At 47.0% G+C, this 144,179-nt stretch overlaps 1 protein-coding gene across 1 annotated transcript; it reads right to left on the bottom strand.

Annotated features, from left to right (window-relative positions):
• Nucleotides 1–5,485: 5,485 nt before the first annotated feature.
• SHBG (sex hormone binding globulin) lies at nucleotides 5,486–104,006 on the bottom strand. Its single transcript, XM_086946040.1, has 8 exons — nucleotides 103,484–104,006; nucleotides 103,165–103,280; nucleotides 66,025–66,214; nucleotides 38,024–38,185; nucleotides 28,050–28,218; nucleotides 24,805–24,947; nucleotides 16,199–16,418; nucleotides 5,486–6,267 (listed from the first exon to the last, which is right to left on the bottom strand). Exons 1-8 carry the CDS (start codon nucleotides 103,583–103,585, stop codon nucleotides 6,089–6,091), a joined length of 1,281 nt encoding a protein of 426 aa, XP_086802166.1. The 5' UTR covers nucleotides 103,586–104,006; the 3' UTR covers nucleotides 5,486–6,088.
• Between the last annotated feature and the right edge of the window lie 40,173 nt (nucleotides 104,007–144,179).

Raw genomic sequence — 144,179 nt, forward strand, 5'->3', positions numbered from 1 at the left:
ATTTTTTCGAATCGCACCGTTTGCGATCGCAAAAAGCTTTGATGCATGTGCCTGTTAGTCACCTGTCTTGAAACTCTGGGCCTAAATGGCTGCTCGAAAGCCTAAAGAACATGGCCTCTTGCTGCCCACTCCCCTCCCCCCCACAGAACATAAATGCCCATGGGTTGCCAGTGAAGCCTGATTATGCCTGTGAAACTTCTCTTGTGTGGTTGGAGAGTACAGAAGATCATAGAAACATAGTTATCAGTGGCCACTTGGGAGAAAACCAGTGGCCAGTTAAACATGGCCTTTCTCCCGCCTGCGTCGGTGAAACCTCTCCCCTGTGACAGAAGAGGGCAGCTGGTCCTATGGACAAAGGCAACTGATGCTACTGCAAAAGAATTACAGGAAATAATTGGAACTGGAACCTTGGAGTGATGAGGAACCCTGCTGCAATTGGAACCCATGGATTAGTATGAGATCAACCTTTCCTAACACTTTGGAGACATCAGATATTAAAAGATTGCAGAACTTTAGTAAATATCTCTATTGGACTCTGATAAAGTGCCAACCTTAACTGGAAAATAAGTAACCTTAGTGGCTCCATCTACGTAGTTTTTTGGTGTGATGTTTCAGGTTGCACCCGGATCCCTCAAATACATCCGGACTCATCAAAATATTCTTTGATGCAGGTTCTACTCTTTTCCTGCTGAAGATCTTCAACCTTCAAAAACAATTTCTAACCTACAGATTCATCAAGCATCCATTCTGCGATTCCTTATTAGAGAAAAATAAGGATTCGCTAATAAGGAATAGCAAAAGGCAATGCATGAAGAACTCGCTAAAAAAATAGCGACTTCTTAAAATTCCTTAATTGCAACTCGCAAATTGCGAGTCGCAATTAAGGAATACCTCCCCATTCATTCCTATAGGCCTAGAGGTCCATAGGAATGAATGGGAAGACATTCTCAATTTGCGATTCCCAATTAGGGAATCGCAAATTGAGATTGCAATTTCAAGGGTGCCAGGGTGTCAAAAGGACACCCTGTTGCACCCCTGAAATCTGTATATGGGTATATCTTGCACACACACATGCCCTAAGGGCATGTTTGTGTGTAAAATGGAACTTTGAAAAATGCACTTTAGTGCATTTTTTAAAGTTTTTGCAAATTACCATGAAGTTCAACTTCATGGTAATTTGCTCCCCCTATATTAGCGAAATCGCAAATTTTTTAACTTTAATGCATTGCATTTAAGGAATCTCAATTTGAGATTCCTTAAATGCAATCGCAATTTAAGTAATCGGAATTTTGCGATTTCTTAAATTGTGATTTTTGCATTTGGGATGATGCATCCCAAATGCAAAAATACTGGTCGCAAAGGGGCAGATTCTGAGAATCTGCCCGCTTGAGACCGGTTTTTAGCTTGATGCATCTGGGCCTAAGTCTGAAAGGAAATCTTTGAACCGAGAGGAACCACCATCCTGGAAATGGCTGCAATCTATTGCGAGTCAGACATAAAAGGTGGCTAGTCTGCCGTCTACCTCCACATTGATTTCTTACATTACAATTGTTTTAATAGAAGATTCTGCGGTAGCTGCTTATATCGAAATGCCAGTTTACTCATTTGTTGTAGCACATTTTAATTTAGTGCATATAAATATTTTAATAGAGGTTCTCTGCTATATAGAATCAATTCCATAAAAAAAATGTTATAAGCTGATTTTTGTATGTTACAATTGTTTCCATAGATGATTTTCCAGTAGCTGCTAATATCTGCAAGCCATCTCACTCATTTGTTGTAGCATGTTTTAATTCAGTACATATCTATATCTATATATATTTTTTAATAGAGGTTCTCTGCTATATGGAATCAATCCTATAAAAAAGTTGTTATAAGCTGCATAACAATATTGAGCATAATGTCCCTTTAATAATAAAGCATATATTTATTACAGTAAATATATAGAAATTAGAGCTATAATGACAAATATAATGGCAGCATTGAAGCAATATTTTGGGCGTAAATTACAAGAGGCGATATAAAGGGAACAAAACAGCGCTACAAGTTCATATTTTATATCTGAATTGGAAGGCAGGGATTTCAGAATCCTGAAAGAAACAGGAGGGTACCCTGTACACCGGCATTTTTTAATCTCTTGCTGCCAAATACAACACACTATGTGAGAAATATATGTTGGGTAGTGATTTTCATTTTAAAAATAAATTTATTTTAAATGATCTTGTGATGTATGTTGCATTTTTGATTTGTTGTGTTTTGTTACATTTTGTCAAAACTCTATCTGGCTGACTGTCCATGCCCCTCCTCACCAGTCAGGGCAAGTAATATTTGCATACACCAACTATAGACATCAAGTTACTGCTTTATTTTTATTTTTTTAAAGTATGACTTTATCCAAGCTGAGATTTATCATTAATGGCATGCAATTCAAGGTTAACTTTTTTTTAATTTTTACCCATCTCTGAAACAACTAATACCTGCATGTTTAAAGGATATCTTTTAAGGATAAGGCACAACTTTGTGCAAAACTCATGATTTGATCAGTTATCACTATCTCTGCTGCATATTCAAGCATTCACTATATATTATATAACATCAACTACTCCATGAGGGCAAGCACCAAGATAGATTTTCAGATTATATAATGATTACATACTTACCCTCTATGGATATCTTGATCATTTGCTTTGAGTCAGGCCCACTGGACCAATGGTCAATATTCTTGTGTTATAACATTTTAGGAGAGGTCTTGGAAAAGTCCACTTCAATCTGAAATCATCAATCCCATTAAATGCTCATAGGTTGTTATAAAAGTAACATTTATTGTCAGTGTAGTATTTGTTCTTTTGTTCATTTGTCTCAGAATCCCAAGAATCCAGTACGCAAACAGCCAACGCGGGTTTCGAGGATTGTCCTCTTTCTCTAGACCATGGTATGCTGATGGGTCTTTCTAGTATATTCTGTATGAAAGTCCACTGGAGAAGGACAATTTTACAGCACAAATATAATTCTCACCCATTCAAAGGGTATCAGGAGAGCAGAAACAGAATTCTTTCTTTAGAATGCTCCCGAGTATATGCTTTGGCCTTGAGAAAGAGGACATGCCCTGAAACTCCTGTTGATTGTTTGTGTACGGGTTTCTTGGATAATATTAACATTTTGACACAACATTGGGGTTCTGGTGCAGGAGGAAATATGGTGCCAGGCTAGAGATCACTTTTTAGTCTACCATACGATGCAATTTCCTTGTGTTACACCATGGTGGGCAAGCTTGCGCTGTTGATCTGAAGTCAGCTTAAGACGCAAGAGGTTTGACATTTTTCAGGAGGTACAGGTGGCAATATGCTCTCTTGGTTTTCATGGTTGTATATTCTGTGACGGAGAGATCTGTGTCAAGGGTGAATGTACGTGATTTTCCATTTCATGTCAGCTGGGGGAGGGAGAAGAGAGGGTGATGAGGCCATTGATGCTCATTTTGGATTGCAGGATTATGTTTTAAAATTTGTGGTTGTTTGTTGCTACTAGGAACACGAGGAATTTGTTCTTTGTATGTGTGAGCTCTGGTAGGTGCTGAAAATCTAGTCCTGAATTTGCTCAAGGTGGGTTTTAAGTCACTGATCATCTTTGCATGCAGAGGTTTTGAGGCAGAGTTGAGTGTTATTAGTGTACTGATGGATCTTGATATTGTTATCAGAGAGTATGGGTACACTGGGTGCCATGTCAAGGATGAGGATGCTGGAGGAGAGGCTGGAATCCTGGGGTACCCTGCAAAAGATGGGGAATTTCTGGAACCTTGAGATTCCCATCCAGAGTAGCTGGTGGCGGTGGGTGAGGTTAGGCGAGAACCAATGCAGGACCTTACGAGGAAAACCTGCTTCTCTTTCTATGGCGTTGATCAATGCTTGGTTGTCGAAAGTGTCAAATGCAAATAAGATGGCAGGGGTATTTGCTGTTGCAAAGAACAGTGCTGTTGACAACTTATAATGAAGGCATCATGCATTATGACTCCCCTGTCGACAGGATTCATTTAAACCCTAGTTATTAACTCTAAAGACTTACCAAGTTGCAAAGCATCATCCCTGAGCAAGGGCACAGCAAATACTGAATGTAACTTTTCCTTCTTGCTTTGCTCTCTCTACTTTTGTTTAATCGTCATGTTAACTTCTCTCCAATGGTTGTAGCCACAAAACGCTTTGTCCGCACGGGTGAAGATGGTCAGTCGCTGCCCTTAAGGTTTGCAGTCAGTCCGAAACCTTCTCATTTTTGTTGGGTCTTATCATTCCTATCCTGGTTGTAGAATGCCTCCCTTCCTGATTAATTTAGTAAAGAGTATACTTGCATTAGCTTTGTATTCACATACTGTAGAGTAGTACCTCTTCCTTGTCTGTTTTTTTCTGCACCGCAGCATACCGCTGCTGCTGCAACCAGAACACATAACCCACAATGCACCCTGGCATGCTCAACTACAAAATCAGCTCATTCTCAACTAAAAACATTTAGTGATGATACATTTGTAGAGATTTATTTTAAGTCCAAACATATTTACATGACTAGGTATTCCACAATCATTTTCACTTCTATTAACATTACTGACTTATGAGGAATTTATGTTTTACTGTTACTTTACACGTGACTAAATATATATATTTATATATATATATATATAAAGTCAATTCAAAACTGAGACGGCCAATGAGAGTTCGAGCAAGTTGCTCCTTCCGGGTGAGACCAAGTAGGCTTTGGATAGGGGTGATCAAACTTTGTAATGGCAGAGTGAAGAAAAGATCATGGAATATTACACTACACCTAGCACACTGCAAGTTATTAATATTATTTCAGCATTCCATCCATCACATTTTAATTTCCTGTGGTGAGCCTAGGGTATCCGGGTATGCCTGGACATGTGTTTACCACTTTGGTGTGCTTCAGGGGCTCAAAGTACACCTATGGACACATGAAAATGAGCAGCCCCATCTATTTCAGATTCTTCAGAGGGATTGCGGCCTAGAAATGTGGTCTAGACTGCCTTTTGATCAGTGAAACCTCTCGTAGACGACACCCTAGGAGACGCAGTATGTGTAGAGATAGGTCTCTTATTTTGCTTAGGAGACTCAAGCTGCAACTCACTGCTTGGTTTAAAAAACTACTAAAGACATAGCTCTTTTCAAACTAATATACCATCTCCGGCAATCTCCTCCACTAAGCACCTAGACGCCCCTGGGCATTCGTGCGCTATACAAATCCCAAATCAAATCAAATCAAGTCAAACTCACTGACAATGCTCAAAAGAGCTACAACTGATCTAAAGTTGTTTCTTTTCCACTTCATAGGGAATGAAGTATAACAGTTTGGGTTGGACCTCCCCTTCCATAGAGGCTTACTGAGCACAGAAGGGGTTTGGACAAAGTAATATATATAGTTCAGCAAGTTGGCTGTCAATTGTAAACAGGGTCAGCACTGATTAATGAACAACATTGAGAAGAGGTATCTTTCCAAACAATGCTTTCTTCTTTATTCTTTGTACACATCTGATACGGTATTTAATGTCGCTATTTCAAAGTTACAAGATAGCCAACAAATGTTTTGTCCTGTCTAGATAGGAGGCCTAGGGCTTATCAAGGCCCCAGTCCGAAGGCAGCACGCGCACTGGACCAGTTACTCTACACCACGAATATTCCAGGCGTATCATGGCCCTCCATTTTTAAACGCTGGTTGTGCATTCAGTGACCCAGTACTTCTTTTTTATTAAAACTCACCATGGTCCAACAAACATGGGATTACTTTAAGTTTTGGGCACCGCCTGACATTTGTAGGTTCACGTTCACTGCACCGGGACCTTCTGTCCCCTCCTGATTTCGTTACTTTTTTCAGCCTTAAAAAAAGTCATCTAAGACGAAACACGTGTCAGCTGTTTTCCCATGCAAAGAACTCACAAGCAAACAATACTGGATCAGAACTTCCCTCAATAAAATAAGACCTGCTCCAATAGCAGACCATCAAAAGACTTTTTGCAGTGCTCTGGGTGTTTGTTTACACATGGCTCAGTGTCAAGAGTGATCTTGGGAGACTTGCACAGGTGACATTCCTCTTACACTTTCTTCTCTCCCGAGGAGGTGGAGGGGAGACTCTGTGGGCAGCTGTGGGACCAGATGCTGTCGCTTTTGAAGAGAGCATGGTCCATGTCCAGCGGATGCTCCTGCACCATCACATCCCGCAGGCAGCCTTCAAAGAACACCATCGGCTCAGGGTCATAGTTCTCCAACTCCTCTGCAAGAAAAAGGCCTGGGGTGAGCACTAACGGGCAGGAGGGGGATAAAGGGGGCACAAGGGGTACAAGTGGGCTACAAAGAAATTTCAAATTGAAGAAATGCCTTTGAAAGTAGGGCTTGGAAAAAGACAGGTCCATTTCATGGAGGCAGTAGCATATCATAGCAGTAATAAAGGACCAAGTAATACATCATTTTATCTTCTGTTATTTTAGAACATGGTAACATCACTGCCATTACGAATATGGTATATTTACAGACCTCTGTTCTCTATGGAGCTCACCAGATTATAGTGTTGTCCTGCCAGAAGTTACAGCCTGCTGCTACCTCACTGGTCTCAGTTGTCTGTAGTGTTACAGAACCTAGCACTCCACGGCTGCCCTCTGCACTAACATAGAACTTTTGTCTCTGTAGTGTCACAGCCCGGTACTATCTCACTCTGCTACCTCATCCATAGTGTTATAGAACCTAGCACTCCACCACTGCTCTCTGTAGTGATATAGAACTCTTGCCTCTGTAGTGTTATAGCCCGGAACTGTCTCACTGCTCTACCTCGTCTGCAGTGTATTAGAACCTAGCACTCTGCCACTGCTCTCTGTAGTGATATAGAACTCTTGTCTCTGTAGTGTTATAGCCCGGTACTGTCTCACTCGTCTGCAGTGTTATAGAATCTAGCACTGTTCCGCCGCTCGAAGCAGTGATATAGAACTCTTATCTCTGTAGTGTCACAGCCCAGTACTATCTCACTCTTCTACCTCGTCTGTAGTGTTATAGAACCTAGCACTCTTCCGCCGCTCGATGCAGTGATATAGCACTCTTATCTCTGTACTGTTATAGCCAGATACTGTCTCACTCTTCTACCTCGTCTGCAGTGTTGTAGAACCTAGCATTCCACCACTGCTCTCTGTAGTGATATAGAACTCTTGCCTCTGTAGTGTTATAGCCTGGTACTGTCTCACTCGTCTGCTGTGTTATAGAACCTAGCACTCTTCCGCCGCTCGAAGCAGTGATATAGAACTCTTATCTCTGTAGTGTTATAGCCCGGTACTATCTCACTGCTCTACCTCGTCTGTAGTGTTATAGAACCTAGCACTCTGCCACTGCTCGATTCAGTGTTATACAACCTAGCACTCTTCCGCCGCTCGAAGCAGTGATATAGAACTCTTATCTCTGTAGTGTTATAGCCCGGTACTATCTCACTGCTCTACCTCGTCTGTAGTGTTATAGAACCTAGCACTCTGCTACTGCTCGATTCAGTGATTAGGAACTCTTGTCTCGGTAGTGTTATAGCCCGGTACTGTCTCACTGCTGTACCTCGTCTGCAGTGTTATAGAACCTAGCACTCCACCACTGCTCTCTGTAGTGATATAGAACTCTTGTCTCTGTAGTGTTATAGCCTGGTACTATCTCACTCTTCTACCTCGTCTGTAGTGTTACTCTGCCAATGCTCTCTGTAGTGATATAGAACTCTTGTCTCGGTAGTGTTATAGCCCGGTACTGTCTCACTGCTCTACCTCGTCTGTAGTGTTACTCTGCCACTGCTCTCTGTAGTGATATAGAACTCTTGCCTCTGTAGTGTTATAGCCCGGTACTGTCTCACTGCTCTACCTCGTCTGTAGTGTTACTCTGCCACTGCGCTCTGTAGTGATATAGAACTCTTGTCTCGGTAGTGTTATAGCCCGGTACTGTCTCACTGCTCTACCTCGTCTGTAGTGTTACTCTGCCACTGCTCTCTGTAGTGATATAGAACTCTTGCCTCTGTAGTGTTATAGCCCGGTACTGTCTCACTGCTCTACCTCGTCTGTAGTGTTACTCTGCCACTGCGCTCTGTAGTGATATAGAACTCTTGTCTCTGTAGTGTTATAGCCTGGTACTATCTCACTCTTCTACCTCGTCTGTAGTGTTACTCTGCCAATGCTCTCTGTAGTGATATAGAACTCTTGTCTCGGTAGTGTTATAGCCCGGTACTGTCTCACTGCTCTACCTCGTCTGTAGTGTTACTCTGCCACTGCTCTCTGTAGTGATATAGAACTCTTGCCTCTGTAGTGTTATAGCCCAGTACTGTCTCACTGCTCTACCTCGTCTGTAGTGTTACTCTGCCACTGCTCTCTGTAGTGATATAGAACTCTTGCCTCTGTAGTGTTATAGCCCAGTACTGTCTCACTGCTCTACCTCGTCTGTAGTTTTACTCTGCCACTGCTCTCTGTAATGATATAGTACACTTGTCTCTGTAGTGTTATAGCCCGGTAATGTCTCACTCTACCTATAGATTATCTAGCACTCTACCGCTGCTCTCTGCAGTAATATAGAACTCTTCACTGTCAGGCAGAACTATATTAATACTCTCTGCTGTTTAGTATCATAAGCCGTGGTATTATATCACTGCTCAATTCTGTCCATATTATTCTAGAACCTGGTATTATAGCACTGCTCTCTGCTGTCAGTATTGTTATAAACGCAGGCCCTATAGCCCTGCTTTCTGCTATCAATAATTTTATAGGACCTTGTACTACATCACTATGCTGTGATGTCTGGACTGTATAGGGGCTTGGCACTATATAACTGCTCGTCTCTTTCTGTAGTTTTTTAGCACCTAGTATTATATCATTGCTCTGTATTGTAGGCGCTATTGTAGGCCCGCCGCTGGCCCTGCTGAGTGTCACAACTTTAAATCACCAGGGCTCACTAGGTTTAAATTCCCCATCATGCCCTTTTCTTCACTCACTCTTCACTTCCTCTCTCTGTATCTCCCTCTTGAAGGTTTTTTATCCCTGTTGCCTTCCTTTGTAAATTGTACATTGTCTTTCTCTTCCTCCTCCTTTCTCCCTTTCTGCTTTTCTCTCCTCACCTGCACAAATTAAGCACCATTTATAGGGCCAGCTACCTCGGGGAGCTCTCAGGCCTCCTATCAAATTATAAACTAATTACGATAAATCCAATGGGGCTTATTTTCAAGGCTTTCCCGCGACCGGTATGTCACTTTTCCTAATATTATAAGTGACGCACCGACGGCACAAGTGGCTTGTAAATAAGCCTCAATGTCTTCCCATTCCGGGAGCAACTTTCTGAGAGGCGGTTGCATGTGGGAGTGATAGCCCTGAAGTTGGACCCCCAGACATTCAAGTACCTAGGGATACAGGTCTATCATGGAGAGCAGGGTCTCCTGGTGGGCACCCTCGGTAGAACTCTATGCTCTCTAACCCCTTCGCTGCGGCGGCTATTCCGCCGCAGCGCTAAGGGGGAGGGGGGACGCGTGGCGCGCACATGCTGGTGATGGAACTGCTCTCTCACCAGCCGCGGTTGAGCTGTGCTGATGACGGAGCGGTTCCGTCATGGCCCCGCCCGCTCAATAGAACGCCCAGCGCAGGCGCGGAATCCGCGCCACGCAGGCGCGTCGGGCGGGCCATGATGGAACCGCTCAGTCATCAGCACAGCGCCACCGCGGCTGATGACGGAGCGGTTCTGTCATCAGCACAGAAAAGGTTAGAGACTCAAGTGGCCTTCCGGATAACCCTGCTATTAAGTGCTCTTCGGCGCATGTGTACGTGATATAGTCAGTCCGCTGGTTATTAGTTCGTGTTTGTGCATTATTCAGTTGCTGTGGTGAAATTGCATTATATATTCCTGTTGGTGAATTGATGCTTTATATTGCATTCATTATTTTGGGATTTATGTGAAAGGTTAATAGATTTGTTGAAATCCAAGATCTCAAGATAATATTGTTATTATTGTGGTTGTCTGCTAAGTAGAGGTGTGAGGCGCAGCAATACACCATAGGTTTCTAAGTAATGAAAGGTCTAGTTGTGATATGCACTAATTCAGATTGTTGTTTGTTTATTCTTGGGTGTACAGGAGTAAACACACTGATCAAGGTGGTTTACCTCTGGTCGAGAACCTGCCTCTGAGTGGTCGATAGTACTTTTTACTAGTATAATTACTATTTCCTTTCTCGTAGAGAGTTGGATTTCCTTCCCTATATTTAGTTAAAGCAGACAAAAATTATTGGCCAATTTTAAGCCTATATTTATAATCTCTTTGTTCTTGTTCAGGTTGCACTGCTCCGTTTGTGTCTGAAGTTTAGTTCTCATATTCAGCAGGATGTAGTGAGTTAGCAGGGAAAGTCTTTAGATGAGATCTAAAAGTATGCGAGGTTTTCTAGAGATAGTTTTGATACCAAGCAGTGGAAAATTGAGAATACGTTTATGGTAGCAAAGACAAAGTTTCTTCAAAAGGGTGGCATAAAAGGTTTTAGATGTTGGAATCTGGTTTTGCTGCAGGTGCAAATACAGACATGTAGGGTGATTGTTTATGCAGAAATAATGTTCTATTTGTGCAAGATAGAGAGGAAGAGTTTTTTAAAAAAAATAGTAACATGGTGAAATCAGATATTAATATGCTGAAAATGAGTACACCTCATCCTTATCATGGCAAAATGGGCCAATGGAAGCGAAAGTTCAGACAGAAACCAGAGCGAGTTAAAAATGAGTCGTAAATGAACCCCAAATGCAACAGAGCATGAAACAGGGGGCACAGAATGGGTGGCACAGTCAGTGGTCTCAGCACAACTGGCCTCTGTGCAGAAGATATAGAATCAAAGTCAGTTTCATGGGAATTTGCCTCTAGCTCCAATGATGCAACCAAATATTCACAATAGAATACCTAGTTTTCAACAGAATCTAAAATTTCAACAAAATCCTTGAATGATTAATAACAATTTTCCCCAGATTTCAATGATGTTCAGAGCTCCTATCGCTTGAATCAGCCACAATGACAGTTCATGAGCAGGGAAGATGATTTTATGCTTGGTGCTGTCCTAGAGATAGACCAGTGTCTCTGTGAGATGAATTATTATTATTATTATTATATTATTAATTTGCATTTATAAAGCACATGGCTACCCTGAGGCAACCCAGCGCTAGCGGCAGCTAAGGCTGAAAAGAGAAAGCTTGTAGTTACTAATCTGGAATAGCCATGTTTTAAGACCCTTCCGGAAAGAGAAGTGGGCGGTTTCATGTCGGAGATTGAGAGGAAGGGGATTCCAAATTCCAGCTATGTTATATGAAAAGGAGCGGCCTCCGCTCCGCTGCCTATTGATTTTAGGAATGCCGGCTAAATTTAAATTCTCAGATGGAAGAGCTTTCTTGGGGAGATAGGCGGTGATCAGTGACTGATTGATTCAGGGGCCTCTGCCCCTAAGGGTCTTATAAGCAGTGCATAAGGTGTTAACGGAGAACCCTTTCCTTTTTCGGCAGCCAGTGAAGGGCTTTCAGACTGGGGCTGGCTGACTGTGTGCTGCCGCAACCTGTCAGAAGTCGTGCAGCGCAGTTCTGGACCACCTGGAGCTTCCTTGGGGTGGACTTTGGGGGACCCAGATACAGTGAGTTACAGTAGTCCAGCCGCGAAAGAATCGGGGCCTGGACTATTTTCTTAGCTTCAGTGGGCATAGGGGAAGGACCTTCTGTAGCATTCTAAGGATGACGTGACAGGCCCCCGTCACTGCCACTGCCTGCTGGCCAAGTTTAAGAGAGTCATCCAGCCACACACCGAGGCTCTTGATCTTGAACTTCGGAACTGGGGGGGCTCATAAGCACAGTGGCCAGGACAGTGTGGGGGTTAGCTTGGCAGTGTTGCCCACATACCTGATTTCTGTTTTTTCTCCGTTCAGTTTGAGACAGGAGTGTTGCATCCAGGTGGCGACTTTTCCCAGGCAGAGCTCCAGGTCTGCAGGGTCAGTCCACGGATGATTTAGATATATCACCAGCTGAGTGTCATTTGTGTAGGTGACCACTTTGAACCCATTCGGCTGGATGACTTCAGCCAGTGGCCTCATATATACGTTAAATAACGTAGGACTCAGGGCGGATCCCTGGGGCACTCCATAGTTCAGAGGGAGAGGGGTGGAGGTGGATTCCCCCACGAAGACCTGAAAGGTTCTGCATTAAGAAATGATTGGATACAGGAAATGGCATTTCCTGCTACCCCGACTCTCCTTAGCCATTCAATGAAAACATTGAAGTTGACCGTATCAAAGGCCGCGCTGAGATCTAGGAGGATGATGGTCGCCACTCCTCCCTGATCCACTAACCTCCTAGCTTCCTCAACCACAGCCGTTAGTGCAGATTCCATGCCGTGTTGTGGGCAGAAACCCGTCTGGGATTGATGAAGTAGCTCATGGGTTTCTATGAAGGCTGATAGGGTGGAGTTTATATGTTTTTCTAATGGCCACCCCGGTATTAGTTTTAATTGATACAGATGCCACCCGCTCCGCGGTTTCACCAATGGAAGTTCCTGACTAACCTCTCTCGGTGAAGAAGTCCAATATGTAAGCATCTCAAATGAGCAAATAACTAATAAGGTTCCAGGAAATGTCCCAGAAAAATTGGTTCTCTTAAAAATTACCATGAGTTCATAATTTGTGACACAAAGCCAGCTAATTTGTTGGGCCATGGCTTGCTTTGTAAAATTAACTGTGTGATCTATTGTATGCCGGATTGCGTTAAAATTCATACACAGGATGAGGACTCTGACTTTAAAATAAAACCACAATTGTCTATGATTCATTTTTTTCCATTTCTCACAAAAGAGGATGTATCACCATATTTAAGGCATGCTGTCAAAAGTGGTGTTTGGGATTTTTCAAGAAAAACATTGGATTAATTAAGAGTGAAGAACCAATGAAGAACACACAATGCAGTGTTTCCACATGCTCCTCAGTACAGGCTTACTTGTGAAGCAGAGGAAGGAATGATAGCAGTTATTGACAAATTGACTGAGCAGGCTATTTTAAAAGAAGTGCTAGGAAGCCCATGCAATTCACTGATCAGGAGTTTAATGAAACCAAGTGGAAAATGCAGGATCGTACAAGATCTTCACAAAATTAATAATATTGTAAACCCATGTTGTCCTGTGCAGAATTGTTCACTGTGATAGATTGGTGGCTAGCATTTTTCCCTATTCCTCTTTCAGGAGGACAGTCAGTATCTTTTTAACATTAAGATTGCTAGATAGGGTCCTGCTTTGGTGTAGGATTCCACAAGGGTATTTAGAAAATTGTGATTTTAGCACAGGAACGTTGAGTTGATGCCATTTTTGGGGGGAAAAAACTTTCTTCCAGAGCACTTTTTCCCATTTTTTCGCAAAATTGCTAAATTTATCTATATTTTGCTTATTTTCTCAGTCACCTCCAGGGGAGGTCACAAGTCATGGGTAACGCTTAGAGTTCCCATAATGTTGGGGAAAAAAGGACAAAAATTTGGCATGGAAAAAACTTAGGGAGGCATATGCCAAAAGTACCCCAAACAATTAAAAAACAAAACCCCAGCAGTAGGGTGGTATTCTGATTTTCATTATTGAGAGTCTTTTGGTGTTTAATCTTTGGATCATGACCATTTAAGAATGTAGATAAAGAGTTTAAACCTTCCCGAGTCTGTGGTTATTATATGAGTGCAAATGTTATTTTCCATTACCTGTCTTCAATCTAACTCCCAGATCCAATAGGTTTACAGGTACCAGCGGCAAAAGGATTTGGTAAGTCAATGGTATAAGACTTAGTGAGGTAGAAATAACTGGTAGTAGAGCGAAGGTTACCTGATTAAATAATTATCGTGTTATTATTGATTATGGGCCCAGGTGAGTATGGTAAATTGATAGTCGGGTGACCTGCACGCTCTATCAGTATATTACTGCTCTCTGCTGTTTGTGGCATTATAGAACCTGGTAATATATTACTCTTCTCTGCTGCATGTAGCATTATCGAATCTGGTAGTTTACTACTACTCTCTGCTGTCTGCAGCATTATAGAACCTGGTGGTTCATCACTGCTCTCTGATGTACATCTGGTCTACTGAAGGCCCTGGTGATACATTGCTAATCTCCAACTTCTGGTCTACCGAAGGCCCTGGTGATGTATTGCTATTCTCCAACATCTGGTCTACTGAAGGCCCTGGTGATGTATTGCTATTCTCCAACATCTGGTCTACTGAAGGACCTGTTGCTATATTGCTATTCTCCAACATCTGGTCTACTGAAGGACCTGGTGAATGTGATACATTGCTATTCTCCAATATCTGGTCTACTGAAGGCCCTGGTGATGTATTGCTATTCTCCAACACCTGGTCTACTGAAGGCCCTGGTGATGTATTGCTATTCTCCAACATCTGGTCTACTGAAGGACCTGGTGCTATATTGCTATTCTCCAACATCTGGTCTACTGAAGGACCTGGTGAATGTGATACATTGCTATTCTCCAATATCTGGTCTACTGAAGGCCCTGGTGATGTATTGCTATTCTCCAACACCTGGTCTACTGAAGGCCCTGGTGATGTATTGCTATTCTCCAACATCTGGTCTACTGAAGGCCCTGGTGATGTATTGCTATTCTCCAACATCTAGTCTACTGAAGGCCCTGGTGATGTATTGCTATTCTCCAACATCTGGTCTACTGAAGGCCCTGGTGATACATTGCTATTCTCCAACATCTGATCTACTGAACGCCCTGGTGGTACATTGCTATTCTCCAACATCTGGTCTTCTGAAGGACCTGGTGATATATTGCTATGCTCCAACATCTGGTCTACTGAAGGCCCTGGTGGTACATTGATATTCTCCAACATCTGGTCTAATGAAGGACCTGGTGATACATTGATATTCTCCAACATCTGGTCTACTGAAGGACCTGGTGATATATTGCTATTCTCCAACATCTGGTCTACTGAAGGACCTGGTGATATATTGCTATTGTCTGACGTTTGTGGCATCATAGGATCGGGTTTTACTGCACTATTATTATATTATTATTAGTTATATTTATAAGGCGCGACAGCTACCCAAAAAGGGTTTCCCGGCGCCAGAGCAGACCAAAGAGTGTATAACAGCTTAAATGATTACTGGTTAAAATGCCAAGTCTCAAATAATTTGCGAAATTGGGCATTCACCGTTTCGTTCAGTATAGCTGTGGGAAGGGAATTCCAGAGTGAGGGACCAAGGTATGCAAACGATCTGCCACCCATCCAAGATAATCTGACTCTGGGCGTGTATGGAGTTTTGTAGGACATCGGAATATATTGCGACACTATAATGTCATGTATAGAGTTTTATAGGACCTTGTAAAATAGGGTTTATCTCCAATGTCTGAAGTGCTGCAGGACCTGGTAATATATTGCTATTTTCTAACATCAGGGGTCGTATTACGTATTGCCATTGTTTGCGCCCTGCGCACCTTTGAAAAGGTGGGGCGGGCGCAAACAATGTCAATGCACCCTATTATGGTGTATGCGCTGCCCTGAGGGCAGCCGCAGATTTCTGCTGCCCTGGGGGCAACGCATTCATGTGAAAACACGGAGCAGCTGCTCCATGTTTTCACAGTGCAGCGGCACCCGCCTGCACTTTCAAAGGGGATTAGAGACCCCTTGCAGACAGGTGCAGTCAGTGACTGTACCCGCCTTCAAGGGGATGTCTGGGGGGGGGTCCCAGGGACCCCCTTTATCCCCTCAGAGGGCTGCTTTCAGGGGGTGGACTGACAGTGATCCACCGTTTAAATGGCGCACTGTCAGTGCGCCTCCTGCGGGCTTTTTTGACTCTTCGCCCGCATCTGTAATATGGCGCAGGCGCAGAGTCAGAGGAATTCCCTCATTTGTATAGAACACACCCCTATGCAAATGAAGGAACACCCTCTGTTGATAGCGCTGGCTCCTTAAGTGCACCAGCTCAATCAGTGTTATAGAAGGGGACCCACAAGCTTCGGCGGCCCCTTCTGTAATACTAAAGTGTCCCGGGGGTGTGCAAAGAGGGCGCTAACGCCTGTTGCACCACCGGGGCACCTTATGTAATGAGGCCTCTGATGTCTTCTACTGTAGGGTCTCTTTGGTCCATCACAGTAGCCTTCATTGGAGATTCCTTTAAGCCTAACCTTCCTGGTGTCGATGTAAACTTACTTGGCAATCCCCCGAAGATGAGCCGACCTTCAGGGTTATTCCAGGCTTCCATGAGGTCTTGGTAGTCGTGGTCTGAGATGTCCGCGTTGTCAATGAGGAGGTCCCCCATTCCTAAGGTGATGCGCGTCTTTGTGATTACTAAGACCAATCGGTATTCTTCACACGGCATTCTCATGTTGCTAACAGTTTCCGTCGAACTCCCCAGCTGCAGGGTGTATTCCTGGAAGAGAGGGAGAGCTTTATAATTAGTAGAGGAACTTCAGGGCATATTAGCAAGAACCTCGTTAAAATTATCGCCATTAAACTGCTGCTAAAATGGCGATAATGGGCTTGCTAATATGCGTTATAGAATTCCAATAGAAGCCCAGGTTGCTCTCCGACACTCACACACTGGTCTCTGGTGCTGTCACACACTGGTCCCTAGTGCTCTTGTACACTGGACCCTAGTGCCATAGTACACTGGTCACTAGTGATCTCACACACTGGTCCCTAGTGCTCTAGTACATGGGTCCCTGGTGCTCTAGTACACTGCTCTCTGGTGCTCTCACAAACTGGTCTCTGGTGCTGTCACACACTGGTCTCCGGTGCTCTAGTACAGTGGTCCCTGGTGCTCTAATACACTGGTCCCTGGTGCTCTAGTACACTGGTCCCTGGTGCTCTGGTACACTAGTCCCTGGTGCCCTCACACACTGGTCCCTGGTGTGCTCACACACCTGTCTCTGGTGCTGTCACACACTGGTCCCAAGTGCTCTTGTACACTGGTCTCTGGTGCTCTCACACACTGGTCCCTGGTGCTCTTGTAGACTGGACCCTGGTGCTCTAGTACACTGGTCTCTGGTGCTGTCACACACTGGTCCCTAGTGCTCTTGTACACTGGACCCTGGTGCCATAGTACACTGGTCAATAGTGCTCTCACACACTGCTCCCTAGTGCTCTAGTACACTGTTCTCTGGTGCTCTGACACAGTGGTCTCTGGTGCCCTCAGACACTGGTCCCTAGTGCTCTTGTACACTGGTTCCTGGTGCTCCAGTACACTGGTTTCTGGTGCTCTAGTACACTGGTACCTGGTGCTCTAGTACACTGATCCCTGGTGCTCTAGTACACTGGTACCTGGTGCTCTAGTACACTGATCCCTGGTGCTCTAGTACACTGATCCCTGGTGCTCTCATACACCAGTCTCTGGTGCTGTCACACACCGGTCTCTGGTGCTGTCACACACTGATCCCTGGTGCGCTCACACACCTGTCTCTGGTGCTGTCACACACCGGTCCCTGGTGTGCTCACACACTGGTCTCTGGTGCTGTCACACACCGGTCCCTGTTGCGCTCACATACCGGTCTCTGGTGCTGTCACACACTGGTCCCTGGTGCACTCACATACCGGTCTCTGGTGCTGTCACACACTGATCCCTGGTGTGCTCACACACCGGTCTCTGGTGCTGTCACACATTGATCCCTGGTGCGCTCACACACTGGTCCCTGGTGCTCTAGTACACTGGTCTCTGGTGCGCTCGTACACCGGTCCCTAATGCTTTCACACATGACCCTTGGTCATCTTGTACATTATTATTGGATGCTGTATGTTATGACCCCAGAAGGTCAAGTACACTGGTCACTGGTGCCCTTGCACCCTACATTGGTCACTGGTGTCCTTGCACCCTACATTGGTCACCAGTTCCCTTGCACCCTACATTGGTCATCTGTGCCCTTGCACCCTACATTGGTCACCGGTGCCCTTGCACCCTACATTGGTCACCGGTTCCCTTGCACCCTACATTGGTCACCGGTTCCCTTGCACCCTACATTGGTCATCTGTGCCCTTGCACCCTACATTGGCCACCGGTGCCCTTGCACCCTACATTGGTCACCGGTGCCCTTGCACCCTACATTAGTCACCGGTGCCCTTGCACCCTATATTGGTCACTGGTGCCCTTGCACCCTACATTGGTCACCGGTGCCCTTGCACCCTACATTGGTCACCGGTGCCCTTGCACCCTACATTGGTCACCAGTGCCCTTGCACCCTACATTGGTCACCAGTGCCCTTGCACCCTATATTGGTCACTGGTGCCCTTGCACCCTACATTGGTCACCGCTGCCCTTGCACCCTACATTGGTCACTGGTGTCCTTGCACCCTACATTGGTCACCAGTGTCCTTGCACCCTACATTGGTCACCAATGCCCTTGCACCCTACATTGGTCAACGGTGCCCTTGCACCCTATATTGGTCACCGGTGCCCTTGCACCCTACATTAGTCACTGGTGCCCTTGCACCCTATATTGGTAAATGGTGCCCTTGCACCCTACATTGGTCACCGGTGCCTTTGCACCCTACATTGGTCACCGGTGCCCTTGCACCCTACATTGGTCACCGGTGCCCTTGCACCCTATATTGGTCACTGGTGCCCTTGCACCCTATATTGGTCACTGGTGCCCTTGCACCCTATATTGGTCACTGGTGCTCTTGCACCCTACATTGGTCACTGGTGCCCTTGCACCCTATATTGGTCACTGGTGCTCTTGCACCCTACATTGGTCACCGGTGCCCTTGCACCCTACATTGGTCACTGGTGCCCTTGCACCCTATATTGGTCACTGGTGCCCTTGCACCCTACATTGGTCACATGTGTCCTTGCACCCTACATTGGTCACCGGTGTCCTTGCACCCTACATTGCTCACCGGTGCCCTTGCACCCTACATTGGTCACCGGTGCCCTTGCACCCTATATTGGTCACTGGTGCCTTTGCACCCTACATTGGTCACTGGTGCCCTTGCACCCTATATTGGTCAATGGTGCCCTTGCACCCTACATTGGTCACCGGTGCCTTTGCACCCTACATTGGTCACCGGTGCCCTTGCACCCTATATTGGTAAATGGTGCCCTTGCATCCTACATTGGTCACCGGTGCCCTTGCACCCTATATTGGTCACTGGTGCCCTTGCACCCTACATTGGTCACTGGTGCCCTTGCACCCTATATTGGTCACTGGTGCTCTTGCACCCTACATTGGTCACTGGTGCCCTTGCACCCTATATTGGTCACTGGTGCTCTTGCACCCTACATTGGTCACCGGTGCCCTTGCACCCTACATTGGTCACTGGTGCCCTTGCACCCTATATTGGTCACTGGTGCCCTTGCACCCTACATTGGTCACATGTGTTCTTGCACCCTACATTGGTCACCGGTGTCCTTGCACCCTACATTGCTCACCGGTGCCCTTGCACCCTACATTGGTCACCGGTGCCCTTGCACCCTATATTGGTCACTGGTGCCTTTGCACCCTACATTGGTCACTGGTGCTCTTGCACCCTATATTGGTCAATGGTGCCCTTGCACCCTACATTGGTCACCGGTGCCTTTGCACCCTACATTGGTCACCGGTGCCCTTGCACCCTATATTGGTAAATGGTGCCCTTGCATCCTACATTGGTCACCGGTGCCCTTGCACCCTATATTGGTCACTGGTGCCCTTGCACCCTACATTGGTCACTGGTGCCCTTGCACCCTATATTGGTCACTGGTGCCCTTGCACCCTACATTGGTCACCGGTGCCCTTGCACCCTATATTGGTCACTGGTGCCCTTGCACCCTACATTGGTCACCGCTGTCCTTGCACCCTACATTGGTCACCGCTGTCCTTGCACCCTACATTGGTCACCAGTGCCCTTGCACCCTACATTGGTCAACGGTGCCCTTGCACCCTATATTGGTCACCGGTGCCCTTGCACCCTACATTGGTCACTGGTGCCCTTGCACCCTATATTGGTAAATGGTGCCCTTGCACCCTACATTGGTCACCGGTGCCTTTACACCCTACATTGGTCACCGGTGCCCCTGAACCCTACATTGGTCACCGGTGCCCTTGCACCCTATATTGGTCACTGGTGCCCTTGCACCCTACATTGGTCACTGGTGCCCTTGCACCCTACATTGGTCACTGGTGCTCTTGCACCCTACATTGGTCACTGGTGCCCTTGCACCCTATATTGGTCACTGGTGCTCTTGCACCCTACATTGGTCACCGGTGCCCTTGCACCCTACATTGGTCACTGGTGCCCTTGCACCCTATATTGGTCACTGGTGCCCTTGCACCCTACATTGGTCACATGTGTCCTTGCACCCTACATTGGTCACCGGTGTCCTTGCACCCTACATTGCTCACCAGTGCCCTTGCACCCTACATTGGTCACCGGTGCCCTTGCACCCTAGATTGGTCACTGGTGCCTTTGCACCCTACATTGGTCACTGGTGCCCTTGCACCCTATATTGGTCAATGGTGCCCTTGCACCCTACATTGGTCACCGGTGCCTTTGCACCCTACATTGGTCACCGGTGCCCTTGCACCCTACATTGGTCACTGGTGCCCTTGCACCCTATATTGGTCACTGGTGCCCTTGCACCCTATATTGGTCACCGGTGCCCTTGCACCCTACATTGGTCACCGGTGCCCTTGCACCCTATATTGGTCACTGGTGCCCTTGCACCCTACATTGGTCACTGGTGCCCTTGCACCCTATATTGGTCACTGGTGCCCTTGCACCCTACATTGGTCACTGGTGCCCTTGCACCCTACATTGGTCACTGGTGCCCTTGCACCCTACATTGGTCACCGCTGCCCTTGCACCCTACATTGGTCACCGGTGTCCTTGCACCCTACATTGGTCACCGGTGTCCTTGCACCCTACATTGGTCACCAGTGCCCTTGCACCCTACATTGGTCAACGGTGCCCTTGCACCCTATATTGGTCACCGGTGCCCTTGCACCCTACATTGGTCACTGGTGCCCTTGCACCCTATATTGGTCACTGGTGCCCTTGCACCCTACATTGGTCACCGGTGCCCTTGCACCCTATATTGGTCACTGGTGCCCTTGCATCCTACATTGGTCACCGGTGCCCTTGCACCCTATATTGGTCACTGGTGCCCTTGCACCCTACATTGGTCACTGGTGCCCTTGCACCCTATATTGGTCACTGGTGCTCTTGCACCCTACATTGGTCACTGGTGCCCTTGCACCCTATATTGGTCACTGGTGCTCTTGCACCCTACATTGGTCACCGGTGCCCTTGCACCCTACATTGGTCACTGGTGCCCTTGCACCCTATATTGGTCACTGGTGCCCTTGCACCCTACATTGGTCACATGTGTTCTTGCACCCTACATTGGTCACCGGTGTCCTTGCACCCTACATTGCTCACCGGTGCCCTTGCACCCTACATTGGTCACCGGTGCCCTTGCACCCTATATTGGTCACTGGTGCATTTGCACCCTACATTGGTCACTGGTGCTCTTGCACCCTATATTGGTCAATGGTGCCCTTGCACCCTACATTGGTCACCGGTGCCTTTGCACCCTACATTGGTCACCGGTGCCCTTGCACCCTATATTGGTAAATGGTGCCCTTGCATCCTACATTGGTCACCGGTGCCCTTGCACCCTATATTGGTCACTGGTGCCCTTGCACCCTACATTGGTCACTGGTGCCCTTGCACCCTATATTGGTCACTGGTGCCCTTGCACCCTACATTGGTCACCGGTGCCCTTGCACCCTATATTGGTCACTGGTGCCCTTGCACCCTACATTGGTCACCGCTGTCCTTGTACCCTACATTGGTCACCGCTGTCCTTGCACCCTACATTGGTCACCAGTGCCCTTGCACCCTACATTGGTCAACGGTGCCCTTGCACCCTATATTGGTCACCGGTGCCCTTGCACCCTACATTGGTCACTGGTGCCCTTGCACCCTATATTGGTAAATGGTGCCCTTGCACCCTACATTGGTCACCGGTGCCTTTACACCCTACATTGGTCACCGGTGCCCTTGAACCCTACATTGGTCACCGGTGCCCTTGCACCCTATATTGGTCACTGGTGCCCTTGCACCCTACATTGGTCACTGGTGCCCTTGCACCCTATATTGGTCACTGGTGCTCTTGCACCCTACATTGGTCACTGGTGCCCTTGCACCCTATATTGGTCACTGGTGCTCTTGCACCCTACATTGGTCACCGGTGCCCTTGCACCCTACATTGGTCACTGGTGCCCTTGCACCCTATATTGGTCACTGGTGCCCTTGCACCCTACATTGGTCACATGTGTCCTTGCACCCTACATTGGTCACCGGTGTCCTTGCACCCTACATTGCTCACCAGTGCCCTTGCACCCTACATTGGTCACCGGTGCCCTTGCACCCTAGATTGGTCACTGGTGCCTTTGCACCCTACATTGGTCACTGGTGCCCTTGCACCCTATATTGGTCAATGGTGCCCTTGCACCCTACATTGGTCACCGGTGCCTTTGCACCCTACATTGGTCACCGGTGCCCTTGCACCCTATATTGGTCACTGGTGCCCTTGCATCCTACATTGGTCACCGGTGCCCTTGCACCCTACATTGGTCACTGGTGCCCTTGCACCCTATATTGGTCACTGGTGCCCTTGCACCCTATATTGGTCACCGGTGCCCTTGCACCCTACATTGGTCATCGGTGCCCTTGCACCCTATATTGGTCACTGGTGCCCTTGCACCCTACATTGGTCACTGGTGCCCTTGCACCCTATATTGGTAACTGGTGCCCTTGCACCCTACATTGGTCACTGGTGCCCTTGCACCCTACATTGGTCACCGCTGCCCTTGCACCCTACATTGGTCACCGGTGTCCTTGCACCCTACATTGGTCACCGGTGTCCTTGCACCCTACATTGGTCACCAGTGCCCTTGCACCCTACATTGGTCAATGGTGCCCTTGCACCCTATATTGGTCACCGGTGCCCTTGCACCCTACATTGGTCACTGGTGCCCTTGCACCCTATATTGGTAAATGGTGCCCTTGCACCCTACATTGGTCACCGGTGCCTTTGCACCCTACATTGGTCACCGGTGCCCTTGCACCCTACATTGGTCACCGGTGCCCTTGCACCCTATATTGGTCACTGGTGCCCTTGCACCCTACATTGGTCACTGGTGCCCTTGCACCCTATATTGGTCACTGGTGCTCTTGCACCCTACATTGGTCACTGGTGCCGTTGCACCCTATATTGGTCACTGGTGCTCTTGCACCCTACATTGGTCACCGGTGCCCTTGCACCCTACATTGGTCACATGTGTCCTTGCACCCTACATTGGTCACCGGTGTCCTTGCACCCTACATTGCTCACCAGTGCCCTTGCACCCTGCATTGGTCACCGGTGCCCTTGCACCCTATATTGGTCAATGGCGCCCTTGCACCCTACATTGGTCACCGGTGCCTTTGCACCCTACATTGGTCACCGGTGCCCTTGCACCGTACATTGGTCACCGGTGCCCTTGCACCCTATATTGGTCACTGGTGCCCTTGCATCCTACATTGGTCACCGGTGCCCTTGCACCCTACATTGGTCACCGGTGCCCTTGCACCCTACATTGGTCACTGGTGCCCTTGCACCCTATATTGGTCACTGGTGCCCTTGCACCCTACATTGGTCACCGGTGCCCTTGCACCCTATATTGGTCACTGGTGCCTTTGCACCCTACATTGGTCAATGGTGCCCTTGCACCCTACATTGGTCACCGGTGCCTTTGCACCCTACATTGGTCACCGGTACCCTTGCACCCTACATTGGTCACCGGTGCCCTTGCACCCTACATTGGTCACTGGTGCCCTTGCACCCTATATTGGTCAATGGCGCCCTTGCACCCTACATTGGTCACCGGTGCCTTTGCACCCTACATTGGTCACCGGTGCCCTTGCACCGTACATTGGTCACCGGTGCCCTTGCACCCTATATTGGTCACTGGTGCCCTTGCATCCTACATTGGTCACCGGTGCCCTTGCACCTTACATTGGTCACCGGTGCCCTTGCACCCTACATTGGTCACTGGTGCCCTTGCACCCTATATTGGTCACTGGTGCCCTTGCACCCTACATTGGTCACCGGTGCCCTTGCACCCTATATTGGTCACTGGTGCCTTTGCACCCTACATTGGTCACTGGTGCCCTTGCACCCTATATTGGTCAATGGTGCCCTTGCACCCTACATTGGTCACCGGTGCCTTTGCACCCTACATTGGTCACCGGTACCCTTGCACCCTACATTGGTCACCGGTGCCCTTGCACCCTATATTGATCACTGGTGCCCTTGCATCCTACATTGGTCACCGGTGCCCTTGCACCCTACATTGGTCACCGGTGCCCTTGCACCCTATATTGGTCACTGGTGCCCTTGCACCCTACATTGGTCACTGGTGCCCTTGCACCCTATATTGGTCACTGGAACCCTTGCACCCTACATTGGTCACCGGTGCCCTTGCACCCTATATTGGTCACTGGTGTCCTTGCACCCTACATTGGTCACCGGTGCCCTTGCACCCTATATTGGTCACCGGTGCCCTTGCACCCTACATTGGTCACTGGTGCCCTTGCACCCTACATTGGTCACTGGTGTCCTTGCGCACTGATCCATTTAACCCATGCACACTGATGTTTGGTGCTCAGGGACGCTGGTCACTATTGCTCTTACACACTGACTGCTGTCGTACACTCACTCTTGACTCCTCTCCAGTCTCCATTTTGCAATAGTGCACAGATTCACGGCTGTCCGTGAAAGGGTTGCACGGCCGGCTCACCTGTCCCTTCAGTCTCAGGCTCAGGATAGGCCGCTCCTGTGAAGACACGTCGGCCAGGGCGAAGATGAGGCCGGCATCCTTCAAGGACCGGATGCGCATCTCCAGGGTCAGGGACCAGTGCTCGAGCCCCCCAGGCCCCAGATCTGGAAGAGGAAGAGGAGGCGGTGAGAGCAGACAGGAAGAGGAAGGAGAAGAGAAGAGGAAAGGAAGGTAGAAGGGAGGGACCAGGAAAGAGGCACAGGAGGAGACAAAGAGAAGATGGCAGAGAAAGATGGGATAGAGGAGACCAAAGGATGGGAGAAGGAGAAGGGGGACATGCTGGCAAAGGAAAAGAGGACAGTGTGATAAAACAGTTAGAGAGGCAAGGACGAAGCCAAAACGTTTGCAGATGAAATAAAGGTGAAAAGAAACATAAAGGGTGATACAAGAGAGCAGAGGAAGAGAAAGACAGTGCAAAGAGGGAAATATGACAATGACGCCTGGGGTACGTGGGTGAAGGAAAAATGGTGCTGATGAAGCTCTTTCATCTAAACTACCTTGCAACGTTTTACAGAATAAAGGGACTTCGCTATAGATGGACTTTGCTTCCCCTGGCCCTGGTGGCTCTTATTAACATCTCTGTTCTCCCATTTCTTTAGTTTCTTTTCTCAAACGTCCACATTAAAGTGAATAGTAGCTATTTTGCTGATTTGGATGCACTTTCAGCCAGTTTCACTTGGGTCCAGTAAAGCAGCTAGGGTTGAATGCTCTGCTCTCCAGCTGGACACCTTACAGAGCGGGAGGGCGCTTCCCCATTTTGAAATGTCCGACCAGGCGCCCTTTCTGATTTGTGTGCAAGGGTGTTGGTTGGCAGAGGTACGAAGGACTCTTTTTTTCTGGATAAATTGATGCAAGATGCTAGTACTCAACTACCAGCCTTTATTAAGATTCCAACATTTCCAATAAAGACAAGGGGGCATATTACCAACAACTAGCGATAATATCGCTATGTTGGATTAGCGGCAATATTATTATCGCCGAGCTCCGCCGATTTTTATTGCAGATAAACCTTGCTATTATCAAGGTCTATCTCAAAAGCGATAAAAATTGGCCGAAATGCATGAATATCGCTGAAAAGTCAGCGATATTCATGCATTAGTGAGCTAATGCTCTTAGCCATGTTATCCACCTACCATTGGATAACATGGCTAAGAACTGCTCTGGGCTGGCGTTAGCTTTTGGAGAAATTCGCGCTTGGCGCGAATATCTCCAAACGTTGGTAATAGGAGATAGCGATGTTAGCGACCGTTTCCAGTCGCTAACATCTTGGCACGCCCACTTTGCATGTCATTAGTGATAAATATCGCTGACATGCAAAGCGGGCCCCAAGAGGATCGCTATCTCCTACTAGCTGTCGCTAACTGGTGTTAGCGACAGCTAGGTAATAGAGAGATAAAATTATCGCCGATTTAGCAGGAAAAATTCCCGCTAAAGCGGCGATAAGGCCCTTGGTAATATGCCCCAAGATGTGAGGATTTGCTTAGACCCACGTGTTAGACTTTTGAATATATACCCTTCTAATCATACTTCTTCAGGCTGGATGCTTCTCACACTCTACAAATTTGGTTTAACAATTTCTCCTGCCCTAATTAGACTTTAGAATTGGTCTGCATTCAGAGAACTGGGATTTTTTTTTCCTACAGGCCAGATAGAGGACATGGCAGGAGATTTCTGCTCGGTGTGGTGATCACGGGCTGTGGCTTTTCATAGGCACAAAAACATGGAATTCCCTGCCTACCCAGCTTAGGCATACACACATTGAACCCACTTTTCAGAAGCTTTGAAAGACCTGTATTTTTACCTTACCAGACGACACTGTTTTATCTCTCATTTAATTCCTTGATGTCAGTATTTTAACTTGTTTTCTCCCCTATTACAGAGTATCAGATACTGTCTCGCTAGCGCCAAGAACCTCCTTGGAGTGAACGTTGCGCTTTAGAGATACCCTCATTCATTCATGGGCTATCATCAGATCACATCCTTTATCATGGTTCATCATTTTGACCCCCGTCTCAATATTCATCCTGCACTTCGTGCATTTTTTAGGTCCAAAGTGGTTGGCGTATGGAATTGGTACAGGCTATTATGGACTAGTGGGGCGCAACAGAATGTGATCAATAATAGTTTAGATAAAGTCCAGTTAACAACACATTGCCATCTCTCTGAGGAGGAAAAGCAGACTCGATCACTACTAGGCCATGGGTCGCTGACAGAGGCAAACTTTCAAAGTATGTTGTTCCTATCGTTGTATGGGCTACTCTACTCCAGTAGCCCTGAAAATAATGGTTCCATCACTTGATAATTATTGGTTTTGTTACAACCACCAGGGCGAAGGGGGGTGACTTACACTTGCCACATGTTAATACCCTTTTGGCAGGGGCTGCCTTCGGTTTTGAGCTCGGCCATGGGGGTAAGAATTGATATGAAACCTGCTTTGGTACTGTTGGACTTTTCAAGAATGGTCAGTCCTCAATAATAGTAAAATCAGGATAGAGGTTCCCTCAGTACTGAAATGTAAGTGAAGGCCTGCCCTTATCAGAAGGTGCAGCTCTGTCTGGATATTAATAGCTCTAGTGTGCATGGGCTGTGTTAGACTACATGTGAGATCCAAGCATGCACCGCCTCCTGAGAAGCCCTGACTCCTCCCTCAGCTGCCTCGGCAGAGTCAGCAGGACCAAGAGAGCCCTTGGGCAAATGAAGAGGACAGAAAACCTGCCCAATGCCCTGTGTCACCAAAGGTACATGGCAGTACCTACCAAGGAGTATGACATGCAGCTACCATGGGACCTGGTGATAAGTTGTGATGGAAGACAAACAGAAGAGTAAAGGAAGAGGCAGAGGCAGGAGGAAGAGACAAGAGGAACTGGAGAAAGTAAAGGAGAGTGACAGTCAGGAGGGACCGGAGGAGGTGTGGAGAAGGAGGCAGGGAAGAGAAAGGAAGTGTTGAGACAGTCATGGGAGGGTAATGAATGCATGGATTAGACAGGAGAGAGTCAAAGAGAAGAGAATGACAGTAGTGAGGAAGACAAAAGAGAATGCAAGAGGGGAGGGGAAATTAAAATGCTAAAGGAGACATTAAATAGAAACGAACGAGACAGCTAGAACGAGTAAGGGAGAGAAGAAAACAAGAGAGAAAAGCAGAGAATGAAGGTGATAAACAATGTTGTAAAGGGGGAGCCAGATGCCCCCAGGCAGCGATCACCCACCTTTCGAACTGAACATGGCCACGCCCGCCCCTGAGAAGAAGCTGCCCCTGTGCACCTGGGCGAAGCAGGGCTTAATTATCCCCTGTCTGACGGGGGGGCCGGTCAGCCAGGTCGTGGTCTGGTTCATCCAGTTCCAAGAGCGGATACAGCCGTCGAGAGCAGGGTTCATCTGAAGAGGAGAGGGAGAGAAAGCCATCACAACATGACCTATTAGAGCACCAAACGACAAGTAATCCTAGAGCGCCCTCGTGTGTCTGAGAGAGGAACTACAGCAAAGGAGCATCAGGGAACAAACTCGGGGTTGGGAGCAATAAGAACAAGAATGTGTGGAAAGAGAACTATGGTGTCGGAGAGCAAACCCAGGGTGTCCAGGACCACATTGTAGTCTAAGGGGGACATATTCAGGGTTTCGGAGTACAAATTTGGGGTGGCTAAGAACAAATCTGCGGTGCCTGCAAACTAACTCATGGTGTCTGAGTACAATCATGGGGTACAATCCCAGGTATCTGAGCAGAAGGTCCCAGGGTGTGTGTCTTTGAGCAAGCTTGACAGCCAGGGAGCACATCTGGGGTGTCAGGGTTACCATCTGTGGGTGCTTGGGCAGAACGTCTTGGCACCTCGGTGACAAAGCTGGGATGTCTGGGTTACTATCCACTCGTGCTTGAGGAGAAAGTAATGGGAGCCTGGATTGTAAAGCTGGGGTGTATGGATTACCTTGTGCAGGTACGTGGGCAAAAAGTCATGGCACGTGGGTTACAAAGCTGGGGTGTCTGAGTTTCCATCTGTGGGTGCTTGGGAAGAAAGTCATGGCACCAGGGTTACAAACCTGGGTGCATTGGACCAAACTTGAAGTTCATGTGAAGAAATCTAGAGAACCTAGGAAAATATTCACGGTCTCTGGGCATAAAACCTGTAGTGCTTGGGTTGAAACATAGGGTGCCTGGGAACAAACCGCGGGTCTCTGGGGAAACAACTTGGGGTGCTAGGTACTCTGGTGGGGGAGTGCTACAGGTCCGTAGGGACCTGACATTAAGTTGGAATTCCTTTGACTTTTGGGGTCACTGAAGAACCGCTCAAAAACACAGACCGCAGTGCTCAATTAAGACGGTCAATGGCATGATGAGCAAAAGAACGATGGTTTGAGTGCAGCTACCCCAAGCGATTGCCATTGGTTAGACAAATTGCAAGCATTCCTCCCACCACCTTTTGTATTCAATGGCGGCGTACCCGGAGACTGCAGTAATGATGGCTGGGGCCAAATAAGCCACTTGGTCAGGAACCACCAGATCAGGTGGCACTCCGGGGACCACCCCACAGAGAGAACATAGAGGTACAGGGAGGAGGGAAGACGCCACCAAAGATCTAACTCTCCAGCAGTGGTCTGCCACAACAACCTCTTGACTCTACTCGCCTAGCACTTAGTGGATGCAGCCCACCGGTTCACCGCTCTCTGGGGAGACAGGCAGCGGGAGATTTGCTGTCAGCAGTCCTGGAATGGGGGGGAGGCAGCAGGGGTTTCTGTTCTTGACAAGTCCTGGGGCCCGTATTAAAGATAAGACACACTTTCCATGTTTGCTCCATGGTGCAACTTAAAGCAGGTGCCCTGGGTGCAAACCCACTATGAAGAAGAAAGCGCTGCCCTCAGGGCAACTATAAACTCAGGCTGCCCCCTGGGCAGTGCATTCAAGAGAAATACTGAGCAGCTGTTTCAAAGCTGCTACGTGTTTATCTGTGCAGGCAGCAACCTGCCTGCAATTTTAAAAGGAATTAGAGACCCACTGCACAGGGGGAGGTGCAGTGAGTGACTGCACCCGCCTACAAGGGGATGTCTGGGGGTACATGGGACCCCCTTTCATCCCTAGAGGGCTGCATTTAGATGGTGCACTGAAAGTGTGCCACCTTTTTGTGGCGCACTTTCAATGCGCCTTCTAAAGGCATGTTTGCCTCTGCACTCACTTGAGTAATGCGGTATGGGCAGGAAAGGCAAAGAGCTTCCCTCATTTATACCAAAGTGCCCCTGGAGCGCGCAAAGCAGGCGCAAACGCCCGTTCCGCCCATGGGGCACCTACGTAATATGGCCCCTGGTGGCAGCATGTGGTGCAGCTATGCCTGCAGCTCTGAGCTTGCATTAAGGTTGGTTGTCAGCATGCCAGACAGTCTACCTCTTTCTCCTGTGAGGTCTCAGCAGTGATAGCAGGTCTTTGCCTGGGGCAGGTTCCCTACTCCTTCAGGGGAGTCAGTCGAATTTGAATACAGTGTGTCAGACAAAATTAACAACCCAAATAATCATTTTTTCAGACCAACTTTCAGTTATATTATTCTTCATTCTCAAGAATTTTTTGAAGCAATCCCATAAAATCTGCATTCAGTATTTTGATGAACACCCAGCGGCATAGAGTGGGTAGTTAGCGCCTGGGGCAAGGCAAGTATCCTTCCACTTTTCTCTTAAATAGTTGCGCCCCTAAGAATTTTGCACCCAGGGCAACTGCCCTTGTTGCCCTACCAACACTACGCCACTGTGAACATCACAGGTCGACACAGAGCACTGCAGGAGTTCAGCAAGTTGAGAAATGCTTATCACAAACTGTGCATAACGGAGATTCTACCATTCCATTCAAGTAATATGGAATGTCAGAAATATTTTTGTTTAGACGTGCTCACGATTGTGATTAGAGGTTTGCTAAAATTCCCATAATTTGCTTTTGAGTAATATAGTGACATTTTATGAACATTCAATCGAACTATGGGCCAGATGTAGGTGAGTCTGTTTTACCGATTTATAAATACAGAATTTTACCGATTCAATATTTATGAATCGGTAAAATAGAAGGCGGGAGATTTAGGTAGAATCGGTAATTGAATTACCGATTCTGTAAGAATCGGTATTTACCGAATCTGTAAAATAGGGCCCCTACATCACAAATGACCATTTACCGGTCGGTAAATGGCCACCTACATCTGGCCCTTTATGTAGGTACATCAGATGCAAATCCAGCATTTAGGGCCAGATGTAGGTCGCCAATTACCGGTCGGTAACGGCCGATTTCGGCCGTTACCGACTGGTAATTGGTTTTTGATATGTAGGGGGCCAGAATTCTACAGAATCTGTAAATTTACCGAATCGGTAAATTTACAGATTCGGTAAAATACCGACTTGGTATATTTACCGAATCGGTAATTCTAGATGTAGGTGGCACAGTTTGCAGTGCCACAGGCCCTTAGGAATTCTTATTTTACCACCCAATCCTATTGGGTGGTAAAATACCGAATTCCAGTGTACATGCACATCTGTGCATGTACACCTATGCCATGTGACACACAGACATGCCCTTAGGGCATGTATGTGTGCCACATGGCACACAAGCCTGCAATTGAGGTGCTACAGGGTGTCAAAGTGACACCCCGTTCCCCCTGCCAGGATTCGGTATTTACCGATTCGGTAAATACCGATTCTGTATTTCCCATTGAATCAATAGGAAATACCGATTTGGTATTTACCGAATCGGTAAATACCAAATCATACAGATTCGGTATTTCTAAAATTAGAATTACCTACATCTGCCCCCTTCCTATTTACCTACTCTTAAATACCGAATCGGTATGATTCGGTATTTAAGAGTCGGTAAATAGGAATTACCTACATCGGGCCCCTAGTACCATATTCTAGTGTAAAATGCATCCCTGTGTCCAAAATGGTTGTGGGGGATACATTTCACACAAAGAAGTAGCGCCAAAAATACATGTGCTGAGAACAATAGCTTCAATTTTGCCATGAATGTGGCATAATGGTGTAATTTTGTGATTTTAACTTGAAATTCCTAAAATTACATGAATTACGACAGTGTAAATAACATTTCACTCTGGCCTAATTGTGACTCATTACGAAGTAAGGGAAATGAACATTACATTTTATTTTAATATGTTATGGACACATGACTTAAAAAAACTTTCTGAATAAAAAGCACAATATACGTGTTTTAACTATTGGATAAAGTATATACCAGAGAGGCGTTTCACAAGATATTGCTATTGTGTTTGCTGTAATGCACGACTGTTAGCAATAGATCCTTCCCCACTGGCACTGTTCTAGCAGGTGGAAGGGCAGATACAGCCCAAAAGGCCACACAGAGGGGAAGGGAGGAGACAAGGCACTGACAATGGTGGGCAGTGAGGAGGGCTGCAGGGGCAGCAAGCTGACCTCAGAGGAGAGGCCTGCAAGGAGCAGCACAAAGGACTATGGAAGGCAAGAGAGGGGGAGGGAGGCACATACATATCATTCACATTATATTTGTAAAGTGCGGCTTGTCACCCGAGAGGCTACCCAGAGGCTGGCTGATAGTCTCATTCGAAAAGCCAGGTCTCGAGCCCCTTCCTGCAGCCAGTCAGCAAGGGCAAGGTGCATAGGTGGAGGGGTAGGGTGCTCCAGGCTTTGGCAGCAAGATGGGAGAAGTGCCCTCCGGCATGGCAGCAGTGAATTTGTGGGGTCTGTGCCAGGGTGGGGTGTGTGGAGCGGAGGTTTCTGGTTCCTGGGGGGTCGGTGGAAGTGCAGACGGTGGTTCATGTAGATGGGTTTTTGGTCACGGAGGGCTTTGTAGGTGTGTATCAGGAACTTGAACTGGCATCTCTTCTGGAGCAGGAGCCAGTGGAGGTCTTTCAGGTGCTGGGTGTTGTGGGTTCTCTTGGGCAGTTTGAGGATAAGTCTTGTGACTGTGTTATGGATCGTCTGTAGTCTTTGTATGATTTCGGGGGTGTTGCTTGCATAGAGTGCATTGCCGTAGTCCAGTCTGCTGGTGATGAGGGCCTGTGTTACGGTCTGGCTGGTGTTAATGGGGAGCCACATGAAGATTTTGTGGAGCATCTGGAAGCAGGCTGAGGGGACAGCATTGACCTGACGGTTCATTGAGAGTTCGAAGGAAAGGAGGATGCCGAGGTTGCGGGTGTGGTCTTTTGTCATGGGTCCGAGTTCTGACAGCCACTAGGAGTTGTTCCAGAGGGCTGTGTGGTTACCTAGGTTGAGTACTTCCATCTTGTCTGTGTTGAGCTCGAGGCAGTTGTCCTTTAACCCGACTGAGGCGTTCTTCATATAGTTGTGGGAGTTTGTCTTTGTTGAAGTGGGGGTCGGTGGGAGTAAATGGACGAGCTGGGTGTTGTCGGCGTAGGAGACATAGAAAACGAAGGGCAGGGATGAGGGGTGCTGGAGCCTGGACAGCAAGCGGCCCATGTAGGGCAGGCATACAGGAGCAGTAAACTGTCACAGTGGACTAACGGGATGGGGCAGGGGCACGCAGATGGTGAACTGACGGCAAGCAGAAGGGAGGCGAGGGCAGCCATTTGGCCATGGTGTCTAGGCTGGCTTGGCCAGGGTCAGTACAATGGACCATGGAGGGCAGGAGGGAGGGGCAGGGGCAGGCACATGGATTGTGGCGGGCAGAGGTAGCAATCTGGTCACAGCGAGAAGGCTGGCAGGGGCAGCACAATGGACCAAGGAAGGCAGGCGAGAGGGGGCAGGGGCACGCACATGGAGGAAGGAGGGGCATCAACCTGAAAAAACAACAGTTAAAGTGACGTAATAGGTATTGAAAAAATAAATTAAGTTATGTTAAAAATGCCCTAGAAACTCCCTGAAAAAATAAAAAGATTAAAAGGACGTTATAGTGAGATGACAATGTCAGTGATAACATAACATTTAAACCACAAAAACCACTGAAATTTGCGAGGATTAGTTCAGCGAGCGAACTTTAACTTGCGCTCTTCACAATGCACTGCGTAAGACCTCACTTATTACATCACTCATGACATGTTCAGTGACATCATAGATGACATTACTTATGACATCTCACATTACATGATTGATGATGTCACTGGTGGCATTTCAGATGACATTAGTGATGTTATCAATGATGTCATAGACCGACATGAGTGATGTGATTTGTGAGGTTTTGTTTCTTCTCCCGCCGGGAGGGAAAAAAGGTATGTTTTCTGCCCGGGAGAGTGCGGGCAGGAAATTTGATGTATGTAGAGTGTCCTAGAATTGAGTGGGAGTGTAGTGCCGTAGAATGGAGTAGCATAGAGTGGAGTATAGTGACGTAAAGAGGAGCATAGCGGTGTGGAGTGGCTCTGAGTGTCATAGAGTGGAGGGGCATGGGGTGGCATTGAGTTAAGTAGCGTGTCGTAGAGCGGAGTGGCATTGAGTGGAATAGAGGGTCATAGAATAGAGTGGCGTACATTGGAGTGGTGCAGAGCTGAGTGGAACAGAGTCAAGTAGAATGTCGTAGAGTGGAGTGGCGTGCAGTTATGTAGAGTAAAGTAAAGAGGAGTAGTGTGCCACAGAGTATAGTGGCATAGAGTGAGTGGAGTATCAGAGTGGGGTGGCGTAGAGTGACACAGAGTGTCATAGAGCGTGATAGAGTGGAGTGTCGTAAAGTGTCTTAGAGTAGAGTGGTGCAGAATGGAGTAGAGTATACTAGAGTGGAATGTCTTAAAGTGGAGTGGAGTTGCCCGGGGTAGAGTAGAGTGTCATAGAGTGGAGTGTCATAGAGTGGAGTGGCGTAGAGTGGAGAAAAGTGTAGTGGAGTGTCGGGGCGTTGAGTGTAGGTGCAGAGAGTGTAGTGGCATAGAGTAGAGAGTGAAGTAGCATGGAGTGGCATAGAACAGAGTGACATACAATGGCTTGGAGTAGAGTGGTGAATAGAGAAGTAGAGGGGCATAGAGTGGATCAGTGTAGAGTGAAGGGGCCATGGGTGGTACAGTGTGGCAGGGGCGGCCTTAGGCATGTGCAAGCTGTGCACCTGCACAGGGCCACCAAACCCCAGGGGCCACCACGCCAATATATATCCTTAATATTATAATCCTCTGAGGATGGATACATATTTGCGTGGCGGCCCCTGGCACTTCCAAACACCCTGACCCCCCCTCTTCACTGGTCTCAGCGCTCCGCCCCGCCCGGACCCCCTCTTCCGGGGCCCCCCACCTACGCTCCGTGCCCAGGGCCACCTTGAGCCGAGAGCCGACCCAGAGGGTGGAGTAGAGTTTCATAGAGTGGAGGGGCTTTCAGTGGCATAGCGTGGAGTAGAGTGTGGTGGAGTGGCGTACAGTGGAGTTGAGTGTTGTAGAGTGGAGATGCATACTAGAGTATGCATGATGTGATAGCACACTGCCATTACAGCAATCTCATTTCAATTGAAACGACTGTTACATTTGGAGAGACGTACCGTTTTACTGATAAAACTACATAGCGCACAAATGATAATGGAGTGAAAATCGGAATCACCTAGAGTATGGATTTATTTGGATCGTATTGGTATTGTTCGTAAAGCGCAATAGACCCAAAAGCCTCAATGCACTAATAACGAGTGAGAACAGTGTGAGACAGAGACAACCTGGAGCAGACAAAGACCCTCTATCATACCACCCCAACTGAAGCCTAATCCACAAAAAAGCCATGTTTCGACTTGCTTCCAAAACAACAAATGCAAGCTTATGCTCCGGATATGTTCAGGAAGGGAATTCCACAACCTGGCAGCTGCCACGGTAAAAGCACGTTACCCCCACCCAGCTTTCTTACATCGTGGAGCCGCCACCTTATAGGGTTTTGCTGATCTCAAAGGCTTCCCAGGAACATACCCCTTCAGGGCTGTCCTACGATAGCTTGATCCCTGCGAGTGGAGGGCTTTATGCATCAAGCAAATCACTTTAAAAGATTCCAGCTTCTTGAATGGTAGAGATCTCAATCCTTCGCTAATTGAGGAGTGTTTGGGTACTCCGGAGACCAAGCATGTGGCCGCATTCTGAATCATTTGGAGCTTATTTAACTAAAGTTGTGTGGCGATAGGACACACGGCATTACAGTAGTGTAAGCGGGAGGTGCTAAGTGGAATGACCACTGACACCCTGAGCTCTTTCAGGAGAAGAAGCAATATTTTCTTCAAAACTCCAATCATCCAGTTGCAAGAACTCACTGTTCTATTAACCTGGGTATCAAAAGTCAAGGTGTTATCAAATATCACCCACAGGTTTTTGGCGGCTGGAAGAGGTAAAGTACCACCAGTTTCTGGCCATCAGCAGTGAGTCCAGATGGAGCTTTCAAATCCAAACCCCAAAATCTTGGTTTTTCCCCATTCGTTTTGAGTCAGCTCTCCCTCATCTATCTGCTAATCTCCTACATACAAGCTCCTAACCTATCAGCTACCTCTTCCCAGTCATCAGAGAAAGAAACAGGGATTTGGGTATCATACGTATAGGACAACACATGGGAACCGAAGGAGCACACCAGTTTTGCCGAGGGTGCATCATACAAGTTAAATAGGGTATGGCTTAGGAATGACCCTTGGGGAACCCCATAAGGAAGCTGAAAGTGTGCAGCTCTATTTAAAGTATGTCTTTCCCCCACACTTCGGAATTAAAAAAAAATGTGCTTCATTTTTGCTTTCCGAATTCTGATATATTCTGAAACATTTGCAGAGTTTATTAACGGGCATTTAAATTGGGTTGTGTTCTAGAAAAAAATAACGTGCTACAGCCTTAACTTCCCCACACCCCCACTACCCAGCAAAATTGTCACCTAAATCCTCTCACTTTGCAGTCAGAAAAGGAAAAGTAAACACCAAGCTGCCTGGAAGACAGAGCCTAACATTTGACCTCTGTCCTTGAATGCACAGCAAATGTGACACGATAAAACAAACTTTAACCCCTTCGCTGCGGCGGCTATTCCGCCGCAGCGCTAAGGGGGCGGGGCGGCCGCGCGGCGGCCGCATGCTGGTGACGGAACCGCTCCGTCACCAGCGTCGGTTGCGCTGTGCTTATGACGGAGCAGTTCCGTCATGGCCCGCCCAGCTCAATAGAACGTTCAGCGAAGGTGCCGAATTCGCAACGCGCATGAGCGGCGAGCGGGCCTGACGGAACCGCTCCGTCATCAGCACAGCGCACCCGCAGCTGATGACGGAGCGGTTCCGTCATCAGCGTGCAAGGGGTTAAAGGGTTTTTTATTGCTCATTGGGTTCTGAACTGTGGCTTGGATATTTTGGGTGTTTTTCAGCAACCCCCACTCCCCTACTTCCAGTGCCTATGGCATGGGTGTGAAATTGAGGAAGAGGATTTAGTTATGCTATTGGTAAAGAGCACTGACCAAAATAAACAAGCTCATAGACAGAACACTGTTCCTCCCAGGCGTGCAAGATTGATGAACGGGTAGTGGCAGATATTAGAAGAAACAGTCAAGCAGAAAGATAGGAGGCAGGAAACCTTTTGAAACAAATACTGCATGCATACTGTTTCTTGAACTAGCATTCAAAGGGAGACAATTGAAAACACATTGGGCCCGATTCACAGAACTAACTTAAGACAAAATCCTAAAATTACTACTTTTGGTATTCACAGAAGTTAGGATTTTGTCTTAAGTTTGTCTTAAGACAGACTTAAGACAAAATCCTAACTTAAGTCTGTCTTAAGTCTGTCTTAAAACAAACTTAAGACAAAATCCTAACTTCTGTGAATACCAAAAGTAGTAAGATTAGGATTTTGTCTTAAGTTAGTTCTGTGAATCGGGCCCATACACTCTTCTGAAGGGCTTCACGAGAAAGCAAACCATTATGGAAGAATACAGGGAGCTAGTCGGAGATGAGGTAAACAGGCAATGCACAGAGACATATTAGACAGCCTAACATAAATAAAGCCAGCAAATAGGAAGCAAGCAGATGTAAGTTACAAAACACAAAGCCAATTGTAAGCAATGGGTAGAATGCATTCCTAGGGAAACTTTCAGAATGTCCCCAAGAAATTGTTCACAACCAGACAGCTGCACTGTCTGGTAGGCTTTGACCTTCAAAGATAAACATGAACAGCACACTTATGACAAGGGGCCAGTTGTTAGCCATCCATCCTGACCAAAGGGTTCGACAAAATCAAGAGACGGGGCACATGAGCCAAATGAGGTTTGGGAAGCACCCTGGGAGTGGATAAACACGGAGTGTCCTTACTGGAACCAGCAGGTTGCTGTGATTGGTGAGCATTCCCCCGACTGCGATGCGCAGAATCATGCCTGTACTCTCGTTCACTGGCGTTGAGTGGTGCCAGACGCGGAAGACCTCTTCATGGTCCAGGAGTAGCACGATATTACTGGCTTCACTCCTCACTGCGACCTGTAGAGATAAAATAAAGGACAATAAGAGTTTAACATTGTCTGGCCCAAGCCATGGGACAGGTACAGCCTCCTCCGCTGACTTTACTCTTAGCCCTCCTTATAAGTGGGTCAGTAATTCAGATTCAGCTGTTGATAGAAGTTCCCAGGAAAATTGGAAATTCTAATATTTTTATTTATTTTATTTATTTATTTATTTTATTTTATTTATTTTATTTTATGTTCTTGTATAGCGCCTGAATAGACCCCCGAAGGGGTATCTCCGCGCTTTTGCCTGTTGAAGGAACATAAGTTGTACAGGTTTGTGCTCGGGAGTGACTGAGTGAGAGATGTGTGTTTTAACTGTTAGTGAAAAGATGGGTTTTAAGAGTTTTTCGGAAGGACAAGTGGTTGGTGATTTGTTTTAGTGTCTGGGGGAGGGAGTTCCAGAGAACAGGACCAGTGTGTGCCAGGGCACGGCCTCCCTGTCTGGATTTTTTTATTCTGGGTGCCTGCAATAGCTGTAGGTTGCTAGAGCGTAGTGAGCGCCCAGGGACATAGGGTTGGAAGGCTTTAGTCAGGTATTTAGGCCCCGTGCCTATCAGACATTTATGGATGGAGCACAGGATTTTGAATTTAGTGCGTTGCCGCATAGGAAGCCAGTGTAGTTCAGCAAGTAGAGGGCGGGAGGGAGTCCTGGGTGGAGCATTAAGAACTAACCTTGCCGCCGTGTTTTGGACTACTTGCAGTTTGTTAAATTGGCCTTCGTTAGTTGATAAAAGAAGGCCATTGCAGTAGTCCAATCTGCTGATAACTAATGCCTGGACTAAGGTCTTTCTGTGTGTGTCTGGTAGGTATGGAAACACCCTTCTCAGAAGTCCAATGGCCCGGAAACATGTACCGGCAACTTGGTTGACATGATCTTTAAATGTAAGGGCTTGGTCAAATAGCACTCCCAAGTTTTTCACGGTCTGTTTCAGGATGGGAAAAGGTCCTAGTTCTAGAGGCCATCACTCATCGGACCACAGTTTCACCGCATCCCCGAACAGTAGTACTTCTGTTTTGCCAACATTACATTGAAGGCAGTTCTTGGCCATCCACTCTGATACTGCCCTCATTCCATCTGCAAAAGATTTTTTTTAGGGCAGGTGTGAAGGTTTTGAAAGGGAACAGAGGTTGGGTGTCGTCGGCGTATGACACCGGGGTGAACCCAAAGGACCTTACTAAGTCGGCCAGGGGGGCCACATACACATTAAATAATGTGGGGCTTAGGCATGAGCCCTGTGGCACTCCCCTGGTGAGCTCCCTGGAGATGGATTTGTGGGAGCCCAGCCTGACTTCTTCAGAGCGGCCAGAGAGGAAACTCTCCATCCAGGACAGAGCTACACCCCCCAATCCCACATCCCTCAGACGACCGAGAAGCACTTCGTGAGACACCGTATCAAAGGCAGCGGATAAATCCAACAGCACCAGAATCATAGACCCCCCATCATCCAGTGTCATCCTGATGTTATTGGTCACTGCTAGGAGGGCTGATTCGGTGCTGTGGTTTGGCCTGAACCCAGATTGTGAGTGGTCCAGGCCATGTGCAGTAGTGTGGCTCACTGGTTAGAGGCGGCAGACCCGAGAGCAGAGAACGGCCCGGGACCAGGGTTTGATTCCCGACGTGGCAGGTTTCTGGACCAGGGTCAGCGGACTCGATAATTCTCTCGCCTCGGTGCCCACTCTGATCAGCGATCACACTCGGCAACTCTGGGCATAAGCTTGCCTCATCTGCACTAACGGCCCCACCAGACTGCCGGGGATGCCTGGTCTCACCCTGGAGATACCCATTAAGGGACCATCTCTCAGGGAAGCCAGGAAGGGTTTCGCAGCGGTCGAAGCGCGGAGATACTCCTCCGGGAGTCGATCCCAGCGCTATATAAAACCTGCAATTAATTAAACCTGCAATCCGTTGCCTCGATATGATTTGATAGGTGGGTGTTCACGTGCTTCTCGGTCATCTTACCTATGTGTGGTAGGAGGGAGATGGGCCTAAGGTTTGAGAGGTCTGTCCAGGGGGAGGCCGCTTTTTTCCTTATTGGGTTCACCACCGCAATCTTCCATTCCCTTGGGACTTGCCCTTCAGTCAGTGAGATGTTCATCACTGACTGTATGGAGGGTCCCAGGAGGGTGATCAGAGGGGGGAGCATTTTAGCAGGGAGGAAGTCATTGGGAGACCCAGTTTTTATGTGGCTGATGAGGGGTGGTAGATCAAGATCGCTAACTGGTGGGAAAGAGAGTAGTAAATTTTTGTTCTGAATAGGCGGGACTTTGGGGAGGGGGGTCGTGATTCCAGCACCGTTGTAAGCTAGGATTTTGTTATAGATGAGATTGATTTTGTCCTCAAAGAACATAGAGATCTCATCACAGAGTGTTTGGGAGAATTCATCGGGGCTCTCGCTACCTGTGGGTTTTACAAAACTCTGTAATATTTTGAACAGCTCCCTTGGACAATTACCTGCCTCTACTAATTGTGAGGAAAGACTGTTCTTCCTAGCTTGCTTTATGTTTTTGTAATAAGTTGACTGGGCCTTTTGATAGATTATCCTTTTCTCTTCAGTTTTTGATTTCCTCCATGCTTTTTCTAGACGCCTGCATTTCTGTTTCTCTATTCTGAGGTCTGATGAGTACCATTTTTCTTGCTTGGTTGGAAGATATTGTTTATGGGGTTTTAGTGGGGCCAGGATGTCAATGGCTAGTTTTAGTGAGTTATTGAGTTTTCCTAATGCAGTGTCTACTGTGTCTTCAGCAGTGAATGTAGGTTGTGTCCATTTATCCCGCAACTTTTCCACTGATATTTTGTGCCATTGACGGCGCATGATTGGCGGGGGCAGTGTTTTGTGCAAGGATTTTGTTGGACCAGTCAAAAGAAAAAACTCTATCAAGAAGTGATCGGACCAGAGAATTTCTTTGGCCGGGAGGCAATGTATTTTTGTGCAGTTGGAAAATAGAGAGTCTAGGGTGTGGCCACCTGTGTGGGTAGCACCGCTGTTTATTGCTTTTAACCCCAGGTTAGACAGGTCTGCTTTTAGTGAAATCGTTTCAGGGTGTGCCGGATTATCCATGTGTACATTAAAATCTCCAAGGAGGATGAAGTCCTCCTTGGCTTTAAAATGTGGGGCTAGTAGCTCCAACAGGGATAGGGCAAAGTCTGGTTTGGATCCTGGAGGGCGATACACCAGTGCGCCTTTTCAGGAGGTGTGACCCGCCATGTTGATTTTAAAGATCATTATTTCCAAATGGGGACTTGACCTTTGATCTAAGATAGTTACCTTGAATGCGTCCTTATATATGATGGCTAAGCCACCGCCAGTTTTATTGGTTCGGTCAAAATGAATTATTTTGTAGCCTGAGTGGACCCCTAGTGTTATTGCTGTAACTGTGTGGGGTTTCATCCATGTCTCGGTAAGAAAACATGTGTCAGGCTGCATGGTGTTGATAAGATCCCATACCTGAATTTGATGTTTTGGGAGGGACCGAACATTTAAAAGGAAGCATTTTAATCCCTCTATTTTAGGAACGTTTTCATTTACACTCATCCTGACGGGTAGAGATTGAAAGCGGCATTTTAGGCACGAAAAGCAACCCTCAAGATGTAGACAGGGAATGTGTGTGCCACAATATCCCCATGGTTGTAGATCAAGGAGAGATTTGGCAGAGTATGTGATATTTCTAGTACCTGCGATGCCTGAATGCGTAGTGGGTGAGCTCATTGCCCCTATGCCACGTCCTGTCGCGGACGGGTGCAGACGGGCAGCTCTTTGGCTGGTCTTCGGCATCGCTTCGGCGCCGCTGCGCGTGACCGCTGCGCGCTTGTGGGAGGCGATGGCTAAATAGGCCAGCAAAACCCAACCACTAGAGCGCTAAGCGCTCAGGAAGTGCCCCCACAGGAAGTGCCTGGCTCTCCCTGACCCACCCTCTGCGCAACGGTATTGGCTACCGCGTCGGACCGGGGCGGGCAGAAGTCAAAGACGAGCACAGGCTTCCTTCAAGTGACTGTTTCCTCCCCCCTTGTAATCAGGAACAAAGGAAATACTGAGAGCGACCAGCAAATGAGGTGCTGATTCAATGAGTGTAGGTGAAGTGATTTAAAATTTTTAAAATGTAAAAGAACAGGTAAAATGTTCCGTTTTCAGTTTCCAAATTGCAACATCGTTTTCAAATCAACAAATGCTTTAAAATATGCTCAAGCAGGTAATTTCCTTACACTCGCATGCAGCAATTTGGGCACAGCGTGAGGCACGATTAATAGTTACCTTCAGCAGACAAGCGGAACGGGGACTCTGCCACCGTCACCCTTCCGCAGCCTGCTGTTTGACTGGGCTCCGCCTAAATAGGCCAGCAAAACCCAACCACTAGAGCGCTAAGCGCTCAGGAAGTGCCCCCACAGGAAGTGCCTGGCTCTCCCTGACCCGCCCTCAGCGCAACGGTATTGGCTACCGCGTCGGACCGGGGTGGGCAGGAGTCAAAGACGAGCACAGGCTTCCTTCAAGTGACTGTTCCTCCCCCCTTGTAATCAGGAACTAAGGAAATACTGAGAGCGACCAGCAAATGAGGTGCTGATTCAATGAGAAGAGGTGAAGTGATTTAAAAATTTTAAAATGTAAAAGAACAGGTAAAATGTTCCGTTTTCAGTTTCCAAATTGCAACATCGTTTTCAAATCAACAAATGCTTTAAAATATGCTCAAGCAGGTAATTTCCTTACACTCGCATGCAGCTATTTGGGCACAGCGTGAGGCACGATTAATAGTTACCTTCAGCAGACAAGCGGAACGGGGATTCTGCCACCGTCACCCTTCCGCAGCCTGCTGTTTGACTGGGCTCCGCCTAAATAGGCCAGCAAAACCCAACCACTAGAGCGCTAAGCGCTCAGGAAGTGCCCCCACAGGAAGTGCCTGGCTCTCCCTGACCCGACCTCAGCGCAACGGTATTGGCTACCGCGTCAGACCGGGGTGGGCAGGAGTCAAAGACGAGCACAGGCTTCCTTCAAGTGACTGTTCCTCCCCCCTTGTAATCAGGAACTAAGGAAATACTGAGAGCGACCAGCAAATGAGGTGCTGATTCAATGAGTGTAGGTGAAGTGATTTAAAATTTTTAAAATGTAAAAGAACAGGTAAAATGTTCCGTTTTCAGTTTCCAAATAGCAACATCGTTTTCAAATCAACAAATGCTTTAAAATATGCTCAAGCAGGTAATTTCCTTACACTCGCATGCAGCAATTTGGGCACAGCGTGAGGCACGATTAATAGTTACCTTCAGCAGACAAGCGGAACGGGGACTCTGCCACCGTCACCCTTCCGCAGCCTGCTGTTTGGCTGGGCTCCGCCTAAATAGGCCAGCAAAACCCAACCACTAGAGTGTTAAGCGCTCAGGAAGTGCCCCCACAGGAAGTGCCTGGCTCTCCCTGACCCGCCCTCCACGCAACGGTATTGGCTACCGCGTCGGACCAGGGCGGGCAGGAGTCAAAGACGAGCACAGGCTTCCTTCAAGTGACTGTTTCCTCCCCCCTTGTAATCAGGAACGAAGGAAATACTGAGAGCGACCAGCAAATGAGGTGCTGATTCAATTAGTGTAGGTGAAGTGATTTAAAATTTTTAAAATGTAAAAGAACAGGTAAAATGTTCCGTTTTCAGTTTCCAAATAGCAACATCGTTTTCAAATCAACAAATGCTTTAAAATATGCTCAAGCAGGTAATTTCCTTACACTCGCATGCAGCAATTTGGGCACAGCGTGAGGCACGATTAATAGTTACCTTCAGCAGACAAGCGGAACGGGGACTCTGCCACCGTCACCCTTCCGCAGCCTGCTGTTTGGCTGGGCTCCGCCTAAATAGGCCAGCAAAACCCAACCACTAGAGTGTTAAGCGCTCAGGAAGTGCCCCCACAGGAAGTGCCTGGCTCTCCCTGACCCGCCCTCCACGCAACGGTATTGGCTACCGCGTCGGACCAGGGCGGGCAGGAGTCAAAGACGAGCACAGGCTTCCTTCAAGTGACTGTTTCCTCCCCCCTTGTAATCAGGAACGAAGGAAATACTGAGAGCGACCAGCAAATGAGGTGCTGATTCAATTAGTGTAGGTGAAGTGATTTAAAATTTTTAAAATGTAAAAGAACAGGTAAAATGTTCCGTTTTCAGTTTCCAAATAGCAACATCGTTTTCAAATCAACAAATGCTTTAAAATATGCTCAAGCAGGTAATTTCCTTACACTCGCATGCAGCTATTTGGGCACAGCGTGAGGCACGATTAATAGTTACCTTCAGCAGACAAGCGGAACGGGGATTCTGCCACCGTCACCCTTCCGCAGCCTGCTGTTTGACTGGGCTCCGCCTAAATAGGCCAGCAAAACCCAACCACTAGAGCGCTAAGCGCTCAGGAAGTGCCCCCACAGGAAGTGCCTGGCTCTCCCTGACCCGACCTCAGCGCAACGGTATTGGCTACCGCGTCAGACCGGGGTGGGCAGGAGTCAAAGACGAGCACAGGCTTCCTTCAAGTGACTGTTCCTCCCCCCTTGTAATCAGGAACTAAGGAAATACTGAGAGCGACCAGCAAATGAGGTGCTGATTCAATGAGTGTAGGTGAAGTGATTTAAAATTTTTAAAATGTAAAAGAACAGGTAAAATGTTCCGTTTTCAGTTTCCAAATAGCAACATCGTTTTCAAATCAACAAATGCTTTAAAATATGCTCAAGCAGGTAATTTCCTTACACTCGCATGCAGCAATTTGGGCACAGCGTGAGGCACGATTAATAGTTACCTTCAGCAGACAAGCGGAACGGGGACTCTGCCACCGTCACCCTTCCGCAGCCTGCTGTTTGGCTGGGCTCCGCCTAAATAGGCCAGCAAAACCCAACCACTAGAGTGTTAAGCGCTCAGGAAGTGCCCCCACAGGAAGTGCCTGGCTCTCCCTGACCCGCCCTCCACGCAACGGTATTGGCTACCGCGTCGGACCAGGGCGGGCAGGAGTCAAAGACGAGCACAGGCTTCCTTCAAGTGACTGTTTCCTCCCCCCTTGTAATCAGGAACGAAGGAAATACTGAGAGCGACCAGCAAATGAGGTGCTGATTCAATTAGTGTAGGTGAAGTGATTTAAAATTTTTAAAATGTAAAAGAACAGGTAAAATGTTCCGTTTTCAGTTTCCAAATAGCAACATCGTTTTCAAATCAACAAATGCTTTAAAATATGCTCAAGCAGGTAATTTCCTTACACTCGCATGCAGCAATTTGGGCACAGCGTGAGGCACGATTAATAGTTACCTTCAGCAGACAAGCGGAACGGGGACTCTGCCACCGTCACCCTTCCGCAGCCTGCTGTTTGGCTGGGCTCCGCCTAAATAGGCCAGCAAAACCCAACCACTAGAGTGTTAAGCGCTCAGGAAGTGCCCCCACAGGAAGTGCCTGGCTCTCCCTGACCCGCCCTCCACGCAACGGTATTGGCTACCGCGTCGGACCAGGGCGGGCAGGAGTCAAAGACGAGCACAGGCTTCCTTCAAGTGACTGTTTCCTCCCCCCTTGTAATCAGGAACGAAGGAAATACTGAGAGCGACCAGCAAATGAGGTGCTGATTCAATGAGTGTAGGTGAAGTGATTTAAAATTTTTAAAATGTAAAAGAACAGGTAAAATGTTCCGTTTTCAGTTTCCAAATAGCAACATCGTTTTCAAATCAACAAATGCTTTAAAATATGCTCAAGCAGGTAATTTCCTTACACTCGCATGCAGCAATTTGGGCACAGCGTGAGGCACGATTAATAGTTACCTTCAGCAGACAAGCGGAACGGGGACTCTGCCACCGTCACCCTTCCGCTAATAGATACCGCATGTAAAGTCGTGGGCCCTAGAACCACATACTATCGACATAAAGGACCTAGACATAGTCGGTATGGTACTTGGAACTGGCCACTAGCTGGTGCACTCAGACCTTTTTATTGGCAGGGTCACCTGACCGGTGACCACTGTGTTGGATGGGTGTGGGGTGGTAGTAAAAGCCAGCGCTCTGGGAGTGGCTGGTAGAAACACTAGTATGTGTCCAGCAGGACACTACATTCCTCTCAAACTTTTTTAAATTTTAAAACGAGTCCAACCTGTGGAAATAAAATACACACAAGACACCACTTAATGACTCAGCCTTCAGAGGCAGTCTGCAGGACCGTGGTGGACAGATGCAGCTGGAAGCACCTGGGCATCTCTGCACGCGTCCATGATTTAACCAGCTACCACTGGGCACGAACACTGTGTAAATGGAGTCCGGATTCTTTGACAGCATGTCAGTTGGGTCAATGTCCACTCACACACTGATAGTCAGTCCTGCGTGCTCTTGCGGTGATGCGTTCGGTGTCAAACAGTTCAAACATGGTGCATCAGGAGAGGAGAGCTTACTCCTGGGGCATCCTGACTCCATAAAGGCAAGTCTCTTCAGGACTTGGTTGGCGTCGACGATGCTTGGGACGTCTTCCTCCAAAGCGCTGGTATCTTGTTGGTGGAGCAGCTTACAGACCATCTCTCGTACCAGGATACCTTTGTGCAGGAATGTCCTTAAGGCCCTTTTTTCTGGGTTACCAAGGGACCGCATGGACCATACAGGCTGTGTTTGGGCCGCCTGGAGGCCGCTGAAGGATCGCCGACAGAATCCACAGCAAAGTCCTTTTTGGCACTGACAAGGATGGATGACTCGTGGTCTGCTTGCTTCCGCACAGGACCCAGGGCTATCAGATAGTCTCTGGACACTTGGTCTATTACTTTTCCAGAAGCATCTTGTTGGTGTCTTGATGCTTTGCAGGTGTAAGGCTCCACCCTGGTGGTGAGATGCTTCTTCGTTGGATTGGGTGATGCACATGGCAATGATGGTGCGGCTGCCGTGAGAGGACCTGGACGACAGATGGTGATGACTTGCATGGAGCAAGGGTGACTGGCGGGAATTTGAAGTCACATAGCTCTGTATCAATCCTGGTGCAGTTGTCATCTGCCTCAAGCACCTGATGCTTGGAAACTTATGTCCCACTGGAAAGAATGAGGTAGAGACTCGATTTGCGCTTGCTGGAGACTTATGTTTGGTTCACCCACCGAGCTGTCACCAGGGACGTCGATCCACCTCAATGGCTGGGGCTTGTGTCTGCAGAGGCACTCCCGTTAGTGGCACAAGTCCTCTGTCTCTTAACCCTGTGGTCCTGTGCTCTTGCTCACATGTGGTCGTCCGGTCTTTCAGTGAGACAGGTCTGATCACACATTCTTTGTTCCTCTCCTTTTCAGTTCTTCACTATGTCGCATCGCGCCTCGCTCTGTTCTTCTTGCTTGCAGTGTGATGTGGTGACCAGCCTCATAGCATGTCTTCTCTACAGATGCTGAAAGATGGCATTAGGCCACGTGGTGCCAGTCCTGTTAGCACGGACCTCTCATTGATCTTCTCCTGTCTATAGGACTGGGACTCTTCGTGTTGCAGTGGTGGCAGCTTGCCACTAGGGGACGTGTCCAGGCGCGCAACACCCATTGGGCTCACTGGGCCTCAGCCCCCGCCCCCACCCCCCAGTCGTGTGGGTCAGCCTTCTAATTGCAGCCGCAACCGAGTACTTCACAGGTCTTTAAAGACTATTTACTTGTTAATGAGGCTTTTGTTGTGTTTTAAAAGATGATCTTCCCATATGCAGCCTTATAGGCAGTCTCAGGTAAGGCTTTAAAGTACAGAAGTAGTAACCTTTTAGTGAGTATTGAGTAATAGCAGCAGAAAAAAAAAAACTGCAAGATCGATTGTTTCCGCTGGCTATTGCTTGGGCATGGCAAAAGATCAAGGTTAGGGGTAAACCCCGCGGGGAATGAGAGCATACATTTCATGGTGTCAGTCCTCAGCTGGAAAAGTACCCCCCTTTCCCAGCGACTAATCGGTTTTAATAAGTAGCTAGAAGGTGCGTGTGAAACGTTCTCAATACGCATATATCTAGTGACTGACACTTTCTTGCGCTCTTTGTCCAATCTAGCATCCCTATAGGATGCATAAAGAACCGTCTGAAGGGATTTATTACTAGTGGTGCTAAGGTCTAAAGGATTTAAAAATAAGTGTTCATAATTCACACTAGTTAAATTTTTATGTACCACGGCTAACCAAGGTCACATTTCAGACAGTCTGATGTTATCTCTCTAGTTAGTTGGGCCGCGGGGTTTCTCCAAGCTCTCAGCCAAAATAATGCTGAGCAAGCCTTAATGTAATCTTCGATATATGGCAGGTTAAGTTCACAATGACAAGCATATTTAGAGGAAGAAATAGGTGCACCCAGGATTTTGCGACAGAATCTATTCTCTTCATCCTGGATGCTGCCACTATTAGTGTGGCCCCAAACTTCAGCACCATAGGTGGCAAAAGGTATGCATTGGAGTCTAAAAATGTTAGCAGTGGCAGATACCACCCCTGTGTTCCTCGGCTTTGGTAGCCTGAGTATCATATTAGTAGAATTTGTGAACTTCCTCCTGCAGTAAGCCACATGGTCCGCCCACAATCCATTTGCAGCAAATACCAGACCGAGATATGGGAAAATGTGAGTGCTCTGTAAACTATTGGAATTTAAAACTATTGATGACTTAAAATACTTCTTTGACCCACACGCCATTAAAAAGGATTTTTTACAGTCAGTGCATAAATACAGGGCGGCCATGAAATCTACAAAACCACGCACCAGAATACAGAGAGCTTTTGGAGTGCGGCCTATCAGCACTGCAGCGTCGGTGTATAACCGGGCTGGGAATTTATTACTGTTAATGCGTGGGACGTCTTGGGTCAGTGTTACCAGAGACTTATTCAGATCGTTGATATACAGAATGAATAAAAGAGGGGCCAGGACACAACCTTGCCTGACCCCTCTACCAACTTCAATAACTTTAGAGACCTCACCATCCCTGCTGAAGCGCACCCGGGTGTGTAGGTATTTATGCAGATAAGCTAAAAAGGATACAAGGGACTCGTCCAGGCCATAGTTTAAAGGAGTAGTCCACAGCCGAGACCTGTTAACAAAGTTGAAGGCTGACGTGAGATCCATGAATGCCAGATATATAGGTGTTTTCTTAGCTACATTGTATTTACCAATAATCAAGTTGAGGTTGAGGCATTGTTCAACAGTGCCGATATTACTCCTGAACCCCAACTGACAGGGATGTAAGATCTGACACTCCTCGGCCCATGACCTGATCTTATTATACAGGACCCTCCCCAAAATTTTCTGCGTATTATCGATCAGGGAGATCGGCCTGTAACAACTGGGGTTTGAACGGTCCCCCTTTTTAAAAATCGGCCGATTATACTGGAGGACCAAGTATGGGGTATAGGGGAATTGATTAGGTTATTAAAATCATTCAGCAATAGGGGCGCCCAAAAATCAGGGTGACTTTTAATAAGATCAATGGGCAGACCATCAGGGCCAGGGGCTTTGCCTCCCAGACTCTGATCGCTAGCTTTGTCTACCTCCGACAGGTCACTCGGAACCCTGGTAGTCATTGTGTACTCATTAATAGCTGTAAGTGAGGCCGGAGCAGAATAGATCTTACTAAAATGCGCTTCCCAAGACTCACTAGAGATATTACAGCTAATAGCAGACATAGGGTTCCCTAGAGACCTCATGCCTTTAACGGCCAACCAAAAATCCTTTCCATTTTTTAGCGCAATGGCCCGTGCAAGATTGTCCCAATGCTCTCTTGTAATTGCCTCCTTTCTAGTTGCTATAGCTCTGTTATAGCATAGTCTAAGTAATTTAATAAGGAAGCTATCTCTGGGTTTGTTAGCAAGCGCCCTACGCAGGGCTTCATTAGCTGAGGAGCAATCAGCATTAAACCAGCCTGGGCCCGGATGAGTTTTCTTGTTGGGCCTAGACAACAAGGTTTTGACGCCTGCGCAAAGCTGTGAGAAGGCATCAACTACCTCCGGGTTATGTTCCTTAAACGACAAACAAGTGTCGATCAATTTGGGGTTAGTTCTTACCATCCTGCCAAATATGGCTTTGTTGTCTATACCACAGCAGACCCGTCTGAGATTGTCAGTAGAGGGGGACAGATCCCTAGCACTGCACTCTATATCATAAGTCGGTCTAGATGTAGAACGCAAGGTTAGATTAAAAGGGTTGTGATCCCCCTGTAGTGTGGGAATTACCTCAGCTTTTAGCACGCAATTTTCTAAGGGGGCAGTGATAAAAATATAATCGATGGTAGAAGTCGAACCCCTGCCTCTATAGGTGGGTTCTATATGGATGGCCCTTGTCAGCACTTCTGCAAGCTCCATTATATCTGTAAAGTTGTTAATACTTAGGAGGTCTAGTAATTGGACCTCCCTGTGACATAATGGTGTCATATTCGTGGGGTGGATGGCAGAGTAGATGCCCCTCGGGAGCTTGACATTGAAATCGCCCCCTAAGCAAATACCCTCAGGTTTAATGCCGCAATTAGATGTCTGTAGATTAGAGATGAAATTAAACAAATCCATAAAGTTCATATTGGGAACATTCTTAAAAGCATTGTTGTCAAAATTAATTAAATAAAACTAAATCTCCTGTTTATAGATTAAGGCCAGAAATTTGTCGTAATTGGTGGGGAGCACCCTAGTACGGCCCCCTGCCCTAGTTTTAGTCCAGATTGAGAGGTCTCCAGCTGGCCTTCCAGAATCTGGGGTGGGGGCTACAATATTAAAACATTCAGACCCCTCTAGGAACAACTCTCGAGTGGCCCAGGTCTCTTAGAACATTACAATATCTTGTTTGTGGACTAACTCCAACCAGTCAGGCAAATTAATTTTGGACGCGAGACCTGCCACATTCCAACTCAGTATTTTAAGAGTGGATTCAACATTAAGTGTGGTTGGGATGTCAGGTTCGCAAGGTGGGAGTGCAATTAAGGGGGGGACTGGCTCTGCTAAGTCTAGTTCTGGGCGGGGAAAAGCAGTCAATCCTGGCTATCCAAACCAGATAGGGGAAAAATCTGTTGTGTAGAGAGAGGGGACGGGCGGGGTTGGTAGGGTCTCGGGGATACAGACCCTGCAGTGATAAAAAAAATTACTGTGAAATTGGTCCTTATTCCGCTCTATATTCCTTTACATTTTGCCTGTAAAGTTATTGTCACTTTACATTTACAGGCAAAACTTTTTTGATTTCTGAACAGTGTACACATCGTTAAGGTAATTCATTTAAACGATATAGTCTCAGAATTCGAATTATTCACTAGGAAATCAACTTTTTCTCATTTACCTGATATTCAAAACAGGAGAGACCTATTGGGGAGGCTTATAGGTCTGGTTTGTTTTAGGTGCATGCCCGTTACTGTGTCATACATTTGGATGCAATAGCTGTAAGCTCAGAGAGGGACCAAAAAGCTGGTCATGTAGCATGCTATACTAAGCACAGGCATTTTTATTACGTGTTGTAAGCAGGATCTGTTCTCTTCTGCTGTGCTGATCTGCTGCTCTCTTCCACATACATCCTTCTGTAACTGCAGACACACATACATACAACCACACACAAAACCACACAAACACACACAACCACACAAACGCACACAACCACACACACACACACAAACATCACCCCACACACAAACATCAACCCACACACAAACACACATCACCCCACACATCACCCCACACATCACCCCACGCATCACCCCATGCATCACCTCATGCATCACCCCACGCATCACCCCAGGAATCACCCCACGCATCACTCCACGCTCAACCACACACAGAACCACACAGACAACCACAACCACACCCAACCACACCAAACCACACATACAACCATACACACAACAATACACACACCCAACCACTCACCCAACCACACACCCAACCACACACACAACCACACACACAACCACACACACACAACTACAGCCACACAACCACACACACACACACACACACACACACACACACACACACCCATCTATCTATCGCCTTCACTCTATCTATCTATCTATCACCCTCACTCTATCTATCTATCTATCGCCCTCACGCTATCTATCTATCGCCCTCACGCTATCTATCTATCTTTTGCCCTCACGCTATCTATCTATCTTTCGCCCTCACGCCATCTATCTATCTTTCGCCCTCACTCTATCTATCTATCTTTCGCCCTCAATCTATCTATCTTTCGCCCTTACTCCATCTATCTATCTTTCGCCCTCACTCTCTCTATCTATCTTCGCCCTCACTCTATCTATCTATCTTTCGCCCTCACTCTATCTATCTATCTTCGCCTTCACTCTATCTATCTAAAGCCCTCACCCTAGCTATCTTTCGCCCTCACTCTATCTATCTTTCGCCCTCCCTCTAGCTATCTTTTGCCCTCCCTCTAGCTATCTATCGCCCTCACTCTATCTATCTATCGCACCACCACAGCATCACTCCGGCGTACCACAGCATCACTCAGGGGCACCACAACATCACTATGTGCTACCACAGCATCACTGAACACCACAGCATCACTCGTCGCCACCACAACATCACTCAGCACCACCACAGTATCAATCTGAGCAACCATTCAACAATAACTGGTTCAAATATTTTCTCTCAATGTTTCAAGCTTTATTACAAATGTCACAAAAAGATGTTATTATTTCACTTCTGTTCTTGGATTTTCATCACATTAAAATACACTGAACATAATCTTCACAAAAGTTATTTACAAAAGTTTAAGCTATTGCCATTATAAATTACAATAACTTTTATTTCAGTATTAATTATTTAAAAAAATTAAAAGCCATTGTTATTTGTAATATCAATACATCTAAGTCATGTAAATACAAAACATGTTGCATTACAAATGCTATAGGTGTCACATTTGCAAAAGATAAAAGTATTGGTATTGTAAATGACAAAGCTATTAATTTCGCTATTTTCAAAACCAACACATAAATAAAAAAAAATTCATTTACAAGACCAATAGCTCAAACTTTCCTTTCCCCTCTTCTCTTCAATCTTTACATCCGCCCCCTCATCTCCTCTCTTCTCGAGCTGGGGGTCTCTGTGTATAATTACGCAGATGACCTCCAGCTCGTCTTCGATCTTTCTTCCCCAGCTGACTCTCTCCCCAAGTTCTGTTCTACCCTTCTTTTCATTTCTCAGTGGATGAGCTTCAACCATTTGAAGCTCAATCCCGATAAAACCGAGCTCGTCCTTACTGGCGGCTCGTCTAATCCCTGGTCCTCTGCCCTTTCTTTTGGTCCTCCCCCCTCTCCTGTCTCCTCAGTCCGGACTTTGGGCATCAAGATCAGCAATGATCTGTCCATCCACGCCCAAATCAGTTCCGTTGTGTCTTCTTGTTTTTCCTCCCTCCGCCTTATTCGTAAGATCTCCCGGTTCTTTTCTGTTGATGCCCTTAAAACCATTATCACGGCCCTCATTACATCCCGCCTGGATTATGGCAACGGCCTGTACGTAGGCATCCCCGCCTACGAAACTCGCCGTCTCCAGGCCATCCAAAACAAGGCGGCCCGCCTTATCCTTCGTCTTCCCAAATCCTCCCACATCACCCCGGCCCTCAAATCCCTCCATTGGCTCCCGGTTCTTTTCAGGTCCCGGTTTAAATTAGCCTGTCTGGCTTTCCGGGCGCACGCTCGTTCTGCCCCGCTTTTCATTAACTCTCTTATCTCCTCCTACGCTCCCAGTCGCTCTCTCCGCTCTTCTTCTCTTTCTCTCCTTCATGTCCCCCGCTTCCGCAAATCCCGAACCGGGGGCACCCGATTTTCTGTATTGGCCCACCAGATTTGGAACAGTCTCCCTGTCTCCATCCGCTCTATCCCCATTTTTTCCCACTTTTGTAAAGCCCTTAAAACTTTTCTTTTTCTTCAGGCATTTCCCGGCTAACCTCTCATGGGACCCTCTGTAGATACTGTTGTGCTCCTCAGCGCCAGGAAGCCGCTTGGCCGCAGTGCGCTTTAGAAATTTCTTTTTCATTTCATTTCATTTCATTTCCTAATGCGAGACCTTTTGCATTGCAAATGCTTGTTTTCTGGCTGGCGCTGTCCAGTTGCAGCGAAAAGTCAGCCTTATTTTCTTCTTGGTGGCAGTAGGCGACAGCCCGGGGGCGCGAAGTGCTCCCTGGCTTTCCTTCATTGATTCAGCCTCCACTGCCGCATGAGAAGCAGGAAGCTGTTCCTGCTACTTTGCACTCTGCTAGTAGTGCAAAGGGAGTGCAGCACTAGTTTTGGGTGTTTTCTATTTATTGTTCTGTCTTGAAACACCTCTCTGTGGTGATGCACGAGCCCAGGCCCTATCGCTCAGACCAATTTCACTCACATCTATTCTGTGCTTGAGGGCATGGTGAAAGGGTGGGTGGGGCCTCTCTTCACGTGGTGCAGATCCGGGGCCCGGCGGCTAGCCTCATACCGGAGAGCCTCACTGGAGAGTCGTCTCTCGCCATACCTTCTATTCAGGGCACAAGTCCTTAAAAAAGAAGTGGGGGGACGCTGACGTCACGACAGGAAGTGAAGTCACAAAAGGTGACTTGCACCATTGGACTCATTGCCTCCCTTCGCTCACCCCTTAGATGCGATTGCATCAAAGAAGCCAGCGCATGAGCAGCGTTCTGAATGAGCTCCGATCTCACCCCAGAGAGGCCAAAGAGGGAATGTGTGGCTCCATTTGCTCCAGTACTCGAGCGCCTAGAAAAATAAGTGGGGGGACGCCGTCCACCCGCGTGGTACCCTGACTCGAGCCCTGCTTCTATTGTTTGCCGGTTTAAGCAGTGTATTTGCATCGCCTTATTGGGAGGGCGCGCCTCTCTCCTCCTCACGCAGGGACCGGCAGGGGCAGCTTAGTAGCACTTCTCCACCCCAGGTAGTTGCGTGGGCCCAGGCATACCTTGATGGGCCACGAAGCATCTGTCCTTGGCGTCTAGCTGCTAGCGTTGACGTTGCCTCTCCACGCACCTTACCAGATGCACTCTGTTACTGAGCATGGAGGCGGCAGCGGTTGGGGAGAGGAATTGGAGATGAACAATCTCTGTTCTCCTCTCTTTCCCAGCAGCAGAGGTGCAAGGTAGCACGGCATGAGGGGTAAGACCCCTCGTCGCCAATGTAAGGAGTCAGACTCCTCCTCGCCAATGTAAGGAGTCAGACTCCTCATCGCCAATGTAAGGAGTCAGACTCCTCGTCACCAATGTAAGGAGTCAGACTCCTCATCGCCAATGTAAGGAGTCAGACTCCTCGTCACCAATGTAAGGAGTCAGACTCCTCGTCACCAATGTAAGGGGTCAGACCCCTCGTCGCCAATGTAAGGAGTCAGACTCCTTGTCGCCAATGTAAGGGGTCAGACCCCTCGTCGCCAATGTAAAGTCCTGGGCCCTAGATTCATATCCTATAGAAAGAGGCATTTGCAATGCAATAGGTCTCACATTTACGCAAGTTTGAGCTATTGGCATTGTAAAAGGCAATGCCTTTTATGTTTTGGTTTTTAAAACATAAATAAAAGGCATTGTAATTTACAATGCTAATAGCTTAAACTCTTGCAAAAGCAAGACCTATTGCATTGACATTACTAACAAAAAAAAGTACTGTTATGGCTGTATTTTAGACAATACTGGTTACTTAGCTTCATTGCATTCATTTTTGTATTTAGCGTATTTTGCAGTATCCAAAGTAGGTTACCTAACCGTTAAGCCCCGAGTTGTTAAATAACCCATAGAAGGGAGTGTTTTCAGTTGAGAAATGTGTTCAAATGTAATTTTGGTAATGCCATGGAATGATCAGCCAATGAGGTACTCGATGAGCAGGTATTTGACTACATATTCAAAATGTACGGTTTTGTGGCAGACAGTTGGTTGTTTGTACACAACCACCTCTCTGAATGTGTTTAATGAACACAGAGCGCCATCTGCCAGGCAGTGCTTACTACGGAGCGACTAAAGCACAGAACAAAAATGTATTTATTAATCCTGAGTGTGAATGCACTCGGAGGGCTTAGGTGCCCTCCCAAACAGGCTATTGATCCCAGCGCATCTACAGACTCTGCCTTGCCCCTCTGCACCAGCAGGCCACAGCAGCTCAAAATCTGCCGCTTCTGCTAAGGATAGGTTGGGGCATGCAGGCGTTTCAGGCAGATTTCTAGGTTATTGGAAGTGATGGTTCAGACACGAGGCATGGGAGACGGACTTTGCCTGTTTGTCTATACCAGTCTATTTCTCTACCATCCACCGGGCTCCCGGTCATGCATTCATTCATCTCCTTATTAGAGGTGGGCAAGCCAATACATTAGCTGGGAGAGCCAGCCGAAGACAATCCAAGGGTATAGAAGCCAGTGCACGAGCGGCGCCGTGAACATGTTCGGCATGTTTGTCATACAATAAACATGATGGAAATGTGTGATAATGGGCCATATGTATCAAGCAAATTCACATTCGCAAACGCCGAAATTCGCAGAATTTGGGCGTTTGCGAATGCAAATTTGCCAAATGGTATGTATTAAGGAAAATCTGGTGCAAAACAAGGAATCGCACATTTTGCGATTCCTTAAATGCAATGTATGAAGCAAAAAAAAATGCAAATTGTCCTAAGGAATCGCAAATTACCACCAACTTCAAGTTGGTGGTAATTTGCGAATTCCTTGAAAAATTCACATTTTTGCTTTTTTCAAAGTGCCATGTGACACACATACATGCCCATAGGGCATGTATGTGTGCCACATGTGCACCCATGCTTATTTCAGGGTGCAACAGGGTGTCCTTTGGACACCCCTGCACCCTTGAAATTATTCTCAATTTGCGATTCTCAAATTGCGAATAACTTCCCATTCATTCCTATGGGCCTCCTGGCCCATAGAAATGAATGGGAAAGTATTCCTTGATTACGATTCGCAATTTGCTAATCACAATTCAGGAATACTAAGAATTCGCAAAATAAATTGCGAATTTGTACATACATCCCTATTTGCGATTCTGAAATAGCGATTTCTAAAAAATCGCTATTTCAGAATCGTAAATCAGGTTGATGATACATATGGCCCAATGTCTCTTCAGAACTCAAAAAAATGCACTTCTTTAGCGTGTCACTTCAGTACACAACATTATAACACTGAATTGGAAGCAAGTTATTAAAAGAGCTCGTTTAAAGCGTGAATTAAAACCCTGCTGCTCCTCCTGCCCAACAACAATGCCATTTGTGGATTAAGAGGCGTCAGTTGCCATGCATACCCCAAATGTGGCCTAGATTCTTATTTATATTCAGCGTAACATTAAAATCTAGTTCATTAGACACGAAGAATTTTACATGTATCTCGAACTCGCATATATCAAAGTGGCAGCATTAACGTTGCTTCTTTCTGCTTCCACCGCCCCCTCCGGTCGCTGCAGCAGCTGTGCAGCACAATTAAGGAATCACAGCTGCAGCGGCCTGGAAGAGCTGCCTCCTTCAGCCAGGGTCACAAAGCTCTCTGGCCGCTTCCCTCTGAAAGCTGAATATGGCGCTCGTACCTGTGGAGCAAGGCCCGGCGTTAACCTTGCTAAAGAAAGACGAAAGCCGGCGCGTGCATCTAAAATATATAGCGTCTCGCCCGTGCCCAATAAAGTTAAGCGCATGGTGGCCGTAAAGAAAAAAACATTAAGCAAGGAAATAAAAAACTCAAGAAGACTAAAGCTGTCGCTGTGCTATAACATATTGTGCGGTATCTGTGGTTCTTAAAGTTATGCTTGTGGTGGGTCAGCAAACGGCACCATGCCAATTAAAAAACACAATCTGTACCACACCCTGATAAGAAGAACTCACACCACCTATTACAATAAGATGATTGAATAAGCAGAAAACTATTTTAGAGAACTTTTTTCGATATTTAAGGACATCTCATCCCTAGCTAGAGTGGTGTCTCCCACCATTAGATCAGTGGACTTTTGCAATTTAATGGCAGACTTTTTTGCTGAGAAGGTAGCAAGGATTTATTCGACATACCCGGAGGAGGCACGTTGTGGTACCACAGGTCGGGAGGGGAGGGTCAACGTGGAGGAGGCACACCGCCTCTCTAGATTTGATCTTCCCTCTTTAGAAGGCCTGAAAAGCACAGCAGTAAGTATCAAATCCGGATCTCCCAGCGACCCTGCTACTCCCAAGGTGTTGAAAGATAGCCTGGAGATCCTGCTACCTCATATAAAGCTCCTCCTTGAACTCTCCTCTGAGACTGGTGTAGTCCCAATAAGATGGAAGAAAGCTATTGTTCTTCCATAAAAAAGAAACCAAGTTTGAGCTCAAGTCAATAGGAGAATTTCCACCCAGTCTCGCTCCTGCCCTACTGTGCTAAGATTGCTGAGAATGTGGTTAATTCACAACTAACGGCCCACATCAACCAACATAGTTTATTACACCCCACGCGATCGGTCTTCAGGGCCACATACTCCACCGAGTCAGCCCTGCTCCTGTCCACTGAAATCATTCGCAGACAAGTGGATGAGGGCCAGACTGTTGCTCTGGTCCTCCTAGATCTCAGTGCAGCCTTTGACACTGTATCCCGCCCTCTGCTCCTACAGCGCCTTAGAGAAGGGGGCTGGAGAAGGTGGCACTCGAATGGCTGGGGTCCCTTCTAAGAGATCGGAGCTTTCAGTTGACCCAACACCCTCACTTCTCTAAAAACATTTTGCTGTCCCAAGGGATCTTGCAAGGATCTATACTGAGCCCCACTCACTTTAATCTCTATTGGGCCCATTAGCACAGATTGTAGAGAGTTATGGGATCAATGTTGTGTCATATGCTGACAACACGCTATTGGTGGTTTCCCTGTCTCAATCTCCAGAAGTGGCAACCAAAAATTTCTCTTAACTGCCTCCAAGACCTAGCACTCTGGATGACAAATAACTGTATACATCTTAACAGCAGTAAAACTGAGCTGTTGGTGGTGGGAAAGACACCCTCTATATGGTCCTCTGCCTGGTAGCCACAGTCACTAGGCCCTACCCCCTCCCTGAGCGATCAGGTTAAGAATCTGGGGATGTGGATAGATTCTAAACTCTCTTTTGAGAGACACACTAGAATGGTGGCAGAGAAGTGTTTTGGGATTTTAAAAGGTCTACGGAAGACTCTAGATGTGTTGCCTATCGCGGCTAGGAAAACCCTAGTTCATGCGCTAGCCGCTTCTCACCTTGACTATGGGAATGCTTTTTACCTAGGAGCAAGTAACAAACGCATACACAGACTGCATTGCATTCAGAATGCGGCTGCACGCCTGATCTTGATGCTCCTGAGAAGATCCTCCTATAGGAAGGCCCTCTCGGCTCTTCATTGGCTCCCATTACGAGAGAGAATACTCGTCAAAGCCCTATGTATGTCTTTTTTTTTCTTTGTCTTGTTTTTATCCTCATATGACCTCCATAGATACAACGACCTCTCAACCTATACCACCCTTGTGGTTTTTTATATAAGGGGTGTAGACTCAGCTGATGGTGTTTATGTGGAACCCAGGCACACCACTCATTGAGAGCTGACCAAGAGGTCTAATCATAGGATAGCGCAGACAGATTAAACACCGACAGTGCCGTCTAACAGGTTCCAAAACAATCCCACGTCTGACCTACCCCTTTTCTGATTGACCTCTTGATCCAAGTCTCTAAAATATCGTACTGCATTCCACCAGGCTCTCCAAGTTGGAGGGAGGGCCTGGCGCCAAAACTTACAGATTTCCCTTCTTGCCAAAAGGACAAGGTAGAATGCCAATTTACTGTATTAGTCTTTGTATCCTGCAGAGGAAGGGGCCAAGCTATTTACACAAGTTACTTACCCCATATATACCGACACAGCATCTTAGATCATTAGAGACTTGACAGGTCATAATCCCCAGAGCAAGAAAAGCGAGAATGGAGCTCGCTCCTTCAGCTATCTGGCCTCAAAGAACTGGAATGCACTCCCTCTCTCTTTGAGAAGTGAATAATTGGAGTCACTCTTTAGGAAGAAGCTGAAGTACCTTGCTCTTCCGGAGTTAGACTCTGAGGGACGACGCTGTTTGTACCATTGTTTGCTCCCTAGGAGTCAACTATACCATAGGCTGGGGACACACTAGCTAGTGTAACCAGGCGCTTTACAAGCTTGCTTATTATTATTATAATGGACAAAACTGGGTGCGCTAAAACATATAGCGCGACACCGTGTCAAGGCAGGAAGCATCAATTAAAAACAAGGAGACGGGGTGGGTGGCAGTGTGCAACACATAGGGTGGGTGGCTGAAGGGGTGATGAAGGTGGGGGCATGACACAAACGTGCATCGAGCAATGCAATGAACAAGCAAAAGATCCAGTCCGGATGGGCGTGCTGGAAAGGAGACAGGGAGGGAACAAACAAGCCTTACTTCAAATAGAAAGCGAGCGTTTAACATAAAGGATGACGCGTGCCAATAAAAAACATGGGCGGAGCTTCCACTCCACTTCAAAAATCTCCTCGATTACAAGAGCTCTCGCAGAGCGAGCAGCGCATGCACTGCAACGCTAGGTGAGACCTAATAAAGGACACACGCACACACTGTCAGTGTGGTAACTAACCACAAATATGTGCGCTCTGACCTTTTTATTGGCAATCAACTGACCGGTGACGCCTGTGTTGGATTGATGTATAGGTGTGGTTTGGTACTAAAAGCCAGACCTCTGGTAGTGACTGGTAGAAACACTAGTTTGTGTCCAGTAGGACACTACACAACATATGCTAATTGTGCGTCAAGTTTTACACCGAGTGTTTCAGAGAACACATTTTCCAGGTCAAACTTTGCAGTTTTTATTCTCAGGCAAAGTCCCCGATTTGGGGAACTACCTGTGGAAATCAGTGCAGTAACTTTTGCTTTTCAGAATGACCAATCCACTTGCATTGGTAATTCTGGGACTGATACTACTGTATGGAATTACCAATGCACTCATAATGAGAGCCTTAGAAAGATGTTAGGTGTATCGAGCACTGAAGGCTAAACACTGGCCGAGACCTTTCTTTTATGAAAACTTGGTTAAATTATTATGCACCTTGAACATTTATTGTATATCTTGATAAACTAATAAAACGTTTAACATAAAATAATAGTTTAGCACACCGAGGTCAGAAAGAATGCAAGATTTGGATCAGCTTCTGCTACATTCCAGACAACTCGTCCTTTAAGTTATCAAACCTGCACTGTACTTAAGCATTAATGTGTGCATGTGCACGTGATCTACTTTTGTGCATTCTAGTGTGCATATGCATATGATCTACTTGTGTGCACTCCTGTGTACATGTGCATGTAATCTGCTTTTGTGCATTCATATGTGCATATGCATATGACCTACTTTTCTGCACTCCTGTTATATGTGCATGCGATCTACTTTTGTGTATTCCTGTGTACATGTGCATGTGATCTGCTTTTGTGCACTCCTGTGTACATGTGCATGTGACCAGCTTGTGTGCACTGCTGTGTACATGTGCATGTGATCTGATTTTGTGCATTCATATGTGCATATGCATATGACCTACTTGTGTGCACTCCTCTTATATGTGCATGATATCTACTTGTGTGCACTCCTGTGTACATATGCATATGATCTACTTTTGTGCACTCATGTGTACATATGCATATGATCTACTTGTGTGCACTCCTGTGTATATGTGCATGTGATCTGCTTTTGTGCATTCATATGTGCATATGCATATGACCTACTTTTCTGCACTCCTGTTATATGTGCATGCGATCTACTTTTGTGTATTCCTGTGTACATGTGCATGTGATCTGCTTTTGTGCACTCCTGTGTACATGTGCATGTGACCAGCTTGTGTGCACTGCTGTGTACATGTGCATGTGACCAGCTTGTGTGCACTGCTGTGTACATGTGCATGTGATCTGATTTTGTGCATTCATATGTGCATATGCATTTGACCTACTTGTGTGCACTCCTCTTATATGTGCATGCGATTTACTTTTGTGCATTCCTGTGTACATGAGCTCGAACAATGCCTGGGTACCTGTACATTTTCATTAGCAGTCTCTTCTGCAAGGGATACCATGAACTGCCTCCTTGGAAACTACCACTGTGTTAGGCCAAACCCTAAGGATAATCTGGCCTACAGCTGAGGCCATGGGTAACATTTGCTCTTGAGGAAAACCTGCAGCTTCTTCATTGCACAGGCGCCCATTGGGTAAGCTACTTTTTTGTAAATAGTTCATTGAAGGTGTTTTTTTTATGTCCAGCGCCTGTTGTTAGTCAGTACTAAAATTCAAAATGCATGCAACTCGAGCTTATTTGCAAAGCTCTACCAAAGCACTTCAATATGCAGGTCAGCTCTCTGTTGTCAATCCTGACTTCCTACAGGTCTGCCAACACGAACTCTAATCTTGGGTGCCGGAGGAGTGTGCTACATGCACACAAAGCGTTTCAGCGTCTGGTCAGGGGTAGTAAGCGGAAAGTCCAATCACCTGTGACCTCTCATTGCTCCTGTGTGACTGGAAAACACAATTATGGGAGAAGAACAAATTAGTTTTGCTTCTAAGAAAAAGTGTTGCTGTGCTTCTTTATCAAGCGAGAGTGACAGGAGCAATTCCATGGCTGTCGTAGTTTCTGGTGTATCCTGTGCCACCTGCATATACCCCTGTGGGCCCTCTATAGGATCCGAGGAGAGCCTTGGGGCTCAAGTGGTGGTCCTTCACTTCCTCTGCCCTGGAGTTTTTAAATGTGTCCATCTCCTTGCCCACGAGCCGCAGAGAGCAACATGGCTGAAATAAATGTTTTCTACAGATCAGAGGTCCATTGTTGTGCGTTCCTAATAAATAGGCTTTGCATGCCCGATGGAGGCTGGCCGAGCAGCTTCCAGATCCCTGGTCCCTGGCTCAGCTGCTGCACACCATGAATCTGAGAAGCCCTGCCCTGCACACACAGTGCAAAGCCTGTGGCTGAGGGGCATTTGCATGTGTGTGTGTATGTAGTATTTCTTTAGAGTGAACCTAGTGCAGTATAGGGTCAAAGACAAGCATAAAGTCAACCATCAAGACGAGAGGAAGCTGGTTTGTGAACTAATAATAATGGTATACAACCTTTACCACGAAACTTTTACCACGCACTACCATTACAACGCAGTCATTACAATGCAAACCATTACAACGCATTGCGCTGGGGGGAGCTCTAGGATAGGGAATAAGTTTAATTTACTATCCAACACCTTCCCTAGTGTCCACGGGGACTGGAGTTGGAATAGTAAATTAAACTATTCACTATCCAGCACCCCAAAGCGCTATGCGTTGTAAAGGCATGTGTTGTAAAAACCGCGTTGTAAAGGCATGTGTGGTAAAAGTATGCGTTGTAACGTTATACATCCAATAATAATACATTGTGCTGTAGTGCTCTTTAAAGAGGTGAAAAACAAAAACAACTAAACAAGTGCCAGTACTGTAACTACTAATTCTAAAGAGCCTTTAATTGCAACACACAAAGAATTAAACTAGCTGTGAATTTTGACAGTATGTCAGTCTGACTCTCTTTTATTTTTCATGCAATATTTTCAAAGTTTTTTGTTGGTTATGATTCACCAAAATACACAAATTCGAACAGAAGAAACAATACAACAATTCATAATAATGACATTTTCATAAAATACACAAAATTAGCAAAAGCATTCAAACATAGTTGATCAACATTAACACTCCAATCTTACACTCTCATACACACCATGCATACACAAGACACTATTTACAATTGAATGTCACAAAGAAACAGTTGGAAAACACCAAAGAAAGAAATGTGTTTAAATTAGCAAATTTTTGCTATAAATGATAGTTTTCTTCAAATTATGCTCTTAAAGTGTAGAAAAAATGGTCTACGTGTTTCGAACCCCTAGCTGGTAGGGGGGTTCTCATCAGGACCTCAAAGCTTGGAATGGGAGTGAGCCCTATTTAATAGTATAACCAAACGTTGACAAATAGCTTCTGAATGACCCTTGTTATGATTATTTTTGTGAACTTGTATCGGGGCAAGGCTTGGGAGGCGGCAGGATCGAATCGAGACCCTCCAAAGTTGTATCATAAGCCCAAAACAAGACGTCCGTTCTGTGTCACCGTTAGCAGACACTGTGCTGTAGTGCTCTTTAAAGAGGTGAGTCTTCAGCTCTTTCCTAAATTGGAGCAGTTTTGGTGTGGTCCTGAAGGAAACAGGAATGCTCTTCCAGATCCTGGGTGCATGGATGGAAAAGACCCGCGGCCTTGTTTTAAATTTTTTACACTTCTGAGTCTGCAGTCTGGTGGTGTCCTGGCTGCTGGTATGCCGAATGCCAACAGAAGTGGTGAACCGGACAACAAAATGAGCAGGGATATAGAAGCAAGTCCTGTGCACGCGTTTTAAGAGTGATGGATCAAGTGTAAAAAACACTATTTAAATGACTTTTCTTGCAGAAATAGTGAAGGTCGACATCAGTAGTATCTCAATGAAGATTATTTATATCAATCCAGATCAATACGGAAAAAAAACCAGCCGACATGTGTTTCATCACAACGTGGCACAATTGTGACTCTTCAGGGCGTAATACCGGTGATAATTCCGACCCGATACGGAATCTTATGGAACGGAGAGGCGGGAAGGGTATGGTCATCCTTCCCTAGTGTTGCAGAATTTTACTGAACACGAACGAACAGACGTGTAGGTCCGTAAGAGGGAGATATGGGCTCCGTAGTTACGGTGGGTGGTCTAAATGTCACGATTTTCTGGGTAAAGCAGGGATGCTGGTTGTGATGGCTTTGTAAATAACGCAGAGGACTGTCACAGACCAATGGTGTAATGCCACTGCACCAGCACACCATGTGATTTCCTTTAAAGTGTTGAATCCCAGGAGAAAACGGTTCCCTGAAGGTGAATAAACCCCCTCACCCCAAGGATGAATTACACTGGTTAAATTTACCACCATGATGGACCCAGTGCCCAGCTACGTAGGCCAGGTACATTCCTTGCATGTGTTTATGCTCATTTTGACCAGTCAGGGTTCTGCTCCCCGGGGATGGCCTCCACTAAGGCCTTGGTCCTGCCATACCCCCACCCCTTTTGGAAGGGGGCGTAACAAGTACCAGTCTCTATGCTAGTGTAGAAGTGTGGTGCAGCGGCCAGGGCAGCTGACTTCGGAGCACAGGGCTCACGGTTCGATCAGCTCAGCACCATGTGACTCTGGGCAACAGCTCACTTAATTTCCATGACGGCCCCCAGTGCCTTGAGACCCGTAAGGGTGAGTAGTTTGCGCTTTACAAATACCGGATTTGACTTATATTTATGCTAGTATTCATGTGATCGCTGCCCCTGCTCGTCAGTCTGTCAGCGTGGTGCTGGTGATGTTACACAAGACATAGCGACCCTAACAGGGAGTAAGACATGCTGCTGCTCCACCCCTTCTTTAACTCTTCTGGGATGAACTTATCTCACAGGATCCAAAGGGGACAGTGAGATAAGTCTGACTGGAAAAGACTAGTCCTACCCAATTACATTTACAGGTTAGCCTCAGCGTTTGCGGCGTAAGCCTAATTTTATGGGTCAGCGGAGGTTTAACCCAAAATGCGGATGACACCCAATGGTTTACGTCCATGTAGCCAAACATTTGCATCTACCAGATTTCAGTGCTTTTACATTTTATTAACATGAGGCTTCTCATTCTTTTTGTTCTATCCCCATCTTTTGGTCGATGTCCCAAAGGTAGAAGCAGCACACTATGGCAACGAGGCTTATTTGCTGAGGTCTGCAGTTCTTTAAAATTACGCCTTTAACAAGAGTCTGGTTAATGGAAGCACCACAAAGCTTCCCTGTCCATGTGCTATATAAATAGCTGATAACATAACTCCCATGGGTGACTTGACAGAAGTGTACCCCTACCTTTACCCCCCCCCTAACACTGGGTTCCAAAGGTCCTTACCAGATGCCACTGCCCATCGTTGATCGGTTTGCAGCCAGACACACTGCCAGGGGAAAAGGTGTTTCTCACTTGGATTTCTGGCCGCCCATTCCTTAGTCCCAGCGTGAACCAGTCCTTGCCCCACGCGGTGTCTCCATAGAAGATCACTCCTTCCGGGTCAAAGGTGCGAAATTCAAAGGAAGAGGCAGGGCTGAAAGAGAAAGCAAAGCATATATTAAGTCAAAGTCTTGAATATTACAAACAAACCAGTTCCTTTCTGGGCAAGACCAACTAACTTTGAGGTAGGGTTAACACCTGTTGACATTTATAAGGACCATACTGGTGCCCTACTTCCTTCCCTGGCTAAAGGGAACATTTACTCAGAACATCATTTCCTCCCCATTGTTTCTTTTTTCTTGTCTTTTGTCATGTTTAACCGCACAGATATTTCACCAGTTTGTTAGATGACTCGGTTATCACACTTTCCTTCCTTCCGTGACAGTAAAGAAAAAACCTGTATATATATTACCCACTGGCGGTCGCTACTTAATAGCGATAGTCAAGTCAGCATTTCCACAGAAAATGCCTTTTTTGTTTCTTAATAACTTTGGCGCCGTTTGACGAATCTACACAAAACTTTCCCAAAACGTTCTATTTTTGCCGAGTTTATGCATGGAAAGTTTCAGGGACATTCATCAAGCGGGAGCTGAGTAAAAAGGGGAGTCCCAAAACGCAAACCCCCCAAGCATTTTCAATAACCATTTTTAGGCATCTCTATTGCAAAAACTGCTAAACAGAAATACACTAAATTTGGCAGAAATCTAGATCTTGGTCCCAAGATTGTGCTTTTTGTGATTTGGTGTAAATCCATTATGTAGTTTTGGAGCTAATAAGCTCAAAAAAATATTTGTATATCTGGACGGTTGGTTCCAGGGACTCTCACGAGAGTCCCACAAGCCCATTTAAAAAAGATAGAGCCATCTGATTGACCCAGGGAGTTCATTTTCCCATGGGAATCGCACTCCCACGGGAGTCAGATTCCCACGGGAGCAAGCGCTCTGATTGGCTTCCAGCAAAATGAGGAAAAATGTTGCTGGCAGCCATTACAGGACAAGGGGACTTAATCTCCTGTCCTGAAATGTTGTCGAATAACAATAGGTGGACAGGGTAAGGATACCCAGCCCCCCCCCTATGCCTTGTGGGGAAATCCAGAGGGGAACCCTCCCCCGCCCCCAGAGGCAAAATAAAAAAGATGGCAGGTTTTGCAGCGAGCCCATGGGACACCGGCAGGATCGCAATAAACAAAAAAGATGAGGGCCTGACATAAAGAAAATATATATTAAGGGGGGGACTTGAGTAGAGCCAAATTCTAATGAAGGGGAGGGGGGACATGCACCCCACCTCCCCGAGACTCTACAGCAGGGGCGGCTCCTCCATGTGGGCGGAGGAGCGTCGCCCCCACAGCTTTCTCGCACTGTGAGAAGCAGAAACATAAAATGGTATTAAGAATACCATTTTATGTTTCAGTTTCTCGCACTGCGAGAAAGCAGAAGGGTTTAGTTGGGACGGGAGGGCGGTCCTGGACTAGGGCATGGGAGGAGTGGCTTGCCCACTCTGAGGGCGCAGACTGTTTGTTCGGCCCCAGGGTCGACCAAACCAGTCATAGGCACTCTGCCTTTTCTCCATGTAGGCTGTATGCAGCTTACATGGAGGAAATGGGCTCCCCATAGACGCCTGTGTGGTCAGCGTCCCAACCAATCACAATGATGCCATTGCAGCGTTAAGATTGGCTTAGAAGAGGAGCAGAGAAGCAGAGCCAATGAAGGACCAGACCAGGCTGGCGAAGCTACATTTTTAAAAATTAAATGTCACCCCTGCGTGACCCCCCCACGTGCAAGTCATGCCCGCCGCAACTGCTCTACAGATCACGGGGACCCCATTCCCAAGGTCAAAATTCATTAAAAAAGGGGACGGAGACCGCATGTTCCACCTCCCCAAGCCTTCATAGGCCCCAAGGACCCCGTCCCCAGACCCCGGACCCCATCCCCAGACCCCGGACCCCGTCCCCAGGGCCGGCTCAAATACTCTGTATGCATCAGTGTGGACAGTGAAACATATGCTTGCTTCCGCCCAGTGGAAACACTTTTAAATCTCCGGCCGAGCAAGAGCAAACAGCCTTTCCTGCTTTCAGGAGCGCAGGCAGGGAAGGCATGTCATCTTTTCCCCTTCTAGTACTCCAAGGGCAGAGAAACAGAATTTTCTGTAGCATGTAGGGATCAAGCATAAACAGCTGCTTCCTCTCGGCGGGAGCCATTCCATCTCTATTGCGAGGCAGGGAGCTGGCTGGGGCTACGGTGGCCCTGCCACCCACCCACACCCAGCAGCCCCTAACCAGTGGTTTTTGGGTGCACCAGGCATCCACCTCTGGCACCGGGTGATGGGGTTCCCAGGGCCCAAGAAGGCTCGGGAGAGGGACTGCATACCTCATACGCTTAATAATACAATTCGGCCAAAGGGATGGGTTCCCAGGGCCTAATAAGGCTTTGGAGGGGGACTGTTGGTCCTCTCCCCTGTTTTTTTCATTTGGCTCTAGGGAATGGGGTCCTCGGAGCCTAATAAGGGTCGGGGAGGGGGGCAACATGCTTCCTTCCCTTAATAAGAGAATTCGGTCTAGGGGATGGGGACCCGGGCCCCTAATAAGGCTTGGTAATTGGCGTCCCTCACCCCCCATGCTATTATTACTGGTTGGCCCCAAGGGATGGTGTCCCCAGGGCCTCCTAAAGCTCAGGGAGGGGGGCAAGTGCTGGTATCACACATCCTGTCTGACCATCCCTGTTGGTGTCACATTTCTTAGCAGACCAGCCCTGTTGATGTCACGCCTCCTGACAGACCACCCATGCAGACCACCCATGCTGATGTTGCCTCTCTGGCAGACCATCCCTGCTAGTTTCAGCCCTCCTAGCAGACCATTCTTCCTGATGTCACACCTCCTGGTTATCATCCCTGCTGGTGTCACACCTCCTGGCAGACCATCCCTGCTGGTGTCACACCTCCTGGCTGACCATCCCTGCTGGTGTCACACCTCCTAGCAGACCATCCCTGCTGGTGTCACTCCTCCTGGTGATCATCCCTGCTGGTGTCACACCTCCTAGCAGACCATCCCTGCTGGTGTCACCCCTCCTGGGGGACCATCCCTGCTGGTGTCCCACCTCCTGGCAGACCATCCCTGCTGGTGTCACCCCTCCTGGCAGACCCATCCCTGCTGGTGTCACACCTCCTGGCAGACCCATCCCTGCTGGTGTCACCCCTCCTGGCAGACCCATCCCTGCTGGTGTCACACCTCCTGGCAGACCATCCCTGCTGGTGTCACCCCTCCTGGCAGACCACCCCTGCTGGTGTCACCCCTCCTGGCAGACCATCCCTGCTGGTGTCACCCCTCCTGGCAGACCATCCCTGCTGGTGTCACCCCTCCTCGTGATCATCCCTGCTGGTGTCACACCTCCTGGCAGACCCATCCCTGCTGGTGTCACCCCTCCTGGCAGACCATCCCTGCTGGTGTCACCCCTCCTCGTGATCATCTCTGCTGGTGTCACACCTCCTGGCAGACCCATCCCTGCTGGTGTCACCCCTCCTGGCAGACCCATCCCTGCTGGTGTCACCCCTCCTGGCAGACCCATCCCTGCTGGTGTCACCCCTCCTGGCAGACCATCACTGATGGTGTCACCCCTCCTGGCAGACCATCCCTGCTGGTGTCACACCTGGCACACCATCTTTCCTAGTGTTACACCTCTGACAGACCATCCCTGCTGGTGTCACCCCTCCTAGCAGACCATCCCTGCTGGTGTCACCCCTCCTCGTGATCATCCCTGCTGGTGTCACCCCTCCTAGCAGACCATCCCTGCTGGTGTCACCCCTCCTCGTGATCATCCCTGCTGGTGTCACACCTCCTGGCAGACCATCTCTGCTGGTGTCACCCCTCCTGGCAGACCATCCCTGCTGGTGTCACCCCTCCTAGCACACCATCCCTGCTGGTGTCACACCTCCTGGCAGACCATCCCTGCTGGTGTCACCCCTCCTCGTGATCATCCCTGCTGGTGTCACCCCTCCTTGTGATCATCCCTGCTGGTGTCACCCCTCCTGGCAGACCATCCCTGCTGGTGTCACCCCTCCTCGTGATCATCCCTGCTGGTGTCACACCTCCTGGCAGACCATCTCTGCTGGTGTCACCCCTCCTAGCAGACCATCTCTGCTGGTGTCACCCCTCCTAGCAGACCATCCCTGCTGGTGTCACACCTCCTGGCAGACCATCCCTGCTGGTGTCACACCTCCTGGCAGACCATCCCTGCTGGTGTCACCCCTCCTGGCAGACCATCCCTGCTGGTGTCACCCCTCCTGGCAGACCATCCCTGCTGGTGTCACACCTCCTCCTGTTCATCCCTGCTGGTGTCACACCTCCTGGCAGACCATCCCGCAGATGTCACACCTCCTGGCAGACCATCCCTGCTGGTGTCACCCCTCCTCGTGATCGTCTCTGCTGGTGTCACCCCTCCTGGCAGACGCATCTCTGCTGGTGTCACCCCTCCTGGCAGACCCATCCCTGCTGGTGTCACCCCTCCTGGTGATGATCCCAGCTGGTGTCTTGCTTCTTTTTAAGGGTCTGCAAGCTTTCCTTTACAGATGCTTCTCTGGAAGTGTGATTTTGTGTTTTTCAACCTGTTTATCCTTTCTGCTCATAGAAGGCAGGCATTTTTGCACACACTCGACCCTCAATTATCCAGTGCCAAATATTAAATCACCAATTGACAAAGCGAATTATTTCGTCCTTTGTATCGAGAAACGTGTTACGCAGGGATCGGTGAGACAAAAAATAATTGTAGGGCACAGGAAGCAGCCGTGTAAGCGGTTACCACACACCCACGCATCCACAGGTCATACATCACCAGATATTTCAGTTAGGATGTGCAGTGTCACTCCTCGCCCCAAAAGCATTAAACTCAACACATCAGCTTTTCTTCTGAAATGACGTAGGTTGTATAGTTGTAGGGGAAGAGTGCGTACAATTATACTGTGGAATAGGTTCTGCACACATGTGGTCTTCACACACACATGTGGTCTTCACACACACATATGTTTTGAAGGCAGATTAGAAGAGACTTCTTTAAGCAATGCTGCCCTTTGCAAACACCAGTCTGTGGTGGTAATGCACACTCACTTCAAAAGACCTTGGAGGGATTGGCATTTTTACAGCTTTACACGTTACAACGTAAGAAATATAACTGTTAAAATTTCATACGAATCAATATGTACAGCCATTCAGGCAATTCATCTCCCAATACCTCCAAAACTCCCATAAAGTGCAAATGCCACCTAAAGGGCATAATTGAGCTAACACATAACTCCGGCAGCATTCTTGTAAAACAAAAATCCTGCAGCCTACTACGATAAAGTACAAACAATGCCAGCTCCATGCTTGGCACGCCAAAATGTTACCATACACCTGTGTAAAATGGACTTCAAACCTATAACCTCCCAGTTGGCCTTGTGTGAAAACAAATCTACTTACACGCTCTGAGGCAAAAATACCCCTTATTTTCTTGCAGCATGTTGTTTTGTTGATCTAAGTATGGTACCAACGCTCTCTTTCATTATCTTTAACCTGTTAGAACATTGGAATGTTGGAAGCTTCATTGAAAACAATGGAGCGGTCCAGGCTTCTAATGGCCGATAGAAGCCCGTAGCTCCAACATTCTAATGTTTTCGTTCAAAGCTGTCGCTCTGAAGGCCTCACAGTACCGGAATGTATTCCTATCCCCTTGGCTCTGTGAAGCCTTTGTTTTATTTGTTAGAACATTCTGCCCTCAAGTGGCGGACTGTTCTCTAGTAGCTGGGCTCTACTGGCATTAAAGTCACGCTCCCTTGTTAAAAGCCCTTATTGTTGGCTCGGGCCTTTAACGCTGGAGCGGGCCTTTAATGCCTCGTATAGCCTGCTACGGCAGACTATAAGGCTATATTAGACCATTCAGCAGACGTAGGACCAATAGGAGACTTCCAATGCTTAGTAATAATCGAACGGGCAACCACCTATTGAAATAAAGATAAAGTGTGCACCTTCTTTCCCGTATGGGGAGTCTGCAGCAATACCACAGAGTACCTAAAGAGGTGATGGTTCAACCAGTTAACTTACCTGAACTGAAATCAGAGCAAAGATCACAGCATCCACTGAAAACCAGGGCATAGAGTAGTATTAAACCAAAGAGTCTCCGTTTTGGATTTGTTAATTTTATACACCCCGTCACCCCCTACCTGAGCATACTACCAAGCAGCCTGTGGGGGGGGGTCGGAATATCACCCTTTATGGTAGTAATAAGAGAGCTATAGGAATGGCAAGTTTTGTCCCAAAAAACTTCCAAGTGCAGCACCATTCTCCTAACATTCCAGTTTCTTAAGTTCTTCAGTTCCTTACATTCCACCGGCCTAGAATCCACGTCAGACGTCACTTCCGCCAGTATTGTGTGCCAGTCCAGAGAAGGCACCATTAACTAATCAAAAGCATACTCGGAGTAGCATTTATCCTTTATATCTCGATCTAGGTGTCTCAGTGATCTGATGACGTGTGCTGTGTATTTATACTGGTCCTGCATTGTCACACAGTGCTACGTAGGCTCCACCTGGGTGCAGTGCCAACAACATTAGAGTGAATGTGTGTTATGCACACTTCCACCACACACCCTATCACACCAACTGCTGCTTGTGGCAGAGAGTGGAGCTGTCATAAAAGTATTAAACTCTAGTTAGGAGGGTTAACCTTTGCATCCATTCTAAGGTTATTAGGAATTTAGGAATTGTATGTACATTTTGTGAACTTGAAACAACTTCCAGTGATGTCACTTCCTGTTATATGGCTGAATATGTTAATAATACAAACCAATTGGGGTGTGGCTCCGCACTCGATAATTTTCAAGAATAATGTTTAGAGTTTGTGATGCTGTTCACAGTGTGGTAGGTGCCTTATGTGAATCTCCCACTGAGCGTTGGGCGTTAATACTAGACACAAACGTGTTTCTTGACTGCAAGATTCTCTATCACATAAGCACTCAAAACTATATTTTCAAACTTTTTTTCAAAAAAGGTGTTCCCATATTTTTTATGTTTTCTTTCCACATTAGGACTCGTGGTCCTCCTTCTCCTTCCTCGTGCCCATTTAGTAACGGGCATCAGAAATTGAAAGGATTGCCTAAGAACGCCTTATCGAGCGTGAAAATCTCATGCAGGCTTAAGTTGATAATTACACGGAGAACGTGTTTATTGTATACAGTAACGGGTATCAGAAATCGAAAGAATTGCCTAAGAAAAAAAGTCCCCTGAGGAAGAGCAGTTGTACTTGAAATGCATCGGGCATTTAAGAAAATGGACATTTAATATATGAAAAGATGCAATGAACTGTGAAAGTTATGATATGAAATAACGACATTCCTATGAAAATTAAAAGAAAGAAAACATAAAAAATATGGGAACACCTTTTTTGAAAAAAAGTTTGAAAATATAGTTTTGAGTGCTTATGTGATAGTGAACCTTGCAGTCAAGAAACACATGTTTGTGATCATGTTAATAAGCAGCTACTTGCTGATCAGGGCTCAATGGATTGCCCGTCCAGGCTACTGCCGCTTCTCAGACCACCCTACTGACCAAGGTCCCAGTGATCTCGTTAAGCAAGTGAAATACATTTTTTTTTTCATTTTGACACCTCCCAATACCAGGTTTTAAGAAAACTCTTTACAATGAAACTGCAAACATTGTCTTTAATCACGCAATGTTCTCCAACTGATGTTATAGTGTTTGACATCAATGTAAGCTACAAACATCTCTTATCAGTCACTGTACTGTGGTTTAACATATATTTTTAGACAGGGGGCTCAACACCATCTTCTCCACAAGCAACAACATCTCCATCAGCCACACCTCTGAGCCACACTGGACCCACCACTACTGTGTCAACTTCTCCATCACCAAACCCACCGTCCACCACCACAGCCACCGGAATCCTTGCAGAAGCTGAAGCAAGGTCACCGAAGACCAGCTCACCACCTCCCTCAGCAAGACCCCACCACCAACATCCACGGATGCCAACACCTCAGCACGCAACCTCCAACACTGGATCTCAGACTGCACCAACACATTGCCCCCCCTCAGGAAACCCCCAGGCAAACAGCTCTTCAAGAAATCCAGCTGGTTCTCCTCTGCACTCCAAGAGTCCAGGCGTACCTGCAGACGGCTTCAGAAAAAATGGAGGAGCAGCAAGATCACGGCAGACCACGCAGCCTTCAAATCCACCATCACCGCACACAACTGTCCCATCAGAACAACTAACAAAGCAGCCATCCAGGGACGCATCAACGCCAACACACACAACAGCAAAGAACTCTTCGCCGTGGTCAAAGAATTTGCTAAACCCAGCACAGAGACATCAGACATTTCCCTGACAAGACCCTTGTGACAACCTGACCACCTTCTTCCACCGCAACATCAAGGAGATCTATAACAACTTCGCAACCCAAGACCCACTCACAATCATCGCACCCAGTGGCTCCAAACCCCTGCAGACCTAGACCAGCTGGACAACCTTGACCTCTGACGACACCCTCAGGATCATGAAGAGCATCCACTCTGGAGCCCCCTCTGATCAATACCCTCACCACATCTTCAACAAAGCTGGCACCTCCATCGCACCAGTACTCTGCCGCACCATCAACTGCTCCGAGTCCACAACCTTCCTGAAAGACTGGAAGCATGCAGTGATCAACCCCTTGCTGAAGAAACCCACTGCCGACCTGACTTACCTGACTTACCTCAAGAACTACAGACCCCTCTCTCTGCTCCCCTTCCCAGTCAAAGTCATTGAGAAAGCTATCAATGGCCAACTCTCTGAGTTCATCTAAACAAACATCTTGGGCCTTTCCAGAACGGGCTTCTAAAGCAACAACAGCACCCAGGCGGCTCTCCTTGTCATGACAGATGACATCCGCACCCTCCTCGACCGAGGCAAGACTGCTGCTCTCATCCTCCTGGAACTCTCAGCCGCCTTCAACACCATCTCTCATAACACCGTCTGCGCAAGACTCCATGACGCTGAACTCCACAACAAGGCCCTAAATGGATCCATCCTTCCTCCCCGGCCGGACGCAGAGAGTAAGACTTCCACCGTTTGTGAGAAGTTGGCCTGATATGTGATGTCCACTATTCTAGTGGGCACCCTGTATCAGTCCAAACAACCCTTATGGTGATTGGTTGTAAAGTCAACCTTATAGCCCAGCTATACTAGTGGTAGCATGGACAAAGCAGTCTTAGGCTAAAACTTCAGAGGGCATGTAAAGCCAGCTGTTTGACCATATGTAACCCCTTGAATACCAAAGGAAAGGACACCACACATGATGTATATAAAATATATATGTATTTATTTCTAAACAACCCCTCTGAGCTCTTTATGAGATCAGAGGCACAAGCACAAATCAAGATACTTAATTATCATACAATAAGTTGCACAAAATACAGTAGGGCCCTAGGGGCACTCTAAACCATATACTAAAAGAGTGGTATAAGAACCACGTCACGAACAATGGTTAGGCTTAGGGCCTAGGGAATCCCTGGGGCTACGCTGTACTACCAAAGGAAAGGAAGCAGGAGGCCCACGGGATGCGTGTGCAGTGTCTTTACACTCACGCAAGTTACCATAAAGTTAGAATGGGAACAAAAGAATTGGAAACTAGTTCTTTTAGGGCACTTCCGGATGGACTAGGAGAAAGCTACTTGAAACTTGGACACTAGGATAGTTAATACCCACAGGAGCACCGGAGTACTCGTGTTACCTCACCCACAGGAAGCGGGTGCATAGGTGTCAAAGTGTGTCGAGTTTCGTCGCTGAATACTATGGAGCCTTGAAGAAAGATGCTGCAGGCGACCAGGAGAGAAATGTCCGGTTGGATCCAAGGGCAGATCAAGGATGAAGAGTACCTGAAAGCAGAAGGGACAGAGTCTGGGTCACTAGCCAGTGACCAGGAAGGAACCAGGCGATGTCGAGGAGCAATCAGGTGATGTCACAAAGTTTGTCTCTGCAGCCACGTGGACCAGGAGGTGTCGACGACAACCAGGAGGTGATCACGGACTGTCCCACAAAGGCTCTCGCTGTCGACTTCCGGATTGGAGTCAACAAGCCTTGGCAAAGGCAACCCACGCAGGAATCGAAGATGGCTTCTTAATCAGACCAGCAAGGTCTGATGGGCTTCTCCTTTGCAGGGAAGCAAGGGCCAGTCTGGAGCAACGAGACCAGCAGTGTAGATTCAAGTTTTCGTTGTCACAGAGGCCACTAGCCAACGGGCAAGTGACCGGACAGATGCGTCGAGCAGGGAAATGCAAAAGGGCCCCACGCAGCGCTCGTAGAGTGTGGAGGGATGATCTTTGGTGCAGATGAGGCTCTGGGCTGGGGCTTCTCAATCCCCAATACACAACTTCGAGGGTGCCTCAGAAGTTGCACGGAAAGCAATTTGCTGGCTTTCCAAGATGGCCGGTCCCACATCTTGCGTTGTCTCCACGGGTCTCAGCTTTGCTGGGGCTGTGGATCGGGCTGAAGGAAGTCTGGAAGTCCAGGTCTGGTCAGGCTCTGTGTTCGGGCTCCGGCGAGAGCGACAACAAAGCAAACCGTTGATCGCTTGATGGTACCTGCTTGTGCAGGGTGGTCACTCCTTGACCACAAGGGAGATTCTTCAGTCTTCTATCTTCAAGTAGAACGTCGAAGGTCCAGAGTTTCCTTTCAAGTTTCAATCAGGATAAATCTAAAGTCTTGGGACTCAGATCCTACCTAAATACCAAATCTAGGGGCTGGATTACCTGCTGGGTCCCTCCTATGGGTGGGACCAGGGAAGGGGGTGGTTACACCCTTTTCCCTTTGTCCAGTTTTGCGCCAGAGCTGGGGCTGGTGTGCCCCAGCAACCGGTTTGAACTGGACTATGCATGGAGCACCTTGTGTGCCCCAGGCAGTGTCTCATTCCTTTCAGCCCTCCCTGCCCCAATACACTATAGCCTGTCTGGGGTGGTGCTAGCACCTCCCAAGACAGGAAACCTATTGTCCAAGCCTCCATCGCTGGAAGGACTCCCAGCAGCAGGAGGTCAGACTTGTGTCTGTGGCAGCAGCATCCATTTTGTGATGCTGAGGCTCTGGTTAACTTTAACCGGGATTGGTAGGAACAACATGTCTTCTCCCTCTAGAAGGGTGGAATGCTACCCCTGTCGCCAGAACTGGCGAGGGGGTAGTATTCCAAAGCGTATGGCACCTTACACAACATGTTGTGATAAAGCCAAACCAGAGTTAGCATTTAACCGCGAGGTTCATAATGCACTTAAGAGTATATGGTATGGCTATATCATAGAACAGCTATAAGGACATGGTTCCGAAAGCTGCAGACAGGCTCAGCTCATGCTAGAGCACCATCTCACACAATACCAAGCACTCTGCCTCCAGGATTGTTAAGGCCTACCATAGGAGTGACTTATAGGCATATATGTGTCTATATATAAGGTTAGATATAGGACTACTATATCTAAGCAAGGGGTGATTGCACAACCTTGCCCCAGCTGAGTGATCAGCCAGTTGTGTCAATGTGAGTGGCCAGCCAGGGGTGGCATAATACATGCTGCAGCCCCTGGTAGGCCTTGGATGCACCTATGCCCTGGGTACCTATAGCACACTGTACAGGGGCTCATAAGGTGACCCAATGTCCAATTGGTAATGTACCTAAAGTACAATGTATTGAATTTAGAGAGAGCCCAGCTGGGCTGTGGGTCTGATTAGCAGGCCCACAGCCACATTAAGTCGAAAACCAGAGAAGCAAAAAGTGGGGTGACCATAGGAAAGCAGACCCTACTCTCCTACACCCCCCCCCCCCCCAAAAAAAACACAGGGACATTAGACTAACCTTGACCAGTTGTGTCTTCATGTTCTAAGTAGAAGTACCTGGAGAGACCATCTGCATTACCATGGTCAGCCCCTGGTCTGTGCTCCACTGTAAAGTCCACCCCCTGTAGGTAAATGGACCACCTGGGCAGTTTGGGATTTTCACCCTTCATCTGATTTAGCCACAAGAGGGGCTTATGGTCGGTCTGAATCTTGAAGTGAGTGCCAAACAAGTATGGCCTCAACTTCTTCAGGGCCCAAACCACAGCAAAGGCCTCCCTCTCAATGGCTGACCAATGTTTCTCTATAGGGGTCAGCCTTCTGCTAATAAAAGCAATGGGCCGGTCTTGACCATCTACATTAAGTTGTGAAAGCACAGCTCCCACCCCCAACTCAAAAGCATCTGTTTGGACAATGAACTCTTTGGAGTAGTCAGGACTCTTCAAGATAGGTGCAGAGCACATGGCCTTCTTCAGGTCATCAAATGCCTTTTGACAGCTTACTGTCCACTGAACCTTTTTTGGCATCTTCTTTGAAGTCAAGTCATTAAGTGGTGTCACAATGGACCCATAATTCCTAACAAACTTTCTATAGTAACCAGACAGGCCCAAGAAAGCTATAACCTGTGTCTGGGTGGTTGGAGGAGCCCAGTCCTTGATGGTCTGGATCTTACTCTCCAGTCGTTGAACCTGACCCCCACCTACAAGGTGGCCCAGGTACACAACCTTACTCTGCCCTATCTGGCACTTTGTGGCCTTGATAGTTAGGCCTGCCTTCTGCAGGGCCTCCAAACCCTTCTTCAGGTGGATCAGGTGATCCTCCCAGGTGGAGCTGAAGACAGCAATATCATCTAGATAAGCTGCACAAAAGTCATCCAACCCGGTGAGGACTTGGTTCACCAACCTTGGGAAAGTGGCAAGTGCATTCTTCAAGCCAAAGGGCATCACCACAAATTGGTAATGACCTCCTGGGGTTGAGAAAGCAGTTTTGGCCTTGGCATCCTCAGCTAACCTGATTTGCCAATAGCCAGCTGTCGAATCAAATGTGCTCAAAAACTTGGCAGAAGCCAATCTGTCAATGAGCTCATCTGCTCTTGGAATGGGGTGAGCATCTGTCCTAGTGACAACATTGAGACCTCTGTAGTCCACACAGAACCTCATCTCTCTCTTACCATCTTGGGTGTGAGGTTTTGGCACAAGGACTACTGGGCTGGCCCATGGGCTCTCTGATGGCTCAATTACTCCCAACTCCAACATTTTCTGCACCTCAGTCTTTATACAGTCCCTGACATGGTCAGGTTGCCTGTAGATCTTACTCTTCACAGGCAGACTGTCACCAGTGTCCACCTCATGGGTGCACCAGTTAGTCGGACTAGGTGTCAAGGATAACATATGTCTGAAGGACTGTAGAACTTGTCTGCAGTCCTGTTGCTGGTGGTCAGTGAGGGTGCCAGCTAAGGTCACTCCATCAACTGAACGATCATCCGTGTTCTGAGTCAGCAGGTCTGGGAGAGGGTCACTCTCTTCCTCCTGCCCCTCATCTGTAGCCATGAGCAAGCCCATGTCTGCCCTGTCAACATATGCCTTGAGTCTGTTGACATGGAGCACCCTGTGGGGGCTCCTGGGAGTTCCAAGGTCCACCCGGTAGGTGACCTCTCCCTTTTTCTCAACAATTGTGTGGCGCCCAGACCATTTGTCTTGGAGTGCTGCTGGGGCCACTGGCTCCAGCACCCACAACTTCTGTCCTGGCTGGTACTCAGTCAGCACAGCCTTTTGGTCATGCCAAGCTTTTTGAGGTTCTTGGCTGGCCTCAAGGTTTTTTGAAGCCTTCTTCATATACTCAGCCATCCTGGATCGGAGACCAAGTACATAGTCCACTATGTCTTGTTTAGGCTTTTTGAGAGGTAAATCCCATCCTTCCTTCACCAGACATAAGGGTCCCCTTACAGGATGCCCAAACAAAAGTTCAAAAGGGCTGTAGCCAACCCCCTTTTGTGGGACCTCTCTGTAAGCAAACAGAAGGCAGGGCAGAAGGATGTCCTGTCTTCGCCTAAGCTTTTCAGGTAAACCCTTAATCATGCCCTTTAGGGTCTTGTTAAATCTTTCAACAAGCCCATTGCACTGTGGATGGTAGGGTGTAGTGAATTTGTAATTGACACCACACTCCTTCCACATTGCAGTCAAGTACCCAGACATAAAGTTTGCACCTCTATGTGAGACAACCTCCTTCGGAAAGCCCACTCTTGAGAAAACTCCCAGGAGGGATCTTGCCACAACAGGTGCTGTTGTGGTCCTTAGGGGAATAGCGTCTGGATACCTGGTGGCATGATCCACTACCACCAGTATAAATCTGTGCCCAGAGGCTGTTTGGGGATCCATTGGTCCAACAATGTCAATCCCTACTCTTTCAAAGGGTACCCCCACCACAGGCAGTGGTATGAGTGGGGCCTTTGTTGTGCCACCTGATTTGCCACTGGCTTGGCAGGTCACACAGGAGCGACAAAACTCCTTGGTATCTTCTGACATATTGGGCCAGTGAAAGTGAGGGACAAGCCTGTCCCAAATCTTGTTCTGGCCCAAGTGTCCTGCTAAGGGAATATCATGGGCTAAGGTAAGAAGGAAACCCCTAAAGGCCTGAGGTATGACCAACCTCCTGGAAGCACCAGGCTTGGGGTCTCTAGCCTCATAATAAAGGAGTCCTTCATTCCAGTAAACTCTGTGGGTACCTGTAGCATTCCCTTCAGCCTCAGAATCAGCTTGCTGTCTGAGGGGTTCAAGAGAGGGGCAGCCTAACTGAGCCTGCCTCAAGTCTGCCCTTGAAGGTCCCCCTGTCCCAAGAAACTCAACCTGGTCAGGTTCAAGTTCTTCTAGGACAGTTCCTTCAGAGGCCTCACAATCAGCTTCCTGAGAAGGCTGCTCTGGACTTGGAGGCAGGGGGGAAGGCACTGCCTTAACCCTACTGCTCTTTCTCTTGGGTGGCACTTGGTCCATAGTTTCAGGATCCAAGGCCTGTTCAGTTTGGTACTTTTTGGCCTGTGACCTGGTCACAGCAAGGACATGGGGTGATATGCCTAACATCTCTGCACAAGTCTTATACTCCACCTGTGACCATACTGAGGATTCCGGATCATTGCCCAACAGACATTCAACTGGGAGGTCTGCACTTACCACAACTCTTTTGAGGCCAGTTACCCCTCCCCAGGAGAAATTAACAACTGCCACACTATGTGTAGTAGTGACATTGCTAGCATTGGTCACCAGGTAATTATCACCCAGTACAATCTGTCCAGGGTCCACAAAGTCAGGTGTCACCATAGTGACACTGGCACATGTGTCCCTGTAGGCCTGAGCCACTTTGTCATTTATCAAAGGTGTTTGCCTGTACTTGCCCAGGGTGCTGGGACTCACAGTAGAGGACATAACCATGTCCCCATTACAGACAAGAACAGCCTGAGTTGGAATCCTGACTAGGCCAGAATCCACCTCAGTATCCAGGGTTAACCCCACAATAGCCTACGGTTGAGAACTACCACTGTTAACTGTACTAGGGGGTGCAGATGCCTTAGGGGCTACAGTGGTAGGGGCTGTACCTTTCTTGGTGCACTCACTGAACCAGTGAGAGGCAGATTTACAATAATTACACCAAGGTTTTTTTGGACCTTCTTTCTTCTTCTTAGAGTTCTGGGACCCCCCCCCCTCATTGGGTTTTTGGGGGCCTGTTGAAGACTTCTGGTCTTTTGGTTTCTGATCCCCACTTTTTTGGTCTGTCTTTTTCTGATCACCACCTTGGTTCTGGGTTCTCTGCTTAACCCTGGTTCTGACCCATCCGTCTGCCTTCTTTCCCAATTCTTGGGGAGAGGTCAGATCTGAGTCAATCAGGTATTGGTGCAATAACTGGTTCTGACAATTGTTAAGTATTTGATCTCTCGTGATAAAATTATACAATCCTGTATAGTCCTTAACTTTACTTCCCAACAACCAGCCTTCCAGAGCCTTAGTTGCACAATCAACAAAAGCAGTCCAGTCCTGAGTCTGTGCCTTCTGGGTATCTCTGAACATCAACCTGTACTGTTCAGTGGTTAGGCCAAACCCATCAACCAGAGCACTCTTGAGGACAGTGTAATTGTTAGCATCATCATCACTAACTGTGAGGAGCTTATCTCTACATTTTTCTGAAAAGGATAGCCACAAGATTGCTGCCCACTGACTTTGGGGTACCTGCTGTACTTTGCAGGCCCTCTCCAAAGCAGTTATCCATTTGTGGATGTCATCCCCAACTATGTAGGGGGGCACAATCTTACTCATGTGTCTATTGTCATAGGACCTGTCTCTATCCTTAGGGATATTGCTGCCACCAGTGGGTTCTGACCCACTCACCTTCTTTTCTCTAGCAAAAGCAAGTTTTTCTTTAGCTAGGGCAAGTTCTTCTCTCTCGATTCTGAGATTGGTTTCCCTCATCTTAGCTGGGTGTTCTCTTCTCTGAGGGGAAGTCATTCCTCTCTGAGAACCCCTTGAAGCATTGGAGTGGAGACATTCACCTGAGAGAGATCGATTCCTCCTATACCTCTGATTAAGCCCACTTGAAGGCCTGAATGGGGCTGTCCCATTCTCAGCCCCAAATTGGCTTAGGTTAGCCTGGCTAAGTCTTCTGACTGGCACCTGGCTATCTACCTCTTCCTCAGAATCTTCCTCAACCCCATCCTCATCATCTTCTGTGACTGGGGAGTCAGTGTCATCATCTGCTGAGGGCAGGGACTTATCTGCATTCCCTGTAGGGCCTGAACCAGAGGCCTTAAGAACTTCAGATTCCTCTAGGAGTTCTATCAGTTGCTGAAGGTTAGGGGTAGACCCTTTTTTCAGCTTTCTTGTGGTACACAAGTGCCTCAGTTCTCTGAAGCTGAGTATATCAAATTTGGAGGGTGCCCTGGGAGGGTCACTCACCACAGGTAGAGAACCACTTGGTTAACCTGTGCCAGACTGATCTAATGAGGTGTGGTGTGCGCACCTACCTACACTAAGTGTTTTCCTACTGAACCTCTCTAGGAGTTGTAGTCAGGGTGTGCTAGACCCTTTGGTCTACAACAACTAAGTTCAGTAGAACTTAAGTATTATAAGTCTTGTTTTATATGTGCCTATAGGTACCTATGTGATCTTTCAAATGATATTTTAAGATTACAATTGGTAAAACAACAGCAAGCTCTAATCCCAACCGCTACACACCAATGTGAGAAGTTGGCCTGATATGTGATGTCCACTATTCTAGTGGGCACCTTACACCAGTCCAAACAACCCTTATGGTGTTGGTTGTAAAGTCAACCTTATAGACCAGCTATCCTAGTGGTAGCATGGACAAAGCAGTCTTAGGCTAAAACTAACTTCAGAGGGCATGCAAAGCCAGCTGTTTTACCATATGTAACCCCTTGAAGACCAAATGAAAGGACACCACACAGGATATATATAAAATATATATGTATTTATTTCTAAACAACCCCTCTGAGCTCTTTATGAGATCAGAGGCACAAGCACATAACAAGATATTTAATTATCATACAATAAGGTGCACAAAAAACAGTAGGGCATGCTAAACCATATACTAAAAGAGTGGTATAAGAACCCCGTCACAAACAATGGTTAGGCCTAGGGCCTAGGGAATCGCTGGGGCTACGCTGTACTACCAAAGGAAAGGAAGCAGGAGGCCCACGGGATGCATGTGCAGTGTCTTTACACACACGCGAGTTACCATAAAGTTAGAATGGGAACGAAAGAATTGGAAACTAGTCATTTTAGGGCGCTTCCGGATGGACTAGGAGAAAGCTACTAGAAACTTGGACACTAGGATAGTTAATACCCACAGGAGCACCGGAGTACTCGCGTTACCTCACCCACAGGAAGCGGGTGCATAGGTGTCAAAGTGTGTCGAGTTTCGTTGCTGAATCCTATGGAGCCTTGAAGAAAGATGCTGCAGGCGACCAGAAGAGAAGTGTCCGGTTGTATCCAAGGGTGGATCAAGGATGAAGAGTACCTGAAAGCCGAGGGAACAGAGTCTGGGTCACTAGCCAGTGACCAGGAAGGAACCAGTCGATGTCGAGGAGCAATCAGGTGATGTCGGGAAGCTTGTCTCTGCAGCCACGTGGACCAGGAGGCGTCGACGACAACCAGGAGGTAATCACGGACTGTCCCACAAAGGCTCTCGCTGTCGGCGGTATCGGCTTCCGGATTGGAGTCATCAAGCCTTGGCAAAGTTAACCCACGCAGGAATCAAAGATGGCTTCTTAATCAGACCAGCAAGGTCTGATGTGCTTCTCCTTCGCAGGGAAGCAAGGGCCCGTCTGGAGCAATAGGACTAGCAGTGTAGATTCAAGTTTTCGTCGTCACAGAGACCACTAGCCAACAGACAAGTGACTGGACAGACGCATCAAGCAGGAAAATGCAAAAGGGCCCCACGCAGCACTCATGGAGTGTGGAGGAATGATCATTGGTGCAGATGATGCTCAGGGCTGGGGCTTCTCAATCCCCAATGCACAACTTCGAGGGTGCCTCGGAAGTTGCACGGAAAGCAAATCGCTGGCTTTCCAAGATGGCCGGTCCCACATCTCGCGTCGCCTCCACGAGTCTCAGTTTTGCTGTGGCTGTGGATCGGGCTGAAGGAAGTATGGAAGTTGGTCTTGTCAGGCTCTGTGTTCGGGCTCCGGCGGGAGCAACGATAAAGCAAACCGTTGATCGCTTGATTGTGCCTGCTTGTGCAGGGTGGTCACTCCTTGACCACAAGGGAGATTCTTCAGTCTTCTATCTTCAAGTAGAACGTCGAAGGTCCAGATTTTCGTTTCAAGTTTCAGTCAGGATAAATCGAAAGTCTTGGGACTCAGCTCCTACCTATATACCAAATCTAGGGGCTGGATTACCTGCTAGTTCCCTCCTATGGGTGGTACCAGGGAAGGGGGTGGTTACACCCCTTTCCCTTTGTCCAGATTCGCACCAAAGCTGGGGCTGGAGTGCCCCAGCAACCGGTTTGAACTGGACTATGCATGGAGCACCTTGTGTGCCCCAGGCAGTGTCTCATTCCTTTCAGCGCTCCCTGCCACAATACACTTTAGCCTGTCTGGGGTGGTGCTAGCACCTCCCAAGACAGGAAACCTATTGTCCAAGCCTACCTCGCTGGAAGGACTCCCAGCAGCAGGAGGTCAGACTTGTGTCTGTGGCAGCAGCATCCATTTTTTGATGCTGAGGCTCTGGTTAACTTTAACCGGGATTAGTAGGAACAACAAGTCTTATCCCTCTAGAAGGGTGGAATGCTACCCACATCGCCAGAACTGGCGAGGGGGTAGTATTCCAAAGCATATGACACCTTACACGACATGTTTTGATAAAGCCAAACCAGAGTTAGCATTTAACCGCGAGGTTCATAATGCACTTAAGAGTATATTGTATGGCTATATCATAGGACAGCTATAAGGACATGGTTCCGAAAGCTGCAGACAGGCTCAGCTCATGCTAGAGCACCATCTCACACAATACCAAGCACTCTGCCTCCAGGATTGTTAAGGCCTGCCATAGGAGTGACATATAGGCATAAAGGTGTCTATATATTAGGTTAGATATAGGACTACTATATCTAAGCAAGGGGTGATTACATGACCTTGCCCCAGCTGAGTGATCAGCCAGTTGTGTCAATGTGAGTGGCCAGCCAGGGGTGGCATAATACATGCTGCAGCCCCTGGTAGGCCTTAGATGCACCTATGCCCTGGGTACCTATAGTACACTGAACAGGGGCTCATAAGGTGACCCAATGTCCAATTGGTAATGTACCTAAAGTACATTGTATTGAGTTTAGAGAGAGCACAGCTGGGCTGTGGGTCTGATTAGCAGGCCCACAGCCACATTAAGTCGAAAACCAGTGAAGCAAAAAGCAAAAAGTGGGGTGACCATAGGAAAGCAGACCCTACTCTCCTACACCGTTCAACTCAGAACCCACAGAGATCAGCTGCAGAGTGCCTCAGGGATCCTCCCTGAGCCCCATCCTCTTCAAAATCTTCATTGCCCCGCTTGCAGTCATCGTCAAGAACCATGGACTCAACATCATCTACGCTGATGATACCCAGCTAATTCTCTCCCTCACAGATAAACCCACAGCCACCAAGAGCAACTTCCACAGTGGAATGAAGGCAGTCACCACCTGGATTAATGGCCCCGCCCTCAAGCTTAACTCAGACAAGACCGAAGTTCTCATCATGTGCTCCTCCCTCTCAGCCTCGGACTGACTCTTGCTGGCCCGCTGCACTTGGAACCCTCCCAGACCCACAGACTATGCAGAAAACCTCGGCATCACCATGGACTCCTCGCTCTCAATGAACTGCCAAATCAGTACAGTTTCGCCCTCCTGCTTCCACACGCTCTGCCTGCTTCGTAAGATCTTCAAGTGGATCACCACCGAGTCCAGTGGTATCCCCATGCTGATCACAATGGTCTTTACAAGTATAACTCTAGCCAGACGTGGCCGGTACATGTAAGAGCGGTGGGGCTGGCAGAAAGTCGATATATGACGGGATAGGAAAAATAAAACAAATAAAATCGCTTACATTGCACTCGCCCCATTGCCGACTCGGTGATGGGGTGAGCGCAACGTAAGTGATTTTATTTATTAATTTTATTTTGCCTATCCCGCTGTATGTCAAATTCCCCCGCACCCCAACCGGTCCACCCCACTGCTGTTACCTGTACCGACCACACCTAACTCCAGCCTTCTTAGTGGTAGCATCATGAGGGTCACACTGGTCTTTACAAGTATACCTCAAGCCCTCTTAGAGGTATTGCCATGCCAGTTGCAGTGGTCTTTACAAGTATAACTGTAGCCTCCTTCTTAGTGTTATCGCCACGAGGGTCGCAATGGTCTTTACAAGAATAACTCTAGCCCTCTTAGTGGTATCGCCATGAGGGTCGCAATGGTCTTTAAAAGTATAACTCTAGCCCTCTTAGTGGTATCGCCACGAGGGTCGCAATGATCTTTACAAGTATAACTCTAGCCCTCTTAGTGGTATCGCCATGAGGGTCGCAGTGGTCTTTACAAGTATAACTCTAGCCCTCTTAGTGGTATCGCCATGAGGGTCGCAATGGTCTTTACAAGTATAACTCTAGCCCTCTTAGTGGTATCGCCGTGAGAGTCGCAATGGTCTTTACAAGTATAACTCTAGCCTTCTAAGTGGTATCGCCATGAGGGTTGCAGCGGTCTTTACAAGTATAACTCTAGCCATCTTAGTGGTATCGCCATGAGGGTCGCAGTGGTCTTTACAAGTATAACTCTAGCCATCTTAGTGGTATCGCCATGTGGGTCGAAGTGGTCTTTACAAGTAGAACTCTAGCCCTCTTAGTGGTATCGCCATGTGGATCGCAAAAGTCTTTACAAGTATAACTCTAGGCCTCTTAGTGGTATCGCCATGAGGGTCGCAATGGTCTTTACAAGTATTAACTCAAGCCCTCATAGTGGTATCGCCATGAGCGTCTCAGTGGTCTTTACAAGTATTACTCAAGCCTTCTTTGTGGTATCGCCATGAGTGTCGCAATGGTCTTTACAAGTATAACTCTAGCCTCTTAGTGGTATCGCCACGAGGGTCACAATGGTCTTTGCAAGTAGAACTCAAGCCCTCTTAGTGGTATCGCCATGTGAGTCGCAATAGTCTTTACAAGTATAACTCTAGCCCTCTTAGTGGTATCGCCATGAGGGTCGCAATGGTCTTTACAAGTATAACTCTAGCCCTCTTAGTGGTATCGCCATGAGGGTCGCAATGGTCTTTACAAGTACAGCTCTAGCTCTCTTAGTGGTATCGCCGTGAGAGTCGCAATAGTCTTTACAAGTATAACTCTAGCCCTCTTAGTGGAATCGCTGTGCGGGTAGCAGTGGTCTTTACAAGTATAACTCTAGCCCTCTTAATGGTATCGCCATGAGGGTCGTAATGGTCTTTACAAGTATAACTCTAGCCCTCTTAGTGGTATCGCCGTGCGGGTAGCAGTGGTCTTTACAAGTATAACTCTAGTCCTCTTAGTGGTATCGCCGTGAGAGTCGCGCTGGTCTTTACAAGTATAACTCTAGCCCTCTTAGTGGTATCGCCATGAGGGTCGCAATGGTCTTTACAAGTATAACTCTAGCCCTCTTAGTGGTATCGCCGTGAGAGTCGCAATGGTCTTTATGAGTATAACTCTAGCCTCTTAGTGGTATCGCCATGAGGGTCGCAATGGTCTTTACAAGTATAACTCTATCCTCTTAGTGGTATCGCCATGAGGGTCGCAGCAGTCTTTACAAGTATAACTCTAGCCCTCTTAGTGTTATCGCCATGAGGGTCGCAGTGGTCTTTACAAGTAACTCAAACCCTGTTAGTGGTATCGCCATGAGGGTCGTAGTGGTCTTTACAAGTAACTCAAACCCTCTTAGTGGTATCGCCATGAGGGTCGCGTTGGTCTTTACAAGTATTAACTCTAGCCTTCTTAGTGGTATCGCCATGAGGGTCGCAGTGGTCTTTACAAGCAACTCAAGCCCTCTTAGTGGTATCACCATGAGGGTTGCAATGGTCTTTCCAAGTATTAACTGTAGCCTTCTTAGTGGTATTGCCATGAGGGTCGCAGTGGTCTTTACAAGTAACTCAAACCCTCTTAGTGGTATTGCCATGAGGGTCGCAATGGTCTTTACAAGTATAACTCTAGTCTCTTAGTGGTATCGCCATGAGGGTCGCAATGGTCTTTACAAGTATAACTCTAGCCCTCTTAGTGGTATCGCCATGAGGGTCGCAATGGTCTTTACAAGTATAACTCTAGCCCTCTTAGTGGTATCGCCATGAGGGTCGCAATGGTCTTTACAAGTATAACTCTAGCCCTCTTAGTGGTATCGCCATGAGGGTCGCAATGGTCTTTACAAGTATAACTCTAGCCCTCTTAAAGTATAACTCTAGCCCTCTTAGTGGTATCGCCGTGAGAGTCGCAGTGGTCTTTACAAGTATAACTCTAGCCATCTTAGTGGTATCGCCATGAGGGTCGCAATGGTCTTTACGAATATAACTCTAGTCTCTTAGTGGTATCGCCATGAGGGTCGCAATGGTCTTTAAAAGTATAACTCTAGCCCTCTTAGTGGTATCGCCATGAGGGTCGCAATGGTCTTTACAAGTATAACTGCAGCCCTCTTAGTGGTATCGCCATGAGGGTCGCAATGGTCTTTACAAGTATAACTCTAGCCCTCTTAGTGATATCGCCATGAGGGTCGCAATGTTCTTTACAAGTATAACTCTAGCCCTCTTAGTGGTATCGCCGTGAGAGTCGCAGTGGTCTTTACAAGTATAACTCTAACCATCTTAGTGGTATCGCCATGAGGGTCGCAATGGTCTTTACAAGTATAACTCTAGCCCTCTTAGTGGTATCGCCATGAGGGTCGCAATGGTCTTTACAAGTATAACTCTAGCCCTCTTAGTGGTATCACCATGAGGGTCGCAATGGTCTTTACAAGTATAACTCTAGGCCTCTTACTGGTATCGCCATGAGGGTTGCAGCGGTCTTTACAAGTAGAACTCAAGCCCTCTTAGTGGTATCGCCATGAGGGTCACAATGGTCTTTACAAGTATAACTCTAGCCCTCTTAGTGGTATCGCCATGAGGGTCGCAATGGTCTTTACAAGTATAACTCGAGCTATCTTAGTGGTATCGCCCTGCGGGTCGCAATGGTCTTTACAAGTATAACTCTAGCCCTCTTAGTGGTATCGCCATGTGGGTCTCAGTGGTCTTTACAAGTAGAACTCAAGCCCTCTTAGTGGTATCGCCATGAGGGTCACAATGGTCTTTACAAGTATAACTCAAGCCCTCTCAGTGGTATCGCCATGCGGGTCGCAGTGGTCTTTACAAGTATAACTCTAGCCCTCTTAGTGGTATCGCCGTGAGAGTGGCAGTGGTCTTTACAAGTATAACTCTAGCCTCTTAATGGTATCGCCGTGAGAGTTGCAGTGGTCTTTACAAGTATAACTCTAGCCCTCAGAGTGGTATCGCCATGAGGGTCGCAGTGGTCTTTACAAGTATAACTCTAGCCCTCTCAGTGGTATCGCCATGCGGGTCGCAGTGGTCTTTACAAGTATAACTCTAGCCCTCTTAGTGGTATCGCCGTGAGAGTCGCAGTGATCTTTACAAGTATAACTCTAGCCTCTTAGTGGTATCGCCATGAGGGTCGCAATGGTCTTTACAAGTATAACTCTAGCCTCTTAGTGGTATCGCCGTGAGAGTTGCAGTGGTCTTTACAAGTATAACTCTAGCCCTCGTAGTGGTATCGCCATGAGGGTCGCAGTGGTCTTTACAAGTATAACTCAAGCCCTCTTAGTGGTATTGCAATTAGGGTCACAATGGTCTTTACAAGTATAACTCAAGCCCTCTTAGTGGTATCGCCATGAGGGTCGCAATGGTCTTTACAAGTATAACTCTAGCCCTCGTAGTGGTATCGCCATGAGGGTCGCAGTGGTCTTTACAAGTATAACTCTAGCCCTCTTAGTGGTATCGCCATGAGGGTCGCAATGGTCTTTACAAGTAAAACTCTAGCCCTCTTAGTGGTATAGCCATGCGGGTCGCAGTGGTCTTTACAAGTATAACTCAAGCCCTCTTAGTGGTATCGCCGTGAGAGTCGCAATGGTCTTTACAAGTATAACTCTAGCTATCTTAGTGGTATCGCCATGAGGGTCTCAGTGGTCTTTACGAGTATAACTCAAGCCCTCTTAGTGGTATCGCCATGAGGGTCGCAATGGTCTTTCCAAGTATAACTCTAGCCCTCTTAGTGGTATCGCTGTGAGAGTCGCAATGGTCTTTACAAGTATAACTCTAGCCCTCTTACTGGTATCGCCATGAGGGTCGCAATAGTCTTTACAAGTATAACTCTAGCCCTCTTAGTGGTATCGCCATGAGGGTCGCAATAGTCTTTACAAGTATAACTCTAGCCCTCTTAGTGGTATCGCCATGAGGGTCTCAGTGGTCTTTACAAGTATAACTATAGCCCTCTTAGTGGTATCGCCATGAGTGTCGCAATGGTCTTTACAAGTGTAACTCTAGCCTCTTAGTGGTATCGCCATGAGGGTCGCAATGGTCTTTACAAGTATAACTCAAGCCCTCTAAGTGGTATCGCCATGAGGGTCTCAGTGGTCTTTACAAGTATAACTCTAGCCTCTTAGTGGTATCGCCATGAGGGTCGCAGCGGTCTTTACAAGTATAACTCTAGCCCTCTTAGTGGTATCGCCATGAGGGTCGCAGTGGTCTTTACAAGTAACTCAAACCCTGTTAGTGGTATCGCCATGAGGGTCGTAGTGGTCTCTACAAGTAACTCAAACCCTCTTAGTGGTATCGCCATGAGGGTCGCGTTGGTCTTTACAAGTATTAACTCTAGCCTTCTTAGTGGTATCGCCATGAGGGTCGCAGTGGTCTTTACAAGCAACTCAAGCCCTCTTAGTGGTATCACCATGAGGGTCGCAATGGTCTTTCCAAGTATAAACTGTAGCCTTCTTAGTGGTATTGCCATGAGGGTCGCAGTGGTCTTTACAAGTAACTCAAACCCTCTTAGTGGTATTGCCATAAGGGTCGCAATTGTCTTTACAAGTATAACTCTAGTCTCTTAGTGGTATCGCCATGAGGGTCGCAATGGTCTTTACAAGTATAACTCTAGCCCTCTTAGTGGTATCGCCATGAGGGTCGCAATGGTCTTTACAAGTATAACTCTAGCCCTCTTAGTGGTATCGCCATGAGGGTCGCAATGGTCTTTACAAGTATAACTCTAGCCCTCTTAGTGGTATCGCCATGAGGGTCGCAATGGTCTTTACAAGTATAACTCTAGCCCTCTTAAAGTATAACTCTAGCCCTCTTAGTGGTATCGCCGTGAGAGTCGCAGTGGTCTTTACAAGTATAACTCTAGCCATCTTAGTGGTATCGCCATGAGGGTCGCAATGGTCTTTACAAGTATAACTCTAGTCTCTTAGTGGTATCGCCATGAGGGTCGCAATGGTCTTTACAAGTATAACTCTAGCCCTCTTAGTGGTATCGCCATGAGGGTCGCAATGGTCTTTACAAGTATAACTCTAGCCCTCTTAGTGGTATCGCCATGAGGGTCGCAATGGTCTTTACAAGTATAACTCTAGCCCTCTTAGTGGTATCGCCGTGAGAGTCGCAGTGGTCTTTACAAGTATAACTCTAGCCATCTTAGTGGTATCGCCATGAGGGTCGCAATGGTCTTTACAAGTATAACTCTAGCCCTCTTAGTGGTATCGCCATGAGGGTCGCAATGGTCTTTACAAGTATAACTCTAGCCCTCTTAGTGGTATCGCCATGAGGGTCGCAATGGTCTTTACAGGTATAACTCTAGCCCTCTTAGTGGTATCCCCATGAGGGTCGCAATGGTCTTTACAAGTATAACTCAAGCCCTCTTAGTGGTATCGCCATGAGGGTCGCAGTGGTCTTTACAAGTATAACTCTAGGCCTCTTACTGGTATCGCCATGAGGGTTGCAGCGGTCTTTACAAGTAGAACTCAAGCCCTCTTAGTGGTATCGCCATGAGGGTCACAATGGTCTTTACAAGTATAACTCTAGCCCTCTTAGTGGTATCGCCATGAGGGTCGCAATGGTCTTTACAAGTATAACTCGAGCTATCTTAGTGGTATCGCCCTGCGGGTCGCAATGGTCTTTACAAGTATAACTCTAGCCCTCTTAGTGGTATCGCCATGTGGGTCTCAGTGGTCTTTACAAGTAGAACTCAAGCCCTCTTAGTGGTATCGCCATGAGGGTCACAATGGTCTTTACAAGTATAACTCAAGCCCTCTCAGTGGTATCGCCATGCGGGACGCAGTGGTCTTTACAAGTATAACTCTAGCCCTCTTAGTGGTATCGCCGTGAGAGTGGCAGTGGTCTTTACAAGTATAACTCTAGCCTCTTAGTGGTATCGCCATGAGGGTCGCAATGGTCTTTACAAGTATAACTCTAGCCTCTTAGTGGTATCGCCGTGAGAGTTGCAGTGGTCTTTACAAGTATAACTCTAGCCCTCGTAGTGGTATCGCCATGAGGGTTGCAGTGGTCTTTACAAGTATAACTCTAGCCCTCTCAGTGGTATCGCCATGCGGGTCGCAGTGGTCTTTACAAGTATAACTCTAGCCCTCTTAGTGGTATCGCCGTGAGAGTCGCAGTGATCTTTACAAGTATAACTCTAGCCTCTTAGTGGTATCGCCAGGAGGGTCACAATGGTCTTTACAAGTATAACTCTAGCCTCTTAGTGGTATCGCCGTGAGAGTTGCAGTGGTCTTTACAAGTATAACTCTAGCCCTCGTAGTGGTATCGCCATGAGGGTCGCAGTGGTCTTTACAAGTATAACTCAAGCCCTTTTAGTGGTATTGCAATTAGGGTCACAATGGTCTTTACAAGTATAACTCAAGCCCTCTTAGTGGTATCGCCATGAGGGTCGCAATGGTCTTTACAAGTATAACTCTAGCCCTCGTAGTGGTATCGCCATGAGGGTCGCAGTGGTCTTTACAAGTATAACTCTAGCCCTCTTAGTGGTATCGCCATGAGGGTCGCAATGGTCTTTACAAGTAAAACTCTAGCCCTCTTAGTGGTATCGCCATGCGGGTCGCAGTGGTCTTTACAAGTATAACTCAAGCCCTCTTAGTGGTATCGCCGTGAGAGTCGCAATGGTCTTTACAAGTATAACTCTAGCTATCTTAGTGGTATCGCCATGAGGGTCTCAGTGGTCTTTACAAGTATAACTCAAGCCCTCTTAGTGGTATCGCCATGAGGGTCGCAATGGTCTTTCCAAGTATAACTCTAGCCCTCTTAGTGGTATCGCTGTGAGAGTCGCAATGGTCTTTACAAGTATAACTCTAGCCCTCTTACTGGTATCGCCATGAGGGTAGCAATAGTCTTTACAAGTATAACTCTAGCCCTCTTAGTGGTATCGCCATGAGGGTCGCAATAGTCTTTACAAGTATAACTCTAGCCCTCTTAGTGGTATCGCCATGAGGGTCTCAGTGGTCTTTATAAGTATAACTCTAGTCCTCTTAGTGGTATCGCCATGAGGGTCGCAATAGTCTTTACAAGTATAACTCTAGCCCTCTTAGTGGTATCGCCATGAGGGTCGCAATAGTCTTTACAAGTATAACTCTAGCCCTCTTAGTGGTATCGCCATGAGGGTCTCAGTGGTCTTTACAAGTATAACTATAGCCCTCTTAGTGGTATCGCCATGAGTGTCGCAATGGTCTTTACAAGTATAACTCTAGCCTCTTAGTGGTATCGCCATGAGGGTCGCAATGGTCTTTACAAGTATAACTCAAGCCCTCTAAGTGGTATCGCCATGAGGGTCTCAGTGGTCTTTACAAGTATAACTCAAGCCCTCTTAGTGGTACCGCCATGCGGTTCGCAATGGTCTTTACAAGTATAACTCTAGCCTTCTAAGTGGTATCGCCATGAGGGTTGCAGCGGTCTTTACAAGTATAACTCTAGCCATCTTAGTGGTATCGCCATGAGGGTCGCAATGGTCTTCACAAGTATAACTCTAGCCCTCTTAGTGGTATCGCCGTGAGAGTCGCAGTGGTCTTTACAAGTATAACTCTAGCCACCTTAGTGGTATCGCCATGAGGGTCGCAATGGTCTTTACAAGTATAACTCTAGCCCTCTTAGTGGTATCGCCATGTGGGTCTCAGTGGTCTTTACAAGTATAACTCGAGCTATCTTAGTGGTATCGCCATGCGGGTCGCAATGGTCTTTACAAGTATAACTCTAGCCCTCTTAGTGGTATCTCCATGAGGGTTGCAATGGCCTTTACAAGTATAACTCAAGCCCTCTTAGTGGTATTGCCATGAGGGTCACAGTGGTCTTTACAAGTATAACTCAAGCCCTCTTAGTGGTATCGCCATGAGGGTCGCAATGGTCTTTACAAGTATAACTCAAGCCCTCGTAGTGGTATCGCCATGAGTGTCGCAATGGTCTTTACAAGTATAACTCGAGCCCTCTTAGTGGTATCGCCACGAGGGTCGCAATGGTCTTTACAAGTATAACTCGAGCCCTCTTAGTGGTATCGCTATGAGGGTCGCAATGGTCTCTACAAGTATAACTCCAGCCCTCTTAATGGTATCGCCATGAGGGTCGCAATGGTCTTTACAAGTATAACTCTAGCCCTCTTAGTGGTATCGCCATGAGGGTCGCAATGGTCTTTACAAGTATAACTCTAGCCCTCTTAGTGGTATCGCCATGAGGGTCGCAATGGTCTTTACAAGTATAACTCTAGCCCTCTTAGTGGTATCGCCATGAGGGTCGCAATGGTCTTTACAAGTATAACTCTAGCCATCTTAGTGGTATCGCCATGAGGGTCGCAGTGTTCTTTACAAGCATAATTCTAGCCTTCTAAGTGGTATCGCCATGAGGGTTGCAGCGGTCTTTACAAGTATAACTCTAGCCCTCTTAGTGGTATCGCCGTGAGAGTCGTAGCGGTCTTTACAAGTATAACTCTAGCCCTCTTAGTGGTATCGCCGTGAGGGTCGTAGCGGTCTTTACAAGTATAGCTCTAGCCCTCTTACTGGTATCGCCATGAGGGTCGCAATGGTCTTTACATGTATAACTCTAGCTCTCTTAGTGGTATCGCCATGAGGGTCGCAATGGTCTTTACAAGTATAACTCTAGCCCTCTTACTGGTATCGCCATGAGGGTCGCAATGGTCTTTACATGTATAACTCTAGCCCTCTTAGTGGTATCGCCATGAGGGTCGCAATGGTCTTTACAAGTATAACTCTAGCCCTCTTAGTGGTATCGCCATGAGGGTCGCAATGGTCTTTACAAGTATAACTCTAGCCCTCTTAGTGATATCGCCATGAGGGTCGCAATGGTCTTTACAAGTATAACTCTAGCCCTCTTAGTGGTATCTCCATGAGGGTCGCAATGGCCTTTACAAGTATAACTCAAGCCCTCTTAGTGGTATTGCCATGAGGGTCACAGTGGTCTTTACAAGTATAACTCAAGCCCTCTTAGTGGTATCGCCATGAGGGTCGCAATGGTCTTTACAAGTATAACTCAAGCCCTCGTAGTGGTATCGCCATGAGTGTCGCAATGGTCTTTACAAGTATAACTCAAGCCCTCTTAGTGGTATCGCCACGAGGGTCGCAATGGTCTTTACAAGTATAACTCGAGCCCTCTTAGTGGTATCGCTATGAGGGTCGCAATGGTCTTTACAAGTATAACTCCAGCCCTCTTAATGGTATCGCCATGAGGGTCGCAATGGTCTTTACAAGTATAACTCTAGCCCTCTTAGTGGTATCGCCATGAGGGTCGCAATGGTCTTTACAAGTATAACTCTAGCCCTCTTAGTGGTATCGCCATGAGGGTCGCAATGGTCTTTACAAGTATAACTCTAGCCCTCTTAGTGGTATCGCCATGAGGGTCGCAATGGTCTTTACAAGTATAACTCTAGCCATCTTAGTGGTATCGCCATGAGGGTCGCAGTGTTCTTTACAAGTATAATTCTAGCCTTCTAAGTGGTATCGCCATGAGGGTTGCAGCGGTCTTTACAAGTATAACTCTAGCCCTCTTAGTGGTATCGCCGTCAGAGTTGTAGTGGTCTTTACAAGTATAACTCTAGCCCTCTTAGTGGTATCGCCGTGAGAGTCGTAGTGGTCTTTACAAGTATAGCTCTAGCCCTCTTACTGGTATCGCCATGAGGGTCGCAATGGTCTTTACATGTATAACTCTAGCTCTCTTAGTGGTATCGCCATGAGGGTCGCAATGGTCTTTACAAGTATAACTCTAGCTCTCTTAGTGGTATCGCCATGAGGGTCGCAATGGTCTTTACTAGTATAACTATAGCCCTCTTACTGGTATCGCCATGAGGGTCGCAATGGTCTTTACATGTATAACTCTAGCCCTCTTAGTGGTATCGCCATGAGGGTCGCAATGGTCTTTACAAGTATAACTCTAGCCCTCTTAGTGATATCGCCATGAGGGTCGCAATGGTCTTTACAAGTATAACTATAGCCCTCTTAGTGGTATCGCCGTGAGAGTCGCAGTGGTCTTTACAAGTATAACTCTAGCCACCTTAGTGGTATCGCCATGAGGGTCGCAATGGTCTTTACAAGTATAACTCTAGCCCTCTTAGTGGTATCGCCATGTGGGTCTCAGTGGTCTTTACAAGTATAACTCGAGCTATCTTAGTGGTATCGCCATGCGGGTCGCAATGGTCTTTACAAGTATAACTCTAGCCCTCTTAGTGGTATCTCCATGAGGGTTGCAATGGCCTTTACAAGTATAACTCAAGCCCTCTTAGTGGTATTGCCATGAGGGTCACAGTGGTCTTTACAAGTATAACTCAAGCCCTCTTAGTGGTATCGCCATGAGGGTCGCAATGGTCTTTACAAGTATAACTCAAGCCCTCGTAGTGGTATCGCCATGAGTGTCGCAATGGTCTTTACAAGTATAACTCGAGCCCTCTTAGTGGTATCGCCACGAGGGTCGCAATGGTCTTTACAAGTATAACTCGAGCCCTCTTAGTGGTATCGCTATGAGGGTCGCAATGGTCTCTACAAGTATAACTCCAGCCCTCTTAATGGTATCGCCATGAGGGTCGCAATGGTCTTTACAAGTATAACTCTAGCCCTCTTAGTGGTATCGCCATGAGGGTCGCAATGGTCTTTACAAGTATAACTCTAGCCCTCTTAGTGGTATCGCCATGAGGGTCGCAATGGTCTTTACAAGTATAACTCTAGCCCTCTTAGTGGTATCGCCATGAGGGTCGCAATGGTCTTTACAAGTATAACTCTAGCCATCTTAGTGGTATCGCCATGAGGGTCGCAGTGTTCTTTACAAGCATAATTCTAGCCTTCTAAGTGGTATCGCCATGAGGGTTGCAGCGGTCTTTACAAGTATAACTCTAGCCCTCTTAGTGGTATCGCCGTGAGAGTCGTAGCGGTCTTTACAAGTATAACTCTAGCCCTCTTAGTGGTATCGCCGTGAGGGTCGTAGTGGTCTTTACAAGTATAGCTCTAGCCCTCTTACTGGTATCGCCATGAGGGTCGCAATGGTCTTTACATGTATAACTCTAGCTCTCTTAGTGGTATCGCCATGAGGGTCGCAATGGTCTTTACAAGTATAACTCTAGCCCTCTTACTGGTATCGCCATGAGGGTCGCAATGGTCTTTACATGTATAACTCTAGCCCTCTTAGTGGTATCGCCATGAGGGTCGCAATGGTCTTTACAAGTATAACTCTAGCCCTCTTAGTGGTATCGCCATGAGGGTCGCAATGGTCTTTACAAGTATAACTCTAGCCCTCTTAGTGATATCGCCATGAGGGTCGCAATGGTCTTTACAAGTATAACTCTAGCCCTCTTAGTGGTATCTCCATGAGGGTTGCAATGGCCTTTACAAGTATAACTCAAGCCCTCTTAGTGGTATTGCCATGAGGGTCACAGTGGTCTTTACAAGTATAACTCAAGCCCTCTTAGTGGTATCGCCATGAGGGTCGCAATGGTCTTTACAAGTATAACTCAAGCCCTCGTAGTGGTATCGCCATGAGTGTCGCAATGGTCTTTACAAGTATAACTCAAGCCCTCTTAGTGGTATCGCCACGAGGGTCGCAATGGTCTTTACAAGTATAACTCGAGCCCTCTTAGTGGTATCGCTATGAGGGTCGCAATGGTCTTTACAAGTATAACTCCAGCCCTCTTAATGGTATCGCCATGAGGGTCGCAATGGTCTTTACAAGTATAACTCTAGCCCTCTTAGTGGTATCGCCATGAGGGTCGCAATGGTCTTTACAAGTATAACTCTAGCCCTCTTAGTGGTATCGCCATGAGGGTCGCAATGGTCTTTACAAGTATAACTCTAGCCCTCTTAGTGGTATCGCCATGAGGGTCGCAATGGTCTTTACAAGTATAACTCTAGCCATCTTAGTGGTATCGCCATGAGGGTCGCAGTGTTCTTTACAAGTATAATTCTAGCCTTCTAAGTGGTATCGCCATGAGGGTTGCAGCGGTCTTTACAAGTATAACTCTAGCCCTCTTAGTGGTATCGCCGTCAGAGTTGTAGTGGTCTTTACAAGTATAACTCTAGCCCTCTTAGTGGTATCGCCGTGAGAGTCGTAGTGGTCTTTACAAGTATAGCTCTAGCCCTCTTACTGGTATCGCCATGAGGGTCGCAATGGTCTTTACATGTATAACTCTAGCTCTCTTAGTGGTATCGCCATGAGGGTCGCAATGGTCTTTACAAGTATAACTCTAGCTCTCTTAGTGGTATCGCCATGAGGGTCGCAATGGTCTTAACTAGTATAACTCTAGCCCTCTTACTGGTATCGCCATGAGGGTCGCAATGGTCTTTACATGTATAACTCTAGCCCTCTTAGTGGTATCGCCATGAGGGTCGCAATGGTCTTTACAAGTATAACTCTAGCCCTCTTAGTGATATCGCCATGAGGGTCGCAATGGTCTTTACAAGTATAACTATAGCCCTCTTAGTGGTATCGCCATGTGGGTCGCAATGGTCTATACAAGTATAACTCTAGCCCTCTTAATGGTATCGCCACGAGGGTCACAATGGTCTTTACAAGTATAACTCTAGCCCTCTTAGTGGTATCGCCGTGCGGGTAGCAGTGGTCTATACAAGTAGAACTCTAGTCCTCTTAGTGGTATCGCCGTGAGAGTCGCAGTGGTCTTTACAAGTATAACTCTAGCCCTCTTAGTGGTATCGCCATGAGGGTCGCAATGGTCTTTACATGTATAACTCTAGCTCTCTTAGTGGTATCGCCATGAGGGTCGCAATGGTCTTTACAAGTATAACTATAGCCCTCTTAGTGGTATCGCCATGAGGGTCGCAATGGTCTTTACAAGTATAACTCTAGCCCTCTTAGTGATATCGCCATGAGGGTCGCAATGGTCTTTACAAGTATAACTATAGCCCTCTTAGTGGTATCGCCATGTGGGTCGCAATGGTCTATACAAGTATAACTCTAGCCCTCTTACTGGTATCGCCATGAGGGTCGTAATGGTCTTTACATGTATAACTCTAGCCCTCTTAGTGGTATCGCCATGAGGGTCGCAATGGTCTTTACAAGTATAACTGTAGCCCTCTTAGTGGTATCGCCATGAGGGTCGCAATGGTCTTTACAAGTATAACTCTAGCCCTCTTAGTGATATCGCCATGAGGGTCGCAATGGTCTTTACAAGTATAACCATAGCCCTCTTAGTGGTATCGCCATGTGGGTCGCAATGGTCTATACAAGTATAACTCTAGCCCTCTTAATGGTATCGCCACGAGGGTCACAATGGTCTTTACAAGTATAACTCTAGCCCTCTTAGTGGTATCGCCGTGCGGGTAGCAGTGGTCTATACAAGTAGAACTCTAGTCCTCTTAGTGGTATCGCCGTGAGAGTCGCAGTGGTCTTTACAAGTATAACTCTAGCCCTCTTAGTGGTATCGCCATGAGGGTCGCAATGGTCTTTACATGTATAACTCTAGCTCTCTTAGTGGTATCGCCATGAGGGTCGCAATGGTCTATACAAGTATAACTATAGCCCTCTTAGTGGTATCGCCATGTGGGTCGCAATGGTCTATACAAGTATAACTATAGCCCTCTTAGTGGTATCGCCTTGAGAGTCGCAGTGGTCTTTACAAGTATAACTCTAGCCCTCTTAATGGTATCGCCACGAGGGTCACAATGGTCTTTACAAGTAGAACTCGAGCCCTCTTAATGGTATCGCCGTGCAGGTAGCAATGGTCTTGGTGTCCGTGGTACCAATGCTGCTTGATGCCATGATTGCCACAGTGGGTATGTACCGAGTGAAACATGGAATAGGTTTTTAGTACAGATTAGAGTGGGCATAAGAGACGAAATCAAAGCGAGAGATTGAAGGAACTGCAAAAAACTTTTGCGAATGGACTGAAGGATGCACCGCAGACAGGATACAAAATAAATGTAATAAGTATTGTTTTAAGGTTTAAAAAGCCCTAGGTGTGTCTAAGGGCGCGTGGAATCCTCTGTTTTTCTGCCAAAGGTTATAGTGTTTTACATTAGTCAAAACTCTACAATTCATCATTTATACTTGAAGGCATCTTTCCAGCTCGAAAATGCCCCCTAAACAATGTCCCATTTAATTGATCCACCTACCATAAAAAATTCTTTATTGTGACCTGTACCTAGGCAGGGCAGGAGGGTGGCTCTTGCTAGCAAGTAAGTCTCTGAAAGTTCAAAACATGACATTCTTGTCACAAAGTCTGTGACCTTGTCCCTAGTTTTATAATGCCAGATAGAAGTTAAAATATTTTATTTTGTGTTTACATTAGGTTGTAAGAGGTGGCGTCATTGGATTTACTGTCATTTTAATTGATGTTAAAATAGAGCATTAGATTTTGCACCAAAATAGAGCATTAGAATTTGCACCATCTTGTTAGGTCGAGCCCAATAGGCAGAGCAGCCGTCTGGTTATGAAAGACATACTGTGGGCATACAAAGGACATAGGGGGGATTTCAGCCTACCCATTGCTTGGAATTGGTTTCACTTTACTGTCACTTCCCTGCTTCTTGTCCATCCTGTGTCTGTCCCTGCCCTAAAGCATTCCAATTTTACTTTTGTGCTTCCACTGCTCACTTTTAGGGAACTCCGTTTTTTTTCTTTTGTCTTAAGCCATTCACAAGAGTTCATGTGTTTTCCAGGTGTCTCACTAGTGTGCTTCTCCATGCTCTAAATCAGGGGTCTCCAAACCGGTCCTGGAGGGCCGGATCCATGCCAGATTTTTTAAATTACTACATGTATCTCAATGGGGATATCCACAAAATCTGGCATGGATCCGGCCCTCCAAGACCGGTTTGGAGACCCCTTCTCTAAATACAATTGTGAAATTTGATGAAGACCCAGCTACGATCTGGGCTCTTTTGTGCCCATCCCCACTCACAACCTCATAGCAAACACTGGATGTTAGCCCATCTTTACTATTGTCGACTCTTAGACGCAGTATTGCTACAGGGTCGTTCTACCCGAAGAGCTCTTCCACTGGGGCTCTGCTCTATGCGCCTAGAAACATGTGCTCGAGGCACCTGTCAAAGACACTGCTGAAAGGACCCTAGTCCCAAACCAGCACATTGTCCTACAACCGCAGAGACATCAAGTTGTTCCATGACAGGAAAGACTACGTCAGCACATATTATGATTTCCAATTTGATACTAGTAGTTTAAACGCAGAAGAAAAAAAGGGACAAAGAGGCAGGGATAAACAAGCAATGGCAAAGCCAATAGACCTGGGTTTATGGAACTAATTCATTAGAGGTGGTGAGCAAACAAATGAACATGGAGAGCCGGGTCTTGGAGCCCATGCACGAGCCAAGCTCTGAAGTTTTGTTACGTAAATCATACAACAAACCATGTAAAATATGCAAAAGCCTCTTCAAAGTTGAAAAAAATATGTATTTTATATGTGGAAGCTTTGATATTAACATGGCGCCTTGAAGCACTGCACTGAGAAATACTTATTATAAGTGATAGTTTTGTACAACTGGTAGTCTGAACTCACATATTCAAAAGTGCTTTCATACATAATACTGAAGAAAAAAAGAGTTTTAGTGACATAAAATATTTGCCTAAGACCCCACAGTTTGAGCGGGGAAGCCGTGATTTATCCAGGATTTCTGGTTTCACTCGGTATAAATAAGCCTGTAATTTGGTATCTATTTGTTTTTCCTAATGTAAAGGATTTGTTTTTACCTCTTGGTGCATTCTTCTACAATTTTTAAATACAGCGAGAACTCGCCCCGAAGGTATTGGAACCCTTTACATGAGCACCAATTTCATTACACAAGGTCACAGGCATGGGGAGATTGCGTCATTTGCCTAGAATCACAGGATGTTGACCCGACGTCCAGACTCAAACCTGTATCACGAGCTCCACATCCGGGGTATAGGGAAGGAGGCGGAGGCCACATGAAAGCTCAGCTGGCCATAGGCTCAAGGGTCCAACTGGACCTCTAGCTGAGTCAGAACCAGGCTTCAGGCTGGAGCTTTCAGTGACTCGCCCACCTCTATATGACATGCAAACACAGGCGTGCACAAATGGGATGTATGTGTTAAAGCTAGAAATATCAACTTTGCCAATGCTTGTTTTTATTAGGTAGTTGCCCTGTCATTCTCTTCAGCCCTTGCAACAGGTTAAATGGATACCAGGGAGTCATATGTAATTATACATGACACTTTCTTAAAACCCCGTTACCTGGTCACTCGCGACAGGTCGATGTTTGTTGTGGCCGCTGGGACCGCCCCGGCCCAGTGCTGCCCGATGTTCAGTGCCTCTGGGTCCTTGCGGTATATATCATGGCACAAGCCGGTCTGTGAGGAGAAACAAAGCAAGTGGCTATTGTTTGTGAATACGCCTCAACCCCCCTGAGCAGAGGCACCCCCAAATATTTGGATGGGACGAGCACCAATCCCATCCCAGCTGAAGTGGATCTCAAGACAATGAGGTCCACACCTGGCTCTTCGAGCTTGGCCAAGCACCCGCAAGCTTCACCCTGACCCTGTTTCCAACTTACCCCCTCTTCGTCCTTGGGATTCTCCTGCTTGGGACTGATGTCTCCATTAGAGAGATGCAACAGCGTCAACAGCGTCAGGAGTAGACCAACATGAGTCTTCATTGTGTGCAGATCCGATGGGGCTGGACACAAGTCTGCAAGCCTGAGGGTAACAGGGGTTTGAGAGGAGGGGGGTCAATGGGAAGGTCCCCAGGATCTAGTTGAGGGCAGCTCAAGGCTGAGAGATCCAGAGATGCAGAGAAGAGATGGTGAGGAGGGTTCTGGAGGTAGAGAGTGATCCCTCAACAAGAGATGAGCGGCAGATAGCTAGACCCTCAAGGGAGATCGCTGAGGAGGGACCCGGACCTGAAACAGAGTCAGTAGGGGGGGGTAGAACAAGCCAGGGTGAGGAACCAAAGAGTGGCAGGGCTGAGGTTCTCCGTGTGAGCCGTCTATCTGGATATCATCGAATCACCATGAGAGACCCCGGGGGCCCATGATCCGAGAGCTGTCGCTGGAGTGAGCTTCTTTGGGGAATGACCCTGTTTGGTTTGCTGAATTCTTTTTTTTAGATGAGACCTTTGGTCTCCTGGGTTAGGTGAACACTCAGCGCTGTTGACTCTGCAGAGGTAGATGCCCCCTCGTGCACACAGGTGAAGCAGAGGTGGGTGCTAATAGTTTAGGCAAGAGGCGGGGGAGGCCAGAGGCCTTATTTAAAGAGGCAGACCAGTGCGCGAGAGGCAAGTCCTGCTGTAGGGTCCAAAGTCCCTGGCACAGTTCCAACAGGCCCCAGATGTTAATTGTTTTGCTGTAAGAAATCAATGGCACAAGTCCTTGGCAAGGGCTCTACATGACGGTGACATGTTGCTCACAGACAGCGAGCTAGACTTTGTTGGAGTTTTTGGGGACCACCCAAGGTTTTACCACTGTACAATGGGCAACTACTGTCCCTCTGCCCAGATTATAGCACTAGTAACAGTTATTTCTCCTAACTGTCCCCACTTTGCAAGTGTGCTGCCCTGCACAGCACACATCCGAAGTGGGAACAGTTTTAAAGTTAGTCCCAGCATAGTATTTTGTAGTGGAGGGGTAGACTCACACAGACACCTTTGCACTATGGTGCAAAGGTGAGTGGGTGTCGCTCGGCAGCCTCGTTGTGCTCCTGTACTGAGGAGGGAGCAGGGTAGCGCCCTAGCTCTGTAGAGATGGTGCCTCAGGCTTCCTCTCTCCCGTCACTCACGCGGCGCTGCGACTTTGGTTGCTGCGTTGAGTGACAGCTTCCTAAATCTGGGCCTTAGTGTTATGGAAGTTTTTTTTATTTTTAAGAACTTGTATTTTTATTGTAGTTTTGCAAAAAAAAAAAAAACATTCCAGACACAGTATTCCGCTCAGAGATCACAGGAATGTCTAAATTATCAAGACTGGTGCACACAGTCTACAGTCAGGTGAGCAGTTCGAGTCGAGCCCACACATCTCTCTACTCTTCGGATCTTCCCTTCATATTCCTCTCCTCCATGGTGGAAGTGCTAACGTGATTGGTCACAAGGATATCAAGAACCTCCCAATCACAGAATACAGTGAAATACCCCTCCCTTCCCCCCTCCAATCCACACACACATCATGTTGAGCCTCAGGGGTCACTCTCACGCACCCCACTTGTCTCCTCATTCCCCCCCCCCCCCCCCCCCATCATCACTGAGGACCGCTGAAGCAGATGCTCCGTTGACCTGTCAGCCTTTCGGATGTCTCTCATCCCGAGATTCCTCAGCCAATGGCCACTCTATCAAGCCTCGCTCCCGGGGTCCTACAGGCGGTCCCCTGATACGTTCATTTTATCGAGACAAGTCGCTTCGCCGGTCCCAGCAAAGCAAACCTACGCTGCGTTTCCACATCTCCGGGTGGACCTATGATGCCTAATACCCAGTGGTCAATGGTACCACGAATCGCGATACACGTCATCATTGTCAATCTGCGCACTACCTGGGCCAGTGCACATTAACTACTGGACGGCGCATCCTACGGCTAACTGGTGGCCCACCACTCAGCAGGTGAAAGGCCAGCCGGTACCCTGCCAGAGGGACCCCTAGGGTGATCCGGGTCTCTTACGATTCAAAACAGGTGAATAAAGGTGTCATCAAGTCTACTGAGCGAAATTCTTCCTTTGCAATATGCCACCTAGCCTTCGAAATGTTGCATTCTGTATTGAATGTAAAGGATGATTTATGCGGAAAATGTTTTCTCCAACTAAATGTAAAATGTAAATGAAATACCAGCATTTGTAAAGCGCACAGCTACCTTCGACGGAGGTGTCCCGGCGCTGGGGGCCTTCGGGAAGATTAAGCTGCACTAATCTGCCGCTGGAGCCGGGGATTGAACCGTGAACCCTGTGGTCCGCAGTCAGGCACCCTGGCCGCTGCGCCACACTTCTTCCACTTCCACTAAGATGAAGTCATGTGTGACTCTGCAAGTCTCCAGCCTCCCTCACTCCCTCTGCAGCAGCCTGTCACACTCATGGACCCGCTGAAACCTGACCCAAAGCTGCACTGGAAGCCAGCACCTTGGAGGAATGACTGCAAGCTGCAAAGGAGATGCAGTCTCCTGTGCATGCCCGCGACCATCGTCAGGGCCAGTGCAGCCCTCAAGGCAGTACACTTATGGGATTACATCACTTCCGCAGAGCTCCAGTAGCGGCTGCCACCAAGTAGAATGGGTGAGGCGGGCGGATAGAATTTTTTTTTTTTTAAAGTGACTTACCTTGCTGCCGGACCGTCATCCTTCTGTTCCTGCTTGAAGCAGGAAGCACACCCAGGCTCCCCTTAGCCAATCACAATGCTGCAATGCAGCGTTGTGATTGGTCTGAGCACAGTGGTTCAGCGCTCAGACAGGAAGTGGGAACCTGTGCTTGTTTCTCACCAGGCTGTGCATTACAGCCTAGGAGGGAACATGCAGGGCTCGAGTCGGGGTACCACGCAGGTGGACGGCGTCCCCCCACTTATTTTCCCGGAAGCTCTGTGCAGAGTAGGAAAATTATTCAGGCTAATTATTACTGACAAGTAATTGAAGCTTTCCCACTTAATTCTCTCTCATTCAGAACGCTGCTCACGCGCTGGCTTCTCTGATGCAATCGCATCTAAGGGGTGAGCGAGGGGAGGCAATGAGTCTGATGGTGCAAGCCACCTTTCGTGACGTCACTTCCTGTCGTGACGTCAGCGTCCCCCCACTTATTATTTTAGGACTTGTGCCCTAGAAACATGCAAAGTGCACATGACTGTTTGGCCGGCCCAAGTCGGCCAGCCAAGCCGCCATGTGCACTTAAGTGCCCTCCACTCCTCCCCTTGCTGGCCGGGACGACAGCCAAGCCCCGCCTAGTAAACCTGAATGGCAAAGGGAAAATAAAAAGATAATAACCTAGTGTTACTATCATTTTATTTTTCCTTTTTCCATTGCACAAAATGCGGTGGGGCTGCGCTCCGCCGCCCTCGCAGAGGAGCCGCCACTGTATAGCTCATACAGCACAAGTGCACTTCCGCTGGCTGACTGACACCGCACAGATCGGCTACCCACCGCTGCAAAACCATGTGCACCCGCTGCCGACCTCACCGCAGGAGACTACGAACAAGCAACCCACACCACAGCACCAGTAGGAATCAGGCAGAGTCCATGGGTAATTCCGTGTTAAATGTGCATAATTGTAACCATAATGCCATGCGCATCTCCCTGCATTTCCCCCAGTAACCTGAAGCCGTAGATCTTCTTAAAGGAGCCATGTATGTTTACTTACTGAAATAAAACTATTACTCTAGATAAAAATAATAATAATAATGCTACTTGGACAATCCATTTACAGTGAGGGATGTTTGTACTGCCTGAACTCTTGGAAAGTAAAAGCCTAAAAGGAAGAGAAAAGTTGTAGATTTAAAAAAATTAAAATCGAGAAAATGTATTTCCCCCATTGACTTCTATTGGGGCCTGAATCGGGTTTGCAAGTCTGCTGCTGCAGGATCGGATATTTGAAACGCATATGTACTTTTTTTTCTTACCTGTCAGAAGCACTGAGAAAGCGGCATGGCAGGCAGAGAGGGTGATGCAAGTGTTGTGCACAGGCCTGCAGGAGCAGGTTACTGGCAGTGCATACTCCGAGTTACACATTATAAGGCCCTGTCAGCTGAAACCCCTGAGGAATCGGGGTTCTGCCTTCAGGGAGACTAACCCTCAAATCGGTAGTCTCCCACCTGATTTGGGAGGCGGCAGACTAGCCTTGAAATTGGTAGTCTCCCACCGGATTCGGGAGGCGGCAGACTAGCCTTGAAATCGGTAGTCTCCCGCCTGATTCAGGAGGCAGCAGACTAGCCTTGAAATCGGTAGTCTCCCACCTGATTCGGGAGGCGGCAGACTAGCCTTGACATCGGTAGTCTCCCACCTGATTCGGGAGGCAGCAGACTAGCCTTGAAATCGGTAGTCTCCCGCCTGAATCAGGAGGTAGCAGACTAGCCTTAAAATCGGTAGTCTCCCGCCTGAATCGGGAGGCAGCAGACTAGCCTTTAAATCAGTAGTCTCCCGCCTGAATCAGGAGGCAGCAGATAGCCTTGAAATCTGTAGTCTCCCGCCTGAATCAGGAGGCAGCAGACTAGCCTTGAAATCGGTAGTCTCCCGCCTGAATCGGGAGGCGGCAGACTAGCTTTGAAATCGGTAGTCTCCCGCCTGAATTGGGAGGCGGCAGACTAGCCTTGACATCGGTAGTCTCCCGCCTGAATCAGGAGGCAGCAGACTAGCCTTGAAATCGGTAGTCTCCCGCCTGAATCAGGAGGCAGCAGACTAGCCTTGAAATCGGTAGTCTCCCGCCTGAATCAGGAAGCAGCAGACTAGCCTTGAAATCGGTAGTCTCCCGCCTGAATCAGGAGGCAGCAGACTAGCCTTGAAATCGGTAGTCTCCTGCCTGAATCAGGAGGCGGCAGACTAGCCTTGAAATCGGTAGTATCCCGCCTGAATTGGGAGGGTTGACGTGTATCCGAAAGAGAGGCCATTGGCATTCAATTGAGCTTGCAGTAGTGTCCGGGTCCAGCATTTCAAGGGACAGGGGCAATCCTTCTTACAAGAGATGCTTAACTGCCCTGATTTGTACAGACCCCAAAGGACTGACCTACCCTGGACAGAGCCAGATGCCAGCCCTCGAAGACAAGGGAGAGGCAAACCTTGAGGGGCATCAGCTCAGGGCAGACGGCCATTGCCCGTGAGACTGAGAGAGCTGAGCATGCAAGCAGCGGAGGACCACGAGTACGGGCTGGGAGAAATAATAATAGAAACAATAATAACAATACTACTAATACTCCTAATAATAATAATAATAATAATCAGAATAATACTAATAATAAAAGTAGTACTGATAATAATACTAATAATAATACTGATAGTGTGAATAATAATGCGAATAATACTACTCATATTACCACTAGTAACAATAATACTAATGATAATAATAATCATTAGAACATTGGAATGTTGGGAGCTCCATTGAAAACAATGGAGTGCTCCAGGCTTATAATGGCTGGTATAAGCCCGGAGCTCCAACATTCCAGTTTCTTTGTTCACAGCTCTGGCTGTGAACAAAGGCTTCAGGGAGCCTGAGGGGATTCCAATACCCTCACGCTCCCAAAAGGCTTTGTTTTTTTTGTTAGAACATTCCGTCCTCTAGTGACAGAATGTTCTAATAGCCTTATAGCCCTTCGTAGATGAGCTATAGCGCTATTAAAGTCCCTCTCCCTTGTTAAAGGCCCTCGCCTTCGGCTCGGGGTCTTTAACGCTGGGAGGGCCTTTAATAGCCGGTATAACCCTCTACGGTGGGCTATAAGGCTATAATAATACTAATACTACTAATAATACGGCTACTAATACTACTAATAATATGAATAATAACAATACTAATAAGCAATACTACTAAAAATAATAATAAGAATACCAATACTACTACTAATACTGCTACTACTAATAATAATAATAATAGTACTGATAATAATACTAATAATAATACTGATAGTGCAAATATTATTCATATTACTACTAATAATACTAATGATAAAAATAATAATTAATAATACTACAACTAATAATACTGCTACTAATACTACTAATAATAATACGAATAATAACAATACTAATATGCAATACTACTAACAATAAAAAGAACAATACTAATACTATTATTACTACTACTACTACTCTACTACTGAAAATAGTAATATGAATAATAATAATACTAATGAGTAATACTAATAATAATAAGAAGAATACTATTATTGCTACTACTAATAATAATACTAAATACTACTAATACTACTACTAATAATAATATTAATACAAATAATAATAATACTAATAAGCAATACTACTACCACTACTAATAACAATAATAAGAAGTTAAATATACTAATACTAATACTACTCATAATAACACTAATAGTAAATACTGCTACTAATAATATTACTACTACTAATACTACTATTAATAATAATAATAATGATAATTATACAAATACTACTAATAATAAAAAGAAGAAGAAGTATACTAATACTACTATAGCTATGAATACTACTACTTCTACTACTAAGAATAATGCTAATAATACCTGCCAGGAACGTGAATAATATGTGCTGTGTCGCCATTATCTGCTGTGACCTTCAGTTCTCTGGCTGGCGGCTATGAATGGAGTCCGCTGGCATTTGCACTTTGTCCCTCCTGGTGAAGGCCGCTCACCTCCACACACCGGTCAGTACCGGCACACACCTGCCTCCTCTTCCAGGTCACAGCAGGAACAATGGGAAACTATGAGAACAAATGACTAACAAATTCCTCTTCCTGGCAGAGCCTCTAGGGGCTGGAACAGAGTCTCCTTCTTGAATGTGAGCTGGAGTAGAGCTGGGGAGTGACTGGGGCCTGTGTTTATCCTGCTTTGGAGGTAGCGGTCAGATGCCAGACCCAATCAAACTCAGAGCTCTTTAAAATGTAACACCGCAAGCAGCGCTTAATGTGCAAAAAAGAAATAGGAGGTCCCAGGGCCCTTCTCAGGAGGACACTACAGCTTGCCCCACCCACTCCCCCTGCTGCCAATGCCAGTATCAACACTACTATTAAACATCACACTCCTCCAAGTGTGACATTTCAGACTATTGCAGGGCACCAAGAACTAGAAGAATGGCCTTGATGATAGGTATATTTCATTTTTGATATCTATTGAATTATTAAATACTGTTTGGATGAGATAAAGCCAAAAACAGACACACAACACCACCATGTGGTTGACTCTCATAAGTGCCACTGTTGAGAATTAAGTGCTGGTGCCAAGCACCGGCAAACACAGCTGAAATTAAGCACTGTCCTCAAACCGACAAGCATCTGTGTAGTCCCTGAGCTATTGTGCCATGATGTGCAGGCATGCTGTCACATGCACAAGACAGACAAGGACAGCCGCAAGGATGACCGGTACTTACTATGTCCTCCATATGACAACATACACCCTGTGCATGGTTTCACAGACAGCCACACAAACACATGCAACACCAACGCCATGCACACTGTATGCACACAAGGGAGGAGGCGGGGAAGTAAGGTGCCCAGACAGGAACGACTGCATACATTGCACAAGGGAGGGCCTCGAGTGGACTCAAATATTTACCTGCAAGGGTCGAAAAACTACAAAGGCCACAAAAAGTTCAGCGGGGGCAGGTACACACAGCTTCCCCAGCCCTGCCAGCACCAGGCTTGCCTAGCAGGAGATATCAATTCTAAAGATTATGATTTTTAAAATTTCAATCAAGGCAAAACGGCATGCATTTATGGTGTGCCAAAAATGCACAAGAACCTTAATGTTCCCCCATACAGACCAATAGTATATCGGAACTGTAACCGAACCTCTGTCTAAATTCATCGACTTCCATTTACGCATTTTCTTTTTTTTTTTTTTTTTTTTTGGTGTAAGATTTTTATTGACAATTGCCATCAAAATAACATCAGTACTTCTGGTCAGTCATACACTTCATATGGTAATGCAATAGTTTGTACTGTCACACAGCTATTCAGCCGACAACCCTCCGGTCCGGCAGCGATCGATGGAAATGATGTGAATGCAATCAGGATACAATAATTGAATTTATGAAATCTTACTTTTTCTAGTCCATTTTTTGTTTTTGTGTAGAAAGTTAAACAGAACAAAACTCAATGGCTCATCTGTGGTATATAGTCACAAATTAGGAAACAATGTCAGTGAAGTGTGCCGATCCCAATTACCCAGGTAGATACCCCTCCCCCCTCAAGCACTGAACAAAGTCTAAGTCCCTGTTAGCAAAGGAACATTCCCCGTCCATCCCCAGAATTCCCCCCCGATTCAATCGACCAGTTCCTCCTCATCCTCCGAGTCGTCGTCTTCGTCCTCCGGCAGCGGTTCACATATGTCTCCCCTGTATCTATTCCATGCCTCCCACACCTTGTTCCATTTCTTTGGGTTAGCTCTCATTTTATACACAGTTCTTTCAGTTAACATCAATTTGTCCATAGTCCTGCACCACAATGCTAACGTGGGTACCTCCGCCACCCCCCACCTTTGCGCCACGTCGCGCTTGGCCACCATTGTTCCAATAGTAACCCACTGCTGTTGTCTAAGATTAAGGCCAGTTCCCTCCCAAATATTCAGCAGGCAGAGGCGTGGCTCCGGTGTAAGGGAAGTGTCAAGAGCCTGGGAGATTGTCCTCATGACCTGTTGCCAATACCTCCTTATGGACGGGCAATCCTACAGTGTATGCAATAATGTACCGTCCTCCCCACACCCCCTGAGACAGTGTGGGGTTTCAGCCCTATGTATTTTATGTAGGGTAGTCCTTGTGTAATATACTCTATGTAGTATTTTTAATTGTATGAGCCTAAACCTGGCCGATATCCCCGCCTCCCTTGGTGACGCCATAGCAGCATTCCAATCCGTCTCGTCCATAGCTCCTAACTCATTTTCCCATTTCTCTCGTAAACGCTGCAAGGGATCCGGGAGATTGTTCAACAGTTTGCGGTATGTGAGTGAAGTGGCACATGTTTGCAGAAAGTCTGTAAGAAGCCGGTCTTCTAGGGGTGAGGACTCTGGGATGGTGGACCCCGGTTCTAGTACTGCCAGCAAAGCGTGCCTTATCTGGATGAAATTAAATGAAATTAAATGAATGAAACTTATATAGCGCACGACTTACCCTGGGGCATCTCAGCGCTTGCTTAGGGAACCCGTCCTGGTATTCCCCTGTGAGATAACCCTGGCAGGGTATCCACAAGGTGAAAGCCAGGCATCCCACCACGAGGGGCCGTTGTGGAGATTAAGCAAGCTATTGCCCAGAGTCGCAGAGTGTGAACCCGTGAGTCGAGAAGGCACCGGAGCGAGAATTAACGAGTCCGTGGAATTTTGAGCCCAAGACCCGCCGAGGCGGGGAATTGAACCCTGGTCCCCGGGCCGAACTCAAGCTCCAGGTCTGCCGCCTCTAAACCCTGAGCCACACTTCTCCAGGATGTACCTATAGGTTTCAGTGGGGCCCAGTGCATATTGTTGTTGCAGTTGTGAAAAGGGAAGTACCCCTGTGGACTTCCAAAGATCTCCCGTCGTTGAAATGCCTATGTTATCCCACTGGATGAACCCCTTGCTGGACCTAAGGCAGCCCAATTTTTTTGTGTCCCAAAGTGAAGTCAGCTTCGTAATGACCCCCTTCCACTTTAGCCGTGTGAGCGCCCTGTACCATAAAGTAACTGTATGCTTGGTTGGGCCAATCAGTCCCTTAAGAAGACTCGGGTTGTATAACGGGGCCAACAAACTATGCGTTCCCAATTGGGCCCTATCAGCCAAATATGCCGGGTCATCGTGTGGTGCGTGGATCCATTGATTAATCACTTTAAGTTGGGATGCCCAGTAGTAAAGTTGTACATTCGGTAGTGCTATTCCCCCATCATACCATCCGCGGTTAAGTTTAACGTGGGCAATTCTCGGTGGATGTTCACCCCACAACAGGGTAGTCACCACTGCGGTGACTTTACGAAAGTAGGAGAGCGGAATCACATCTGGGGTGTTCTTCAGAGCATACAGGAGGCGCGGTAGTGCCATCATTTTAAATAAGGCAGCGCGCCCTAATAGCGTGAGTGGCAGGGCCGTCCAGTGTCGGGCATCTGCTTTCAGGCGAAGGAGGGGGGGCGCCAGGTTCCGATCATAGAACACGCTCGTGTCACCGGTGACATGTATGCCCAAGTATTTAAAGGAGACATCAGTCAACACTAGAGGACACTGTTCAGGAAGGATTGGTATAGGGCCTTTCAGGACGTAAAGGACCGACTTTGTCCAGTTAATGGTATATCCGGAGGTCGAGCCATGTTTATCACAGAGTGCCAACAATATCGGGACACTCGACTCGGGGTCAGATAAGTAGACCAACATATCATCAGCATACAGGGATACTCTGTCTTCCCAGGCATCAGTCCATTTAATACCTTTCAGCAGCGGTGTGCTCCTAATAACAATAGCGAGCGGTTCAAGGACTAGCGCGAATAATAGCGGGGACAAGGGGCAACCCTGACGAGTCCCACGCGCCAGAGGAATCGCTCGGGAGATGTGGCCATTGGCCGCCACATGGGCTACCGGGTCCGTGTAGAGGAGCCTAACCCACGATAAAAATTTTGGTCCAAAGCCCATCCGGGTCAGAACTGCAAACAGGTATTGCCACTCTACCATATCGAAAGCCATTCTGGCGTCCAGCGACAAAATGGCCGCCGGCTCTTTCAGCAAATGTGCTCGAGCCAATGCGCCATGCACCCTACGGAGATTTAGCGCCGTGCTCCTATGTGGCATGCAGCCCGATTGGTCCGGGTGGATCAATTGGGATAGGTGCGGGGTCAAGCTATTTGCCATCAGTTTCGCCAAAATCTTCGCCTCTGCATTGAGGAGCGAGATCGGGCGATACCACGTGCAGTCCGCGGGAGGCTTGCCCGGTTTCGGAATGGCCACTATAGTCGCTAAACGCTGGTCCAAAGGCAGTGTCCCGGCTCCTCGGCAGTCCTCGAACATGGCCAACAACGGTAGGCCCAAGGTATCCGTCATTGCTTGAAACCATTCGATCGGTATCCCGTTAGGGCCCAACGCTTTACCTGTATGCAGTGCACCTATTGCCACACGGAGTTGTTCCACCGTGAGGTCCGCTTCCAGCTCAGTCACTGCCTCCGGCGACAGCGTCTCTACTTCTACATCTTGGAGAGCTAGCTCTGCCGCCTCTGCCGTGACCACCACCCGCGGGGTATAGACTGCCTGAAAGTGATCCGCTAAGAGGTCAACAATTTTGGAGGGGCTTGTGTGGCACGCCCCTTCCGGGTCCTGCAATTGCAAAATGTGCCTGCTGCCGCCTTGTTTCCTGTCTAGCCAGGCCAATAGTTTGTTGGCCTTATCGCCTACATCATAAATCCTATGCGCCGTTGTCTCTATATTCTCTAACGTCCGTCGTTTAAGAAGGTCGTCATGTCGCTGCTGGCAGAGGTGCAATGCGTGTCGAGTGTCGTCCGACGGTACGGCCATATGGGCCGCGTTTGCCTGTTCCAACTTCAGTTCTAGCTCTATTAGTTCCTGTTTCTGCTTGCGTTTATGGTCGGTTATGGCCGCGATCGCCTGGCCTCGCAACACCGTCTTATACGCTTCCCACAGTGTCGTCGGGGAAGATACCGAGCCGGCGTGTTCTTGGAAGTAATGCTTAGTGGTTGTTTTCAGGGTTTTTCGAACCGGAGGGAGTTTAAGATAACCAGGATAGATGGGATAGATTCGCTTGCGCGCCGTTGCTGTGCAGGACAGTGTGGCAGTCAGGGGGGAATGATCTGATATACCCCGAGGCCTAATCTGCACGTCAGTAACAGTGAGTCTGCCACCCCCCAGTGTAAGGAAGTAGTCAATACGGATAGGCAGTCGTGAGTGGATGAATAGTAAGAATAATGTCGATCGTGGGGTGGAGCTGCCTCCATATATCGACCAGACCCTGTGCCTCCAAAAAGTCCCCGAATTTCGTTGGGCCAGTGGTGAGGGTGCGAACCGGGAATCTATCCTGGTCAGTATTGGCCAGTGCATTGAAGTCTCCGCCCACCATCAGGTCCCCATCCGGGAGTTCTAGAAGAAATTTGCCCAGGTCCGGAAGTGCCGATGAATGTAGCGCTGGCGGGATGTATACAGACACCACATTAATGGGCACACCTTCCCATTGCCCACACACTGCCGCAAAGCGGCCATGTTTGTCCGTTTTTGTGAATTGTTGTATGAAGCGAGATGTTTTTCTCACCCAAACACCCGTCCCTCGGGACCCTGAAGTAAAATCCGAATGTACAACCATGTGGTAACCTCTTCTGTCTAAAGCTCTGGTAGCTGCACCCACCAAGTGTGTTTCCTGAAGCAGGGCGATGTCACAGTTCAATCTCCTGATACACTGCAGAACCAGTCCCTTCTTTACTTTGTCCCCCAACCCTCGGACATTCCATGACATTATTTGTAGCGGCGGCACAGGCCCTATCCCAGTGTCAGTTGTTATGTTATTAGGTCGTGGGTGGTCCGCCATCGTGTGGACGTGTATGTAAATTGGGATTCCATGGGATAGGACGGAACTGTGGTCGATGGAGGTCTTCCCCTCCATGTGTAACTAATCGCATGTTGGAGTCTTTGTAGTGCTAGAAGATCAGCAGTGGTACACCCGGTGTATGGAATGCGGCCACGTGTGACTACGAGTAACATCCAGATGATCATTAGAGCCAAACAATACAAACTAACAAACCATCGAAACCCCCCCGTTCCCCGAACTCCCGCCCGCCCTGCTTCCCTGCTACACGGACTCAAAACTGCCCGCCACCCCAATTTAGCAGAGTGCTTAGACCCACCCCAAGGAAAACACACAGTTACTTGCTTGTACATAGCGTGAACCTGCATTTAGTCGGTAACAGCCGATTTTCGGGCTGAATACCGATCTCACCTGCAAGCTCTGAAAAATACGGCAGACATCTTGGGTAGGGGCATGAGCCTAACAGCGCTCTAGCCACCACTATTTAAGGAGCCCCAAGGTAAAGAACACGAGATTCTTTGCATATTGTAACTTTTGGACCCCTCTTGAGGCGAAATAGCCGAGAGGTATCTAGATTGCACATTTACTGTGATTTATTGCTGAAAACGAGCATTTTTTAAAACGGCCTATTTTAATTCGCTTTCCCACTTGCACTAGCTTAACCTTTGCACAAAACATAGCGTGAACCTGCATTTAGTCGGTAACAGCCGATTTTCGGGCTGAATACCGATCTCACCTGCAAGCTCTGAAAAATATGGCGGACATCTTGGGTAGGGGCATGAGCCTAACAGCGCTCTAGCCACCACTATTTAAGGAGCCCCAAGGTAAAGAACGCGAGATTCTTTGCATATTGTAACCTTTGGACCCCTCTTGAGGCGAAATAGCCGAGAGGTAGCTAGATAGCACATTTACTGTGATTTATTGCTGAAAACGAGCATTTTTTAAAACGGCCTATTTTAATTCGCTTTCCCACTTGCACTAGCTTAACCTTTGCACAAAACATAGCGTGAACCTGCATTTAGTCGGTAACAGCCGATTTTCGGGCTGAATACCGATCTCACCTGCAAGCTCTGAAAAATATGGCGGACATCTTGGGTAGGGGCATGAGCCTAACAGCGCTCTAGCCACCACTATTTAAGGAGCCCCAAGGTAAAGAACGCGAGATTCTTTGCATATTGTAACCTTTGGACCCCTCTTGAGGCGAAATAGCCGAGAGGTAGCTAGATTGCACATTTACTGTGATTTATTGCTGAAAACGAGCATTTTTTAAAACAGCCTATTTTAATTCACTTTCCCACTTGCACTAGCTTAACCTTTGCACAAAACATAGCGTGAACCTGCATTTAGTCGGTAACAGCCGATTTTCGGGCTGAATACCGATCTCACCTGCAAGCTCTGAAAAATACGGCGGACATCTTGGGTAGGGGCATGAGCCTAACAGCTCTCTAGCCACCACTATTTAAGGAAACGTATACTCTCCGCGATAGCGGACGCGAATTGTGGACGCGCCTGCATCAGCGCCGGAGTCACGCCTGAGTCAGCCCGTCTGCGCCCGTCTGCGCCCGTCTGCGCCTGTCTGCGCCCGTCTGCGCCCGTCCGCGCCTCGGACGCGACCAGCGGCCATGACACCTACTTCCCAACCAATTTTATCGGTATGTGTTAGTAGCCAGACAATTAGCGATACCATTGCATCCCCTTTTATAAAATATAGTGCTAAACAGCTTTTAGCTTTAAGAACGCCTAGACAATCAGACTGCTGTCTTCTCGACTTAAATAGACACCATAACATCTGTTACGGCTGCTCACTAACTACCAATGCCACTAAAATCAAAAGGCTTGAGACCCAAATCAATGCTACATGTGCTACATCTGACTCTAAAGTATTCACCTTCTTCAGTCTGAACTGTCGCTCTCTGCCAAGACATAAAACAGAAATTTTTAATTTTCTACTGGATGAAGCCCCTGATGCATTGTTCATCACTGAAACTTGGCTTCATGCAAGCTCCGGACCAGATGTGGCTATGGCCCTCCTGGACCCATATGCGATCATACGCCTTGACAGAATTAATAAAACTGGAGGAGGCATAGCTGTTATTTTAAAAAAAGTATATACCTGTGAGTTTATAAACCTCCCATGTCCAGGATGTGAAGGTGCCACCTTCAAAATCATACTCTCACCCAATTTTACCTTTTCCGCCGCGCTTATCTACCGTCCACCTGGTGCTGCTTCAAATTGGCTAAATAATATTTCGGAACTTCTTGGCCCGTTCATTATGAATACTACCAATTTTACAGTCATCGGTGATCTAAATCTTCATTTGGATAATGAGCATTGCTCTAAGGCCACGGAACTCATTGATGACTTCCTATCCCTCAATTTAAGTCTTAAGAATACTGGCCCAACCCACACTGCAGGTCACTTACTGGACCCAATCTTTTCTAATATTCAGAATTTAAACACCTTCCCAGCATTACCCATTCCTTGGTCCGACCACTTTCCCATTAAATTTTCCTTTCAAATACCAACATCCAATATCCCTCATATGGCGCTGCCCGCCATGGTGAGAAAATGGAAAAAACTAGATATTAATATTCTTAACACCTTGTTAGAAGATACGATACCATACACTACTTCAGGAGTTCAAAATCTATCCATCTCTATTCAATCATGGCTCCTAACAGCCATTGACTCCTGTCTTCCTTTGACTAAGCTAAAAGGCATTAACCAACGCCCACCTGCTCCGTGGTTTAATGACTCTTTAAAGCATGAAAAAACCAAATGTAAGAATGCTGAGCGTCAATGGAGAAAGTCCTACTCCGTTGAAGCTAAGAATGAATACAAAAATCAACTAAATCAATACCAAAAGCTGTGCAGTAGAGCAAAAACCAACTTTGTTTGCTCAAAAATTACTGCTGCTTTAAATCAAGCTAAAACACTCTTCAAAACAGTTAAAGAGCTAGTTGGCTCTAACACCTCACCAACCCCACCTGATTTAAATAAAACCCAATGCAATCAACTTGCCGCTTTTTTTGTCGACAAAGTTGATAAAATTTATCAGACCATCCAACTTAATCAGGAAAATCATGAGGAAAGTCATTATGACGGTAGTGATGCTAATAGATCAGATAGTGAAGAGACCAATTCTGCCACTCTTTCGGATAAAATCACCACCCCTTCTCGGAATGTTTGGCCTACACTCAACGTTGACACTGTCACCGAACTTCTAAGCACGATCAAATCAGGTTCGCCAAAAGACCCGCTACCATGTTCCATCGTAAAACTACTTAGCAGAAAAGCCTTATCCACTGTCACAGACCTTCTAAATAAATCCTTGCAGGAAGAATGTGTTCCACCGGAGTGGAAACATGCCATGATCCATCCCCTCCTAAAAAAAGCTAATGCTGACCCGAAGGTACCCGCAAACTTTCGACCAATTTCTCTCCTACCTATATTTGCAAAAATTCTAGAGAAACATGTCCACCGCTATCTCTCAAATTATATAACAACACATGACTTGTTACCTCCCCTTCAATCTGGCTTCCGAGCAGGTTTTTCAACAGAAACCACTCTCTTAGGTGTAACCGAAAATATTCGTCAAATGATAGACAGGGGTGAAACAGTGGCACTGGTGCTTTTAGACCTCAGTGCCGCATTTGACACTGTTTCACATGCGGTACTAATAAAAACCCTTCGGTCAATGGGCATCTGTGGCCCTGCTTTAAATTGGATCACATCCCTACTTGAAAATAGAACTTTCCAAATCTTTTCAAACTCTACGTACTCAGATACCTATACCTTTAAACATGGAGTCCCCCAGGGTTCAATTTTAAGCCCATTACTTTTTAATTTATACATGAGCCCTCTTGCTAAAATAGCTAAGGATACTGGACTGATAATGTTCTCCTATGCTGATGACTCTCAGCTTCTCTTTTCCCTTCCGCCAACAGATAACAATGATCCCTCGATCTTGAGAACTGGGCTTACAAAAATTGCTGGATGGATGGAAAATAATTTCTTAAAATTAAACTGTGAAAAAACCGAACTCATAATCCTAGGAAAAAATAAAGAACTCTGGGGACCCCAACACTGGCCCCCAGAAATGGGCTCTCCTCCTATACCAACTAACCAGGCCCGTAACCTTGGCTTTGTGGTAGATGACACTCTTAGTATGCACCAGCAGGCCATCAAAACATCAGCCACCTGCTTTGTCATCTTGAAGTGGCTAAAGAAAATCTGCTGGATGCTACCAGATCACACCAAAAGAACTGTCATTAACTCCCTCATAACATCCAGATTGGATTATGCCAATATACTATACTTGGGAGCCAACAAAGCCACTGTCCGCAAACTACAAACCGTGCAGAATGCTGCGGCTAGATTGTTAAGTAAAATTCCCATCCATGCACCTACTACCAAACTCATACGAGAATTGCACTGGTTGAAAATTGAGAGCAGAATTAAATTCAAATCACTATGCTTTATGCATAAAATCTCAGCAAACAAAGCCCCTAAATACCTGTTAAATCTGGTACAACATTACCGTCCATCAAGGACGCTGAGATCCGCAACAGCGAACAAATTTGCTGTGCCTAAAATAAGACTAGCACGCATGGGAGGTAGATCCTTTGCCTACCTTGGCCCCTCCCTGTGGAACTCTATGCCACAGGCTTTGCGCTCAGAGGCTAACTATATCAGTTTCAGAAAAGCCATTAAAACCTGGCTGTTTAACATCTAAGTCAGCTGTCCAAACCTCCTTCTCTGAATCACAAGCGCCGGGAAACCCTTTGTTGGGTAGCTGTTTGCGCTATACAAACTAAACAAAATAAAAAAAATAAAAAAAATTGGGGGTGAGGAGTACTCCGGAATTAGCGACCCCTCATACCCTCTGCAGAGGCCCTCGGCCCAGTGTCCATGGCGGTTCCAGCCGCAGTCCCAAACAATAATGTCTCATACCTGTCGAGTGTTCATAAGTCTACCTCCTGGTTCGCGTTGACACTGTCTCTAACTGGCGAGCTTCTGCCACTGTTCATATCAGCGTCTCCAGCGTCGTACCGGTCGTTCGGATGTTGGCCACTTTTAGTCCGTCCAGGGCGGCGAGAGTGGGAGGCAGGAGGCCAGCCGTCCAGCCAGTCTCGTGCAGTCTCAGGGTTGTCGAAAAACCAGGTCCTGTTCTCCGCCACCACCCGGAGCTTGGCCGGAAAGATCATAGAATATGGAAGTTCTCGTTTCCTGAGTTCCTTTTTAATGTCCAGGAAAGTGTTCCGCCGCCTGGCCACCTCCGCCATGTAATCCGGGAAGAACGCCACTGTAGAGTTCAGAATTTTCACTGGTGGTGAGACCCGTGCGGCTTGAAGGATGACGTCCCGGTCGCGGTAATTAAACATTCTCGCTAGGATCGGCCTGGGCGAGGCCCCTGGCTTAGGCTGACCTCCCGGGACTCTGTGTGCCCTCTCGACTGAAAAGAAGGCCGACAGTCCTTTAGGTTGAAGGTGTGTTTTAATGAGGTCTTCCACGTACAGATCCATCGCTCTCGTGCCCTCCGACTCCGGAACACCAAGAATACGTACATTATTTCGCCTGGAGCGTCCTTCTTGGTCGTCCAGCTTATCTTTTAGGATTTTGTTCTCCGCCATTACCGCCTCCATGGCTGTCTGTAGTTCCGATACATCCTCAACCAGCGATTTCGTAACCAGTTCCAATGAACCTACTTTCTCGGCCATCTTGTGAAGATCCGCTCGGATGAGGGTGATTTCGGTCGAGATGGAACCCACCGTCGTCTGAACCTGTGTGAGAGCCTTCATAACATCATCCAGCGTCGCCTTCTTTGTCCCCACAGTTTCGCCTGTTTTCGTGGAGGAGTGCCTTCCATCCGCCGGAGGGGAAGCGGTTTTGTCGTTAGTGTATCGTTCGATACGTGTCTGAGTCGTACCGCCTTTAACACCCTTACCGGCCATAGTTCGGTCACGGAAATTATACAGTTCTTCGGAGCGAGGGAGCACCAGGAGCAACCGCCGCTACAGCGCGGCTCTCAGTCTAGTCCAAAGAGAAGCTCCCGCAGCAATGGGGGAAACGCCCCGATGGTCTTAACGGAGCAGATGGTCAGTGCCTTCCCGGCAGAATATTATTTCTTTGGTATTCCTGAGGATTCTCGGACACCTCCTTCAACGAGCCACTTTCAGTTATGGCAAATGTTCCGTCCCTAGACAGGGACCCTGCTCGCTGGTCGTTGCGCGGGGTGTTTCCTCAGTACCGATCACTTCCTGTCTGGGGCAGCCGATCAGACTGCACTTCCGGTCGGCTTCACTCGCCACTGGACTCCCCGGAGGTAGGCCTGTGTTTCGATCGATTCAGCACTCGACGATAACTCCGTCATCCGGCCCTCGATTTTTGTCCGGGTACTTGCTGCCAGTTCCGCCCGTCTCGGGTGTTCGGTGCCTCCGTCTGAGGTGAGATTTAGCCACGGATTAATGTGCGGATAGATTGGAGAGGCCGCTTCCCTGCCGGAGCTAGTCCTCTATGCTGCCGCCATGTTCGGCCGCTAGCCACGCCCCCCCCCATTTACGCATTTTCATTCCCAAAATATCCTCTTATATAAAATATACCAGGGACATGATCAACAAGATCAAAAATATAGAATTTAATCCTCAGAAAGATATCATGGTGACTCTTGATATAGAGTAACATCCGCCAGAAAGAGGCATTAGAGGCAACAGATTGGTTCATTAATGAGTTTCACATTCCATGCCCGAACTCATTTATTCTAGCGTGTCATTTGGCCAAATTTTGTACCACCAAATCAAAGGCATAAGCATGGGTGCCTCTGTAGCACCATCCATAGCAAATATCTACATGGTAGCCTTTGAACTGGAATTTATACACAACGAAATTGCCCCATTTTTTGAGTCTGTCTCCCATTGGTCCAGATACATAGATGACATTTTCATTAAATTAATTCCTTGAATGGCTAAATGCCACAGATAAAAAATGTACATTTACAGCCCAGAAAAGGTAGAATTCGTAGACATTATCATAAGACATCAAAATGAAACTTTGGAAGTTGACCTCTTCATAAAGCCAACAGCCAGAAATACATTACTACATTTTAGTAGTTTTCACCCTCGGAATCAAAGACAAAGCATCCCCTTCTCTCAAATCTTGAGAGTACGCAGGAATTGCTCTAACATCAAAGATTTTGATAAACAAGATGCTATCACGAGGACAAAGTTCTTGGAAAGAGGCTATCTGCACCAGTTAGTGGGGGACTCTTAGAAACGTGCCAGGTTCTTTGACCGCGCCCATCTCTTGAGGCCAAAAACAAATACAGATACATCTAGGGATGATCAACAATTGGTCTGTGTCACTCGACATTCCACTGTGGACTCCAAAGTTAAACAAATCATAAATGCAAACTAGCATATCCTAAATAGTAACCCAGATCAAAAGCTAAAATAAAAAGCTAAATAAAATACTGCAGAAAACAAAGGTGGCCAGAAAATTCACAAAAAACGCAAGGTTTTGGGGATTTTTTCGCTCAACACCTTCAAAAAAGGCTTGAACAGTGAGATACCATGGGAGAACGCACTGATTTAACTATTGAATAATCCTGATAGGTCTAATGTCAGAATTTTTCGCCACATAGTCTCTACCAGAGGTTTGTTCTCCCGTTTTAAATAAACTCAAGAGAAATAAATAGGAACCCATATAAATAAAGTTTCTTGAATTTTTAATTATGACACATGCTTCTATATTAGTATTGAGGACATAGTCTTTCTATTATGTCTGGCGTCATGAGTTTTTGAGACGTCTCAAAACTGAGTACAAAGTAGTTGTACTCTGCATACAACATTTAAAACCGTAAAAAACGTTTAATTAAATAATTATTTTGTTTTTAATATTTTTCTTTTCATAAGTTAAGGTACATGCGAAAACACTCTGGACATTGTATCCCCCAATGCTTGATCTGAACATTCTAGTTTTTTTTAGCTAGTCACATGACTAACCATAGACTTCGCCGTTTAGCATAACACAGCGTGCTAAACGAGCGAGAGCCGCTTATTGAAATCCCAAGACACCGCCCGCCATTTTCTGCACGGCAGTATCAAAGAAACAAGCAGCTATATCAGGTACATACCGCTGAGATTTTAACCGGTATCAGTTGTTACATAGTCAGAATAGAGGATAAAAGGAACCTCTTCTGCCTTATATTTTTCAGAGTGCGAGGTCACTCACTTGGGAATAGTAACGGCTCCCTATTGCGAATTAGAAGACGCTACACGTCTCCTTCATTTTATTTGCCCTGCCGAGTCCCTTCTTACGTACAGTAGTGCCGGCGAATGGTGGTCACATCAGGAGATGACTGTACAGCGTAACTATTGCTCAAGTTGTTTTTGAGTCAGAACGAAATCATAATTTGAGTTTCCTTCATTATTATTTTCAGATTGCATCACTACATAAGTCCGCATAGTAAAGATCTATCCACGCCATCAAGAAGATGTTGTTCGTCTCTTTTAATTCCATTAATCCCCATCTTTCGCACAGCATTGTCAGGCTCCTGAATAGACATCATCAGGTACATATAAAACATTTCGACAACTTTTGTAGCATGTTTTACAGTTAGAATACCTTTTATAATTAGAGGTTTCTTTGTTTCTTAAAGGCACGACCTAACATTTTTTAAGAAAACGCTGAAGGTCGTTTGAGATTTCCAGTTACCCCCTACAAGACAGAAGGTAAATCAGATGGAACTAGATAACGAGGTATACTCAAGAAGGAAAAATAGGGAAAACTTCTTAAAACCTTAACTGATTTCTCTTATCTCAGGTTATCAATTGTATAATTCCTGAGAAGGAGCGATTTGGCCACTTACCGTGTTGGTTCCTGAACCGCAGTTAAGGACATCTTTATAACATCTACAAATAGAATTTAGGTAAATGCCTCAAACTATAAAGAATGGCATTTAGCTATTTAGATGCAACAGTTATTTCTAATAAGGAACCTCTCTTTATTATAGATCAATATCGTTACATAAATCAGAAGTAAGAAGCTATCAATTATATATCTAATTTTGTGTCATATTAAAAGCAATTTAACCATGTTATATCTAGATCTATATATAACAGTGCACAAGTTCATTGATCAAACTTTCGTTTTTATAACTAATAATATCCAACACAGAAGTGAAATACAATAAGATGATAATAAACATAAATAGGTTCTGCCATTGGTTGACTTCACTAGAAAGGATGACTTACCTATCAACTGTTCCCTAGGTCCCTGTATTTATTAACGTTATTGTTTTTTAGATATGAGTACCCAGACACTATTGTATTTATAGTATGCATTTATGAGAAGTATATAATTATAGTTATATACATGTACATATGGAATGTGCATTCTCTGAATAAGATTGTATTTAGATATGTTAAGTTTTTTATAGATTGTGAATTTGATGAAATTATGTAACAATTCTGTGATTTTAAATTATGTATTTTATTAACTTACAGAGTATATTGTAGCTATTCCTGAAGAAGGCGTGTTGTATGTCGAAACGCGCGTCGGAGACAAAATTGAGACTAAATTGCCACTTTTTAGGTTTCGCCTGGCGTAGCACTGCACAGCAGTGCTCGCGCCGGCGAAATCTTATGTTAGAACAGTACGGGGCTTTGTCCCGCCTCTCTCTTCCATTGGCTAGCTCCATAAATGGAGGCTAGCCATTGGAAGAGAGATCTGTCCGTCATTGTCGGAGCAGATTCGTGGGCGTTCCGGCGATTTTTTCGCTCTCCGCCCCTTTTTTTACGTCATGCAGAGGTGGGCCATAGTGGGAGTTTCCTTTTTTTTTTTTTTTTTGAGGATGTTTGCGTCCGCCATTTTTAATGTGAAAGCATAGCGATCGGGTCCTTGAATTTTGCTGCTGATCACCTACTTTGCTCTTCTCTGCTCCAGGGCGGGGGCTTGTTCAATTAGTGCTTTATTGAACAGCGACAAATCGCATCTCTCCTTCTGTTTACTGAAAATATGCGGCGGGTCAGGCCATTTAAAGTATAAACGGGGTTGGAAGCCGCTGTGGTTACGACGCCACAAAGTCAGCTGTTTGACCGTACACAACATGTTGGATCTATAAAAATCCAGCACAGCAGAGACCATTTTCAAGATATCGTGAGACTTATATCAAGAAAGACGCTATTTGGAAATTCACAAGAAAAACGATACAAAGATTGCGACAAATGCATTAAGAAAGTGACTCGTACATGACTCTTCATGAGAAGAAAAAGTAAAGCCTTACTCAAACCAGACAGTGACTTATCTGCCCTGAAGAAGTCCTTGTTGGACGAAACGCGTAGGCACCGGCTACAACTTTGCTTTTATGAAGACAGAATTCAGATTTTTTGAAACAAATAATGAACTTATCACTCGTCCACTGAAGACTCATGATTTACCAGGATTGACTGAATTAAATATTGTGATCTAATACTGTGTATCAAATTTTGCTGTGACTATATTGCATAGAAATAGATCATTCTTACTTTGTTAAAGAGTGCTGGACATTGTGGGAAATTAATATTGGGGTTGGTAGAACCGTTGCATTTCATGGAGCCCTGAATGGGTATAGACTCCGGGAGGCAGAGCCCCACGTGTCTGTAAGGTGTGTTTACACGCAGTCCGATATGATGGAGAGAAGCGTGGGCGGTAAAGGAAACCCAGCGTGCTGGTAAACAATGGCGCGTTTGTAACGCTGTGCTCGTGACACAGCCAACCCGGAGTTTAGTCACTCGAAGTAGCTCTGGAGAGTGCTCGGAAAAACGAGGGAAAGCCTACACAAACAGGCTGCGCTGCTCAATTAGTGGTGTCACGGAGGCCGGCGAGGTCACCTCAGAGCCCTGTGAGGCGTGAGCGCCAAGGCATTTGGTGACTCCGCCGTGACACGTGTTAAATGAGGTTACCTCAGTACAGATCCCAGTAAATACGTGTCATAGTTTCTAAATCTATATATCTTCTTCCTGTGGCTGTTCTCAGTGCGAGGGACGCATCCAGTACTTATCGGTACCATGTCTGAAGCTCGTGCCGCCGCCGGTCGTAACGTGCGATCACTAGAGGCACGGCCTTTACTCCGCGCAATTTTACGATTACAGAAACCCATCAAACTATGAATAATACATCCTTACCTCAAATAACCTCTTCAGTGACTCGAGAGCGCTTGCTCCCGATCCTGTGTAAACACCAGCGACACCCGCTGTGCTGCAGCCTTCTTAAAAACCTAAAGTGACACCCAGTTGGGAGTAGGTGACGTGACGGGTCACTGAAAGTCATGGGTGTTTGCATTTGTTAGGCATTCTCACCTCCCAGCGCCGCTCCTATGCTTATTGGGATATGGAGCTAATCACTTGACTGCCTCTTCCAACTTAGGCACCTAAGTGATTTTCGCCAAATTTGTCGATTAACACAACGATTACTATCAATTTGCTCATAAACTATCAGTTTATGTGCCGTTGCGCACCGTTGGGTGGGTTTTGACCATAATGAGTGGGAAGGGGTCTCTACCTGGTGGCAGCCTCTCTCTGCAGACGAGTGTTCGCCTCGCACGACATTCTCCGCAGGAGAGCAGGCTGCAGTCCAGGACCTTTGCTGTAGTTCATCTCGGTCATTCATTACGGTGCGCAGGGCTTTAAGTGGGATGGAAAAAGTGAGAGGCATGAAAGGAACGGGGCCTATTTAACTAAGGATATGACTTAAACATGCACACTAACGTTTGCGTAGATCGCCACCCTAACCACACGTTTGCATTGAACAACTGCAGCCGGTATACGTGGCCTTTGCTCAGTGCCTTTGCAGAGAGGCCAAGGATTGGATGAACAACTAATCTAGCACCTTTTTAGGTCTCGCCAGACAGTACGGGGCTTTGTCCCGCCTCTCTCTTCCATTGGCTAGCTTCATAAATGGAGGCTAGCCATTGGAAGAGAGATGTGTCAATCTTCGCGGGAGCAGATTCGTGGGCGTTCCGCTGTTTTTTTCGCTCTCCGCCCCTTTGCGATCGTCATTGTGGCTCTGGGTGTGTGTCTGTGTGGCTCTGGGTGTGTGTGTGTGTTGCTCTGGGTGTGTGTGTGTGTGTGTGGCTCTGGGTGTGTGTGTGTGTGTGTGGCTCTGGGTGTGTGTGGGGCTCTGGGTGTGTGTGTGTGGCTGGTTCTGGGTGTGTGTGGCTGGCTCTGGGTGTGTTTGTGTGTGGCTGGTTCTGGGTGTGTGTGTGTGGCTCTGGGTGTGTGTGTGTGGTAGTAATTGCTGTCTGCTGAGCTCGTCCGTAGGGTACAATAGGTCTCACATTTGCGAGAGATTAAGCTATTGGCAATGTAAATGACAATGCCATTTATTTATGTGTTTTCAAAACCAACACATAAATACAAATTTTGTCATTTACAATGCCAATAGCTCTAACTTTTCCAAAGGCGAACCCGTTGCATTGTAAATGCTTGTTTAATGTTTGTTTTTTATGATTGCACACAAATAGAGTATCCAATTGTATATACATTAAGGCCCACATGCATCAATCTCGGCTTTTGCGATTTCTAAATTGCGATAAAAAGCGATTCGCAATTTAGAAATCGCAAAAGCCTATGCATAATTATTTTTTAAATATTTTTGCAATTCGGTAGAAATCGCTATTTCTACCGAATCGCATAAAAAATTCGATTTTGAAATTGCGAATTCGCAATTCCCATTCATTCCTATGGGCCAAAAGGCCCATAGGAATGAATAGGAATTGCGAATTCGCAATTTCAAAATCGCAAATCCTGATTGCATTTCAAGGGTGGTGAGGGGGGTTCAAATGAACCCCCCCTGCACCCCTGAAATGTGTTTTTCGCATCATGTTGCACACACACATGTCCTAAGGACATGTGTGTCCGTAACATGAATGCTTTTAAAATGGGTTTTTTGTGTTAATAACACTTTTTGCAAATTTACCGAGTAGTTCAACTACTCGGTAAATTTGTCCCTCTAATTGCGAATTCGCAATTTCAAAAGTATTCATGCATTGCTTTTAAGAAATCGCAAATTTGCGATTTCTTAAAAGCAATCGCATTTTTGGAAATCGCAAAAATGTTGCGATTTCAAAAAATGCGTGATGCATTCCAAAAAGCATTTTTGGAATCGCAAACGGTCGATTTTAAGGAATCGCACCGTTTGCGACTCCAAAAATGAATGATGCATGTGGGCCATAGAAAGATTGTAATGTATTATGTGATTTCCATTACGGGAATTACATTTTTTTAATTAAAAATGTAATATCTTTTGCATTTATTGCCTGTTAATTCTCTATATATTGCATACTGTTTTACTTTATTTTATTATCTATCTTGAGTCTGGTATTCTAGATTGCCTAGGAGTGATATTTTTCAAACACTCTGTTGGACCCGGCCCGTTGGGCAGGTTCACCCCTAGACTTTTTGCTTTTTCCTAGCCTGTTTATGGAACCTGGTGTTGGTGATTTTAGGCCTCTGCGCACTTTTTCACTGTGGTACAGTGTAAAGTGCTTGAGCTCTCTGTATGTGTGGTGAGTGACCTGCCCTCCCATAGGAATGAATGGGGAATATGTATGCCCATGGTAGTTCCTGATGTGTGGGGAGTGCAGGGGCGATTTTGGTATGTATGAACTTGAGGAAAATTAAATTTTTGGTCATGTTATGTTCCCTAGCGCGTACCCCACCGACTCCATGTACCAGCTTAAAGTGCATGTAACTTCCCTCCTGTGCCAGCTATGAAGACGCAAATATATTTGCGTCCAACGTTAACTTGTCCTCTTTCAGATCCACCATGAATGGATTATATAGTCCGTTCCTAAGTATGCTATGCCACCGTCTTTTTGTAGTACACTCTACATGTTTTTCCTGCTCCAGCAGAGTAGGCCCTGAATTTCTGCCATCGAACCTCTTTTGTGGCTCCTGACTCTGGCAGCCTCTGCCCAGGCTACCTCTGTACCCGTGAACTCTGACTTACTTTCAGCGCGGCCCCTCGCGCTCAGCTCAAGCCTGCTTTCTGCCAAGACTGACTATAACCTTCGAGTTATCTGTTCCGCTCCCCGAGAATACATTCCTGCCTACTAGATCCTGTAAACATCCTCCCCAGCTGCAGAGCCAAAGGGCCGACCTGTCTCAATGCAAGTAATTCATAGCCTCTGTTGCCATGCTTCCATGGAAGGCCCCGTGCCCCACGCTTCACATGCAGACACTTAGGCGCTTATACACGCATCCACAGTTAGCATAGAATAGCTTCTGCCCTAGAGACCTTTCCGTCTAGATAGTATAGTTCCTAAACATCAGATATCAGATATGATAGAAGTACAAGTTGATCTGACATGCCAGACTTCTGTCTCTTTCCGTCAGTGTAAATGTCAAATCCCCTGCACCCCGTCAATCACACGTCATGCAGCTGCGCGCGCATCCAAGCTTCCGATTTCTGCTGACATTGCAACAATCCTGTTAGCACCACCCCTTGGTGCCACCCACTTGCGTCACCTATCAGTGACGTTTCTAGCACACACCTCTGGTTCACGCCTAGTTCACGCCTCTTGATTACGTATTAGTATCACGTGTATACTGTTATCTTGTCTTCTCTCAGCTGTTACGCCTCTTGCATTATTCTTTATGATATGAATTAAGTATATAAGCTATGTATTGTTAATAAACGGGAGCGCTCTATCCCTTCTGACACCCCTGTGGTGGTCAGAACATGATATCCTGATCAAGACCATTCCTTTATGAGGAATAAAACCCTTAGAAACTCTAACACCACGGACTCTGTCTTTTTTCATTCCAATTGAGTTATTACTGATTAAGTACTTACCTGCATAGAAATTAAGAGAGTAAATTAATTATTTACGTATTTTTGGCGCCCGAATAGGGACTCCTCCCCCACCTCACGCGCCGGTTGGTGCGTTGCAAGCTATGTCCCCTGCCATCAGTTAGATGGAACATACGCGTACTGGCAGGATTTCCTGCATCTCCCTCTGACCCACGGAGGTGACGAAGACTGCGATCAGTGCCCAGACGAGGCGGTGAGGAGTGCGGAGGATCCCGACCAGAGCCTAGCCGAAAGAAGCAAGGTCCGAGGTGTCAAGAGGCCCACCAGGTTTCCGAAGTTTTCCGAAGTTTTCCGAAGTTTTCCGAAGTTTTCCGAAGTACCGAGTCGAGTCCAGTCGAGTTTTCCGAGGCCTTCTGTTTCCGTGCTTCCCGGTGAGTACCATTGCTGGGTCGTATCTAGACGGGTTTGGGTACGCAAGTCCGGTCTGCACTGTTTTTAGGCAGTGTATCTGTACTGTTTAGCAGTATATCTAGTATTCCGAATTTCTGCACTGTTACACCAGTGTATCTGTACTGTTGAGCAGTACATCCAGTATAGGGGGGTAGTCATCTATATCTTCAATGTCCTTATGTGATCAATGTTGTGGTATGAATGTGACTGTTTAAACGTGTATTATTGTGTTTCTCGTATAACCTAGCTGTCAAGAGTATTAAGGAATAAGGATTGAGCATTCGGTAATAAGTAAGCAAAATGCCGTTTTTCAACAAGTTAAAGCAGATAGGAACTAGGAAAGGGATACTGGAGGAAGAAATTCCTATTCCCCCTAGGGACACTCCCGGCAATTTTATGTACAACAAGCATGGCATAGATGCCATATTATATCTAGATTTATGGGCCGATTACACCAAACACCTAGACGAAAGACACAGATGGCCTGTCACCGGAACATGGGATGCCGAGTGCATCATGAGGGTAGAAGAAGCATTATGGAAAAAGAAAGCTAGACAATCTCAGAAGGACGCCATAGAATTTTGGCGTAAGGAATCACGTAAGCGTGCTGACAAAGCACTCCGTAGAGAAGACAGACTTAAAGAATCAGAGAAAGACCAAGAAAACGAATTAGTTACTGAAGGGATCCGAGTAAAAACAGAACAAATAGACCGTGCCCGAAATAATCTTGTAAACGGTATGTATCTTGCAGCAGATGGCACATCTGAAGCCCTATCAGAAATACCGAAAAACTTACCGACACCATTAGTTCCAACTAAAGTAATGCATAAAACTACTAAAGACATATTCCTAAATTCATATTTAGAGGATGTAGCACCAGCTTACACCAATCTGCCTGTTCGTGCCCCGCCTACTGATAGGGATGGGGGTGGCATTACGCCCCCAGATCATGTCCTGCCGGTACCGCGACAGACCTCCCCTGTTCCGCCAGCTCCGCCACTTCCCGCACTCAAGACTGACCTACCGAAACCAGTCCTACCTGATCCTACTAAACGACAAATTCCAGTTCAGATACAGACTCCGCGGAGAGATAATGCCCAAGCATCCGCCTCAGGAGGTGCGACTGCGGATCCTCAGACCCCGCCACCGACACACAGATTCAATTCAAGGGACACGCAGAATCCTTTCCAGTCTCCCCATTTAGTACAGTCTCCCCACTTGTCGCGCCTTGACGCATTAAAAGAAAAGATGTCAGCTTGCAGATATGATCCAGTACCCGGAAAGAACGATCTAATGATATTGGCATCACTACGATTAAGATCTGCCACCGATAGCTTGCTATGCTATGTAGGAATGAAGGAACGTCTCGACAGACTATATGAGTTTATACAGACAGGGAAAGACCCTGACAGTGTCAAAGATGCCATGCATAAACAGAAAGTTGACATTCAAGCACAGATATTACGATTTTTCATAAATTGTCTAATAAGAGAACGAGACAGGCCCGAGACAGATCAAAGTGAATTAGACGGACTAAACAAGTGGGGTCAAAATATAGCCGAAGGAAAACATGATAGGGGGGCTTGCATAGCCAGTATGTCCCAGAAAATTAGAAAGGCAGTATTAACTGCACATCGGGAAGAGAATGATAAAGCTTCCTCCGAGGAGGAAGAAGAACATGAAGCACCAGGAAGGTCTACAGATACTATAGCGTATGTTGGTAAGGGAAACTACCTTAGGAAAGGTATTCGTCCGGAAAGCAAGAGAGTTCTTTTCTCTGCTTTAACAAATCCGAATTCTTCTGAACATCAGTTCCAGGAAACTGATAAAAGGCTTCGAGACCGAATGGGGTACCATGTACTCAATTCCATGGATGAACAGGAACTAGCCCGGTCAGCCGTGTTATGGGCCGAAAACCCAGACATATATAATGATGATACGTTAGTGCAGACATTCTTGAACCTTTCCCCAGAAGAGCAGAAAATAGCAGGTGTATACATGATTCAGCACCTCCTCATCAAGTTCAGAAACCATCATTCTGATCCAGGTCCCTTACACGAAACATTAGAAGCACTACTCATGGATAGATGGAGAGGTTTCAGTACCAAATTAATACAAATAATTCTAGAACAACGACGTAAGTATAACACCTTCATAAGCTCTGAATATGTTCCCCCGCCGCCTCCTGAAAGGAAATCGTATCACATGCAATGCGGTAGTGGCATTGAAAGTCAGAACCCCTTACGAGAAGTACACCCAGTTATGGGTACGGATCACGTCCTGAAGCGTGTGTATGTTCACACACCCCTGACTAAGTTAGAACTGTTAGAAATGAAGAAATTAGTCCCGTGTCATGATAAAGACCCTGCAGGTTTTCACAGAGAGCTCAAAGACATGTTACTGATGGGAGATTACACGTATGATGATATTATGAAAATGTTAAAAGTACTGTTGCCCACGGGCATTTACGAGAAATTAAAGGAAAAGGATTGGGAGGTGGGAGAGTCAAAGATAGCATGGGCAGAAATAGAAGACGAAGAAAGCAAACGAATCCCAGGGTTAGGTCTTGGGGATAAGACTAAAGCATTACCAGGTTTAATAGTACAGGTTTTGCCAAGATTATTGACAACTAGAAAGGAAGATTGGGACGCAATCTCGTCCTGTAAACAGAAACAAGATGAAGATACTAGTGACTTTTATTCCAGATTCGAGAAATGTTTCATTATAAATAGTGGCCTACAACCTAGTAGCGAGTCATATCCACACCTTTTTGTATCAAAATTAGTAGAGAATTCCCTACCGTTAGTCAAAAATAGAGTGTACAAAGTTGAAAGTACTTGGCAGGCAAATACGCCATCCCAGATGTTACAAATGTTACAATATCACCAGAACAGAATTAGGGAAGAACAAGATCAGGAACAGAAACGTATGAAAGACACGAAAATGAAAATGTTAGTAGCTCAGACGGTCCCAGCCGACGGTCAAAGAAAAGGTGGGGCCCAGACCAATCATTCTGCAGCTCCCGTTAAAGGGACATGTAATTACTGCAAGCAGCCAGGTCATTACGTACATGAATGTCCAGTCCTGAAACACAACATCGCGACAGGTAAAACTAAAGAAAGACCGCATCCGCCTAGACATGAACATGGTCATCAACAGACCTCGCAGAACGAACAGCCAATGCAGAATATGCAGCCTACGCATGCTCAGTCCCACACAGCACAGACCGTAGCCGTACCGCAGCCACAGCCCATTGCCGCGACTCAGCAAGTCTCACAACAGATGTACCAGTATGCCCAATCTGCATATCCAGATTACCCCCGATACACATGAAACAGCCTAGAGAGGGAAAGTGATTTGCCTCTTATTGAAATTCCTGTAGATCAAGAAGGTCCTTATGTACACAGTCACGTATTAGGAAAAGACAGAAAGTTTTTAATTGACACAGGGGCAAGTCGCACTACAATCAGTCACAATGAAGTCCCAGGGGCACCCCTCTCAGGCTCACAGAATGTTTCCCTTGGTTTTTCAGGACAGCCTATTGTAAATGAAGTATCAGAACCAGTACCATTAGCTGTGGGTCCATTATCCCGAGTTACAGATTTGTTACTTACGAAATCATGTCCAGAAAATCTGTTAGGAATTAAAACACTGAAGGCTCTAGGAGCTATAATATGCTGTTCCCCGGAGGGAGTCAGACTCTTCCTACGGGATTTCAAGGGTCATTATGTTTTACGTGATTTTGATGTCAGATTGAAAAATGTACCAGATCACTTATGGGCAAAAGGCCCAGCTGATGTAGGTTGTATGCATATCACTCCATATCGTGTTACACTCAAGACAGGAGTTGTCCTACCCAGAATTAGACAATACAAGTTACCACCCGATGCTGTAGTGGCTTTACTGAAAATAATTGAAGAGCTTATTGCCCAGGGGGTGGTCGTAGAGACCGACTCTAATATCTGTAATTCACCCATCATTCCAATTCTTAAACGTACAGACCGCAATGCACCGCCAGTATATCGGCTGGTGATTGATCTTCGAGAGCTGAACAAATGCATTGTACCACAGTATCCTGTGGTCCCGGATATCTCCTCCCTGTTAACTGCTATTGATTCTGAAGCAACGTTCTTTACTGTAATAGACCTCAAGAACGCTTTCTTCAGTGTACCTATTGATCCGGAGAGCCAATACCTCTTCGGATTCAGTTTAAATGGACGAAGTTTCAAATTTTCCCGCGCACCTCAAGGATTTACAGAAAGCCCCAGCATCTATAGTCAAGCACTGAAAAGACAACTAGATTGTATTCAAATGCCAGTTAATACCGCTTTACTGCAATACGTCGATGATCTGCTGATCACCGCACGAAGTGAGCCCGAATGTGAACAAGCATCGTTAACAGTTTTGCATTTCCTGGCCGACAAGGGACACAAGGTGTCTCCTTCGAAGCTACAATTCTGTGTTCAGCAAGTTGTGTACTTGGGTCACTTGCTGTCCAAAGTGGGGAGACAGCTCACTCCCGATCGCATTCAGTTAATTGTGAATATGCCACGACCCCAGACACAAAAGGAAGTGCGGGCCTTCATAGGCCTCACCTCGTACTGCAGACAATGGATTCCTCAATATGCATTTCTAGCTAAACCACTCATCCAGTTAACGACACAGGAGGTAGCAACTTCCATTGCCCTCCCTTGGACTCAGGAACACACACAAGCCTTTGAGGAATTAAAGAAAGCTTTATGCCAAGCACCAGTTTTAGCGACACCATGTTACAGCAAACCGTTTACACTTTTTGTTACAGAACGTGATGGTACAGCATTGTCTGTCCTCACTCAAGATCAAGCAGGTTCACATAAGCCTTGCGCTTATTTTTCAAGTACATTGGATTCAGTAGCCCAGGCACTCCCTGCGTGCTTAAAGTCAGTAGCAGCAACAGCGTTAGCAATCAGACAGAGTGACTCAATTGTTCTAGGTCATCAGTTAACAGTACAAGTCCCACATTCTGTAGAGGTTCTGTTAAACAGAACCCAGACTCAACACTTGACTATAGCACGACTGACAGGTTACGAATTGACACTATTCCAGCCACACATAGAAATCAGACGCTGCAGTATCCTGAACCCAGCAACACTGTTACCTACAGTTATGCCAGATCCAGCTCCGCATGATTGTATAGAGATCATTAATGCAGTAACAAAGCCCCGACGAGATTTAACAGATGTTCCACTGACAAATCCAGATCTGACACTTTATGTAGATGGTTCATGCATGAGAACAAGTACAGGAGAGTTAGTGGCCGCGTATGCAGTGACCACTGAAACTGAAGTTAAAGAGACACATCGTATTGATACACTGTCTGCTCAAGCAGCAGAGCTCATTGCTCTGACCCGAGCCTGTATTCTAGCCAAGAACAGAAATGTCAACATATATACAGATTCCCGTTATGCGTTCGGAGTCGTACACGACTTCGGCATGCTGTGGCAAGAACGAGGTTTTTTGACCTCTCATGGTGCCAAGATACAACACGGTCCTCTCATTCAAGCACTGTTAGAAGCAATACATCTGCCTTCAGCCATATCCGTCATGAAGTGTAAAGCACATACTAAAGTCACAGATTCTGTTTCCCAGGGTAACGACCTGGCAGATCAGACAGCAAAACATACAGCACTGACTCACACTCAGACAACTGATACGACAAAGACAACAGATCCGACAAACTGTATGACAGTCAGGGATCCCACACTAGATGTTATCGACATTCAGACACATGCTACTCCAGAAGAAATAAAGAAATGGATTGAACTAGGAGGGATCCAGACAGATCAAGGTTGGATGACGAAGGGAAAACCTACATGGTTTCTCCCTGACTCTATGGTTCAAGTCATGATAAATACAGCACATAGTCCTGCACACCTAGGAGAGAAAGCAATGTTAGACAGTTTACAAAATCTCTGGAACAATAAACACTTACGAGCAGCAGCAAAACAGAAAGTGCGTACTTGCATGATCTGTTGTCAGTTCAATCCAGGAAAAAGCGTCCCTGTAGAGCAAGGTGGATTTCATCCTCCCGATCACCCTTTTGAAGTCCTCCAGATGGATTATATCCAGATGGACCGTTGTCGAGGATTTAAATATGTTCTCGTAGTTGTCTGTGCTCTGTCCCGCTGGACCGAAGCATACCCAGTCTCAGATTATACTGCTCCGACCACTGCCAAGCAGTTGGTTCGTGAATTCTTCCCACGATACGGCCTGCCTCGTGTCGTGTACTCAGATAACGGTCAGCCATTCTCATCTGCCTTAATGAAAGAAGTTTCTTTATTACTGGGATACCAGTGGAAGTTCCATTGTGTCCGACATCCAGAAGCCGCAGGCCTTGTTGAAAGGCATAACCAGACACTAAAGATCCGCCTTGCCAAAATATGTCAGGAGAAAGGGGTCGACTGGATAGTCGCCCTGCCAGTGGCACTATTCTACATGAGAATGGTCGCCCATTCGAGATCAGGGCTATCCCCGTACGAGGTGGTCTTTGGAAGACCACCGAATATGTGGGGGACGCCCATTCCAAAAAAGATTACTGATGTTGATTCTAACATGTTGACAGATTACCTTGCCTCCTTGATGTCTGCACTCCAATCATGTCGTTCACAGGTTGCCGCAGCCTTCCCTGACAACACTGATGTAAAGCCACACGACGTCCGTCCTGGTGATACGGTGCTCGTCCGAAATTTCGACAGAAAAAGTCCGCTGGAGCCCCGCTGGAAGTCTCCGAAGACCGTACTGCTTACAACAAGGACGGCCGTGAAAATCGAAGGAAGAAAGGGGTGGGTCCACACGAGTCACATAAAAAAATTCTCTGGACTGAAACCTGACCGAGACTCGTCCACCCCCACCAAAGACTGTGTCGAACAAAAAGACTTTACAGAATCTGAACGAGAAAAAAACTCCTCAAGAAAATTATCGCATGAAATTACGATCTAGCAAGTCAGACAGTTTAATTGTTTAAGTCCTCCCCTAGGTGAATCGGTTAAATAGTTTCTGACATGTATCCCCTAGATCGAGATAGAGAGAGAGAGAGAGAAGCAAAGAAACGTACATATTGTAAATCACTTCGTAGTCACTGCATAGTGACACTATTAATCATGTTTGTTCTTAGTATTCTAATTATTGTTGTCAGTATCGTTTTGCCTATCTATTGGCCTATTTTCAAGCGTGAAAAATCTGCTTACAATGTATCTGCTGAACACACTTTTAGTGAGTTACCTCCTCACGAGCTTCCCTACAGACTTGCGCTGCGCAACAACACATTCATTAGTATGCTACATCACTCTCATCAAACTAACAATGCTACAAATTGCTGGATATGTGGCCGACTCCCTCCCTATCAGAATTACAAGGGAGCTCTGCCTCTCTTTCCGTACCCGTTCACTCACAATGGCTCCTGCGGAGCATGGTTTAAAATAATTAATTCTTTAGATCCTGAAATTGCTGTTTTCGATGGGGGTTGGGTTTGGGGAAACCTGAACTTGGTCCTGCTCGACGCCTGTTACCCAGATAAGGAGGGACTCCCCACTAGAATAGGAACTGATCTAGAAAATGAAGTATATGGATTAGGTAATTATACAATTAGCCTTATGATTCTCACTGTCGAATCCGAAGCCACACCAGTTCTACCCATTATGTCAGTATTGCCAGTCACTGGTGAATTATGTATCAAGAAGAAAGGTTCAGTACACTTAGGTCATAGTAAATGCACTACTGTGGTCGAATTCAGTGATCATGGAAAATCGTCCTTTAAAGCTATCAGTCACTCTTACTTTGTTTGTGGTCATACCGCATACATTCGTCTACCTCCAGATTGGGATGGTACCTGTTACATTGCATTCCTTCTGCCACCTGTTTTTCTAGCTCCTCCTGATTACCATAGAAATACCAATCTAGTAAAGAATAGACCCAGAAGAGACATCCCACTTGTCGACTACACAGAAACGGCATGGGAACAGTACACCGATTTTAATAAAGGATTCTTTCTCTTTTTAGGCCCCGTCCAGAATAGTAAATTAATACGCAGATTAACTAGAACACTTGAAGCAGTAGTGAATGAAACTGCCTCCGCCTTAGGTAACCTAACAGAAGAGCAGTCCGCCATGCGGGTTGTTGTCCTTCAGAATCGTCTTGTAATTGACGTCATCTTGGCAGATAGAGGTGGAGCCTGTAAGGTCATCGGGTCAAGTTGCTGTGTTTTCATACCACAAAACGCACCATCTGTATATCAAGCTATCACCCGTCTTCATAAAATTGCAAATCAGATACATCAGAATCCAGGCACCTGGACTTGGTCCGGTTGGTTCTGGACGACATTAACAGCTTGGGGATGGAAGATCCTATCCTTCCTAGGCATTGGCCTAGTCCTAGTATTCAGTTGCTGCCTGTGCCTGCAGTGTGGGCCAGCGATTTGTGGACTGTGTGCCACCTCTTGTATTGAACACTCCAGTTTTTTCTCAAAAGATAAACGAAAGAAAGAGGAACAAATGATGTTGCAAGAACAGACTGATCGATTCATGAGGATCGATATTTCATGAAGGGTCCGTAGGGAACAAGGAGGGAATGAGGAAAATTAAATTTTTGGTCATGTTATGTTCCCTAGCGCGTACCCCACCGACTCCATGTACCAGCTTAAAGTGCATGTAACTTCCCTCCTGTGCCAGCTATGAAGACGCAAATATATTTGCGTCCAACGTTAACTTGTCCTCTTTCAGATCCACCATGAATGGATTATATAGTCCGTTCCTAAGTATGCTATGCCACCGTCTTTTTGTAGTACACTCTACATGTTTTTCCTGCTCCAGCAGAGTAGGCCCTGAATTTCTGCCATCGAACCTCTTTTGTGGCTCCTGACTCTGGCAGCCTCTGCCCAGGCTACCTCTGTACCCGTGAACTCTGACTTACTTTCAGCGCGGCCCCTCGCGCTCAGCTCAAGCCTGCTTTCTGCCAAGACTGACTATAACCTTCGAGTTATCTGTTCCGCTCCCCGAGAATACATTCCTGCCTACTAGATCCTGTAAACATCCTCCCCAGCTGCAGAGCCAAAGGGCCGACCTGTCTCAATGCAAGTAATTCATAGCCTCTGTTGCCATGCTTCCATGGAAGGCCCCGTGCCCCACGCTTCACATGCAGACACTTAGGCGCTTATACACGCATCCACAGTTAGCATAGAATAGCTTCTGCCCTAGAGACCTTTCCGTCTAGATAGTATAGTTCCTAAACATCAGATATCAGATATGATAGAAGTACAAGTTGATCTGACATGCCAGACTTCTGTCTCTTTCCGTCAGTGTAAATGTCAAATCCCCTGCACCCCGTCAATCACACGTCATGCAGCTGCGCGCGCATCCAAGCTTCCGATTTCTGCTGACATTGCAACAATCCTGTTAGCACCACCCCTTGGTGCCACCCACTTGCGTCACCTATCAGTGACGTTTCTAGCACACACCTCTGGTTCACGCCTAGTTCACGCCTCTTGATTACGTATTAGTATCACGTGTATACTGTTATCTTGTCTTCTCTCAGCTGTTACGCCTCTTGCATTATTCTTTATGATATGAATTAAGTATATAAGCTATGTATTGTTAATAAACGGGAGCGCTCTATCCCTTCTGACACCCCTGTGGTGGTCAGAACATGATATCCTGATCAAGACCATTCCTTTATGAGGAATAAAACCCTTAGAAACTCTAACACCACGGACTCTGTCTTTTTTCATTCCAATTGAGTTATTACTGATTAAGTACTTACCTGCATAGAAATTAAGAGAGTAAATTAATTATTTACGTCAAACTCGTGAGAGTGAATGCTGCAAAATGATGTATGCGGCATGACTGTATCTAGTCTAGAAGTACTACTTTTGGAAGTTGGAATATTTGTGTAAGTTGGTGCTAGCGTGTGATTGGCTGGTGAGCCTGGCCCAGAGTGCCTGGGCTTGCTTGTGGATTGACTGTCTGGTTTGAGGATGACAGGGGCTAGAGAGCCCAGGAGGTTGTCTGAAGTCAGCCCATGGATGAAAGGCAGCATCTGCTGCCAAGGAAGTGGGAGGAGATTAGAACCTGATAGTGAAGGGCTGTTCCTGTGTGACTACAAAGCTGGCTCCACCTCCCGCTGGGCGACTGGCACCTCTGTCCCTGATACTGAAGGGGACTTCCCTCTAAACCAGTCTTGCTGGTTCTCACACTGCCTGCTTCAAAGGACTTCAAAGGACTTCAAAGGCTTTTCAGTGTATAAGAAGGGGCTGTGTCCCCTTCCAAAATGTTCTTGTTTCTGACTTGAATCTACCAGGGGCGGGCGCTGCCCAGCCCCTGGATGCCTGGAGGACTGCTGGGGGACTCTTCCTGCCTGTCCCCCTGCCTGCTGCACTTCCTGGAGGACTCTTGTGTGCTGGGGGCTATACAGCTCCCTCTTTTACTCCTGGACTGCCCTGGAGACCTTGCCCTGTGATGCTGGGACCCTTCTTGATGTAGGGGTCGTTCCTGTGGGGCTTGTCTATGCCCCTAGCGCCTGGGATCGCTTTTAGCGCTGGGAGCTCTTTTATCAGTTTTATAGCGCTGGGAAGCGCTTCATTTTTGCCCATAGCGCCTTAGAGCGCTGTATTTTATCTATAGCGCTGAGAAGCGCTTTGCCTGCCCTTGCGAGTGCCCACCTCGCTTGGTTTACCTTTATTTCGGCTGCCCAGGCCGGTATTGCCGATATTTTAAATGCCTCCCCGCCTGCCTAGCTAGAGAGGGGCCGCAGCGCTGCCCGCAGCGACCCGGAAGCGCTTGGCCGGCCGACCAATCCGGTCGCGGCCGGCCGGAAGTCCCGCCCCCGCAGCCCGGGGTGCCGAGGAATGGCGACCGCGAGGCGAGGGGAGAGAGAGGAGAAGAGTGATGGCGGCCGGCTTACAGGGCTCCCGTGAGCGGAGGGAGCCCTGCAACGAGAGGAGCGGCATGAGGATAGAAGCGGAGGGGGCGCGAGGCACATTGTCGGTGCCTGCCCCCACCGCGAGGCTCCCCGACTGGCGAGAGAGCCCCGTGTGCACCCAGGAGATGGCGGCTGGTGGCGCCGGTGCAGGGCTCCCATGCTGAGGGAGCCCTGGAGGAGCAGAGCGGTAGCGGAGGGGGCGCGAGGCACATTGTTGGTGCCTGCCCCCACCGCGAGCGAGGAAGAGCCGCCGCCCGGAGGAGCCCCACCCCGGAGACAGCCCGGTGAGTTGGAAGGGCTGGGGGGGGGCTCGATGCGGATGTTGTTGGTGCCAGAGAGTGGCACCGGGGGCGAGAGCACTAGGGCGGCCCCAGCTGGCAGTGGGCCGCCCCAACGTTTCGGCAGAGCCTGATGCTCCAAAAGCCCCATCTGTGGACACGAGTCCTGAGAGGGCTCCGGGGACATTTCCGTGTTCATGAGTCCGAGGGACTCCAACAAAGGGGGCATATCGGGGCAGATTGTCGTTGCCCGTCCCCAGCGGGCCCAGTTGTGTTTAGAGCCACGGAGGCTCTAAGGGGCCCCTAGTTAGTTAGAGCCTGAGAGCTCCAACTTTTGGCTATTTACAGTAGCAGAGCCTGTGTGGCTCAGGTGGCGCAGATTTGTCTAGGGGCTACTGAGAGCCCTGCCACAGCTTTCTGATTCCAGCTGTCCAGCACTTTGTGGGCAGCTGCCACGTTTAGGCTTTTTGGACTTGTGACTGGCGCTGCATGGCAGCGGACCCTGACTTTGGACTCAGAGCATCTTTGCCCCACAAGGCCAGTTGGCCTTGGGACTGCCACAGGTAGTGGCTTATGTAGTGTTGGCGCAATGTGATTTCTATGCTTTTTAATAGTTATTGCTTATGTGAGTTTTTGCGCTATTGATTTATTATGCACCTCTGAATGTGTTACTGCATCATGTGTCTTCCTTTTCCCTGCGCTGCACCTCTGAATGTTTAGTCATCATGTGTCTGCTTGCGCTGCACCCCTGAATGTATTTTATTGCATCATGTGCTCTATTCTTAACACCTCTGAATGTTTATGGCATCATGTGTTTATTCTTAGGTGGTTGTCTTTTCTACTCCTCTGAATGTAAGTTTATTGCATCATGAGTAATGTATTCTTTCTTAGACCCCTAAATGCTGTGTGATACTTAGGTGGTTCTTCTTTCTTAGTACAGGTGGTCCTAGTAAGGTCCTGGTTCCTGTTACCAGTGGTTACTGGTTGTTATCTTTGATTATTATTTTATGTTACATTTATTCTTTATTCTAGAAGTGATTTTATATTCTACACTTTATCTAGAAGTTCTATATCTGATTTTGACAGGCGCCCATGTGGCCCTGTCTTGTGTACATAATCCCTGTGAATATTGCCCGTGCCAGTTGGCACCATGTATATGTGTGATTTTATCTGGTGTGTTTTTACAATACAAAAGTTATTTTTATAATAACCTTGTGTGGAGTCTCTTTTGTGGTGTGCCTAGTATGTTGTTGCTGTTGTGCGCTGGCGCAAATGCTTTACACATTGCCTCCGAGTTTAGCCTTACTGCTTGTGCCAAACTACCAAGGGGGTGGGCAGAGGTTATCTTGGCGTGTGACTTCCTTGCCCTGACTAGAATGGATTTTCAACACAAACTGCCAGTGTTCGGTTTCTTGTAAACCCTGGCCTGCCACTGATGGGTCTCTGGGAGGAGCTGTAGATAGTGAGACGCCTATGGATGTTTATAATATGTCATTAATATGTCTTCCCTACTTCTGCCACTGCACTGGTCTCCTGCTGCTTTGGACTGTCTGGTGTGTGTTGCCAGGTGTCTCTTATGTGTCTCAAAGTGCTTCATTAGATAATTTTGGTTTGTCAGAAAAGTCTCTTTTGCAAATCTTTTCTGCGAAACATAAGA

This window comes from Lissotriton vulgaris, chromosome 12 (assembly GCF_964263255.1).
Source record: "Lissotriton vulgaris chromosome 12, aLisVul1.2, whole genome shotgun sequence".
Classification (NCBI taxonomy): domain Eukaryota; kingdom Metazoa; phylum Chordata; class Amphibia; order Caudata; family Salamandridae; genus Lissotriton; species Lissotriton vulgaris.

Coding starts and splice junctions, on each gene's coding strand:
- SHBG (XM_086946040.1), bottom strand. CDS start 103,585: ATGAAGACTCATGTTGGTCTACTCCTGACGCTGTTGACGCTGTTGCAT. Junction 24,948..28,049: donor GGCCATGTTCAGTTCGAAAG/GTGGGTGATCGC, acceptor TTCCTCTTCCAG/ATCTGGGGCCTGGGGGGCTC. Junction 16,419..24,804: donor GCCTGAGACTGAAGGGACAG/GTGAGCCGGCCG, acceptor CCTCTCTTCCAG/GAATACACCCTGCAGCTGGG.